General features: G+C 41.8%; 5 protein-coding genes across 18 annotated transcripts; 4 read left to right on the top strand and 1 right to left on the bottom strand.

The window, feature by feature from the left end:
- Positions 1-44,684: 44,684 nt before the first annotated feature.
- Positions 44,685-45,262, top strand: LOC306639916 (large ribosomal subunit protein P1-like; the record flags this gene model as incomplete). The annotated part of the gene is made up of 2 exons (XM_079103596.1): positions 44,685-44,697; positions 44,811-45,262. The coding sequence occupies 2 exons, from the start codon at positions 44,685-44,687 to the stop codon at positions 45,200-45,202; spliced, it is 405 nt and encodes a 134-aa protein (XP_078959722.1). The 3' UTR covers positions 45,203-45,262.
- Positions 45,263-55,839: 10,577 nt separating this feature from the next.
- On the top strand, positions 55,840-90,206 carry MSANTD2 (Myb/SANT DNA binding domain containing 2). Of its 10 annotated transcripts, XM_079104599.1 has the most exons (5): positions 67,257-70,749; positions 79,608-79,697; positions 83,546-83,645; positions 85,200-85,260; positions 88,676-90,206. In XM_079104599.1, exons 3-5 carry the CDS (start codon positions 83,570-83,572, stop codon positions 89,526-89,528), a joined length of 990 nt encoding a protein of 329 aa, XP_078960725.1. In that variant the 5' UTR covers positions 67,257-70,749; positions 79,608-79,697; positions 83,546-83,569; the 3' UTR covers positions 89,529-90,206. The 10 variants fall into 10 exon arrangements, 7 of the variants coding, with proteins under 7 accessions (XP_078960726.1, XP_078960727.1, XP_078960722.1 ...); XR_013757803.1 differs by lacking the exons at positions 67,257-70,749; positions 83,546-83,645; positions 85,200-85,260; positions 88,676-90,206 and adding exons at positions 55,840-59,037; positions 60,639-60,755; positions 83,390-83,417; XM_079104596.1 differs by lacking the exons at positions 67,257-70,749; positions 79,608-79,697 and adding an exon at positions 56,955-59,037.
- A 3,975-nt stretch (positions 90,207-94,181) lies between these two features.
- Positions 94,182-103,098, top strand: ESAM (endothelial cell adhesion molecule). The gene is made up of 7 exons (XM_079104325.1): positions 94,182-94,406; positions 97,836-98,020; positions 99,193-99,394; positions 99,577-99,732; positions 101,832-101,954; positions 102,233-102,359; positions 102,572-103,098. The coding sequence occupies exons 1-7, from the start codon at positions 94,337-94,339 to the stop codon at positions 102,885-102,887; spliced, it is 1,179 nt and encodes a 392-aa protein (XP_078960451.1). The 5' UTR covers positions 94,182-94,336; the 3' UTR covers positions 102,888-103,098.
- A 165-nt stretch (positions 103,099-103,263) lies between these two features.
- On the top strand, positions 103,264-108,964 carry VSIG2 (V-set and immunoglobulin domain containing 2). 3 transcript variants are annotated; one of them, XM_079104327.1, is made up of 8 exons: positions 103,264-104,338; positions 104,439-104,552; positions 105,041-105,204; positions 105,585-105,792; positions 106,610-106,768; positions 107,668-107,787; positions 107,904-108,048; positions 108,774-108,964. In XM_079104327.1, the coding sequence occupies exons 2-8, from the start codon at positions 104,465-104,467 to the stop codon at positions 108,904-108,906; spliced, it is 1,017 nt and encodes a 338-aa protein (XP_078960453.1). In that variant the 5' UTR covers positions 103,264-104,338; positions 104,439-104,464; the 3' UTR covers positions 108,907-108,964. The 3 variants fall into 3 exon arrangements, with proteins under 3 accessions (XP_078960453.1, XP_078960454.1, XP_078960452.1); XM_079104328.1 differs by having other exon boundaries at positions 103,264-104,552; positions 107,992-108,048; XM_079104326.1 differs by having other exon boundaries at positions 103,264-104,552.
- A 141-nt stretch (positions 108,965-109,105) lies between these two features.
- On the bottom strand, positions 109,106-116,920 carry NRGN (neurogranin). 3 transcript variants are annotated; one of them, XM_079104331.1, is made up of 3 exons: positions 116,696-116,919; positions 110,696-110,922; positions 109,106-110,027 (listed from the first exon to the last, which is right to left on the bottom strand). In XM_079104331.1, the coding sequence occupies exons 1-2, from the start codon at positions 116,708-116,710 to the stop codon at positions 110,701-110,703; spliced, it is 237 nt and encodes a 78-aa protein (XP_078960457.1). In that variant the 5' UTR covers positions 116,711-116,919; the 3' UTR covers positions 109,106-110,027; positions 110,696-110,700. The 3 variants fall into 3 exon arrangements, with proteins under 3 accessions (XP_078960457.1, XP_078960455.1, XP_078960456.1); XM_079104329.1 differs by having other exon boundaries at positions 109,106-110,045; positions 116,696-116,910; XM_079104330.1 differs by lacking the exon at positions 109,106-110,027 and adding an exon at positions 110,443-110,453 and having other exon boundaries at positions 116,696-116,920.
- Between the last annotated feature and the right edge of the window lie 26,845 nt (positions 116,921-143,765).

The following is a 143,765-nucleotide window of genomic DNA, read 5'->3' as shown; positions in this document are numbered from 1 at the left end:
TATAAAATTGTCATTTGTAAAGGGTTAAACTGAGGAAGGAAGGAGTCTCTTTAGAGCACAATGTTCCTGCTCAACAGGCAACCCCAAAGCCAGACCGAAGGCAGAATCTCCCCCATTGGTCTGGCTTGGAGGTCAGCAAGGCCACCCACTTTTTGCATTAGGGGAAAAGAGGGAACAGAGAAGTGGGAATAAGACATAAGTGGAGGGAATCATAGAATTGTTAATTCATTTTGCAAATATTCTCCCCAAGCCTCTCTTCTATAACATTTTAAACAGATGTCATCCAGGTTTGACTTAAATCCTTTCAAAGACAGGGAATTCAATCCTGGTGGGGTTACCCAGTGTCAGAAAAGTCAACTCAAACAGAGAGTAGCTCTTGTTTGTGGATACTACATCTATTGCACATGGATCTGGTCCTGCCTCTAACTAAAGAACTGGTCCAGAAGTGAGTGGGAAGAGTTGTATAGTCTGGAGACAGAGATGGAAACCCAACAATTAAGAAAAAGAAAATCTCAAGTATTTGTTGAGAAGCAGTAAGCTGATGGCTAAACTCACCTTTTAACCTGCCTTGAGAGATCTCTGTCTAAAACTCACAAGGGGACTTAGGTTACCAGAGGCTGGGATGGGGTGAATAGCAGTGATTTGGGTCAGTGTCCATGGAAGCAGCTTCATAGGCCCCTTTTAAATCCTATTTTGTTATTACCCTACATGGATATATGACTACAAGACCAGTGTAACCCTACATCACACACGACCAGAGAATGAAAAGTTATACTCCATCTATGACATGTCAAAATGCAGTCTACTGTCATGTATAATTACTTAGAACAAATTTAAAAAATAATTTTAAAAAATAAATCCTATTTTGGCACAGTTCAAGTTGGAGATGGGAGTGGGAAACATTACATGGGGCTGTTTCAAAAACAGTAGGGATGTTGTCAGAGGAAGCTGTAAAAGAGTATGTGTGAGTGTGTGTGTGTGTGTGTGTGTGTGTGTGTGCATGTGTGTGCATGTAAGAGACAGGGCCCATGTGTTTTGGGCTCTATTAACTAACTCCCTCCCATCCATCACAGCCTCCCCCCAAGGCCGCCAAGGCACTGGCAGCTGGGTCACCCCGGGGAGGCTGGGCTGGGGGTCCCTAAAGGGAGCCAGGCTTCAGGCAGAGCAGCGAAGACACATGTGTGCCTGGCTGGGTTGGGGCCGGCGCCTCATTGAGAAGGGGGCTCTCCAAGCTGGGCTTCATTAGGGCAGTGGCACTAATAGGGAGGGGGTGCGGGAGGCTGGGCTGACAGCCAATTACTTGCTCGTCTGCATTATGGATTAACCCATCTGGGCCTGGGAGATTGGCTCTGAAAGGGGCACAAAAGGGGGGGGCGTGACCACAATCACACACTGAATTATCCTGTCTGAGCGCCATTGTCCACCAACAAACGGGGCCTCAGGATGGGTGACCCCCTTGGGTTCTCTCCATCCCCCATCCCTTGCTCCACAGGAAGAGCCAGAGGTAATCGGCCACCTAGTTAAAAGCCAGCATCTGAGATGAGAAGAAGAAGGATGTCATTTCAGAGAGGCAGGGGAGAGAAGACAGGAGCCCAGTAAAAGTTCTTTTAACACTTCCTCACTTCAGACCTTCACCTCAGCAGCAAACCATGACCTAAGAAACAATGACCTGGGCAGGGCAGGCTTGGTGGTGGCGGCACACGCCAGTAATCCCAGCGGCTTGGAGGCTGAGGCAGGAGGATCACGAGGTCAAAGCCAGCCTCAGCAAAAGCGAGGCGCTAAGTAGCTCAGCAAGACCCTGTCTCTAAATAACATACAAAATAGGGCTGGGTATGTGGCTCAGTGGTCAAGTGTCCCTGAGTTCAAGCCCAGTTAATCCCTCCCCCCAAAAAAGAAACAATGATCTGGGATACTGGGCAGAAGCCAACAGTAGAGGGGCCCAGTGCGGGGACTAAATGGGAAGGATCAGAATCAGGTGTCTCCTATCTCACCCATCACCCCTTCTGAGGCTAATTGATTCCAGACATGAATAAGGGGCTCTCATACAGGGTCTTGGAGAACCCCTGCCCTGCTCTGGCATCTCTGATGCTCTCCCAGTGGGAGCGTCTGAACCCCTCCCCCACATCCTATCCTCCAGAAGTAAGCCCCCCATGCAGGGAGGCAGGAGGGGGAGGCAGGCAGGGGGGCTCTCTCCTCTAGCTAATCCCCTCATTACCATCTCATAATCAGAATCACGCTTTCAATGTAAATGGGGATGTTAAATATTGGTTTCTCTAGACACAAGCTCCTTTGGAGAAAATTATTGATGCTCCCCTTTTGCCCATGCTGCTGGCCCCCACAGTGAGGGGGAGTGATACTGGGCACTCAGTGAGGGACTAGGGCCTTAAAAGCTGGGTTGATAGGGAGGGTGGAGGTGTCAGATAAGATTTGGTTTTAGTTGCAGGGGCAGCCTCAATTTCTCTGATTCAGCAGAACAAACTCATCCAGAGGAAATAAGCTCATTTCAAACCCATCAACACTTTGTTGGAACTGATTGGCTTCTGGCCCCAAATCATTCCTGACTAGAGATCAATAGGGAGTTGCAGATATCAAAGTCAGATTGCATAGGAAAGGAAGATGTTTGTTCTCTGGGGATCTCAGCGCCTTGCCCTGTTTCTATTGCCAGAAACCTCTGACCTGCCTCTGGGGACCCTTTCTAGACACATAGTATGATATAAAGTTACAATGTCCTTCCACACCCAAGATTTTATGTTTGCCTTTTTTTCCAGCAGCCTCATGACATAGGAACATTGGTTATCATTCCCAACTGACAGATGAAGCTAGAGTCATCAAGCAATTCACTCAGGTTCACACAGCTGGTGAATAGCAGAGTCACATGGGAACACCAGTCTCCTGAGCTCAAACTCACTCTCATCCCTTTGTGTTATGCTCTTTCCTTTAAAATCGAGTTTATCATTGCTTTGCCACTTGTAGGGAGACAGAGACCACTTGGTGTATTTGTGGTCAGAACACAGAGGAGGGTACCTTGAGGGGTGGTCATGGAGGTCATGCAGAGGGGCTCTATCTTTTACTGCCGTGTCTACTCTGCTCAAAACTAAAAATTAATAATATTAACATTGTGGCTTTTTCTCACATCTTCTTAGCATTTTAGCTTACAAGGTCCTGTTTGTGTGTTATAAGATCTGATTGTCACAATCACTTTGAGAACCAGCACGACAGTTCAGTGCTACGGAAACAATCTGGAGTCAGCAGCCAGTGTACATTCACCTCCTGGTCCACTGCTTAGAAGCTGGGTGACCCCATGTAAGTAGCTGGGTGACCACAGCAAGGCTCTTTGCCTCAATGTCATTATCTCCGAAATAAAGATGTTAAACATAGAACCTACATCCTAGAGTTATTGGGAAGAATAAATGATATTACACATGCCTAGTGCTTGGAACAGTATCTGGTGCTTACTAAGTTTTCAATAAATGCGAACCATTTTTAGGCAGAGGAAGGAGTATGGTCCCATTTTACAGTTGCAGACGCCGAGGCTCAAAGAACTTAGAAACTTGTTGTTACCGAGTTGGCAATGGCAGGGCTTAATTCGGGTCTGGAATGAAATCTGTAAGTGATCTGAAACTCACAGCCAAATGTCCCCCAGGAGAAAAGGAAGGGGGCGCTCTGGTGAGGTTCTTTGTTGTGCTATGGCTAGCAAAGGCAGGGGGATTTTGGTTTTTGTGTTTGTTTGTTTTCGGTTTTGTTTTCTGATTAGCTGGGTTAGGAAGGAGACCTGAATTCACTGCGGCGAGTGTGACCAGGAGGCCACTCCTCTTCCTGGGCCTGAGGCAGTGGTAGAACCAGAAGCACCATGTGGTTTGGACTAAGCCACCACGGAAAAGAGGGCGGGAGATGCCTTTGGAGGGCCCCCTCCGGGGTCTCAGAGAGGGCTTCCGCTGCTCAGCTCCCTCCGTTTAGCTTTCTCCTCATTAACTCCCCGGCCTCATTAATCAGACCCGATGAAATGCGCCCCCGGGAACACTGCCCGCCCGCTCCGCCGTTTGGCGCTTTAATTATCCTCCCAGCGGGAGAAGGCGGGGTTGGCAACGCGCTGTGCAGCGCGCGTGTGCACACGCACAGACACACTCGCACAGGCAGAAACGCTGGTCCGGGGATGACCGAGTCCAGGCAGGCCTCGGGTGGTGACCCACTCAAAGCGGCAGACGCCGGGCTGGGTTCCGCGATGCTCAATCAGCCCCAAGAAACCCTACTGTCCTCCTGGGCTTCTGCACCATGAGCCTACTGTGGAATAGTCGTTTGCACTGCCCCTCTGCAAGGGAAGGGGGATATTCCTCTCCTAAAAACTTCACCAACCTACCTTTCTTTCTTTCTTTCTTTCTTTCTTTCTTTCTTTCTTTCTTTCTTTCTTTCTTTCTTTCTTTCTTTCTTTCTTTCTTTCTTTCTTCTTTCTTTCTTTCTTTCTTTCTTTCTTTCTTTCTTCTTTCTTTCTTTCTTTCTTTCTTTCTTTCTTTCTCTTTCTTTCTTTCTTTCTTTCTTTCTTTTTATTTCTTTCTTTTTTTTTCTTTCTCTTCTCTTCTCTTCTCTCTCTCTCTCTCTCTCTCTCTCTCTCTCTCTCTCTCTCTCTCTCTCTCTCTTTCTTTCGCTTAATTTCATTTACTCTCCCAATCCTTACTAACCCACCTACTGTGTGCTTCTGGGACAGGGTCTAGATATTGGAGATACAGACAGCCCTTGTCAGGTCTCAGGAAGCTTCCACACCAGCCGGGAGGGAGGCAGGTGAAAACAAACCACACTTAAATATCAAAAGAAAACAAAGGAACAAACAAAAATCTAACCAGTAGCAAGGCACCATTCTTTTTTTTTTTGCAGGGCGGTGGGGTCAGGGGACACCAGGGATTAAAACCATGGTGCTTTACCACTGGGCCACAACCCCACCCCTTTTTAATATTTTATTTAGAGACAGGGTCTCACTGAGTTGCCTGGGGACTCGCTAAGTTGCTGAGGCTGGCTTTGAACTCGAGATTCTCCTGTCTGAGTCTCCTGAGCTGCTGGAATTACAGGCATGCACCACCGTCCTGGGTACAGGTGCCATTCTTAATGTAAGCACAGTACTGCTATAGAAGTGCAAAGTAGGATAACAAATGCAGCACAAGACATGCCAAACAAGGTTTTTCTAAGATCAAAGCTTGAAGTGGGAGTTAATTGGTGAAGGAGTGGGTGTTTAGAAAAACAAACAGCAAATAAAAAAAATATAGACAGAACTGTGTGGAACAGCAGAACAGGGTCACCACAGAAGCCACCATAAGGTATAAGGTACCCATGGGAAGGCCCAGATCTTCAGGGGCCCTATGTGCCATGCTAAGAAGTTTGACTTAGATGTAACCCAAAGGCAGTGAAGAACTACTGGTGGATTTTAAAGTTGAAGTGACATGATTAAACTTACGTTTTGGAAAATTTCTTTGCAAGGGAGGAGGATAAATTGAAGGGGGACAGAGTGAAGGCAAAAAGGCTAATTAGCAGGCTAGGTGACTGACTGGATGTGGGCGGCAAAAGAGAGAAAGAGTTTGGAACAATCCCAAATTTCCTTTGCAAATCTTGTTTTGGGAATCAGGAGGAAGGTTATCTTGAGGTGTGTGTACCCAGGTCTCTGACTCAGCTCAAATTGAAGGTGAGGCAGAGATAACTGGTACCCTCCTGTTTGCTTTCTCCTCTTGGTAGGCAGCCCAGACTTGATTTCCAGTACCAGATAGGTAAGTTATTTCATTAGCTCTTTCATTTGAATTGATTTGAAAATCAAACAGTTGAATTGAGTCTGGCTTACAAATGCACACCTACAGGGATCAAAGAGGTGATAGCAAAGATTTGGGCAGATCAAGGCAAGAATAAATGCCCACTGAAGGAACAGTATCCCTCAGGCAAAGGCTGCTCTAGTATTTCTGGGAAGAGAGCTCAAAGTTGCCAGATCTTCTATAAAAGAAGCCAGAGATTAGTGTTTTTAATATGAAATTGACTAATTTTAAAACACCAAAGCAATCAAAACATACTTGGTTTGAAATATATAGAATATATTTTATAATGATATTTTTAGATTTTTTTCAGTGTTGAAGATCAAAGTTAGGACCTTACACATGCCAGGCAAGTACTCTGTCACTGAGCTATATCCCCAGACATAAAAAATGTGATTTTAAATTTCTTTTTAATTTTTGGTACCAAGAATTGAACTCAGGGGCACTTGACCACTAAGCCACATTCCTAGCCCTATTTTGTATTTTATTTAGAGACAGGGTCTCACTGAGTTGCTTAGTGCCTCACTTTTTGCTGAGACTGGCTTTGAACTCATGATCCTCCTGCCTCAGCCTCCCCAGATGCTGGGATTACAGGCATGTGCCACCATGCTGGAAAAAACAAACAAAAAAAAATGTGCGTTTTTTAAAAGTTCATTGGTCATCTTTAGAGGATACCAAATAATCAACTGGATTATTTGAAAAATAATATGTAAAGGAAAAGAATCAGGCATTTATCTTGCCTTTCCTATTAGAAATATACCTCAAGATAGCTGATGACAGATTTCCTTTATAGATATATACCAGCTCTTAAATGAAGAGGAAATCATAGAAAAGGAATGTCACAATTTGGCACTCTCCAATGAAATATGGATCTAAACCATGATCCTTACTGGATGTTAATATGACAACACAACAGACAAGCAGACATTATTCCTGATAAAATTAGGCAATATTGCCTCTGAAGTAATCTTGAAAAAAAGATCAAGCATTAATTGATCCAGCCTCTATATCTAAAAACCAATTTACAGGAAATAATAGGAGCAGAAGAACATGTTAAATGACACCATGGGGATACATCAACAAAATCCAGACTATGGAAAATTCTATAGGACAAATGACTAGTTTCTTCAACAAATTAATTGCAAGAAGGAGAAAAAAACAAAGATTGAGGGTAACATCAGATTAAAAGAGACAATGATGCACTGTAAAGATTCATCTGAATCCTAATTTGAACAATAACGAAGAAAATAAGACAGCTGGGGAAGTTAAAACATTACTGTATATTTGATGATAAAGAATTGTTATAGTAGGTGTGGTAATTGTAATTATTGTTATTTAAAAGATTCCTTCCCTTTTAGGACTATATTGAAGTACTTGTAGAAGAAATTTTATGATTTCTGAGATTTGCTCCAAAATCATTAGGGGAGAGTGAAAATAGATGAAGAGATATCGTATGCGTAAGGGCTGAAGCTGGGTACATGGGAGTTCATATTATTCTAATTTTACATATTTTTATCATCCACAATATGGTATTATCCATGAGAGAATGTTTTAAAATATTTCATGAACCAAAATGTGTCTGTGCCCTAGATTTGGGACAAGGACTGCGAGAGTGTGGCCTCTGAATCTGATGACTCCTGGACTTTGATCCAACTCCACATTGCCCACACAGCAAACCCAATATTACTGGACTTTAATTTCCCAATCCTTTTTCTGGTCCCTTTTTATGTCCTTTCTCCCAGATGTCCATCTCCCAGGGAAGGTGACGGTAAGGCAGAGAGGAGTATTAAACAAAGCGGAAGCGCTGCAGACCAGCGCGAATTCCCTGAGACAGAAAGAACGGAGCTTGGAGCCAGATGTTAGGAGCTGTCACAACTTTGTGCCTGTCCCTGAGTTCCACACCCCGCTACCAATTAATTCTCTCACCTCAAAGTTAGAGGTAGACATTGCATTTGGCCGGACTTCTCATCCTTAATCTCAGCCATCCAGACCCGAAGAGATCTACTGCCGAGAAATAATGAATGAATGAATGAATGAATGAATGAATGAATGAATGAATGAATGAATGAATGAATGGCGGGACTCACCCCTAGGGCAGTTCGGGTTAGAAAAGAGGTGATCAGTCTGGCGAGGACAGAGCAAATAGGACGGAAGAGATAAGCAAGTGAAAGTTCCCTCATCCAAAGGCATGTGAAAGGTACAGTTTGGAGACTGGCACTGTGCTAATTCTGAGCCTCTCCTCTCATTGCATCCCCTCCTCCTTCCGCAGTGAACGGCCCTTCCCCTGGCACGCGTCTGCGGCGCTGGCTGCTCATTTAATAAAGAGGGGCCAGCTCTGAGAACGAGTCACACGGGCGGAGCGCGACGGGTGGAGGCCGAGGGAGCGAGGGTGGGGCGGCTGAGCGCGAGGAGGCCGCGGAGGGGGAGACACACAATAGGCAGCCAGCGGCCGCCGGGCGCGCCAGCAGCCACAGGGCTCCGGGGTCACAACGGTCCCTTCCCTGAATCCCGGCCTCGTATTGTTCCCTGGACCCTCCTCCTGCCCCGCCTGGGGAGCCCGCGTTGGCTAGGGCTTCGAGGGTTTGGCAAGGGTGGGTCTTGGCGGCGGATTGGACTGCGGTGCTGGCCTCTCTCCTCCAGCCTCCCGCGCTCCGGCCCAGGTGTCTGCGCCAGTGATTATGCTGCCGGCCCTCTCCGGGTCCCACCTCCTCCATCAGCCGCTCCCCCACGGGTCGGGGTAATGAGCCGCCCTCCGCCTGGCCCCCACGCCATTGTGTGCACACGGGGGTGAAGCCGGGTCTCCGCGGTGCGATGGAGGGTGACCGCACGCGCGGCAGCGACCCCCGCTTCACACCTGCTCCCCGCCCCCGGCCCGGGGCCCGCGCGGGTGTGTCCTTTCCTTCCCCGCGGGAGGGGTCTCAGCTGGGGCTGCACTTGGTAAAGAGGCCGTGGAGAGGCCGGCGGCGACCCGAAGAGGAGCTATAAATTTGGAGCAGATGCGGCCTGACAGTCAGTCACCCAGCTCCGGGAGGTGGGGGAGGGCTCTACTCCCCGCTCAGGCCCCTCTTCTAGTCAGCAGCTGAGTTAGACAGATTTCAGGTCGAGGTGACCTGGGACTTTGGACATACGGAGCCTGTCTCTTACACGCATTCCCCACTTCTGCCCCCCACTTTTTGTGTGCCCACGTGTAGGGAAAAGGAACCGAGGGCGGAAAGATGTCTGAATTCGCTTTTGACTTCCCACCGAAAAAGAGTGGTTTGTTCAGTTGAAACTGTGACAAAGCGGCCACCCTGGCCCTGAGCTGGCACTTTTTGGCAGCAGCTAGAGAGAAATATGGAAGACAGCAGAAGCATGCTTCAGTTATTCCATATTGTTCATTGAGAGCCCATTTTGTGCAAGAAATGCAGGGTAGGGAGGCACAGGCAAACCAGGATACGTGGGGGAGTGTGACAAAAAAATTAAAAAAATTTAAAAAAACTAAGGAATAATAGTTACTGTGCTACATGTATTGTAATAGTGTACATTTAAATAGCATTTCTATTTAGGAAATAGCGTTATCTCCATCTAACAGGAGGGAGATGGGTGCAGTGTCTCTAGCAGTTTGATGGATCTAGTTCTCAATCCAGGTACACCAACCATAAAGGTGCATGTGCGAGATCGTCCCAGTGAGTATGTGAAGTGGGGGCTTTCCACTATACCACACTAACAGGGAAGTGAGGTGAGTCTTCCACGGATCTGGAAGGAGTGGACAGAGTTGGAACTGAGCATAGTAGGGTGGACATAACCCCGGTTTATCTTACTTGCTTTGAGTACTGCAAGGATCCCTCTCTAGAGTAATGCAAAATGAAGACAAGTCCATGCCTCCCCTACATACCCTGGTACCATAAAGGGCTGATTTGGGGGTTAGTAATCACAAAAATGATTGCCAAATTGAGTTGGCAAAAATCTCTGCAATGACTCTGTCCTTCTCCCTTTGTAGATGTTCCTCTCCTTTTGCTAACACTCTGTAGAGGTAACTAGATTGACTTGTAGGTTCCATTGCCCCTCCCTTTTTATCTCCCACTGCTAAATTCCCTGTCCTTACCTTTATGGTTTTCTTAGTCTAGTGCATCTCAAACATTAGTATATGTCAAAATCACCTGGAGGCTTTAAACCTGCAGTTTCTCTTTCATTTGTTCTGGGGTAGGGCCAGACAATTTGCATTTCTAAGTGTCCGAGTATTGATAATGCTAATATTGGGGACCACACTGTGAAAGCACAGCCTAAAAGTAAAGGGAAAGTCAGGGCTGGTCAGAGGAAGGAGTTGAAGTACTTAATGCTATAGAAGTTTAGTTACTGAAAGGTGAAGCTCCCTAGGAAATGGGTTTTTGTTCACTCTCTGAGAGGGATGGATAGGCTAAATTCCCAGAATTGTAGGCATATTGCAGAATTAGCCAGTGTGTACTTGTATGTACCCATGTGCATCCGTGTGCTCCTGCACAATTCTTTTCTGGAGATTTAGCACTCCCCCTAATGGACTCAGAGTGATTCGGTGATCTCAGCCTTTCAAAGGGAAGAAAGAACTGCCCTAATTTATTTTCCTAGCCTAATTTGGTCATGCAACCACCTCTTTGTCACTAAAGGAGCATGGGTTTTGCCTTACACATTTCTGTTTGCAAATTAATTAGCACAAGTTTTAGTGCACAGCAGTGACTCAATAAGTGTGTACAAATGAATGAATTAATGCCTTATTTACCCTTCAGAGAAAACTCACACCTACTAGTCTCCTCCTCACCTTTGTTTCTTCCAGCAGTTCTAAAATTCTGCAAAGGAGATTTAAGATGGTTGAGATATTAGTTTAACAATTCTCCTCTAGATGCCAGAGTTATTACCATCTGTTAGGAGCCTTTGTCTGCTGCCAAGCAAAAGACTGAGAATGGGTTTGCTAAACTGAGGGTTTTTTTTTTTTTTTTTTTTTTTTTTTTTAAGGAAATAAATTAGCTGAGAAAGCAAGTGGCATTTTATGTCTTACCACCAGGTGGCAGACCTTACCCCACTGATGAGAATTATCCCTAGTCTTGAAGCCTGGCCTAAATTGTACTTTTTCAAATCAGAGCCAGCGCCAAAGGGCTATTTCCCTACTTAGCTGAATTGGGAATTGAGGAAAGAAAGCATATACTTCGAAAATATCTTTGAAACTGCTGTCAAGGTACTTACATGATCCATTAAGTTTCCTCATCAGTGAGAAAAGACCCACAGAAACTTTCTAGTTTTTCCTTCTGAAAAGGGATATGCTCCCATAAGTGTAAGAAAACGAGCTACTTAGCTAAGAAAAATGCAAGGAATTTAACTTGCAAACCAGAAATTTCTGGTGCCACATAAACATGTGGCAGCTCTGAAGGATATGGACAAAAGGCCCCAGCAAACTTCCCTTATCTATGATTGTTCCCTTACCTGTCCTCCTGCCCTGCCCTAAATGAGCCTGCCAAAAACTAAGCAACTCCTCCCATGACCTGGTCCTGCTAAAACCCTATAAAACCCAGACCCTCGCTGTGGCCTACCAGCATTTTCCCCTCGAAAATGTTCCCCTCTGTTTCTTAATAAAGCATCGCTGGTCCATTGAGGTCTGCCTCCATTTTCTTTTTATTTTTGTATTCCCTTTCATGTACTTTCAAGCCCTACACAACTCTATAAGCTCGTGGGTTTGTTTCCTTTGCCAGTCCCTGTCTGGCAGACACCCTCTTATTTCCAACCACGGGAGTTCTTTGTTTTGCTGCCTATATTGAAATTTCCTCAAACTGAAAAATAAATCCTTATTCTAGCTCTAGAATCCACGAAAGGGCTTTCTTTCTAATTCGCTGCTTGATGGACATGTAGATGATCTCCTTTACCCTTTAAATGATCTTGAACCTCAGATGACACTAAGTATATAATACCTAAGTCATATAGTAACTATAGCAAGAGCTTCACACACACACAGCAAAAATTTATCTTTTACAGGCAGATTCAGTGAATGTTTGAGAGAAGACCAGGTGTAGATTTCTGGTTTATTCACCTTTCTTGACTCAATTGTGTGCATTACAACAAATACTGGGAATGCAGTAGTATCTACCACCGTGACAAGGTAAAAGCAGATCTATACATAGAAAACAAAATTGTCTATACCATAAAAAATATCAGGTCCTTTAGCATAGGTGTGACATTACCCTTTAACCTGAGGGGTTATTTTTTCTCTCAACTAATCAGCTTTAGATCTCATCCCATTTTGAGGTAGACAGATCTCAGATACACACTGAAAATCAGACTAAGTAAAACCTCCATCCCAGGGTGCTTCTCTCTTTGGGCAATTCACTTTCACTGCAGCCACCCTCTTGTATACCTTAAATATTTATAGATATGCTAACTGAGCATACGAGAAGCAGTATAATAAGATTGAGATAGTACTTATTTGGATATTTTTCTATGTGGGTTGTTAACAGAGTCAGTCTAAATATATTTATGGCACGCCTGCAGGCTACATAGTTTGGCACTTCACCCTTCATTGAAAACCCATTAAAATAATTACCAGGTCATGCTTGGAAACTTTTTTTCCAAAGGAATTTTCTTTAGTTGCTGGGTTGGCAGGAAATAATTTGAGATGCAAAACTAACAATCACCTTTGAACTCAGAAGCCCTTATGTAAACCACCACTTACTGCAAATAATATATGTGAATTTATATATAGCGTATCTGACTATGGGATTTATAGGCTAGAGACCTAATGGTATTATGTGTAAATAAGGGAAGAAGAGTTTTAAAAGTTGGTGAATCATCTTCTACTAATGCTTCAAAGTTAAATGTTTACCTAAAGGGTTGTGCCCTGGCTACCAGCCATTAATGACCATCATTAAATTAAACCATGTTCACATTATAACAGTTATAGACTCATATCCTTGTGTCTTTCATACCAGGAAACTAGGCTTTAAAAAGTTCACAATTTTTAATTAATGTGAAAACAGACTCATTCAAACCAACATTTGGTCTTTGAAATTGATTTATAAACATAAGGAGATTTCATAAGTTTGTTTATTGTTTTTTCCCACTGCTAACTTTAACAACCTTTATTAGCATATGTGTGTAAACACAGTTGTTGTATCTTCTTTCAACACTTATTTACTAGGAATTTTTATTACCCATTTAAGGCATGGGGATAGAAATTGTCCCCCATTTCTTGTACATCTTGCCTATTATGGGGTCTTCTTAAGGATTCCCAGTTGTAGTGAAATCTCCACCATTTCTATCCCTGTCCCATGTTTCTAGGCCCAAATCTTCTCTATAACCACTGTCCAATCCAAGCCCTTCTATTGTGTTTCCTACTTTCTTTTTATTTTTTATTTACTTACTTATGTTTCGGTAGTAGGGATTGAACCCAGGGTATTTTTCCCACTGATCTACATTCCTAGTCCTTTTTATTTATTATGTTGGGACAGAGTCTCACTAAATTGCTTGCGGCTATGGCTAAATTGTTGAGGTTGGTCTACAACTTGCTGTCCTCCTGCCTCAGCCTCCCTAAACTATGGGATTACAGACACAGGGCATGGTGGGACATGCCTGTAATCCCAGAAGCTCTGGAAGCTGGAGCAAGAGGATTGCAAGTTCAAAGCCAGCCTCAGCAATTTAGCAAGGCTCTGAGTAATTTAGGAAGACCCTGTCTCAAATTTAAAAAATGGGAGTGTGGCTTAGTGGTTAAGTGCCCTGGGTTCAATCCACAATACCAAAAAAAAAATCTAGATAGATAGGATCACAGTTTTTTGCCACCACACTTGATTAGAAAATAGGGAACTAAGGCTAGGGAGATAGCTCAGATGATAGAGTGCTTGCCTCCCAAGCACAAGGCCCTGAGTTCAATCCCCAGTACTGCAAAAAAAAAAAAAAAAAAAAAAAAAAAAAAAAAAAAAAAAAATAGGGAACTATTTTCTTAAGGGAGGAGGCGAGAAAAAGAACAGCCATGGGCAGACTCCTTCATTCTGCTTTTAAAAGAAGAATACAAGCAGGAAGGTATGGTGTCTCACTCTGATAATTCCAGCTACTCAGGAGAATGAGGCAAGAAAATCACAAGTTTGAGGCCAGCCTCAGCAACATAGACATTAAGACCCTAACTCAGGGCTGGGGTTGTGGCTCAGTGGTAGGGCTCTCACCTAGCACATGTGAGGCTTTGAGTTCTATCCTCAGCACCACATAAAAATAAATTAATAAAATAAAGGTATTGTGTCCAACTACAACTAAAAAAAAAATTTTTTTTTAAAAAGATCCTGTCTCAAAAAAAAAAAAATAAATAAAATAAAATTGGCGTACATTTTCTGTCAATGACAGTACTACAGTGTCTGACCTGAGGAAAATTGTATGAATTTGATCCAGATAGTTGTCCTGGAGTCAAAACTGAGCTCCATCACGTACTAATGATATGAATTGTGGTAAATAAGTTACCTCTCTGAGATAAGCCTAAGCTCACTTGTAAAGTGAGGTTTAAGTAAAACAACGCTTGTAAAATGCTTAGCCTACTGCAAGTGCAAAAGGAGGGGAAGCAGGCCTCAGCGGATTCAGAGAAGCCTTTATTCATTCTCCAACTCAGTGCTTTCGGGGCTCAATTTCCCGATGCCAAAATGGCTGTCAGTTACAGAGGGGATTTTGGTTTTATAGAGTACAATGAGGATGAGGTAATCATTGGAAACCGAGCTCGTGCAGTTTTGATGCCTGGGGCTAGTTGTACAGTTTAAAACCAGACCCTGAGGGATGCATACTCAAATCTTGCCCATTGTTATTTGCTGTGCTTCCATATAGGACTGATTTGCCATGGGGGAAGGTCAAGGTCAGTGTCTGCCCTTTCCTTTAGGGCCCATTGTTATCAGGAAAGGGTGCACTGGGAGAGGTTCAATGTTTAGCCAATTTCCCCTCCCTCCTCCCAAGCCACACCATCCGTCCCTTTTTCTTGGGGAACTGTCTTATAGGAATATTATTTTCCATAACTCTTCACCTACCACAAAGCAGCGGTGAATGAAAACTTTTAATACCCACCAGCCTCAAACCTCTTCTGTGAGAATAGAAGCCTACTTCATCTCTGCTACTTTCAGCTATTTCAATCAGATCTTCACCCGTGACCAAGAAAATATGTACATATATCTTTAGCCAAGAGGGAAATGCAAATCAAAACTGTGTTGATTTCATCTCACTCCAGTTAGATGACAATCATCAAGAATAAAAATAATAATAAATTCTGGCAAGGATGAAGGGAAAAAGGAACACTTATACACCATTGGTGTGTAAGGCCCCAGAAAAGGAAACCCCAACTCTGTCCCACAGATCGAGGGCAACCCCAATCAACCGGCAGGAGGCGTCACTTGATGCAAACCGCAAGAGGCTTTTATTCCAGCCCGCTGGGACCCAACTCGTGACTCACGCAGGAGTTCCGAGCAAAAAATCTTGCAAGTTTATAAAGGCAGAAACCACACATCGGGAGGGGTCGCACACAGAAGGAAAAAGGGGAACAAAGCTGCCGGGAAATTCCAAAGGGGGTCTGGGTTTGCTGATAACATACAACATGTTTCACAATGTTTTACAACAGGGTGTAGATTCTGGTAATCATATATATCTTAACTGTCTGAATACTATCTTGCTCCAATTACTCTTTTACTCTCTGTTTGGGGCTGTTTCCTGGAACAGCTTTAAGGGCTTTGTTCCCATCACTGGGAGGGAGACCTTAGGGAGTTGAGATAAAATAGACAGCTTAAAAAAATGTCCATTCTTTCAGGTGGAAATGTAAATTAGTACAACCACTATGGAGATTACTATGGAGGTTCCTCAAAAGAATAAGAATGGAACCACCATATGCCCCAGCTGTAACACTCCTTGGTATTTATCCTAAATATTTAAAGTCAGTATAATATAGGGATATGTGCATACCCATATTTATAACAAGAAAATTCATAATAGCCAAATCATGGAACAATTTAGATGTCTGTCATCAGATGAATGGAAAACAAAATGTGGTGTATATACATACAATGGAGTTTTTCTAAGCCATAAAGAAGAATGAAATTATGTCATTTGCAGGAAAGTGGATGAAACTGGAGAATATCATGTTAAGTGAAATAAGCCAGACTTGGAGTATCAAAGGTTATGTTTTTTTCTCATATGTGGAAGCTGGGAAGAAAAAGGATCTCATAAAAATAGAAAGGAGACCCGTCAAGTAGAAGAAGAGGAATAGAGGAAGGAGTAGTAAAGGAAAAGGGGAAGTACTGAAGAATTAGATTCACCAAATTATGTTATGTGCAGGTATGAATGAATATATTACAATGAATCCAACTATTATGTATAATTAATAATGCATCAGTAAATTTTTGGAAAACAAATCATAAAATCACTTTGTACCCCTTAAGTATATATAATTATAAATTGTCAATTTACAATAAAATTTTTTAAATAAATGTTCAGGGCTGGTAAAGCACTTGCCTAGCATGTGTGAGGCACTGAGTTTGATTCTCAGCACCGCATATAAATAAATAAAATAAAGGTTCATTGACAATTAAAAAAATTTTTAAAAATGTGAAATGTGAAATATTTATTTGGCATCCCTTTTCCTGTCATAAACTTCCTAAAATCCTTGGAATCTCCGGGGATGATCAGTGTTTTTTGTATACCAAGGTGACCGTGTCTGGCGAGCCATTGGTAGCCTCAGGATGGAGGCTGATCACTGAAAAAAATCTAAGCATGCTTGGAGGATTGGGGGTTTCAGTCCCACCTTCCAACCTCTGGAAAATAGAGAGGGGCTGAAAGTTCATCATTAGCCAATGATGTAATCAGTCATATCTACTTAATGAAGCTTCCAGAGTTTGGGAGCTTCCAGATAACTGTGCATATAAAGGCTGGGGCCGCAGAGAGGGCATGGAAGCTTCATGCTTGTTCCCACATGCCTTGCTCTGTGCATTTACCTGGAGAAGAGGATCACAAGTAGGGAAATAGAAATGTGAGAAAAAGGAAGAAGGCCTCTAAGGGTGAGCATCTGGAGTTTAATCCTTTAGGGAACTCTGAAGGTATCTCAGAGTTATCCTACCTAAGAGACAAAGCTGGGATATTTATCTACTAAACTCTCCATCCGTCATGTCTTTTTAAGATCTGCTTCCTAACTTAGAGCATTAACTGTTGCAAGCATGGTCTTGTAACAGAACCTAGGGGTCTATATTGCAGTCTCCATAATAGAGCTTGCAAAAGACATCACAAGGCTTTCACATCTACAACAAATACCTCTGACCTTATGGGATGCTATCATGTGGCTCATGCAGCAAGGCCACTTCAACTGCAGTCAGATTCTGCTGCAGAGTCAATTTTTGTTCTGGGTCTTCTTCAAACTGGCTGACTTCTAAGTCACCCAATGCATAGACAGGAGTAGTATATCTCAATGTGGTATAAGATATCTTCAAAATTCAAAGAGGCCTAGCAGTACCATACCTCCTGGTGGTAGCAGCAGCAAGATACAACTTGTCCTCAAATTCGGAGTCAGCTGAAGGTATAACTCAGTAGTAGAGTAAGTACTTACTTAGTATGTACACCATTCTTGAATTTGATCCCCAACTCCAGAAGAGTAACAACAACTCAACTGGGAATTGGTGCATGCCTGTAATCCCAGCAATTTGGCAAGCTGAGACAGGATTACAAATCCAGGGCAGGCCTCAGCAATTTAGCAAGACCCTATCTCAAAATGTAAAATAAAAAGGGATGGGGATATATAGTTCAACAGTAGAGCACACTTATATTTGGTCTCCAGCACCATAGGAAGAAAGAGAGAGAGAGAGAGAGGAAGAAAGAGAGAGAGAGAGAGAGAGAGAGAGAGAGAGAGAGAGAGAGAGGAGACACTGGCCTGTTTGGGAAATTTGACTGTTATCTCTTTCCTGATTTCTTGGCAAGTTAGAGCACAACTTAGTTGTTTTGTGTTTTTTTAAGTCATAGATGGACACAATTCATTTATTTCATTTATTTATTTTTATGTGGTACTGAGGATTGAATCCAGTGCCTCACAGGTGCTAGGCAAGCATTCTACCGCTGAGCTAAAACCCCAGCTCACAACTTAGTCTCATTTAGGTGAGAAGTTACTTTACAATGAGTGATGCCTTTTTGGTTTTTAGCCTGGCCTGTTGGGCCCTAGTGCAGACACTTAATCCCAAACAATGACCTCCTATAACTTTATTTAACACACATCTTTTATATCTTTCCTTTCTTTCTTTCTTCCTCTTTTTTTTTTTTTTTTTCCAACAAGGTCTTTTTTTTTTTTTTTTTTTTTTTTTTTTTTTTGTGGTGCTTGCAAGGCAAGCACTCTACCAATTGAGCTATATCCCCAGCCCCCAACAAGGTCCTTTTAGGTTGCCCAGGCTGTTCTTGAACCTGTAATCTTCCTGCCTCACTTAGCCTCCTGAGTAATTGGGATTGCAGTTTGTATCACTGTGCACAGCTGGCATCACCTTAAATCATCCAGGTTTAAATAAGGGTGCTTATATCCATGCATCTGACTTGATTTTTGTCCTCAAAATCCTTTAACTTTGAGAAGTTTTTACTACCCAGGAAGCTGGAGATAAGAGACAATTATATTTTCCAAACCAGAAAATCTTGGGTTTTTGTACATCTTCTAAATTCTGCTTCTAAACGGAATAGTTATCCTACATAGGTAGACAAAGGCAAATGGCACTTTCAACATTTTTCTTGGAGATTTCCTTAATCAAAATTTAAAAACTTTGTTAGGTACATTGTCTACCTTTTGAGTTTCCACAGACAATATCTTGCCAATCATTCCATGACTGCACAATGCGAATCCTCCATCCTCAAGCACTATATTCTCACTACCTTCCAGGCTCCAGCGGTTATTGGCTCACCATGCCTCCAGCCTTCACTTACAGACTCTCTGTTTCTCCAGCTCTAACTACTTACTTGTCCAAGGACAGAATTCCAAAACAACGAGAGAGGAAGCTACCAGCTTCTTGAGTTTAGGCTCAAGAACAACATCACATCAGCCACATTTTAAAGGTCAAAGCAAGTTGCAGGGCCATTCCAGATTCAAGGTGTGGAGAAATTGACTCAACCCTTTCCAGAAATTGACACAGGCATTGCCATTTTGAAATAATCCCCCATCTTAGAATAAGAATCACCTCATGGTCACTCTGACAGCCTGACCTTAAAACCCAGACAACACCCCTTCATTATGCAAAGAAACCCCAACCAATACTTCATCATTATACAAAGAAAGGAAATTGCTATCTGGAACTGGAATCCTGAAAATATCTGGTTTGACATGGGACAGTGACCAACTCAAAGAATAGAGGTGAGAACCAAAAGGGTCCTTCCCTGACAACCTCCTCCTTGCAATGGTCTAACCAAAAAAATCCCCCCACTCCTTATGCCTCTATATATTCTCCAGTCTGTGAACAGAAGACAGGTCTCAGTCTCCACTTGGATCACCTCTGCTGGTTTGTCCAAATAAACCTGTTACTGTTGAATAAACCTGCATTACTGTTGAGCTGCCTCTCCTCTCTCTTTAGTTCCTTTATTCACTTCTTTCCTTAATGGAAGGAGTTGTAAAATACTGTGATAGTGCTTTTCCAATTTGCACCAGACATCCCTGGATAGATCTGTAGAATAAATTCCTAAAAATGAACTTTCTCAGTCCAATGCAACTACGTATTGCAATTTTGTGATTTTGTGAGATATTGCCACATCATTCTTCACAGAGGTTCTATCAAATATGTAAGGACGCCAGATGAAGTTTCCCTGGGTCTTCTCAACATCATCTGTTATCCTAAATGTTTTCCTCTGCCAATCTGTAGTTGGCATCTTCTTGTAGGGGTGTGTGTGTGTGTGTGTGTGTGTGTGTGTGTGTGTGTGTTTTACTTTGTTTTTGTTTTGGTACTGGGGGTTGAACCCAGGGCTGCTTAGCCACTGATACACATCCCCAGCCCTTTTTATGTTTTATTTTGAGACAGGATGTCGCCTTGCTAAGTTGCTCAGATTGAACCTTGGTGTCCTGAACAAAGAATTGAGCCAGACACACAGAAGTAACTGGCAAAGTACAGATTTATTGAAGGCAAAGGGGGAAACAGCACTCCATAAGGTAGAGCTGAGTGGACTGAGGGAGAGAGAGAAGCTCAATGCCAGTGTCTGGAAATTAGTGTTTTATATGCTGAGCTCAGACACATTCTCTTCCCTACATGGACTGGATTGAAGACCCCTACCCCTCTCGCTCTCACTGGTTACCTTATAATACCTGGTTAGAATATTCTCCAATTTTCTCCCGACTGGTTACTTTAGAAAACCTAATGAGAATCAAACCCACTTTACCCCCATTGATCATTTAAAAATATCGAACCTGTGGTGAGAGTTGTCATGGTGATAAGTTCTCAGTGGCGGGAGTTGTCATAGTAATGGGACTTTTGGTAAATAGGGACATGACTCACTTCTCTGTCTTGTCTTCCAGCAGCATTCTTTCTCATACTCTGTCTCTGCTATCTTGGTGTCCTTGAACTCCTACCTTTTCTTTTCTTGAAGCTAGTTATTCCTAAGTTTCCTATTTCCTAGTTATTACTAAATTTGGTTCATTGACTTGGCCTCTTTCAATATATTCAAATACTCACATGTAACTGGATGTGGTAGTGCACACCAGTAATCCCAGCTACTCAAAGAGGCCAAGGTAGGAGGATTCCAAGTTGGAGGCCAGCCTAGGCAACTAACTGAGATCCTGTCTCAAAATAAAAATTTAAAGGGCTGGAGGTTCAAGATTTGGCTCAGTGGTAAAATGTCTGCCTAACATGTATCAGGCCCTGGGTTCAATCCATGAAAAAAAAATTGTACTAAAAGAAACTTAGAGAGGCTGCTTTTGCTAAAAAGCATTTAGGCCTGCAGATGCCCAATGGGTAACCAAACCCAAGATAAAATTTGGTATCTCGGACTTGGTTTTGTATCTGTCTCCTTTATTACCTTAAATTTTGAATCATGTCCCTGCTCAACTCTGCAAGCAGGCATGCTAATCATTTAAGAGTGTTCATCTAAAAACTAGTTAATACAAGGTTTATTACCCCTAAATTTACCTAACCCCTTCAAGACTGAGATAAGATTTGCAGGGATATTTGTCTGTTTTTATAGCATCAGCCCCCTGAAGTGTTGCCTAGAAGTCTCAGTCATCCTCTGCTTCCAGGATCTCAGGTCTGATAGATACACATCCTGAATGAAAAGTAGAAATTACTCCCTCAAGCAATAAAGACTTCTCCAGACCAGAACTGAGAGAATGAACAACTAAGACCAAGGTTGGGCCAAGACGACTTCATTATGCATACCTCAATTTCTCCTCTACTCAAATCTAAAGCTTCTAACAGCACCCTGAAGACAGGGCTGAGATGCTAAATATCACTTTGCCTTCCCAATATGACCATTTTGATTAAAGTTCTTTTCCAGCCTTTTATCATCACCTTTTCTGTTTGGATTTTGGGGTAAGCGGCCAGACCTGGTTTGTTGGAACCCCAGAGGCAGGCCTATGACCTAGGACTCCCATAATACATATATATTTCAATACCAATTCTGGGACAGGTGTCTTGAGTCTGAACTAAAATTCCCCTTAAATAATTCAATTTTGGTTTCAATGAGATCAATAAATTCTCTCTTCCCCTGAGAATGACTGTCAGTATGAAGAGAATATGATGGTTCTTAAATGAAATAAATAAAATATGTCCACTATTACTTGTTATATGCAAAGTTCACTCACTTTATATGAGCTGGCTATACATTACAGGATTCCCATAGATCATCTTCAGGCTCAAAAATTTTCTAGAACAACTTTCAGAACTTGGACTGACAGCTTAGGTTTATCAAAATGAAACAATACAAATTAGAATTAGCTTAAAGAAGAGACACAAATGGCAGAGTCTATTGTATTCTGGGGATGTGTCACCAGAGTACTGCAAATTCAAGGAGCTCACCCTAATTTTTATGTCCAGGCTTCATACAGAGGCTTCATTAAGGAGGCACAGTTGATTGAGTTATTACCCTTATATTGAACTTGATATCCAGCCACCCTCCTTTCCTGCAGTCAGTTTGAGTGCCCTCCTCCTATCTTTTGAGAAATTTCAAGGGTTTAGAGGGAAGTTCCCCAAAACATGGACAAAAGTCAGACCTCTTTGGGCGAAGCTAAGTTACTACACAGAAAACCACAGTTTTCTGTTTTTGATCCTAATTTTAAGTAGTCTTGTCATACAGTAGCAGAAAAATTGGAACTGACATTTGCCCTTCATAATTTGTGTATCCAATTTCATGTACTTTTTTTTTTTTTTTTTTGGCGGTACTGGGGATCCAATTCAGGACCTTGGCTGAGCTATCTCCCAGTCCAATTTCATGTATTTTTGATGATTTATTTCCCAATACTAAGGACTGAACCCAGGGATGCTCTACCACAGAGCTGCATTCCCAGCCCTTTTTAAATTTTTTATTTTACTAAATTGCTCAGGCTGGCTTTGAACACATGATCCTCTTGCCTCAGCCTCCTAAGTAGCTAAGGATTACTGGTGCGTCCCGCTACACACAGCACTTTTGATAAAGTCCATTTAATTGCTTAGGTATATTTTCCCTCCTCAAAGGATCGGAGGCATGTATCTCCCAGGTTCCTTTTATCTTTCCCATGTTAATGTGGTGCTATTCAATATCTAAGAAGGGCAGACTGTGATGTTCTGAAAGAATGGACATTTTTTTAAGCTGTCTGTTTTATCTCAACTCCCTAAGGTTTCCCTCCCAGTAATGGGAACAAAGCCCTTAAAGCTGTTCCAGGAAACAGCCCCAAACAGAGAGTAAAAGAGTAAATTGAGCCTGATAGCCAGATAGTGCTCAAACAGTAGGATTACCAGAAACTATTGACCAGAATCTACAGCCTGTTGTAAAACATTGTGAAACATTTTGTCAGCAAACCCAGACCCCCTTTGAAATTTCCTGGCAGCTTTGTTCCTCCTTTTCCCCCTTTCATGTGTGACCCCTCCCGATGTGTGGTTTCTGCCTTTATAAACCTACAAGATTTTCTGCTAGGGACTCGACTCCTCGAGTTGGGTCCCAGCGCGCTGGAATAAACACCTCTTGCGGTTTGCATCAAGTGACGCCTCCTGCGGCTGATTGGGGTTGCCGTCCATCCATGGGACAGAGTTGGGGTTTCCTTTTTGGGGGGCCTTACATTTGGGGGCTCGCCCGGGATAAGATGCCCCCCCCTCATCCGCGGAGTCGACCTTGGAGGTAAGAAGGGGTACCCCGAAGTTGTCTTTGTCTTGTGTTTTGTTAGTTGGTCTGGTTCTGTGAGCGCGCTTTCGGTTTCGGTGGCAGCCGTTCGGTGACTCGTGAGAGTGGCCGAACAGTGGCCGGCAGACGTGCCTGGGGGGCCACAGGTTGCAGCCCTGGGGGAAGCCCTAAGGGTGGAGGAGAGCCAGGGACGCCTGGTAGTCTCCGTCGTTAAGGGCGCTGATGGGGTTCAATTGGTGGATCAGAGATTGGCGCCCGTCTGTATCTGGGTCTGTTGTGTGTTTGTGGCGGAGGTGGAGGAAGGGTTGGAACAACTGGGGGGTTCTCGGCCCGGGCTACTCTCGGGTGGACCCCAAAGGTTCCTTCTCTGGACTCCCCCTCCCGACAGCCCTGAAGGGTAACTTAGCAAAGTAGCTTCAGTCTCAAAAGTAATGAAAAATAAGGTCTCATAATTTTAACATCCAACCTGTCTGGATGAGATGGCTAAAATGCCTTAGACACAGAGTTTCTGTTAAAACCTGTTAGATCCTTCCAGATCTCAGTCAAGGCTTACATTGAAATATAAATAAAAGAAGCCTAAAGGCTCAGTAGGAGACCGGTCTCAAACCCAGGGAAAGAAAAGGTAAAAAGAGTCTTTAAAACTCCAGCAAAGTAAATGCTATATTTTTAATTATATTTTTTTTGAGCTCATGATTTTTTGATCAGTTCTATTTTTTATTCAACTAGAGTTTTTGAACATCTGTTACACTGCAATGGAGATTCACCTATAAAGTTACAAGGGCTTGATTTTGTGTTATTTGTATGTTGTGCTGTCTGATGTCATGTTTTGTCTGTATCAAAACTGAGCGCTCCTAAAATTAAAATTTAAAAATGGATCCAGATACTTTTAATTCACGTGATTTAAAAAGGTTCAAATTGGGTAAACTAATAAGAGTAAAATGTCTTTGAAAATAACTTGCAAGTCTCTAGGTGGTCAAGCTAATAAAATATTGATGTTAATAAAATGTCTAATATCAATTGTTTCTAGGACTTTTCTTCAACAGGGAAGAGACAGCAAATACTGTTCAGGACACTTGTCTGATATCTTGGTTTTTTACAGAATAAGTGAATTAGAGTCAACATGTATGGGATTACTCCAATGTGTTTGTAGAGACATCTGATTAATTTACAAAGTTAAAATGCTAATTGTTAAATAACATCGAGTACTTTTAACTCATTAAATTCCATGGGGTATCATACTTAAACATTATTGGTGTTTTCATAGGTTGGTAAATAAAAGGGTTTAAACTTGCTTTGTGTCATCACTAAACTAAAAACAAGGTTACTAAGAGTTATGTCCTAACAAGTGCAATTCTATATACAAAGGGTCCCAAAAAGTTTCAACTGTGTTTCAATTAGAGTACTATAAACAACAGAATATTTAATCTTATTAAAATAGAGTAATTTATCTAAATTCAGAAATTTCATAAGAGTTGTTTCAGAATGTGAACAAAAAGGGGTCAACGAGTAGGAAAAAGAAAATAAAAGGTTCTGGGTATGGAAATATATTTAGTAAAAGGAAAAAGGAAATGTTTCTGGGTAAGAAAGTGCTTGTGTGATGAAATACATGAGGGTCTAAGTAAGTGCTAAGAAAGTCTGTGTAAGTAAAGGGCAAGTTTCAACAAGTTTGTGTGTAACTAAGTTGGTTATATGTATGTGAGACAGCTAAAACTATTGAAGGTTTTTCCTAAGGTGAAATACTAACGTTCTGATATAAACCAAAGTTTAATCTATATGGTAGAATGACATGGTAAAATGACAAGGATTTGAAACCACTAATTTACTCTTAACTTTGTGTCTATTAAGTTTATTCTTTAGAACAATTAGTCTTAAAAATTGGGGTGTATACAATTATGGTTAAACAACTATTATAGAGTATTGTACTTTGTTACAGAGTATACATTTCTCTTTAAAAACTCAATTTGGTAGATAAAAGTGTCAAGGTATTTGTGAAATGGTCACTAGTTGTATATTAATGTGTTCATATTTTCAGGACCACAAGTTTTTAAAGCAAGGAATTTATCAAGCTCTGCTATCCTCCAGATTAAACTTGTCTGTAATGGTAATCTTAAACTTATAAAGAGTAAATTTTATTGGGGATTTATTTCTATCATTTAATGTTCTATTATAGGACCTGCTATCAATAGGGTATGTGTAAAATTTGTTACTTTTTACACTGAGATAAAGAATTTCAAGTGTAAATGTATTTCTAAACATTAGAGTCTGATTTGTTTAAAGGTTAATATTGTGAAATATGAAAGAAACATGAAAACATTTTGCCACTTAATCACACAAAAGGAAAGTTAAAAGCTCTCTCAGCCTTTCTTTGATTCATGCTTTAGATACTATGTTAAATTGTGTTAATTATAAAGTTTATATAGACTCAGGAAACAGTATATGTAAACTACTTAATGGTATTTAAGGAAAAGAAGCAAAGATCAACATCAGAATTAGAACACTTAAGATCTGTAAAGAGCCACGCCTTACCTGAGATAAGGCTCTGCCTCCCACCTCACTGTGTGTAGAATAGCTCCAAAATAAGCCAGACTTCAGCTTATTTAAAGTTATAGTCAAAAGATTGGTTCTTGTTGTAAAAGTACTGTGATCTCAAATAGGGGATAGAATGTAGTTCTCAATCAAAATTCAAGATAGCTATTATACAAGCTGAATATATTTTTACTCTTGCTAATTTCATTTTGTAAAACTGTTACCTGTTAATGTTTTGCAGAAGTAGCTGCTCCAAGAACAAACAACCTAGGTAACTTGTGATAATAAGCCATCACCTATAGAATAGATAGTGGTAACTTCCAGTACTAATGCAGACTCCAGTTAGATAAAAGGGTAAATAACTGTAAAGTTATGGACATTAAAGTTAAAGCCCATTACTCTTAATTTATGACTGGTGAGACTGGCTTGCTGGATAATTAAGATCCAACTTAGAAATTGGAGTCAAATACAGAGGTCAAGAAAAGTCCATATTTGGGTCTTGCCCTCAACATTAGCCTGACCCCAGGGAGTAAGAGAACTTCTCTAAGGAGCGTTGCAACTCTGGGTCACACAACCTCCTGATCAAGGAGATTGTTGAGACTAGAGGATGAAAAATTATCCAGTGCATCTGCTGCAGAGGAGGGTCATGGAAAAGGGGAAACATCCCTTGATGTTTCTAAAGGAAGTCACCTCATCAAGAGACCCTGCCTAATCAAAGTCACTGGTGGAGCTAAGGAGCCGCTCTTAAGTTCTGTACGAGTGACCCCTGTGGGAACTCAGCTGACTCTTTAACAAGACAGAAACCAGGTCAATTTGACCAGCTTGATCTTAGATACCCAGCAAAACAGTTAAAACCAAAATATAGCCATTCTTGGGCATTTAAAGGAAATAATAATTAAATGTAACTTAAGATGTACACTTATATTAGCCCACTAGAATAAAGGCTGGAAGGTACAAATGAAAGAAAGATTCTTCAGCAAATGTGCCTGATAACTATCAAGAGAAACTGCCAGAGTCAGAAGTTTTTAGTCAGTTTAAGACCTTCCTAAGCTACACAGGTAGACTTAATCTATGTTTGCTAGTATGATTATCTATTCCTAAGTAACAGAAGTATAGAGATCTCTAGTAAACACAGGTTATACCAATAAAGGGATATTTTACAAAATCAGATGACATTAAGTAGCTTAAGTATATTTTCTGGGGACATCTATGACAATGTTAAAGGCCCAAATAAAGGCCTTGTTCTCTCCAGCCTTTGCTAGGCCTAGTTATGGGAACAATTTCTCAGTTCTTCCACCTCCTGGTGAGAGATTAACTTCTGTCATTTTCATGATACTCAGTGGCATGTTTCAGATGCTGCAACATTTACTTTGTGCTAATCTCATTTCAGTACTCATGTCTTTTTGTTCTTCTATCATAGAAGCAACCGCCCCCAGATGACTTTACAACCTGCTCTTCCCCAACCAGGCTTCTTCCTGGGACCCCTTGATTGACCCGATTTTTAGAAAAGGAACTCCAAGCTGCTTGCCCCATGCCACCCACTTCCAGCTCGAAGAAGCTAGAGCGGTCATCGACCTCCTTTCCCAGCAGCATGGAGTTCCTGAGATTAGAGGGGGGAATGAAGCCAGAATTGGGAACAGGTAGTTAGTGTAGAAATAGGGGATCGGGTCAAATCGAGGAAATGGCCATAAAATCATCTGCCTCTGGAAGTTGGAGACTGCCCCTGGAAGAATGGAATGTCAAGGATCTCCGGAGCCCATTGATTACCAAATTTACCTGCCTTTATCAAGGACTGTTTATCAAGGACTGCAAACAAGGGGCTGCTAATTGGTGGCCCGCCCCCTGGGCTCTTGCCTGCCTGAAATCACCTAGTCACCTTCATCAGGGAAAGAGTAAGTGCTGTACAGGTACTAATGCTCAGGCAACAATACCAGTCCCTCTGCCAAGGAAATAGCTTTGGAGAAGAGTATATAGAGACAGAAGTTCCATGATTAGAACTTACCAGAAAAGAAAATGGGGAAATGAAAGAATGGACATTTTTTTAAGCTGTCTGTTTTATCTCAACTCCCTAAGGTTTCCCTCCCAGTAATGGGAACAAAGCCCTTAAAGCTGTTCCAGGAAACAGCCCCAGAGAGTAAAAGAGTAAATTGAGCCTGATAGCCAGATAGTGCTCAAACAGTAGGATTACCAGAAACTATTGACCAGAATCTACACCTGTTGTAAAACATTGTGAAACATTTTGTCAGCAAACCCAGACCCCCTTTGAAATTTCCTGGCAGCTTTGTTCCCCCTTTTCCCCCTTTCATGTGTGACCCCTCCCGATGTGTGGTTTCTGCCTTTATAAACCTACAAGATTTTCTGCTAGGGACTCGACTCCTCGAGTTGGGTCCCAGCGCGCTGGAATAAACACCTCTTGCGGTTTGCATCAAGTGACGCCTCCTGCGGTTGATTGAGGTTGCCGTCCATCCATGGGACAGAGTTGGGGTTTCCTTTTTGGGGAGCCTTACAGTTCTTGTCTTTCTTCTTCCCATCTTTCTTTCCTGAGATTTTGAATAACACGACGAACCCTGTGTCCACATACATTTTGTTCACTGGCTGCCCAGAGTCTTCCACTCATGTATTTCATGGCTAATTCTTACTGGTTGGAGCACCACTCAAAATTTACCAGATTGCTATTCGTGCTCTACTCTTGACTAGCTATCTGCATGAAAAATAATAAATAAACTCAATGCTAGAGTATTGATTTCTCATAAAGATTTATATATTTTTATAGGGCTGGCTGGGAGATTGAACCTAAGGCCTTAGACTTGCTAAGAATGTGTTCTACCACTGAGCAATAACCCCAGACCCTGAAGACTGATAAAGTATTAGTATGCTATCCCTCCCAGGTATATTTAATTTTGAAAAGAAATTTCTATGAAGTTCATGGGAATGATTCTCTAATTACAGAATTTCAGGCTAGAGAGGAAGATATATTCGACAGAAGTCCACATGAAGGACTGGACTATGCAGCTATTCAGGGAAAGGGTATTCCAGGCAGAGGGTATAGCAAGAGCAGCAAGTCTGAGGAATATGTGTGCTTTAGATATTGAAGACAGCAACAAGGAGGTCAGAGTGGCTAAAGCAAGGGAGGTAGCAATAGGAGATGAGATCAAAAAGATAACTAGTCTGTTTTGTTGAGAGCAGACTAGGCGGAGGGGCAGAAGCAGCAAGGCCACGTAGGAGGCTCTTAAAATAATCTAGACAAGAGGTAATGGTAATGTTGGAACAGCACTGGAGACTGTGAGAAGTCAAATTTTGAATAAATTTTGAAGGTAAAGACAATGGAATTTGCTGGATTTGGACACAGAGAGAGGAAGAATCAATGCCAGCCCTATGATTGTTTGCCTGAGCAGCTGGATTAATGGAGAAGACTGGAAGGAACAGGTGTGGAGGGGAAGATCAATGACTGTTTTGTACATATAGTTGGAGAAGCCCATTGGCAACAATGTGGAGATGCCAAGTAGGCAGTGGATTACATGAGTGTGTGATTGGGAAGAGAGACCTGGCCTGGAGGTTTGCATTTGAAAGCCAACAGCATATGGTGTTAGTGAAGATCATGAAACTGGATGGGATCACCAAGGAAGTGCAGATAAAAAGAAGAGATGTAAGGACTGAATCTAAGGCACTGCAAAAGAGGCTAAGAATAAAAAATCAATGTGGTAGCAGGAAGACTAGGAGCAGGAGAGTGGAGTGTCTTGAAAGCATCCCAAGGAGGAAGATGAGGTCAACTTCATCAAATACTGCTGACAGATTTTGACTATTGAATTGAGCATCGTGCAAGCACTGGTAACTTTGACAGAGTAGTTTCATTAGATTCTTGGAGAGCCAAACTCTGACTGGAGTTGTCCACTCAAGAATTTGAGGGTGGAGTGGATACAGGAATTGAGCATGAAGAACGAATAATACCTTTAAGAAGTTTTGCTTAAAAGGGAGAGAGGCCCTTCCAAGATGGTGGACTAGAGGGAGGCTGCATTCCCTGTTGCTCTGTAATTAAGGATTCAAACAGAGGAAATACCGTTTCTCTGTGAGGTCATCTTCGCTGCCCACTGATCCCCTACTGTTTTCCCCATTTGTCCACCACAATCACTAGCCCTCTGCCAGCATATTTCCTGCCTTTTCAGTGTGGTTCACTCACTGCCTGCCACCTATCATCTGCCATTTGCCATTTGCCTGCCTCTTGCCTGTCCATCACCCACTGCCCAACATCCACCAGTTGATTCTCTGCCTTTAGCCTGCAGACCACCCTCAGACCACCAGCAGATCACCTGCTCCTTCTGCCTGCTGCTACCTGTAAGTTCATTGTCATAGTACCTGTCATAGTACCATAGCAAGGGCCATTCTGGGTCTGGCAAGCCTGTGGAAGCTGGAGACCACGGGCAGTTCCTTGGGGGGAGCACAGGTTGGAGAAACTGGAGAAAACCAGACTCTCTTCAGTTCAGTGAGTCCTGAAGTGCCCAGGGATGAAAGGGGCCAGCTACAACAGGTGGGAAGTGTGTAAGGGGGTGTGAGGACATCATGCTATCAGTTCACCCATCTAACTTGTCTGGCACCCACTGGACTGGAACTAACAGCAAACTTCAGGCAACCCCACCTATGGGCAGAGAAAGGAAGCTGAGAAAATTTTTGAAAGCCAATGGAAGCAATCATTCAATTTTACACTGAGACTTTTCTCCTTTTTATACTTATTTTGCCCTTTCTCACACTTCTACCATCTTTGAATCCAAATATTTTTCATACATCAATTTATTGAGGAATGGGATGTCTAAATAGTATGTGACAGTTTTGTGGTGTATTTTTATATTTTTAGTTTTTTTTTTTTTTTTTTTTTTTTTTTTTTTTTTTTTGGTGCTGGGGATCGAACCAAGGGTTTTGTGCTTACAAGGCAAGCACTCTACCAACTGAGCTATCTCCCCAGCCCCTATTTTTAGTTTAAAAAAAAAAAATCTGTACATATTTTTCTCTCTCACCTACCTGTCTCCCTGGATTCTCTTTTTCACTTCTCTCATACTAACAGCCAACCTCTATTAATTCCTCCCTCCCTCTTACTATAAATTTTAGCTCTATCTTCTCTCCTTCTCCCTCATAAACATCACATTTTACACTACTTCTGTTCCCTCATTGTCCATCATTTGAAATGGTAAACCCTTTTCACAAACCTTACTGTTATATGTAGACAATAATTGAACACTTCATTTTCTGTCCATTGTGACAAAACTGTAAATGCCTTAATAGGAACCATTTAGTTTAAGGTGGTATATCATTTGCATTGGGTGCTGTTAATATTGGTCTCCCCCTAAGGATGAGGTACTGGAAACCTTCAGGGACAATAAAAGATTACAGGGTAGAATCTGTACTGCCTCAGCTCCATACTGCTAGATGAGAAGACACACAAACAACATGAAAAAAACAAGGGAACAAAGTGCCTCAAAGAAACCAAGATGTTCCAACAATAGAATCCATAGACAACACAGTAGAAGAAATGTCAGAAAATATGGGGGATTCAAGATGGCGGACTAGAGGGTGGCTGCGTTTCGTGTTGCTCCAGGACTCAGGACTCAAGAAGAGGAGATATAGAGAGCCTTGGGACCAACTCAAAGCAGCCGGGTGAGTCTCTCCCATTGGGGAGGTGTCCCGGACGGGGCAGTAGCCCCGAACGCAGGGAACTTTGTGAAGTAGAGCTGCCCGGCAAGACACCCCTCCCCCTGCTGGAGCAGTGAACTCGGACAACTGGGAGCATCGGAGAGGTGGCTGCTCAGCACAGCGCTTGGACTTGGCGCAAACCACCCGGGCTCTGGGAGGCTGCCCAAAGGAGAGGGTGCGCGGTGCGCTGTTTGGACTAAAAGCGACCACCCCTGAACACAGGGGGCTGCCCAGAGGAGAAGGAGAAATACGGGCTCGGCACGTCGCTTGGACTTGGAGCAGCTGCGCCAGGGCTCCGGGCGGCTATCTGGAGGAACAGCGTGGTGAGTGGTTTGGACTCAGAGCAAGCGCTCCTGAGCACAGGGGGGTTGTCTGGAGGAGGAGGAGGAACGCGGCGGGTTGCTTGGGCTCGAAGTGACTGCACCAGGGCTACGGGTGGCAGTCGGGACGAGGAGGTGCACAATGAATTCCTGGGACTCGGGACGAACGCACCAGATCTCTGGGTGACTGCCTGGTGGAGAAGGAGGTGCGCGGTGGGTCACTTGGACTTAGAGCGACCGCACAGAACACAAGGTGGCTGCCGGAGGAAAATGCGTGTGGCGGGTCACTGGGACTAGGAACGACTGTAGGGGGCTCCAGGTGGCTGCTCAGAGGAGAGGCCGCATAGCCAGGCGATTCGGTGCAGAGCAGAGTCCCAGGGCCTAGGCAGCTTCTTGGTGGAAGAGCCACACAGACAAACTGAGGGGCGGAGCGAAGGCTCCAGGACTGCAGGCAGCTTCTCTGAGGAGAGGCAGCCTAAGGGGATTCGTCTGCGAAGGGCGAGGCTTCCAGGCCTAGGACGTAGGTCCGGGTCCCTGGGAACATTGCAGAAGAAGGCTGCCCAGCCCAGGCGGTAGTTGTGAATTGAACGGAACCTCTAGGAGGGGAACTGACCAGCAAGACCTCCCCACCAGGTGAGTCCTCCCTGCCAGGTCAGGTTCTCCCAAAAGGACTGTAAAACCAGAGACACAGGCCCAAACTGGCCTTGCATCAGCCCACATCCTACTTCCCCTTTGGATGACCATTCGTCAGCAAGTGGAGGCACCTCTGCCCACTAGCAGGGAATATACCCCATCGGAAGGCCACCACCCCTAGGGAGTCAGCTTCCTTGTGGAGCACCGCATTATCAACTTCCTCCAAGACTTCAGGCTACTGAAGGCTAAGAGGGGATATACTAGAAATCTTCAGGGATATTATAAGTCAATAGAGGAAATCTGCAATATCACAGCAGTCAACTGATACCTGAACAATATGAGAAAACAAGGAAAGAAAATGCTGCAAACAAATCTAGATGTTACATCAATGAAACCCAACGACAGCATGGCAGAAGAAATGACAGAAAGGGAGTTCAGAATGTACATAATTAAAATGATCAGGGAAGCAAATGACGAGATGCAAGAGCAAATGCAGGCACTGAATGATCGCACCAATCGACAGTTAAAGAGCAAATACAGGAAGCAAAAGATCATTTCAATAAAGAGTTAGAGATATTGAAAAAAAAAACCAAACAGAAATCCTTGAAATGAAGGAAACAATAAACCAAATTAAGAACTCCATAGAAAGCATAACCAATAGGATAGAACACCTGGAAGACAGAACCTCAGATATGGAAGACAAAATATTTAACCTTGGAAACAAAGTGGACCAAACAGAGAAGATGGTGAGAAATCATGAACAGAATCTCCAAGAACTATGGGATATCATGAAAAGGCCAAATTTAAGAATTATTGGGATTGAGGAAGGCTTAGAGAAACAGACCAAAGGAATGAACAATCTATTCAATGAAATACTATCAGAAAATTTCCCAAATCTGAAGAATGAAATGGAAGATCAAGTACAAGAGGCTTATAGGACTCCAAATATACAAAATTACAACAGACCCACACCAAGGCACATTATAATGAAAATACCTAACATACAAAATAAAGACAGAATTTTAAAGGCCACAAGAGAGAGGAATCAAATTACATTCAGGGGGAAACCAATATGGATATCAGCAGATTTTTCAATCCAGACCCTAAAAGCTAGAAGGGCCTGGAACAACATTTTTCAAGCCCTGAAAGAAAATGGATGCCAACCAAGAATCTTATACCCAGCAAAACTTACCTTAAAATTTGATGATGAAATAAAATCCTTCCATGATAAACAAAAGCTAAAAGAATTTACAAAATGAAAGCCAGCATTACAGAACATTCTCAGCAAAATATTCCACGAGGAAGAGATGAAAAACAAAGAAGCAAATCAGCAATGGGAGGAACTATCCTAAAGGAATTGTCAAATAAAGGAAGAACCAAGTCGTGTCAAAATAAATAAATAAATAAATAAATAAAATGAACCAAATGACCGGGAATACTAATCATATCTCAATAATAACCCTGAATATTAATGGCCTGAACTCATCAATCAAAAGACATAGACTGGCAGATTGGATCAATAAGAAAGATCCAACAATATGTTGCCTGCAAGAGACTCACCTCGTAGAAAGAGATACCCATAGACTAAAGGTGAAAGGATGGGGAAAAACATACCATGCACACGGACTCAGCAAAAAAGCTGGAGTATCCATCCTCATTTCAGATAATGTGGACTTCAAGTCAAAGTTAGTCAGAAGGGACAAAGAAGGACATTACATATTGCTTAAGGGAACCAAAAATCAGCAAGACATAACAATCATAAACATCTATGCCCCAAACAGTGGCTCATCCGTGTATGTCAAACAAATCCTTCTCAATTTCAGAAACCAAATAGACCATAACACAATAATACTAGGTGATTTTAACACACCTCTCTCACCACTGGACAGATCTTCCAAACAAAAATTGAACAAAGAAAACATAGACCTCAATAACACAATCAATAATTTAGACTTAACGGACATTTATAGAATATACCATCCAACCAAGAGTGAATACACTTTCTTCTCAGCAGCACATGGATCCTTCTCTAAAATAGACCATATATTATGCCACAAAGGTAATGTAAGCAAATACAAGAAGATAGAGACACTACCTTGTATTCTATCAGATCATAATGGATTGAAATTAGAAATAAATGAAAGAGTAAAAAACAGAAGCTACTCCAACACCTGGAGATTAAACAATATGCTATTACATGATGGAATGGATAACAGAAGATATTAGGAAGGAAATTAAAAAATTCTTAGAGGTAAATGAGAACAAAGAAACATCATATCAAAATCTTTGGAACACTATGAAAGCAGTACTTAGAGGAAAATTTATTTCATGGAGCGCATTCAATAAAAGAAGTAAAAAAATCAACAAATAAACGACCTAACACTACAGCTCAAAGCCCTAGAAAAAGAAGAACAGACCAACACCAAAAGTAGTAGAAGACAGGAAATAGTTAAACTCAGAGCTGAAATCAACGAAATTGAAACAAAAGAAACAATACAAAGAATTGACAAAATAAATAGTTGGTTCTTTGAAAAAATAAACAAAATTGATAAACCCTTAGCCACTCTAACAAAGAGAAGACGAGAGAAAACCCAAATCACTAAAATTCGGAATGAACAAGGAAATATTACAACAGACAGGATTGAAATACAAAACATAATTAGAAGCTATTTTGAAAATCTATATTCCAACAAAATAGAAAATTTCGAAGACATCAGCAGGTTTCTAGAGACATATGAATTGCCTAAATTGAGCGAGGAGGACATACACAATTTAAATAGAACAATTTCAAGTAATGAAGTAGAAGAAGTCATCAAAAGCCTACCAACAAAGAAAAGTCCAGGACCAGATGGGTTCTCAGCCCAGTTCTACAAAACCTTTAAAGAAGAGCTCATTCCAATACTTCTCAAAGTATTCCATAAAATAGAAGAGGAGGGAACCCTCCCAAACTCATTCTATGATGCCAATATTACCCTGATACCCAAACCAGACAGAGACAAGTTGAGGAAAGAAAATTTCAGACTGATATCATTAATGAACATTGACGCAAAAATTCTCAATAAAATTTTAGCAAATTGCATACAAAAAATATATTAAAAAGATAGTGCACCATGATCAAGTGGGTTTTATTCCAGGGATGCAAGGTTGGTTCAACATCCGGAAATCAATAAATGTAATTCACCATATCAATAGACTTAAAGTCAAGAATCACATGATTATTTCAATAGATTCAGAAAAAGCATTTGATAAAATACAGCACCCCTTCATGCTCAAAACACTGGAAAAAATAGGGATGGGGGAACATTCCTTAACATTATAAAGGCCATCTATGCTAAGTCCATGGCTAATATCATTCTAAATGGTGAAAAACTGAAAGCATTCCCCCTAAAAACTGGAACAAGACAGGGATGCCCTTTTTCACCACTCCTATTCAATATCGTTCTTGAGACTCTAGCCAGAGCAATTAGACAGACCAAGGAAATTAAAGGAATACGAATAGGAAAAGAAGAACTCAAACTATCCCTATTTGCGGATGATATGATTATATACTTAGAGGAACCAGGAAATTCCACCAGAAAACTTTTAGAACTCATAAGTGAATTCAGTAAAGTAGCAGGTTACAAGATGAATGCTCATAAATCCAACGCATTTTTATACATAAGTGATGAATCCTCAGAAAGAGAAATTATGAAAACTACCCCATTCACGACAGCATCAAAAAAAATAAAATACTTGGGAATTAATCTCACAAAAGAGGTGAAAGACCTCTACAATGAGAACTACAGAACACTAAAGAAAGAAATTAAAGAAAACCTTAGAAGATGGAAAGATCTCCCATGTTCTTGGATAGGCCGAATTAATATTGTCAAAATGGCCATACTACCAAAAGTGCTATACAGATTCAATGCAATTCCAATTAAAATCCCAATGACGTACCTTACAGAAATAGAGCAAGCAATCATGAAATTCATCTGGAAGAATAAGAAACCCAGAATAGCTAAAGCAATCCTTCTCAGGAAAAATGAAGCAGGGGGTATCGCAATACCCGAACTTCAACATTATTACAAAGCAATAGTAACAAAGACGGCATGGTATTGGTACCAAAATAGACAGGTAGATCAATGGTACAGAATAGAGGACACGGACACAAACCCAAATAAATACAACTTTCTAATACTAGACAAAGGCGCCAAAAATATGCAATGGAGAAAAGATAGCCTCTTCAACAAATGGTGCTGGGAGAATTGGAAATCCATATGCAACAGAATGAAACTAAACCCCTATCTCTCACCCTGCACAAAACTCAACTCAAAATGGATTAAGGACCTTGGAATCAGACCAGAGACTCTGCAGATTATAGAAGAAAAAGTAGGTCCAGATCTTCAACATGTCGGCCTAGGACCAGACTTCCTCAACAGGACTCCCATAGCACAAGAAATAAAAGCAAGAATCAATAACTGGGATAGATTCAAACTAAAAAGCTTTCTCTCAGCAAAGGAAACTATCAGTAATGTGAAGAGAGAGCCTACAGAGTGGGAGAATATCTTTGCCAATCATACTTCAGATAGAGCACTAATCTCCAGAATCTATAAAGAACTCAAAAAACTCTACTCCAAGAATACAAATAATCCAGTCGACAAATGGGCTAAGGAAATGAACAGACACTTCACAGAAGAAGATGTACAAGCAATCAACAAACATATGAAAAAATGTTAAACATCTCTAGTAATAAAAGAAATGCAAATCAAAACCACCCTAAGATTCCATCTCACCCCAATTAGAATGGCGATTATCAAAAATACAAGCAACAGGTGTTGGCGAGGATGTGGGGAGAAAGGTACACTCATACATTGCTGGTGGGGCTGCAAATTAGTGCAGCCACTCTGGAAAGCAGTGTGGAGATTCCTTAGAAAACTTGGAATGGAACCACCATTTGACCCAGCTATCCCACTCCTTGGCCTATACCCAAAGGACTTAAAATCAGCATACTACAGAGATACAGCCACATCAATGTTCATAGCTGCTCAATTCACAATAGCCAGATTGTGGAACCAACCTAGATGTCCTTCAGTTGATGAATGGATAAAGAAACTGTGGTATATATATACAATGGAATATTACTCTGCCATAAAGAACGATAAAATTATGGCATTTGCAGGCAAATGGATGAAATTGGAGAATATCATGCTAAGTGAGATAAGCCAATCTCAAAAAACTAAAGGACGAATGATCTCGGCTGATAAGAGGATGATGACACATAAGGGGGAGGGGGGGGGGGAGTTAGTGTTGGGGTTAGGGTTAGGGTTAGAGTTAGGGAGGGGGACAAGAATGGAGGAAGAAAGGACTGTTTAGAGGGAAAAGAAGGGTAGGAGGGGTGGGGGGAAGGGAAAAAAAATAATAGAATGAATCAAACAACATTACCATATGTAAATTTATGATTATACAAATGGTATGCCTTTAACCCATGTACAAACAGAGAAACAACATGTATCCCATTTGTTTACAATAAAAAAAATTAATAAAAAAAAGAAAATATGTTTAGAAAATAGAGTTAGATTGATCTTCAAAATAAAGAATGATATTGGAGAGAAAATACAGAAAATGAAAGATCACTTCAATAAAGAGACAGAAATTATAAAAAGGAATCAAGCAATCGAGCAGAAATTCTTGAAATGAAGGTAACAATAAACTAAATTAAAAATTCAATGGGAAGTATCACTAACAGACTAGACCACTTGGATTACAGAATCTCAGACAATGAAGGAAAAATATATACTATTGAAAATAAAGTTGACCATAGAGAAGATGATAAGAAACCATGAACAGAACTTTCAAGAAATATGGAATAAGATGAAAAGACCAAATTTAAGATTTACTAGAATAGCTGAAGGCTTGGAGATACAAATTAAAAGAATTCACAATCTTTTCAATGACATAATATCAGAAAACTTCCCAAATCTAAAGAATGAAATAAAAAATCAACTACAACAGGCTTACAGGGCCCCAAATGTACAAAATTACAGCAGACCCACACCAAGGCACATTATAATGAGAATGACTACCATATAAAATAAGTATGGAATTTTAAAGGTTGCAAGAGAAAAAAAAAATCAAATTACATATAGGGGGAAACCAATTCAGATTTCAGTTGATTTCTCAACCCAGACCCTCAACCCCAGGAGGTCCTGGAATAACATATATCAAGCACTGGAAGAAAATGGATGTCAACCAAGAATTTTATATCCAGCAAAATTAAGCTTCAGATGTGATGATGAAATAAAAACCTTCCATGGTAAACAAAAGTTAAAAGAATTCACAACTAGAAAGCCTGCACTACAGAACATTCTTAGCAAAATATTCCCTGAGGAGGAAATGAAAAAAAAAAAAAAATGAAAACCTGCAAAGAGACGAAGTACACTAAAGGAAAGTTCAATCAAAGGAGAAATTAAGACAAGTTAAAAACCAAAAGTAAACCAAAATGACCAGGAATACAAATTATATCTCAATAATAACCCTGAATGTTAATGGTTTAAACTCATCAATCAAAAGATATAGACTGGCAGATTGAATTTTTTAAAAAGACCCAACAATTTGCTGTCTTCAAGAGACTCACCTCCTAGGAAAAGACACTCCACAGACTGAAGGTACTCACAAGGACTGTGCAAACAAGCACGGGTTTCCATCCTCATATCAGACAAAGTGGACTTCAAACCAAAGTTAGAAGGAATAAAGAAGAATATTTAATACTGCTTAAGGGAATCATACACCAACAAGGCATAACAATCATAAATATATTTGCCCCAAACAATGGAGCATCTACCTACATCAAACAAACCCTTCTAAATTTTAAGAATCAAACAGACCACAACACAATAATCCTGGGCGACTTTAACACACTGCTCTCACCACTAGATAGATCTTCCAAACAGAAACTAAACAAAGAAACTATAGAATTAAACAATGCAATCAATGACTTACTAGACATATATAGAGTATTTCAGTCATCATTGAGCAAATGTACTTTCTTCTCAGCAGTACATGGATCCTTCTCTAAAATAGACCATGTTTTATGCCACAAAGCAACTCTCAGCAAATACAGAAAAATAAAAATACTACCCTGCATTCTACCAGATCATAACAGAATGAAACTAGAAATCAATGATAAAATTAAAAATAGAAGCTACTCCAACAGCTGGAGACTAAGTAGCATGCTACTGAATGGTGAAAGGATAAAAGAAGAAATAAATCAAGGAGGTAATAAAAAATACTTAGAGGTAAATGAGAACACTGATACAACATATCAAAATCTCTGGGATGCTAAGAAGGCAGTGCTAAGAAGAAAGTTCATTGCATCAAGCTCATACATTAAAAGAATAAAAAGTCAACAAATAAATGACCTAACATTACATCTCAATGCCTTAGAAAAAGAAGAACACATCAACACCTAAAGCAACAGAAAAAAGGAAATAATTAAAATCAGAGCTGCAATCAATGATACTGAAACAAAAGAAACAATTAAAAAAACTGAAAAAGCAAAAAGTTTGTTCTTTGAAAAATTAAATAAAATTGATAAACCCTTAGCCACACTAACAAAGAGAGAGAAAAAATTAAAATTACTAAAATTTGTGATGAAAAAAGGAAATATTATGATAGATACTACTGAAATGCAGAAGGTAATTAGAAACTATTTTGAAAATTTATACTCAAATAAAATAAAAAAACTCTAAGACATTAACAAATTTCTAGAGACATATAATCTACCCAAACTGATGCAGGAAGACATTCACAATTCAAACAGAATAATTTCAAGCAATGAAATAGAAGATGCCATCAAAAACCCACCAACCAAGAAAAACCCAGGACCAGATGGATTCTCAGCTGAGTTCCACAAGACCTTCAAAGAAGAATTAACACCAATATTCCTCAAATTATTCCATGAAATGGAAAAGGAGGGAACCCTTCCAAACTCATTCTAGAAGGCTAATATCATCCTGATTCCAAACCAGATGAAGACACATCAAGGAAAGAAAACTTCAGACTAATAACCCTTAAGAACAGAGGTGCAAAAATTCTCAATAAAATTCTGGCAACTCACATATAAAAACATATTAAAAAGATAGCATGCCATGATCAAGTGGAGTTCATTCCTGGAACGCAAGGTTGGTTCAATGTACAGAAATCAATAAATGTAATACATCACATCAATAGGCTTAAAGACAAGAATCATATGATTATCTCAATAGACACAGAGAAAGCACTTGACAAAATACAACACCTCTTCATGTTCAAAACAGTAGAAAGACTAGGAATAGTAGGAACATACCTCAACATTATAAAAGCTATCTATGCTAAGCCTAAGGCCAACATCATTCTAAATGGAGCAAAACTGAAAGCATTCCTTCTAAGAACTGGAACAAGACAGGGATGCCCTCTTTCACCACTTCTATATTATCCTTGAAACTCTAGACAGAGCAATCAGACAGATGAAAGAAATTAAAGGGATATGAATGGGAAAAGAAGAACTCAAACAATCACTATTTGGTGACAGCATGACTCTATATTTAGAAGATCAAAAAATTCCACCAGAAAACTTCTAAAACTCATAAATGAAATCAGCAAAGTAGCAGGATATAAAATCAATATCCATAAATCAAATGCATTTCTATACATATGTGATGAATCCACTGCAAGAGAAATTATGAAAACTACCCATTCACAAAATCCTCAATAAAATAAAATAAAATAAAATACTTGGGAATCAATCTAACAAAAGAGGAGAAAGACCTCTACAATGAAAACTATGGAACACTAAAGAAAGAAATTGAAAAGACCTTAGAAGATGGAAAGATCTCCCATGCTCTTGGATAGGCAGAATTAATATTGTCAAAAAGACCATACTACCAAAATAGTTATACAGATTCAATGCAATTCCTATTAAAATCCCAATGACATTTTTCATATGAATAGAAAAATCAATTGTGAAATTCACTTGGAAAAATAGAGACCCAGAATAGCCAAGGCAATCCTTAGCAAGAAGAGTGAAGCAGGAGGCATCACATTACCAGACCTGAAACTATGCTACAGAGCAATAGTAACAAAAATGGGATGGTATTGGCACCCAAATAGACATGTAGACTAATGGTATAAAATAGAAGACACAGAGACAAACCCACATAAATATAATTATCTCATACTAGGACAAAGGTACCAAAAACATACATTGGAGAAAAGATAGCCTATTTAACAAATGGTACTGGGAAAACTGGAAATCCATATGTAACAAAATGAAATTAAACTCCTATTTTTCACCCTGCACAAAACTCAACTCTAAGTGGATCAAAGACTTAGGCACTAGAACAGAGACCCTATGCCTGATAGAAGAAAAAGTAGACCCAAATCTTCATCATGTCAGCCTAGGACCTCACTTCCTTGAGAATACTCCTAAAGTACAATAAGTAAAATTAAGAATCAATAAATGAGATGGATTCAAACTAAAAAGTTTCTTTTCAGCAAAGGAAACAATCAATAGTGCAAAGAGAGAGTCTACAGAATGGTAAAAAAATCTTAGCCACAAGAACCTCAGATAGAACACTAATCTCCAAGATATATAAAGAACTCAAAAAACCTTAACAACAAAAAACAAATTACCAATCAATAAATGGGCTAAGGAACTAAACAGACACTTCACAAAAGAAGAAATTCAATTGATCAACAAACATATGAAAAATATTCATCATCTCTTGCAATTAGAGAAATGCAAATCAAAACAGCTCTAAGATTTCATCTCATTCCCATCAGAATGACAATTATCAAGAATACAAGCAACAATAAATGTTGGTGAGGATGTGGGGAAAAAGGTGCACTCATACATTGTTGGAACTGCAGATTGGTGCAACCACTTTGGAAAGCACTATGGGGATTCCTCAGGAAACTTGGAATGGACCCACCATTTGACTGAGCTATCCCACTCCTCAGTTTATACCCAAAGGACTTAAAATCAGCATAATACAGTGATGCAACCACATCAATGTTTATAGCAGCTCAATTCACAATTGCTAGATTGTGGAACCAACCTAGATACCCTTCAATAAATGAATGGATAAGGAAACTGTAGTATATATACACAATGGACTATTACTCGGCCATGAAGAAGAATAAAATTATGGCATTTGCAGGTAAATGGATGGAGCTGGAGAATATCATGAAATATTGATAAGTGAAAGTGAAATAAGTTAATTGCTAAGTGAAATTGCTAAGTGAAATAAGTTAATCCCAAAAAAACAAAGGCTGAATGTTTTCTGTAATAAGTGGATGCTGATACATAATGGGGGGGGGGTGGTAAGAGAAGAATGGAGGAACATTGGATTGTGTAGAGGGAAATGAGGGGAGGGGAGTGAGTGGGTGGGAAGGAAAGATGGTGGAATGAGACAGACATCATTACCCTATGTACATGTACAATTACATGAATGGTGTGACTCTACATCATGTACAACCAGAGAAATGAAAAGTTGTACTCTATTTGTGTGCAATGAATCCAAATGCATTCTGCTGTCGTGTATAACTAAATAGAACAAACAATTTAAAAAGGAAAGAAGAAAGAGGATCATTTCTAGAATGACAGTGTGAGGGGTTTTGCAATCTCTTTGCTCTATAAAACAATCAAAACTTGGGAAAATTACTTTTAAAATAATAGCAACATTTTAAAGTTCTTGGAAATTGTCCTAAGGACATGCAGCAAATGAAGAAACATTTCTTTAAGAAAACCTACTAAATCTCAGTACTAACAGGGAGCCCCTCTGGCACTTAAGCCATAATCTGCTCCCCTTACTCCAAAACAAGTGGGTCACTGTCCCTACCCTCTACTCTGAAGCATTGATACAGTGTTTGCCCAGGAGATTTGGCTATAAGAAGAGTGTCAAAGCTTTTCCCAAGGGAACAGACTTGATTTGAAAAGAAACATGGGCAAGTTCAAGCTTTTGAAAACAATGGAGATGTTGATGGTAAGCAATTAAAAAGAGGCTGGTATTTCCTTGATAACAATAAGCTAAATTGTAGCACTGTCACAGAAACCTCAGTCCTCATCCTGATGCCAATCTAATAACAAAGACAAGGTTTTGAGGAAAAAGAAAAAAGAAGTTTTATTGCTTTGCTAACAAAGAGGAAACACAGGGGACTCCTGTCAGAGTCTATGATTCTCTCCATCGTGGGGAACAGGGGTTTTTTTTAAAAGAGGTGATTCAAAGAAATCCTGTTTCCTAAAATTGGGAAGGAGAGATCAGGGAGGAAAAGATCAGGGAGGAGGTCAGGGAGAGAAGTTTGGGAAAAAGGAAAAAACAAATGTAAGTTTCAGAGCAACAAGGGATATAGTCAAAGCATAAAGTGAACCACTGTTACAGGATTATAGGCTAGATGGTTTACCAGGGAGAACCAGGGTTAAGTATTACCAAGAACAGCCTTCCTAGGGTCAGAATAAGCCTCAGAGACTGTTCTCAAAACTACTCCTGCAAAGGAACCCAAAATACTAGCAAGCTGTTTTAGTCAGCTTTTTCGCTGCTGTGACTGAAACACCTGACCAACACAATTGTAGAGGAGGAAAAGTTTATTTGGGGGCTCATGGTTTCAGAGGTCTCAATCTACAGACAGCAGATTCCATTCCTCAGGGCTCAAGGTGAGGCTGAACATCATGGTAGAAGCATGTGGTAAAGGGAAGCAGCCCACGTGGTGATTAGGAAGAAAGAGAATCCACTCTCCAGATACAAAATATATATCCCAAAGCCATGCCCACCAATGCCCACCTTCTCCAGCCACACACTACCTGCCTTCATTTATCAGGGGGTTAATTCACGAATCGGTGAAGACTCTCGCAACCCAATTATTTCTCCTCTGAACCGTCTTGCATTGTCTCATATGTGACGTTTTAGGAGACACCTCATATCCAAAGTGTAATACAAACTAAATTCAGCAACATACAAAAGGATTATGTTTTGACCAAGTAGGATTTATTGCCAAAATGTAAGGTTGGTTTAATGTCTGAATGCCATTTTAAAAATAAAATTCACTATGTCAATAAAGGACATAAATCACACGATCATCTGGATGGAGGAAGATAAAGTATTGGATGAAATTCAACACTCTAATATCCCTTCAGGATAAAAATATTCAACAAACTATGCATAATAAGAAGTTTCTTTCAGGCACGATGGTGCATACCTAGCAACTCAGGAGGTTTGGGTAGGAGGATTGCTGGTTCAAGGCCAATCTCAACAACTTAGTGAGGTTCTAAGCAACTCAGTGAGATTCTGTTTTAAAAAATAAATAAAAAGTTGGGTATGGTGGCAAACACCTGTAATCCCAGCAGTTTGGAAGGGTGAAGCAGGAGGATTAAAAGTTTGAGGATAGCCTCAGTAATTCAGTGAGGCCCCAAGCAACTTAGTGAGACTCTGCCTCAAAATAAAAAATAAAAAGGGTTAGGATGGAGTTCAGTGGTAAAGTACTCTTGGGTTGAATCTCAGTACAAAAAAAAAGAGCTTTCCTCAGCTGCCGCCAAGGTGCTCAGGTGCTCGGTCCTTCCGAGAAGCTAAGGCTGCGTTGGGGTGAGGCCCTCACTTCATCCAGCGACTAGCACCGCGCCCGGCAGTCAGCACTGTGGCCTCTGTTTCCGAGCTGGCTTGCATCTACTCTGCCCTCATCCTGCACGATGACGAGGTGACCGTCACGGAGGATAAAATCAATGCCCTCATTAAAGCAGCTGGTGTAAACGTTGGACCTTTTTGGCCTGGTTTGTTTGCAAAGGCCCTGGCCAATGTCAACATTGGGCGCCTCGTTTGCAACGTAGGGGCTGGTGGACCTGCTCCAGCAGCTGGTGCAGCACCAGCAGGAGGTCCTGCTCCCTCCACAGCGGCTGCCCCAACTGAGGAGAAGAAAGTGGAAGCAAAGAAAGAAGAATCCGAAGAGTCTGATGATGACATGGGCTTTGGTCTTTTTGACTAAATTCTTGTAACATGTTGAATAAAAAAATTGAGCTTTGCTGATTAAAAAAAAAAAAAAAAAAAAAAAAAAAAAAAAAAAAAACACAACTCACAGCCGAAATCTATCTTTTTCTTTTTTGTGCAGTGCTAGGGACAGAACTAAGGACCTTCTGAATACTAGACAACACAAGCACTCTACCACTGATCTATACTGCCAATCCTTGACATTCTTAATGCAAAATGCCGAATGCCTTCTTCCTAAGGTTAGAAATAAGACAAGGATATCTCCTCTTGCCATCTCTATTCAACATTATATTGAAGGTTCTAAACAGAGAATTCAAGCAAAAAAATGAAGTAATGGGCATCAGATTGGAAAGAAAGAGGCAAAACTCTATTTCTTAGATGAGATGATCTTGAATATAGGAAATCAAAAGGAATTCACTAAAAAGTAGAATAAATGAGTTTCAGAAGGTTACAGAATACAAGACCAATTATATACGTCAATGTAGTTCTATACACTTAAACAATCTGAAAAGGAATTGAATAAAACAAAATATATTTACAGTACCATCAAAAAGAATAAACTACTTAGGAATTTTTGTTTGTTTGTTTGTTGGTACTGGGGATTGAACCCAGAGGTGCTCTTAACCACTGAGACACTTCTGCAGCCCTTTTTTATATTATATTTAGATACAGGGTCTTGCTGAGTTGCTTACAGCCTCACTAAGTTGCTAAGGCTGTCTTTGAACTTGCAATCTTCCTGCCTCAGCCTCCCAAGCCTCTGGGATTACAGGTGTGCGCCACTGTGCCCGGCTACTTAGGAATATATTTAACAAACAAAGTGCAAAACTTATACTCTAAAACCCATAGAAGTGGAAGGGGGTACATTGAACCCACTTCAATATATGAAGCACTATTCTGTGTTCATTGACTGGAAAACTTAATTTTGTTAAGATGGTATCTTGGTCCTTTCATGAAATGCCACAGACTGGGTAATTTACAAGAAAAAAAATGTTTTCTTTACAGTTTGAGAAACTGAGAAACCCAAGATCAAAGTGCCAGTAGATGAGGTATCTAGTGAGAGCTACTCTCTGCTTTCAAGGTTTATCCTGCCGTTGCAGAGTCTTCACACAGAGGACACAGAAGGGAAAAAGATTTAGTTGTTTCTTTCTTTTTTTTTCCCCAGCTCTTTCATGATATCAAACTCATTCATAAGGGTGGAGCCCTCACCACTTAGGTCCAATTTCTTAATATTATTAAGCAGGATCTTGGGTTCTAACATTTGAATTTGAGGGAACACATACATTAAAATCACAGCACATGGCAATTCGTCCCACCAACAAGTTCATCTATGGATTCAATGCAATCCCTATCAAAATCCTACCTGACTTTCTTTTTGTACAAACTAATAAGTCAGTGCTAAAATTTACATGGAAATTTAAGGGACCCAGAATAGCCAAAACAATCCTGGAAAAGAACAAAATTGGAGGATTCACTCTTCTCAATTTCAAAATTCACTACAACGCTATGGTAATGAAGACCATGTGGTACTAGCATAGGAATAGACATAAAAATTGGGGGACTAGAATTAAGAATCTAGAAATAAACTTTCACGTTTGCAGTTGATTGATATTTGACAAGGGGGCAAAGACATTTCAATTGAGAAAGAATAATCTTTTCATGAATAGTGCTGGGTAAACAATCCAGAACCAAAAAGAAGAAGGAGGAGGAGAAAAATAAATTGGATCTTTTCCTTACACTGCAGAAACATGTTTAGGTAGCCCTAGGATGGCGGCTGGCGTTGGGCCAAGTGGTGGCCCATAATTAGTGTTAACATGGCTTGATCTACTTTTGCCTGATTAGTTAATGTCTCCTCTGCGCTAGTGGTCAACAGATGTTCCTCATTCTTTCTTGATTGGTACTGTGGCGCATGCTCCAACTGTGCTACTTAATCCTAAGCTGATTGGCTGCCTTACGGTATATAAGACATTCTCTTTGCCTGGGAGGAGATCGCAGAATGAAGGATGCAGTACACGGGATGTACCACTAAGAAGCACCTCTGACAGAAAGCACCTCTGATAGCACGCACCTCTAGCACGCACCTTTAGGTCAGGGATCCCAGATCGCGGATCGCAGGACGGAGGACTAAAGAACACACCTCTAGGTCACAGGTTGCAGGATGCAGGCAGGCCGCTTGCCGCACCCCGCGCCTCCAAGATGTGACTCACCTCTAAGCAGTAGACCTTTGATAAGCGTAGCCTCTCTGAAAGCGTAGCACCTCTAAAATTAAGCAAAGCCTCTCTTCCTCTATAAACTAGCGAACAAGCAAGTAAGCAAGGAAGTAGCCCAGATAAAGATAATAAAAGTAGTTCAAGTCCACCTCCGATAAATTCCTGCGGGATTTTTGCTGCGGGTGGCAACATGACACCCCCCCCTTTTTTTTTTTTTTAAATAGTACTGGGGACTGAACCCAGAGGCCTTGTGCTTGTGAGGCAAGCACTCTACCAGCTGAGCGATATCCCCAGCCCCTTACACCACAAATATTAACTCAAAATAAATTATATACCCAAATATAAGAGCTAAAAGTTCAACAGTTCAATTTCTGGTGCCATAAATAAAGGAGAAAGGAAAGGGTGTGTGTGGGGGTGGGGGAGAAGAAAAAGAAAAAAAAATAGGCTTTATTTCTTAGAGCATTTTGAATTTACCAAAAAATTGAGCAGAAAGTACTAGAGCTCCCTCTCCCCAAGTTTCCCCTAATATGGTTCTTTGGTATTACTATTGATAAACCAATATTGATAAAATCAACTGAAGTCCGTAGTTTAGGGTTCACTCTTTGTGCTATGTAGTTGTATGGGTTTTGACAAATGTGTAATGTCATGGTGTCTACAATTACAGTATCATACAGAAGAGTTTTACGACCCTAAAAATCCCCTATGCTCCACCTGTTCATCCCTCTTCACTCTCACGGCAAACAATACTTTTTTTTTTTTAAACTTCTATAGTTTTACCTCCTTTTCCAGAACATTTAGATAGAACAATTAGATAGAATACAGCCTTCTTTTAGTCTTTCTTTCAGACTGCCTTCTTCTAATTTTTCTTGTAGGATTATATGGTTCCTAATTAAATCTTTGTACGTGATCTTATTTTCTTAGTATACAAAAGGGGATATCTGGATCAAGGAGCTCTTATGTTTTTGAAGCTTTTTATTTTAAAATTGTTCTCCAGAGAATTTCAGTTTACTAGCAACCTAGGATACCTATTTCCCCAAACTCTCATCAAATAGGTGTTGTAAAATGCTTTAGAAATGGAAATAGCTTTTTTCTTCTGAATATAAAGAGAATTCTCGCTTATACTATCATTTAGAATTATTTGTAAATTGAAAAGTTAAAATAGTATTTCATTACTTTAATTTGTATTTCTTTGATTGCTAATCAAAAACTTTGTGTCAGAAAAAATATTTATGCCCCCTAAATGATTTGAATCTAATGGATATGTGTTAAGTATTCACAATATAATATCCATAAAATAGCATTATTGAGCACCTATTCTAACATGGTACTTTGTTAGGTATTATATAAACAGATACAGAAGAATCAGTTTCTAACTTCAAAGCTATCAGAGTCCATGAAAGTCAACAATTAACATTGAGTACCTACTATTTGCCTGGAACTACTTTTTTAATAGTAGGTTTCTTGAGGTATGATTAATGTTCAATGAACTGAAAATATTTAAAGTGTAAACTTTGATAATTTCTAACATATTAATATACCTGTGAAACCATTACCACAATCAAGAAGAGATATCCATCACCCCACAATTCCTTGTGCATCTTTGTAATCTCTCCCTTCTGATTTTGACCCCTCGTTCTCCCACAGTTTCTAGGCAACTACTTTTTGGTCATCATAGATTAATATGCCTTTTCTAGAATTTTATAGAAATTGAATTGTGCAATGAATAATCTTTAGAGAGGTAGAGGCTTCTTTCTTTGACTTGGCATGTTTTATGTTGTGATTCATCATTGTTACACATATTGTTGTCTGTTGTAGAGACAAATCACAACTTGTCTTCATTTGCTGATGGACATGTGAATTGTTTCCAGTTTTTTACTATTACAAGTCATGTTGCATGTGCATCTGTGAATGAGCATATATTTTCTTATTTTATTTTATTTTTGATTCATTGTACATAAATGGGGTACAACTTTTCCTTTCTCTGGTTGTACACAATGTAGAGTCACACCGTTTATGTAATCATACGTGTACATAGGGTAATGATGTTTCTCTCATTCCATTATCTTTCCTTTCCCCCACCAGCTCCACATGACATATATTTTCATTTCTCTTGAGGAAACACCTATATGATTGGGGCATATGGTAGATGTATGTTTAACATTTTTTTTTTGTACTAGGGATTGAACCTGGACATTTAGCCACTGAGCCACATCCCCAACCCTTTTTTATATTTTAGTTTGAGTTGCTGAGGTTGAATTTGAACTCGTTATTCTTCTACCTCAGTCTCCCTCAGTTGGGATTATAGGCATGCGCCCACACATCCAGTTTATGTTTAATTTCTTTAAGAACCTGACAAACTATCTTCCAAAATGATTAAATGGCTGATATGATTAGTCTAGGATTTGGAGCAATTGGAACCCTTATGAAAGAATTTCACACGAAGACACGGGTCAAAGCTAAGCAAAGGGGTAGTTCTGCTTTATTCAGAAAGGAGTGTGTTTACATAAAGCCGGGTGTGGGCTGATTGGTTGGGGCATGAAAGGGGTGAGGGCTGATAGGGCGAGTCTCCTTGAGGGTTTCAGGTGGAGGTGTTGAATACTGATTGGGTGAAGCATGGCAGCAGGCGGGAAGAGCGATGGGAGGTAGAATCTGGAAGAGAAGACTGACCAGAGCCCTGTTGGGAAAAGTAAGAGCGGCGACCTTGTACCTTACACACTGCTGATGGTATAAAATGATTCAACCATTTTGGATATTGTAATATGTATGCAGCATCTCATTTGGGTTTTAATTTTCACTTTTACAATAATCAATAATATTATCATTTCATGTGCTTAGTTACCATTAGTATATCCTCTTGAGTAAAATGTATATTAAAATCTTCTGTCCATTTAAAAAATAAATTATTATTATTGAATTTTGAAATTGCTGTGCATAGTTTGGGTAATTTACTGGATATGCAATTTAAAAATATTTTCCCCTATGTTTGTGGCTTATCTCTTCATTCTCTTAACAGTGTTTTCAAAAAAGCAGAAATTCTTAATTCTAATGAAATTCAATTTATCAATTTTTTTCCTTCTGCTGATTATGCTTTTGGTTTCAGATCTAAAATATCTTAAGGGGCTGGTGTTGTGGCTCAGTGGTAGAGCCATTGCCTGGCATGTGTGACACCCTGGGTTCGAACCTCAGCACCACATAAAAATAAATAAATTAAATAAAGGTCCATCGACAACTAAAAAATTTTTTTAAAAAAAGAGATAGCTTAAGATATTTCTTTTTTTTAAATTTATTTTTATTGTAAAGAAATGGGATACTTAAGATATTTCATCAAAAAAAGATTTGATCTATTTTTTTCTTTGAGATATTTTATAGTTTTAGGTTTTGTATTTAGTTTACAATTTGTTTCATTTAGTTCTAGTACCTATCTGAGTCAATTTTTGTATATACTACAAGAGACAGATTTAAGTTTGTTTTTGTTGTTGTTGTTTTGTTTTTTCAGATAGATATCCAATTGTTTTAACACCATTTGTTGAAAAGATTTTATTTTCTGCAATAAATGACTTTGCAACTTTGTTGAAAATCAGTTGACCATGTATGTGTAAGTCTACTTCTAGGGCAAAACCCTTTGGAATACTCCACCTAATAACCTACCATTTATGAGGTTTTCCTGTTTAGGGAGTGGGAAGAAGAATTATTCCTGGCCCATATGATTGTTGAGTTTTCTTCCCTTTGAGACATTCAGAACAATTTTCTCCAGCCTTTGGATGTTTTGTTACACAAATATGCTGATAAATACTCAGTTGAATTGCTGAGTTTAGGGGAGATTGTTTGCAGGTCTCTGGGGTTTTGTTTCTGTGCATATCTGGTCTCTCTGGTAGTCTTCCTTCCACACTCCACCTCAAAGTTTCTTCCTTCACATGTAGGAGTTTGGAGTAGGTAGACAAGCAATTGGAAATGGAAACATTTCTGGCTCTTTGGTGAACATTTTTTTCTCTCTGTGGTATCTCCAGGTGCACTCAGAGTAGCCGAACTTCTTACAAGGTAGATGGAGATTCTTGGTGAAAGTGTCTCAAGAGAAACTGGCATTTTCAAATCCAGTGTTGAGTGTCACTAGCATCTCTTCCCTCACATTTGATTTATCAAGGTAGTTAAAAGACTCACTGAAGTCAAGAGGGGAGGGAACAGAGACTCAACTCCTTGGAAGAGTGTTAAATAATATATGCACATGTTTTAGTCATGGCAAAGAGTTTGGATTATATTATTCCAAAGGAAAACCATTGGTGAATTTTTAACAAGGGAATGATGTGCAATGATTTACAATTTTAAAAGACCACTTTGTTAAGATTGAGACACAAAGTCGACATACAAGAATCAAGTGTATTTTATTTTTATCAGCAAAACAATTAGAAAATAAAATATTTGAAATGATAGAATTTACAAGAGCATTAAAAAAATAAAACCAACTACCTAGGACTAAATCCAGTCAAAAAATGTGTAAGACTTTTATGTAGGAAATTATAAAACTTTATTTGGTACCAGGGATTGAGCCCATGTGCTTAACCACTGAGCCACATTGCCAATCCCTTTTCATATTTTATTTTAGAGACAGGGTCTCAGTGAGTTGCTTAGGGCCTCACTAAGTTGCTGAGGCTGACTTTGAATTCATGATCCTCTTGGCTCAGCCTCCTGAGTCACTGGAATTATAGGTGTGCACCACCACATCCAGCTATAAAACTTTATTGAGAGAAACTAAACACTAAATAAATGAAGGGTTCTATTATTTTCAACAATTATAAGGCTGATTATTATAGAAATGTCAGTTTTCAAATAGGTACACAGATGCAATGCAATATCAATCAAAATGCCCTCAGCTTTTTCTGTAGAATTTGAAAAACTAATTCTAAAATATATATGAGACTCAGTTGGTAGAGTGCTTGCCTCACATGCACAAGGCCTGGTTTCAATCCCCAGCACCACTACCAAAAAAAAAAAAAAAAAAAAGGGAACGTAAAGAATCAATAATAGCAAGCAACTTTTGAAGAAGGAAAAGCAAGAGTAAAAGGGATTTGCTTTATTTGACATAAAATTATAAAACCACAGTGTTTTAGTCAGCTTTTTGGCTGCTCTGACCAAAAGACCTGACAAGGACAATTTTAGAGGAAGAAAAGTTTATTTGGCTCATGGTTTCAGAGGTTCAGTCCATAGATGGCCAGCTCCTATGCTCTGGGCTCACGGTGAGGAAGAACGTCATGTTGGAATGGTGTGGAGGAGAAAAGCAGCTCAGGATCTGGCAGAAAGGAAGCAGAGAGAGGTTTGATCATCAGGGACAAAAATATACATCCCTGGGCTGGGAATATAGCTCAGTTGGTAGAGTGCTTGCCTTGCAAGCACAAGACCCAGGGTTCAATCCCCAGCACTGCCAAAAAAAAAAAAAAAAAAAAAAAAAAAAATCCCAAAGGCACACCCCCAATGACCAACCAACCTCCTCTAGTTTCATCCTACTTGCCTATAGTTACCACCTAGTTAATCTATTCAAGTGGATTAATGCACTGATTAAGTTAAGGCTCTCATAACCCCATCATTTCACCTCTAAACTTTCTTGCATTGTCTCACATGAACTAAATCATACATTACATGAATCATAACACACAGTAATTAAGGCAGTGTGATATTTCTATAAGGAAGTCAAATAGAAAAATGAATAGACAGACCAATATAATAGGAGAACCCAAATACACCCATGCATATACAGACACATAAAAAGATGGACTTTTCGTCAAGTCCATCTTGCCCTACTCCCAATTTTTTTTAAAAGATGACTTTACAAAAGAGCAAGGCCAATCATAGTTTTTTCAGTAAATAGAGTTGGAATAATTAGGTATCCACATGGAAAGAAGTCAGGCAGGTAGGCAGGCACATACTCTATGGAAATACTTGCACATATGAACTGAGAGACACGTATATACAAGAGTGTTCATAGCAGCGTTTATTCATAATATTCCAAATTTGAAACAGCTTATAATTCAACAGTAAATGAATAAATGAGATATATTTATTAGACTAATTTATGGCAATAAAAAAATAAAGCGCTATAAGGCATATATAGATCTTAATTTAGGACACATACAATATTCCTTATAAGAATTCAAAATCAGGGAAAATTGAAGTATTTAGTGGTGCAAAATAAAATGATAAAACTATAAAGACAAGTGAGGATAGTGGTTATCTTTATAAAGGAAATAGCAATTAATATTGGGAAGAGCTGAGGGAGCAGAGCTTCTAGAGTTTTGGTTATATTCTTTTTTTTAGTGCCAGTAATCAAACTCAGAGCCTTGCACACATTAGGCAAGCGCTCTGCCACTGAGCTAGATCCCCCAGCCCTTTATTTTATTTTGAGACAGGGTCTAGGTTGCCAACTGTGGCCTTAAACTTGCAATCTTCCTGCCTCAGTCTTCCAAATAGCTGGGATTACAGGCCTGCACCACCACACTTGGCATATATACATATGTTTTATGTTCTTTTAATATATGCATGCTGTCTTTCACAGGAAAAATGCTTTATAAAAACCAGGTTTGCTATTGGTACAGCATAGGTAGGCAAATATACAAGCAGGAAGACTAATTGTTCTGTAGAAACATGATGAAGTATTGGACTAAGGTTGGAAAATGATAACATTTAAGGCAATATGTAGAGGACTTGATCTGGAATGTGAAGGGAATAAAAGACCACAAAGCAAACAACACACTGATTCATAAAACAGTGATAAAGTATGAAATAGAATTAACATTTTAAAAACAAAGTATTACAGATAGCGTTCCATATTGGTGGCTTCCACATCTGTAGATTTGACCAAGCCGAGATCAAAAATATTTTATGAAAACTATTTCTTGTCATTTTTATATAGTATTAAAGCTATTTGCATATCATTTACATTATATTAGCTAGTAAGTTATTTAAAGACAATTTAAAGTAAGCCTATGGGAGAATGTCCATAGGTTATATGCAAATACTACATTTTATATACGGGACTTGAGTGTCCGGCAGGGACCTAGAATCAACCCCCGCCCCATGAGTATCTAGGAATGACTGTAATGAGAAATGCCAGGTTGTATGACTGGGTATTAGATGGAAGATTTCTGTCCAACTGCTTCAGGAAAGGCTTTATTAAAAAGTCAGGAAAATGAACACTTGACACAGATTATTGAGGAAACGAGGGGATTAAGGATGACATAATTAAGGGGAGTTGACAGCTTACATGTAGATTAGCATGTATTGCACATTATTTTGAGGTAAATCATATATTACTTCCCAAATAGACTTTTATCTACTTATGACCATCGTTTGGACCTACAATTAAAGGTGTAGCACATTATTTCAAACACAGTAGGCAGCTCATAAATTCTGACTTAACTAGGAAGTCTTTGGTATTTTTAGTATACAGATCTTATTGGTAGTTCACCTCAGTACCTAGAACTTGAAAATATGTTAAAATTCAGAATTGAAATATGAAGTCTTGAGCACCTCACATAGCATCTTAAAATACAAGCTCAGCCATGGTAAACCAGTATTACAAACACATGATTATGATTTCCTAAAAACTGTACAGCAGTTTCTATGCAATGCATTATTTTCTTAGTTTTTAAATTTTATTTTTTGGCACTAGGAATTTAACCCAGGGGTTCTTAACCACTTAGCCACATCCCCAGACCAAGACAGGGTCTCACGAAATTGCCCAGGGCCTCAATAAATTGCTGAGGCTGGCTTTGAACTTGTGATTCTCCTTCCTCTGCCTCACAAACCACTGGGATTACAGGCATGTACCACCATGCCCAGCTGAAAATTTTATTTATTTTGGTATTGAGGACTGAACTCAGGGATACTTAACCATTGAGGCATATCTCCAGCCCTTTTCGTATTTTATTTAGAGACAGGGTCTCACTGAGTTTCAGCTTGGGGCCTCACTAAATTGTTGAAGCTGGCTTTGAACCTGTGATCCTCCTGCCTCAATCTCCCTAGCTGCTGGTATTACACAGCTCTGGGCTTGGAAATTTTATTTTTGGGTACCAGGGATTTGTGATGGGCTGACAGATCTGACTCCATGAGAATGTTCTAGGCCAGACTCTAAGGGAAATGACTGAACAGACTCCATTTTGCTCTGAGACTCCATGTTATGTAGGAAATAAGCTTCTCCCATGGGAAACCCCTGCCTCTGTACCAATCATCAGTTACTTAGCGTGACATGTTTAATAATATAGAATGGCAACTCCTATGTAGTAAAAATTGCTCTCTTTTGACCTCTATTGCTCTTAACCAATGTACCATGTAAACAGTAATCTTGTAGATGTTAGCAACCATTCTTTAGTTTGTACTTAGATAAGGGTGATTTTGACCCACTTCCCCCTCTGTTGATGATCTCATGATATTAGTTTGTAATTTCGAATCATAGCAACAGACACTTATGATTGACGTGATTTTTGGTATAGGAACCCCTACAACCCTGTGGTTGGGGCTGTTCTCCCAAAAGCCATTTTTGGGGGCATTGTGTGAGACAGTCAGCCGGCTGACTTAATAAAGACTCAAATTTGGACTTCTCAGTGGTGATCGGTCTGTTCTTAAGTTGCGCCCCATAACAGATTGAACTCAGGGGCACTCAATCACTGAGTCACATCCCCAGCCCTTTTTTGTATTTTGTTTAGAAATAGGGTCTCACTGAGTTGCTTAGCACCTCGCTGTTGCTGAGATTGGCTTTGAACTTTCAATCCTCTGGAGTCACTGTGATTATAGGCATTTGCCACCATGCTTGGTGTAAATTTTATTTTTGACACAGATTTTTCTCAGTAGGTAGACTGATGGGTATGGGAATGGGAGAAGGGGAAAAGTAATATAAAAATAATGGCTAAACACAGAAGTTTGTGGGTGACTTTCAGCCAATCTACTTTATCTAGGATGCCTTCCTGAATGATTCAGAGGTGATTTGCAAATCATCCAAAAATCAGACAGTAAAGGAGGATTTATCTTAGACCTGAGGTAGTAAGAGAGAGGAGAGAGAGAGAGAGAGAGAGAGAGAGAACATTTGATTTTAAAACTCTTTGGAACCTGTGGTTTGGGATATGAGTTAGGCATGACCTTTCCTTTGATACGTATCAATTACCTATGACATTAAATTTTTTAGTTTTAAGCTGAATGAGACTGAATTTTGCTTTTATAAATGATTGAGATTCAAGAGCCCTCATATAATGTATTATGAGCCAGGCATTCACTGTTCTAAGAACTTCACTTGTATTATCTCATTTTTTCAACAATGTCATAAGATTATTCTCATTTTATAGATGAAGAAAACAAATTGAGAAGCCAATTAAGAGCTTGCCTGAGGTCACAAATATGGAATTTGAAGCCCCCCATTTTGATTCTAGAATCATGTTCTTAACCAAGGTGTTAGATAATACCTTGCTGTTAGAAAAAAAGGAAGGGGAAAGTGTTATGATTTGGAGATGAGTTGTCCCCCCCCCCCCCCCCCCCCAGGAACCTGTGTTTAATATAAGAATGTTCAGAAGTGAAATGACTGGAAATGACGAGAATGTGAGGGCTGTAACCTAATCATACCATCCTAGTTCCTGGTCGCCTCGAGTGGAGCCCGGGCTCCTCTACCACCCCCCTCTGCCATGATGTTGTCTCATCTTGGGCCCAGATAAATGGAAGTCTGCCCGCCATGAACTAAACTACTAGAATGGTGAACCAAAATAAATGTTTCCTCCTCTAAGTTGTTCTTTTGAGGTATTTTGGTCAAAGTAAGTAAAGCTGATTACCACAGAATAAACTCTGAAATTTTCTTGGGCTTTTCCTAGAATTAATTTACAAACTATGGTAGTATTTAAATATGACAAGTTACCTCCTCTTTTACTTCATCCTTGTTGGCTAATCCTTTATCTTTTCAATGACCATAGTTATTTCCTCTGTGATTCCCAGGGTTAAAAATGTGACTGAGCTCAGCATTTATTTTTTTTAAACTGAACATATACTTGTTATTTAAAAGTACACTGCCTAGTTTATTCTTATTCCTTGGTCAGCTCCTCAGTTACAAGTCTATTTTAAAACTATTTTTTTTTTTAAACATTGAGGTTTTAAAGTTAACGATCCAAGATAATTAAGATTTTCAGATTTGAAGAATATGTAATACTTCATAGCTATATATGCACTGTTGTTCACTATGTTCCAGCACTTTAAGAAATGTCCACTAATACATGACCGCAGGGCACAAGAGCTGTCATAACTGACAGTCTCCTTTTTAACATTACACTTGAGAGTATGAAAAACTGGGAAAACTATGCAACTTCCAAATCCTGGAGAATGGTATTAAAAGTAACTTTTCTGCTGGGATCAGTTCTTACATATTCGTGCTACATACACACTGTACAAACGCAATAAAAACATCTAATTATTCTGTAACTGGTCACACCTATCCAGATTAACTGGAGAACAGCAGATTAAAACTGGAATTAGAAGAGTTGCTGTTTTTCATATAATGGGCTTGAAAAGCTACAAACTCTATCCCAATCCACATCTGTTTTTCAAAGCCCCTCCAGAACTGCTGTCCCCGCAGCCTTTGCGCCTTCCCCGAAATACCCCTCGTGGGGTTCCCGAGTGGGTCCACCTTGGACGTCAGACTCTGCACCTGGAGGCGAGCGTAGGGGGAAGAGAGGCAAAGCGGAGGGAGGCAGGAAAGCGCGAGCGACCGAAATGGTCAATTCCTCCTTAACTCGGGGCCCCCTCGCGGGCCTCACCCCTCCTCGCGGAGGCTGAGATTGGAGAGGAAGTGGGAAGGCTCCAATCTGTTCCTCACTCCAGCGCCCTCATGCCCCCACCCTTCTCCTCAGCTCGGGGCTTCGGCGCGCCCCGACCCCGCCCCTCACTCCGGGAGAGGAGCGGGCGACGCGGGAGGGCTCGCGGAGAAAGGCCCGCGGCTCGGGATGACCTCCGCCCGACCGCCGCACCCTTGACCGCAGAGGCTCGCAGCCGCCCGCCTGCCGGCGCGCCAGGCCTGAGGGCAGCCCTGGAGACCGCGGTGGCCGGATGCGCGAGCGCGTCACTTCCGGGCGGTGCAGCGGCGGCCTCTTGGAAGATGGCTGCGCCCTGTGGCTCGGAGCTGCCCGCCAACTCGCCGCTAAAAATTCCGAAGATGGAGGTGCTGTCCCCGGCTTCTCCTGGTGGTCTGAGCGACGGAAATCCATCGTTGTCCGACCCTTCCACGCCTCGGGGTGCCTCCCCGCTCGGGCCAGGCAGTGCGGCGGGCTCGGGGGCAACGGCGTCCGGGGGTCTCGGGCTGGGGCTGGGGGGCCGCAGCGCCGCCTCGTCCTCGGTCTCCTTCTCCCCTGGTGGCGGTGGTGGCGGGGCTGCGGCAGCCGCCGCCGCCGCCTGCCGGGGCATGTCGTGGACGCCGGCCGAGACGAACGCGCTCATCGCAGTGTGGGGCAACGAGCGGCTGGTGGAGGCGCGGTACCAGCAGCTGGAGGGAGCCGGCACGGTGTTCGGCAGCAAGGCCCCCGGGCCGGCCATGTACGAGCGCGTGTCCCGGGCCCTGGCCGAGCTGGGCTACGAGCGGACCCCGTCCCAGTGCCGGGAGCGCATCAAGGTAACCGGCCGCCCGGCCTGGGGCAGCGAACCAGAGGCAGAGAGAAGGCGGGGAAGCGGGCCTCGGGGGCGGGGGCCGGTCTGAGTGCAGGGCTCCCCTCCGGGGCCCGGTGGGCGATTCGCATCTCCTCCGCCTTTTTCTTCTCTCCCTGGGAAGGGGGCTTTTTTCCAGATGGCCGCCAGCCCGTAGGTTTCCTGAGTTTGAAGTTGGGCGTGTCTGCCGCCGCCCCTTTTTCTTGCCAATTGAGGCTGTTGCTGCGCTCTGAAGTTGGTACTTTCTCATTGTGCGCGGTGCGGCAGTTCCCGTGCTGCCGGCGCTTCTCTCCCCCGCCGCCGGGGCCCCTCGCTTTGTTCCGGCGGAGGGGCTCCCGGGCAGAGGCTTACCAGCTGGGGCAGCATTGAGGAAAGGCAGAAGTGGGGGCCGTTGGGTCCCCAGTTAAGGAATTTTCTGTTAGTAGCGGTGGGGAGCCATACAAAAAGCGCCTTGAGACGACTAGCCTTTGTGTCATTCGCTTTACTTCTCAATTGAGGTGCGAAGAAAGAGTAAGACATGAAGTGCTGTGGAGAATTGGAAAGGCCTGATGGTAGCCAAGTTGTGTATTGTTGTCGTGGAGGTAGTGCGCTCCGTGAAAGTTAGTGTGGCTGAGAGTTGTTCTGGAATTTGGATTGTCGATGCCTCTAGAGTAAGGTTGGCTTGAGGCCCTGCTGTTTCTGACCAAGCCCCTTCTCGAAAGTCAGTTTTCCTTGTTTTAGTTACTGCCGGATGTGGTGGCAAGTAAACTCTTAAATGTGCATCTGGCCATCCTTGCATACTTAAAAGCAGAGGCTTAATGTGGGCTAGGAATTTTACCTCCAGCTTGCTTATCATTTTGCTGTTTCTGACTTTTATCTAGGTATTTGTATTATTGACAAGGAGTTGTATTTTAGTTAAACTCTTTCCCTCTTCATAGAGTCTGCTAAAAGTTTTGGGTTGTATCCTCCCAGTTTTTACTGAAAATAGTTTCAGTACTTAGTCATAGTAACTGTACTTCTTTTCTGGTAGGGCTGGCACTTTTTCTGGGAACTCCTTTGGGGAAGGTTTAAAAACCACTAAGAGTCATAACTAGTAAGAATAGTCACACTGAAGAACAATCATAAAACTCAGAACAACCATGATTAAAGGAGGAGGATTGTGCCAAGTTCTCAAGGTGTTAGGTGTGGTAGTGTTCACTTGGGGACTGTTACATAGAATATTTGGTTCAGAAACTAAGCTATTTCAAACCTAGCAGCTGTTGTTTAGTTTATTTGATAACATTCCTTTGGTCTTCTTTTACATCCTCTCTTTTGGTATACAAGTATGTTATTAAAGTTATAGCTAATAGTAAAAAACTGTTCTGTTAGAGGTCATTAAGGTTCAATTTGGGGGAGAATTTTAGCACTGCCCTGGATAGCATCTATCCATGAAATTTTCTTGAGTTCAGAAATGTACCTTAGGTATCTGTACCTATTTTAGTTTGATTGATTTTTATTCCTAGAAATTTCCCAATGAAAGGGGAAAATTGTGCTCTATCAAAACTTCACTGAATATAAATCTCTCCATAAAATTGTTTCTCAAACAACCAGGGAATATCTAGTTGGATTGCTTCATTGTCCAGTTATGAGAAGGAAACCTAAAGCAAAGAAAGGAGATTGAGCCTCTGAAGAATTTTTAAGAGGATCAGTTTACCTGTCTCCAGACAGGTAAGACCAAGTTGACTTCAAACCCTTAGAATATTTTGAGACTATGCAGATGGTGTTGATTTCTCTGATCCACAATAGCCATTAAGAAGGAGAGCAGACAACTTTTGTTTTTAGACATGCTTTACTCTTTAAATGATTTCAATCAAGGAACACAGACTTCTTTGTTAACAATATTGAATTATAAGCTTTTTTGCTGTGTTAGCATTTAGTAGGCACTGAGTGCTTATTATATTTTCATTAAATGAAATCTAGAAAGAGAATTTTGGAAATCTTGTCTATAGCAGTGTTACTGAAACTTTAACTAAAAAACAGACTTTGGAACCAAGTTTGAAAAATACCGCATTAGAAACTAAGCTCTTTCCTTTTAGGGATCTTAGCCTAGAAGCAAATGTGGTCACTTGAAGTCATAGCCTTACACAGTTATGAGGTAGATGTCCAAGTAACACAGATTGTGCTCATGAAGATAAAAATACAACCTTAAATTCTAAGACAGAAAACAAATCCTTAGATCCCTGTTTCAGAAATGCCAATTTGGAACAAGTAATGAAGAAATCCTTTTCGCTCTATTGTTTTGATGATAACTGCTAAAAGAAATTCAGAAATACTTTTTGCTTTGGTTTTACAAAATATAAACAAAGTAGTTCAGAAATTAGGAACTTCTTGTCCAGACTCATGTAGCTCATTTAAATGTGAACTCAGGGCTAGTGATGGAACTTAGAGGTGGAAGAGCATGTGCTTGCATGCACAAGGCTCTTGGTTCAGTCCTTAGCTCTGCAAAACAACCAAAAAAACCCTCAACATCAGAAGTTCACAGGGAGGAGGAATACCATGTGAGTCATTTACATTTCTGGTGTAATATTTGAAATTCTTTGTAAAAAATTCTATTATGAAAAGTCACGAAATAATTTTTTCCAAGTTTGAAAGAAATTGATGAATAGTAACCAGTTTTTCCATTTGAATAGTTTTAATATGTGATGTAGCACCCTTCATACCCCTATGAAGGCATCAGAAAGTTTTGAGTCCTATGCCAACCCCTGCCCTGACCACCTTCCTGAATAATCTTAAGGCATATCACTTCTCTGGACTAAATCTCTTATCTAAACAATGAAAGTATTAAAATTATAAATGTTAAAATTGAATTAATAATTTGGATTTTGATAACTAAAGTTCTATTTGATACTAAAGTTTTACTTTTTAATATTATTCAAGGGACTGTTTCTAAGCACACAAGATTTTTATTGGAAGTCAGATATAGGGTGACTTAGGCAAGGAGGATTCCAAGTTTGAGACCAGCCTCAGCAATTTAGCAAGACCCTCTCTGTCTTTTTTTTTTTTTTTTTTTTTTGCGTTGCTGGGGATTGAACCCACGGCCTTGTGCTTGGGAGGCAAGCACTCTATCAACTGAGCTATATCCCCAGCCCAAGACCCTGTCTCAAAGTGAAAAAAAAAAAAAAAAAAAAAGGGACTGAGGATGTAATTCAGTGTAAAGCATAGTGGGCTCAATCCCCAGTACAAAAAAAGAAAAGAAAATCAGATGTAAACATATGTTTAGTGCTACAGAGTTTCATTTTGATGTCTGTCATGTTTATTGGTATTTGTTCTATCTTTTTTTTTTTTTGATAAAATGTATATGCTTAAAACTGCCCTGCTGTACAGATTGTTGTTTATTCCGAAGTTTTATTCCTTTTTTTTGTTTGCCAGAAGAAAATTGCTAACAATTCCAGCCAAATTTTGGAGTCAGATAAATAAATCTCGAGGTTTTTTTGTCTAGTCTTCGCCTAATTTTTTCCCTTTTCTACAGACCTTTTCTTCATATGTCCATTCACCAAATATTTGAGTGCTTGTTATGTGCAGGGCTGTCTGCTAGGTGAATAAAAGAACTTTTAACATTTAATACCTAGATGTAGTCAAAGGATCTGTGGTCCAGCTGAAACTTGTGTACACACATCAAAGAGTTAAAAAGTGAAATAAAACAACACAAGGGGTGGTATGCAGGGCAATACTTGATTAAGTGTCATATGACTAAAGCTGACTCTAAGTGTAATGACTTTAAAGGGGGCAGCAGTCTCATCACCTTCCATACTCCAGTAGTTGAAAGTTCTTTCTGGACTTGGAATCGTGAAAGCATTCACTTCTGAGCCAGATGCCACATCCACACTTTAGTCAGTTAATGTGATGCACCACAAAACTCATTCTCAAGTCCCATATTTTTGGGTGTTCTCCAAGACTCTTTCTCTTGAGAGTTGGCTTTATGTTTATGAAACAGATGTGTATTTCTAGCCTCAAGATTAAATACAAAGTGATTGTATACAACCTAAAAAGCTTGCCTTGCCTGATCAGTACTGGTTGGACTTGTGTGTGTGTGGGTGTGTGTCTTTTGCTGAGATGGAACCCAGGGCCTTATGTGTGCTAGGCATGTGTTCTACCACTGAGCTCTCTTTAAATTTAGAAATGGTAAGGAGTTTTCCGACTAGCAAACAAATTGATTAATTTTTTAGAGGCATTGCCTAGATTTATTCATCAGTAATTATCATTACAATTGGAACTAATTTTGCACTTAAGCACACAAATCACAGTAATAGTATATTTGGTCTTTCATTTTGGCTATCAGGCCTTGTTTTTATTTGAGAGAACCAATAGGGCAGAGGTAAATTAGAGCCAAAAGATATCTGTATAAGCACTTTAATAGACTGCCCATCGCTGAGGATTCTTTGTTGTTTTCAGACAAGACTTTCCTTCTGCATTATCACTGAAAGATTTCTAAGAAACGTGGTAAGCCACTCACATAGTATGTAAGAAAGACGGGTCTTTTTCCTGTCGTTTTTTTACACGGACAGCCTCTGTTGTTTCCTTTGCATTGCCACTTGAAAATTTCTGCAGTTTGCTTGTCTGCTTGTGAATCTGAGGCCTGATATGTATTTTAAAAGAAAAGACCATCTTTGACTGCCAGCCATGCACTTATATTTAATAGCTTTCAGTTTGGGAAGTAAGAGAGATAAAAAGCACACTCTACAACTGAAGGAATAGGATTCTACTTCCTGGCATTTTTGGAAATCTAACGAAGAGTAGAGTTAGATACTTTGAATCCTTCATTAAAATGATAATTGAAAGGAAAAAAAGAATTTAGAAAGCATATAGTATAGACAGTGCTGTTCAGTAAAACTTTTTGTGATACTGGAAATGTTCTTTATTGTTTATCTCATTTTAATGTGATAGCCACCAGTCGCATGCGGCTATTGGGCCCTTGAAATGTGGGTAGTGTGCCTGATGAACTGAATTTTTTTAAAATTTCAGTTTAATTTAAAATTTTAAATAGCCACCTATAGCTAGTAGCCACCATATTGAATTTTGGATGACAAAAAGTCATTATGGTATTAAGGTAGTCTTTATTTTGTGAAAGAATTCTCTTCAACACATACTCAGACCAGTAGAGGAAGTTCATAGTTCCTTCTTGCCCTTTCTGTCACTTCACCCCTGAGTAGTAGGAACCTTGATGTAAATCAAGAAAAATGACTCACCATAGTAGGCTGTGGAGCTTTTAATATAAGGAATAAAAGTATTATAACCTCAATTTGGCTGAGGCAAGCAGTGCATGTTCTTAGTTCCCTAGGACACTGCTGTCCAGTAGAACTTTGTATGGTAAATGGAAGTGTTCTGTGTCTGAATTGTCTATTGTGGTAGCCACTCGCCACAGGTGACAGTTGAGCACTTGAAATATAGCCAGTGTAACTGTGAAATTGAATTTTAACTTTATTTAATTGTAATTAATTTTAATTTAAATAGCTACTTGTGTATTGTCTTGGCCAGAGCAATTTTGAAGTAATGGTGTTATACACATCCCAAAAGAGTGTACGCTCTCCAGCATTTTCAGTCTTGACATTCAAATTTTTCATCACGTGTTTCAAGTTTATAGGAAGTTAATAGGATATAGAAAATATTAAACCTGTTTGAGATGAATGAGATGAAGATGACTGTAAAATGTATGCATAATGTATTCTGAATCTGAAAAATTCACATAAAATTATTTTGTTTTTAAGTATTTTCAGTTGTAAATGAACAGGATATCTGTATTTATTTTTTTATGTGGTGCTGAGGATCAAACCCAATGCCTCACATGTGCTAGGCAAGCACTCTACCACTGAGCCACAACCCCAACCCATAAAATTCTTATTGGTAGGTTTTATCAAATGTATATTGAAAACATTGGTGATTAGGAAATATTCTAGTTACATTTTAGAGAAACAGTGTCAGTAAGCTATATTGCTTTGTTCATTTGAAATTCAGGGGCCAAGCTTTATACCTAAAGTATATATGTACATATGACAGGAATTTCTAAGTTTTTAAGGTACCTTGATCAATCAGTAGAGGAGGCAGATGGCTACCCCAGTTAAAGATGACAACTTTAGACATCTTTTTGTTATCTTTCTTGGCTGACACAGTGGGACTGGGCCCTTGAATTCCTCTACCTTAGAAAGCCCAGAGTGAAATAGGAAAGCAAAAGGGAAAGGTATAGAACTTTACTCTTGCCTAATGTCCAGGTGTCTTGGGGAGGTGAATTTGGATATCTCGCCCATTCCCTTTGATCAGACTCAATTGATAGATTCATCATAGGGTTTTTTAAAATAATGTCTGAAATAACAGCTTTAGTTTTTCATTGTACACCTACAGATATTGGAGTGCCTCTTGTCATGGTTTAGAAATACAGCAGTGAACTATTTACCTTCAAGTTGTCTACCGTATTAAAGAAAAGAATCATTTGCCTTATTGTGAACAGTTCTTGTGTTTCCTCTTGGTGTTGGTGTTAAGCTCTTGTTGATGTGCTGCTTAAGGGTGGGCAGAAGGCAGTAGGGTAGAACTCAGAGGCAACATAATCTAGAACAGTGCAAACTATAAATCATGAAATTGTTCCAAAAATTTTTAAGTGATCAGCTATTTAAAAACCATGCCTTTCGGGCTGGGGTTGTGGCTTAGTGATATAGCGCATGACTAGCACATGTAAGGCCCTGGGTTCTAGCCTCAGTACCACATAAAGATAAATAAATAAAATGAAGGTATTGTGCCCATCTCCAAAAAAAAAAAAAAAAAAATATATATATATATATATAAAACCATGCCTTTTAATTGAAGAACAATTTGCTGTAATTCACAGCATATGGTGAAGATGTGGTTTAAGAAGTGATAAATGATGGGTTCGTAAAGAACCATGTAGAAGGGGGAAACTGATAGTTCTGGGGTGACATAGTGGTCATAGCAATTCTAGGTAATGTTTTGATGAGTAACACATTTTTTATAATGTTGAACTGCAGTTGTGAAAATATTCATTATATATCACATTCCTTAATTTATATACTACAAAGAAAAACCAAAGTGCTATATCTTTTTTCAACCACAGCCCATAAGAAGTGTGTGTTTGTTTGTTTGTTTGACAGGGGATTGAACCCAGGGGCATTTAACCACCAATTTTTACTTTTTTTTTTTTTTTTTTTGTGGGGGGGGAGGGGTTAGAAACAGTGTCTCCCTGAGTTGCTTAGGGCCTTGCTAAGTTGCTGGAGCTGGCTTTGAACTTGTGATCTACCTGCCTCAGCCTCCTGAGCAGCTAGGATTACAGGTGTGCACCACCGTACCCGGCCCAATTTCTTTTTTTTTTTTTTTTTTTTTTTTTTTCCTGGGGCCTATACTCACATAATATAATGTGTATACATAACTGAAATAGATTTCAGGAAAAAATAGTGATTATAGCTAACACCACATTTAACTATGTGCTATGTACTGTTCTAAGTGTTCTACAACTATTAATTTATTTAATCCACATAATGATACTATACTTAACCTACTTGCCGTACATGCTGGTAGGTTCTATTCTGTTTGAAAGCAGGAAGTCTAGCTCCAGAGCCTCTTTAGTAACAGTGCACAGCACCTGAAAGCACCTGTACCTGGTAGGCTATCTTTCTCACCTCCTGTCTTCCTCTCCTTTCCCCTCCCCCTCCTCCCCCTGCCTCCTTTGCAGCATTGCCTCCCCTTTTCACACCAGTCCCCAGGGCACCTCTCATCTTTTCCCTTCCCCAGTCATAGTCTCAGTTGTTAAGAAATTCCCTCACCTAAAGCTGGTGCAAAGAAAATCTGGGGGGATGGGGGCAGCCGCTCCCACTGATATTCAGCAGCAGGCTTACTCCTTGGGGACTGGCAGCTCAGAGTCACATTGGTCCCCACATGGGGCACACCCAGGAGGCGGCAGGATGGAGGAGCTGGAGGAACTGGGGAAGGAGACACAGGCCAAGGGAACCAGGAATCCTCCCCACCCCATGCCCTTCTGTCGCTCCACTGGCCCCGCCCCCAAACCTTATACTCAGCCACTTAGGAGAGAGACCCCCTCAACCTCCCTGTGGAGTGGGAGGGATCTGGAAGTGTGTGCTTCTCACTCACCCAGTACTTTGAGCTCTAAGGTTTTGCTGCTGTGGCCTTTGCTTTTGCCTTGGTTGTCTTGCATATTCACAGAACAGCGGTAGGAGCCAGAGTCTTTCTCCTGGAGGCCCTCCAGCCTCAGGGACACATTCCGGGAGGGCATGGAGTAGACCAGGGATGCTCTAGGTTTGCTTGACAAGATCCCATTGATGTAGGCCAACACCTAGGGGCAGTTCACTTCCCGTTGTTATTCCATGATGCATGTGCCCATGGGTCAGTCAGTTCCCCTTCCCCAAACTGGCCTTCACAGGCTGCTCCCCCACACCATCCTTCTGAGCTGTACCAACCCCTGTCCACCCATTTCCCCAGCCCCTCTCTCACTGCACCAGGGTCCTTTGGCAGAACAGACCTTATTCCCGCATGTGTTGTCTTTATCATCTCTCATTTGGAGTATTCAGAAAGATGGTTATAATTCACTAAAATTGATTTCTTAGGCCACTGATGGACCATAACCTACAATAGATTAAATAAGACTAGAGGATACTGAGGTGATATCAAGATTTTTTTTCATTCATTGTATTCTTTTTAGGTTTACAGTTCTCAGACTTTAGAAACAGTGACACAACAACTGGTCCCCCAGATAATATCTGTGATATGCTTTATGCTGTGTGGTTCTGGATAACTTCAGCCTCAGGTTTGTGGATGAATGTTGAAGGGAAGCAATTGAGCAGAAACAAGAATAATACTAGAGAAACGAGGTCAGTTGATGTGCTAGGGAGTTTGGACTTTATCCTAATCATCAAAGAATTTTTGGCCAGGTAGTGACATGGTTAGTCTTCTATTTTATAGCAGTCACTGGCTGTAATGTTGAAAATGGAAGCAGTAAGACACAAAGAGGTGTCTCGCAATGAGCTAGAAGAGAGGTGAAAGAAATGGCAGTAAAGCTGAATAGGAAGACAGGTTTCATGCATGTCTAACTCAGGGGGCTATTTGGAGAATGGGGAAATTTTAATGGACAGTTTGCTAGATGTTAAACTGGACCCAGTTAGCTGTCTACTTCTCTACTAGCTTATGCAGGACTCCTTATGGTTCTTCATAGCTCAAGTGTTTGGCCTCACATCTCAGAACCCAGAGAGATACAACTAGAACACCATATTAGAACAGTCCTTTCTGGATGGCCTCTAGGATGCTTTTTCCATAACCTTATGGGTTCTGGTCAGTTCCCCAGTCTTCTTATTATCCTGACTTCTTTTTTTTTTTTTTTCCCTCTTAACATTACTAGGGATTCAGAACTAAAATTCACATCTAATATTTCAAATGTTAATTATACAGGCACCCCAAAGTACGCTCCTATTACTAGGTTAAGATGGAATATCAATTTTTCCTTATTGGAAAGTTGTATGTATGTAATGTTTAAAAAAGAAAGAAAATGGGGGAAAAACCTTGAGTTCCAGAAATAACAGACAAGTATTGTAAAGTGCTTTAGATTATAAATGATTGTTAGGATTGCAGTGGTAATTAGATAGTTTGATTTTTATTTCTGTTGCTCTATGTTCTGTTCTACCTATTTACTGTTGTAGAAACTTGTGTTTAAAATAATGAATGCCTAATGAAGCTGTGCCTCTTATGCATATGTCATATATTATCAGTAGTTCATAATCTGTGCCAAGTCATTTCCCCTATTCTTCTAAGTAAGTAATTAAAGAATGTCTGTATTTGGGAAAAGGCATATATTTAATATTTAAATCTGTATAAATCTCACCTATTTGTACTTGGATCCTTGAAAACCAATGGAAATACTTTTATTCATGGCACTAATCAAGTGAGTGTTATCTTTTCACTTAGTAGGATGCATTGTTACTCCTTAGTAAAAAACAAACCTGTGTTTACTCTCAGGTACTTTAGGAATAGCAGCCATCATTTTATTTTTATAGGCAGCATGTTCTTGGCTGCATTCACCAATTTACATATTTTGAGCTACCAAATAGTATATCATTCCATATAAATTGATGGAGTAGTGTGGAAGTTGTTTACTTAGATTTTTTTCTAGTTGCACTTTCTCAGCCTTTGTAAGACTATTTTGTTGTAATAGATTGGATTTTGAAACATAAAAGTGCTGTTTCTCTACTATCTACAGATTACTTCATTTATTTAAAAAAAAACAATTATTTTTGTAATGGATATTAATGAAACCATAGTAAAAGCTCATATCTACCAAAAACTGCTTTTATTATTTTTTAATTTGTAAATACTTCAGATGGAACCACCTGGCTTATTATGATTTAGAGAGAAGCATATGATAGATCAAAAAGTACTTTAACTTTATATTTAGTATCTCAATTGCCTAGATGCAGTCTGTTTGTTTATTCAGTACTCAAAATTTGTTGAGGTCCTTCCACATGCCAGGTATTGATTTAGGTGCTGGGAAATACATCAGTCAACAAAACTGACAGTCCTCTGCCTTCACTAGAACTCACATTCTTGTAAAAAAACAAAACAAAAAAACAATTTTTACAGTGTAATTCAGAGCAATTAACTCAATCAAAAAAAAACTCAGATATTCTTTGATAAAGTCTTAATGGCCTTGGAAAGTTTGAGCTCTATACTTTCATTGTGCATAAGAAATAGAAATTCATTTGTTTTTGCTTTAAGAAAGATTTACATGGCTTTATTTATTTTTTGCCTTGTCTCTATCTACTTGTCATCGAGGTTAGCACCAGTAAACATCAGAGGGTTAGTTTATTATTCATTCAGTGATTAATACTCAAGCACGTCCTCTTCAGCCAGGCACTGTGAAGGGTCCAGAAGGTACAGTCTTATGCCAAACCAGATAATTCCTTCTTTTATACAAATTAGGAAATGTGGTGAATAGTTGGGATTTAAAAGCTCAGAGTTACGTCAGTTTTAGAACAGTATATTATAATTACGTTTTTATATAACTAACATACTACTAAAGAGGAAAAAATGAAGGGAAAAATTTTTGATTTCTTCACTATGGCACAATCATGTTCATAAAATGTTTTGTTATTTTTCAAGAAGTGGTAGTGATACCAGGTGTGGTAGTGCATGTCTTTAATCCCAGCTACTGGGAAGGCTGAGGCAGGAGGATAGCAAGTTTCAGGCCAGCTTGGGCAACTTAAGAATACCTTGTCCCAAAATTTAAAAAATAAAAAAAAAGAACTGGGGATACAGCTCTGTAGAGAGCACTTGCCTATAATGGGTTAGGCCCTTGGGTCCATTCTTCAGCACCAATCCCCAAAAAGTAGTAATGATAAATCTGGTTTTAATTCCAATACATGTATTTTAAATAATGAGAATTCTACATGCTTTTTCATTCTGTCAACAAGAAAATATGTGTCATTCATATTCCTTATTTCTGTTCATGCTGAGTTTTACCTGTCTCCTACTTCTTTTTTTTTTTTTTTTTTTTTTTTTTTAAGAATGTAACCTTTATTTTTTATGGGTTTTTTTGTTTTGTTTTGTTTTAAATGTGCTGAGCATCGAACCTAGTGCCTCACCTGTGCTAGGCACATGCTCTACCATTACGCTACAACCCAGCCCTGCCTCCTGCTTCTTGTGGACTAGTTACTCAGTAAGTGAACCTTCATTCCCTGGATGCATAGTTAAGGTTCTTTCTTTCCTTGGTTTGTATGTCAGTGTATTATTATTGTATGTCAGTGTATTATTCATACCAAGACTAAAAACTGTTGAAAATGATTAGTTGATTGGCTTTGATCTATAAAAAACACAAAAAGCCAGAGAAGTGATGATATATTCAGATGTTTCTGAAACTTGAATGTGTGGGCAATATCATGTTTCTATAATTATGTTATTTAGTATTTACAAACCTACATCTAGGCATAAAGTCTTTTGCCTATAGAACTCAAATGTTATCAAAAACAATTTTTTAAAACTTTAAGCACTAATAAAAGGACAAATGAAAAAAATCAACTTAGCATTCCTGTAATACTTTGGATGTTGTGGGTTAGCTAAAATTTACCTTCTTTTTCCTCACATGTCTCATACTGACTGCTACATAAAGTTCTTTAGAGTATGATTCTTCCTTGTTATTCCCCTGTGTGCCTTGTGGTACAGCATTTCGGTACTACTACTTTTCTGTACTTGAACTAACATTATTCAGAAGACTTCCTTGGTTCAGTGTGACTATCATTTTTGTAATACTTATAATGATCGCTAACATTCAATTAGTGCAGGCATTTAGCAAATTTCATTTTAAATACTCTTATCATTTAGTGCTTACATCAAATATATGATGAAATATTGATATTAACACCATCTCATAGGTGGAGAAATTAAGGCTTAGAGATATTAATTTGTCTAATGTCACAAAGCTAGCAGGTGGTGACACTAGACTAAGCAATTTTATTTCAGAACCCATACTTGTAACCAACTGGTAACATTACCTCCTTATGAGTCATCAGCCTACTTTTATTAAGTTTTGACAATTGAAGTGATGTTTTTGGCAACTGTGTGATCATAAATGTCATACTAAAATATTGTAACACCTGAATGGACACCATCATGCTTATAAATATTCTTATCATTGAAACAGAAATGCAAACTTAAAATGACTGGGACTGTGGCTAAGTGGAGGAGTGCTTGCCTTGCATGTGTGAGACACTGGGTTCAATCCTTAGCACCGTATAAAAATAAAATAAAGATTTTGTGTCCATCTACAACTCAAAAAAAAACCAAAAAACAGAATTCATGGTTTCCTAAGATTACAGGAGAAACATTGATTTGTAAGTCTTTTAAGAACTTAAAATGTGTGGAAATATAAGTAAAGGCTTTATTGAAGGCAATTTATTTAGTCATTCCTTGATGTATATAAATGATATTATTTATATTTATTAGTTGGGCTACCAACTCCTCTTAAATGGAGCAAATTTGAATTAGAGCAGGAGAAACATTCACAAAGTAGACTTACATTTTTTACTGTAAAAGCAGGTAGATATGAGGTTTACCAAAGGAGGCTATAGAATGTGCCCATTACCTTGTGTGTATCATTGTTTGCCTAATGTTCAAATGGTTTCGGAATTTATCTTCTTAGATGGGGATGAGATAAATTGTTTTGTTATGTATACAAGTCGTCCTCTGCATAAGAACATGTTGGTCAATAATGGACTACAAATGCAAGGTAGTCCCAAGAGAGTATAATGAAGCTGAAGATTTCCTGTCTCTTAGTCATAGCATTGTAGCTGTTCTGATATCTATCCTAAGACAAAGCATCACTCAATATGTTTGTGGTAATACTGGTATACATACACCCACCGTGTGGCTAGTTGTATAAAATATAACACATGCTATCATGACAGTATATTATACTTGGTAATAAATAACTATGTTACCGATTCGTTTATTTACTATTTATCATTATTTTAAACTGTATTCCTAATACTTTAAAAGTTAACTGTAGCCAGGCGAAGTGCATGCCTGTAATCCCAGCAGGTTGGGAGGCTGAGGCAGGGAGGATCCCCAGTTCAAAGCCTGTCTCAGCAAAAGTGAGGCACCAAGCTACTCAGTGAGACCTTGTCTCTAAATAAAATACAAAATAGGGCTAGGGACGTGACACAGTGGTTGAGTACCTCTGAGTTCGATTCCCAGTCCTTGCCCCCCCCCCCCAAAAGGTAACTGTAAAATAGTATATTATGTTATGCCAGTAGGAGCTTCATCCATCTCATGTTTCCTGCCTCTTGATTGAATCAAGAGATCACGTGACTTAGCAATCAGGTTTATGTAAGTTCACTGTGGTTTTTACACAATGACAACATCACCTAGTGATGTGTTTTTCAGAACCTATCTTAGCTGTTAAGTGGCACATAACTGGAATATATACACAAAATTGTAACTGCATATTGAGAAAGTTAAAAATAGAATCAGAAAATAAATCAGAATGCAGGGTATACAACAGTAACCAAGGTAAATATGTTTACTTCAGCTTATTAGTAAGATGAATCATGACTTCAGCTATAGCAAAAAAGTAAATACAGAGACTTTTGGGAATTTTCAGTATTTCCTGAAGATAGGCATACTAGGTCCCTGTTTTGAAATCTAAGATAAATTTACATTAAAGTGACTTTGGGTAAGCTCTTACCTTTCTCTTAGGTTTGTAGACTTTAAAACAGGGATGTACCATATATCTCTCTATATATGTGTTGTGGTGCCCAGATCTCTCCTCCAGGGATGAAACACTAGTCTCCTAGTCTCCTGCAGCTTTCTGGGGCCCTGACTGCTAGTGGCTTCTGGTTGAATTCCTCCAAGCAATTTCTTTTTGCCTAAGGGAGCTGTTTGGTCCAAGTGAGGCCGCCTCTCTGGTGGAAGCCTAGATCCAGTTACTAGTCAGCACTGAAATACAAAGGTCCAGCCTTTTTGGCTCAATTTAGGACTGCTCTGAAGGGGCACCTGAGTTCCAGGCCTCACTTTGGGGTTAGGCCTCTGTTACATCTGTGTCACACTTCACACTTTCCCTGCTCAGCTCTGCTTCTCAGTCTCACTCTCAAGTGTGGTTCCCTACAGCCCCATCCAGTAAACCTGCACATAGTCTCTGAGTCTGTTTCTTGGGATATTTTTACATTATTTTAAGTAGGAGTGATAAATGCACACTGTTTAGCTTAAATCTCTGCACGTTATAGGCACTCAGGAGATGGTTGTAATGGTTTACATTTGTTATGTGGCATATTGAGCCACATAAGGAAAGTATTTGATTTTTTTCCCCCAGTACTGGGGATTGAACCCAGGAGCACTTAACCACTGAACCACATCCCCAGTCCTTTTTTGTATTTTATTTAAGAGACAGGGTCTCACTGAGTTGCTTAGGGCCTTGCTAAGTTGCTGAGGCTGGCTTTGAACTTGTGATCCTCCTACCTCAGCCTCCCCAGCTGCTGGAATTACAGGTGTGCACCACTGCACCCGGCAACATGTTTGATTTTTATAGAAGGTATAGAGTTGATTTTTTCCCCCAATTGGCCATTTCTCTTAGTAGTCCTCATAAAGCTAAGAATAAAATATAAAAATTCTACCAAATGGGCTATAAAAAGCGTTATGATTGCTTGAATTTCTTTCTACCAATTTCCTAATAAAATTCAAGTTGCCCAAGGATAGATGTTTATAATAAACTTAAAACTTGCTTACTTTCAAATTTTTTATTAAAGAGGACACATTCTTTTCAGGCATCTATGGAATGTGGTTTATACTGTATAAATGAAAATAAATTAGTTTTTACATCTTTAGCCAACTGACTGAATCTTGATATAATGTTCTTACCCTGATGTCTGATGGAGGATTTCTAATAACCTTAGTTTTTACATGAGTTTGTTTGGATAAGATTCTTTTTCCATAAATGCATAAAATTTGCTACTGGAAAATTTTATGTTATAGGCTATCTTTGCCTAATATGTGGCAGTTTTTATTAAGAAAATAACTACAAACTGAGATAATCTCATGGTCAACTGATGAAACAAAGTGGCTTACAATTTCAGGGGAAAAAACCTGCTTTTGACAGTTTCCCCTTAAACAGTGATCTAATGATTAGAAGGCCAACTTTGTATTTAGGAAGCCATACAATGTTCAAATGATAAAAATAAAACTCTGTGGGACTTCTGTTTTATTTTTGTCTTATTTGTGTTGTGGGTACTTAATTTTAGACATGGTTGTGGAATAGTTATTTAAAGGGATTATATAGAAGATCTTTAAAGAGGAATGCTTTGTCCCTGATCTGACAGAAATATTTGAGAGAATTCTCTTGAATGTGTATTTTAGATATCACATTCTAATAAGATGATTCTATTTTTAATGTCTGAATAACGTGGAGTTGGTGCCCAAGATGTGAAGCAATGAGAGAAAGATTGAGAAAAGATGCTGACATAGCAACTTTGGAGGTGATGTAGGAAGCCAAATAAAAATGATCTTTAATCCAAGTCAGTTCTTTACCAAACTGACTTTTTTTTCCTTTCAGGTGAGGAGGAAGTTCTAGACAAATAGTGTTACCTGCCAATCTTTGGTTACTTTATCTACCTATTGTTGCTTATATGTAGAATAAGCGTTTATACCTTAACTTTTTTACCTCTCTTGTTCTAAATGGAGAAACACGTAGGATTTTATGTCTAGAAGGGTCCTTGTATTCCAGAGAATTCTGTACATGTAAGCATATGTACTAGGTATGGATTTTATAGTGTTGCTGTTAATCTGAGATAATTGCGTGAGTATTCATGTGAAGTATGTCAAGTGTAGGGTTAAAAGCATTACAATCACATGCATTTAGTTCCATGAGCTCTGGATGATGTTTGTTTTTGACAATTAGTATTGTCCTCCTCCAAGGTGTTTTTCTTTTCATAATCTGAGTGGGCAAGAGACACCCTCAGCTGCTAGCATGAAGAATCCTAGAGAATTTAGGACTTGATATTCACTGAGAATCAAAATTTCCTGAATTATGTATTCTCTGCAAGAATCTCTCCTCATGAAGACAGCCCTGGCCAGTTATATACACAGAGTGAGTGAGTCTTTCATAGCCATATTCAGAATGAAGTACAAGCTGATAGGATTCAATCCTGGACAGTTCCTTCCCCACAAAGACTGAGGCTCCAGAGAGGTAAGATCTCTTTGTTTGTGGTGGTCATTCTTCTGTTTGACCCTATTGAAATCCAGGAAGCAACTGAGTCTTTATCTTTGAGGGAACCACTTTATATTCTCAAATATTTGTTTTATTTGTAAGGGGTAAGAAATAACAAAATTTGGGCTGGACTGCAGAGCTTCCTTTGGCAGATAACTGGCCTCCCTCCCCAAAGAAAACTATAACAAGAAGAGATATTTTAAAAACAGCCCACTGCAGTTAATCCTCCATTGTTACAAAAAATTAATTAGCTTTGCGAATGATAGTTGTATTTATGTTTTATACCCTTTTTTGCTCCTGCTTTTTTGAAAAGGTTCCAGGAGCCCTATCTAACTTTGGATTATCTATTATGGTTAAACAATGGATTTCCTGATTTACTTTGCTAAGGAAATTTCATCTGGCTAGTGATTTACTTTAAAATTAATTTAATTAATTTATTTAATAAATATATTAATCCTATGCGATAGGCATTTTTCTAGTCCCAAGGGAGATAGAGACAAGCAATGCAGACAAAATTCCTATCATGCAGCTTATGATCTAGCTTGCTTGCTTCGGCAACATCAGAATTTTGTGAGTAGCATTTGGTAATTTTCAATATGCTAAATCCTCTTTGAAGGGGTACTTACCTTGGTTCCTCCTTTGTGGAATGAAGAAGTTGGACTAGGTTTATCTTTAAGGTTCTTTTCTATTCAAAACTTCATTGGAGCCTGGTTTGCAATTAAGCCTTGGCGCTTCACCCATCCTCTATAGATGAGTTTAAGTACTACAGAAGTTTTATAAAGTAAAAGTAAAGTGTAGGGGCAGAGGTAGGGATAGGGGATAAAGGGTGTTGGGAGCTACAGAGAGAGCAAATGAGTTAAGGACAGAGTATGAAACCCATTCTTCTTAGTAATTAAGAAGACATTGATGACCATGATAGAAACAATTTTAGTGGGGTAATAGATACGACTGTGATTCCATTATGACAGAATTAGTGTAGACATTGCCTAAAAGACCCTTCAGTCATCAGGTGGTGTTGAAATTGGAATATGTGAGAGCTCAGTGCAGTGACTGCTAAGGAAGGTAGTCAAGACTTTTTCCTATGCTTGTTTTTGGATGGATGAATTTCTCTATTTTAAGTTGTTACCTTAACTAGTTTTTCTAGCGTCTGTATTGATAAGTCAATCAGATAATGAATGATCAAGTACTGTGTGACATAATTGGAGCAGATACTCAGCATAATAAATGGATTTTCAAAATATTGCTTACCATATCAGAAAAAAATTTTTTGCCTGGTAGGTAGGGAAAAAGTGGTATATTGTGAAGTGGTAAGAGATTCCTATATGCTTTTTACTGATAGAAATTATTTCCTTCAAGAAATGGGGAGGCCAGTGTGGTGCACACACTTGTAATCCCAGCAACCCTAAAAGCTAAGACAGGAGGACCTCAAGTTTGAGTCAGCTTCAGCAATTAGCGAGGCTGTAAGCAACTTAGGAAGATGCTATCTCAAAATAAAAATAAATAAAAAGCGTTGGGGATGTAACTTCATCATAAAGTCCTCCTGGGTTCAATCCCCTAGAGAGAGAGAGAAAGAGAGAGAGAAAAGGGGGAAAGTTGATTGTGCTATTTTATATCTATATTCCCAGCTACTTGAGAGGTCGAGGCATGAGACTCTCTTGAGCCTTGGAGTTCGGGGCCAGGTTGCTTTAAAAATGAAAGAGGCTGGGGATATATCTCAGTAGTAGAGCACTTGCCTAACATGTACAAAGTCCTGGATTTTATCTCCAGCACCACAAAACAAAACAAAACCAAAAATCAGAAAAAAACAGAGACAGAGAGAAATGGCAATTTGGCCAATTTACCTCTTATGGGAAAAAAATATCAATATCCTTTATCTAAATGAGTAAAATACTAAGCAAACTGGTTAATTGACTTAAACTAGTTGTGCTGATCTTTAGAATCTCTTGTAATGCCTATGAAACAAATTAAATCTACCTTATTTTAGGGTTTCTAATATGTGCTATATTCTTTTGTGGAAACAAAACCAACATGGTGTAGAGCAGAGATTTTTAAGCTGAGGTTCTTGTATGGACTCTTCAGTGAGTCCATGTACCGCTTGAAATTGTATGAAATGGTTTGTATATGTATACTTTTTTCTGAGAAGGTAATCCATGATCTAAAAAGGTTAAGTACCTCTGTACTGGAGAGAAAAAGCAAAAGATTGAATAATGAAAAGGATTTTTTACTTGCCAAAACTTGCTGTATAGTGCTAAGGACTGGGGGAATGTAAAACAGGTATGCTGTATTTTCCTTTTTGGTTTTGTTGAGTTTTTTCTTTTGGTTGGTTTTAAAAATTTGAGGCAATTGGCAAGTCATTTACATATTAACATACAGAAAACATAATAAATTAGGTAGTAAAATTCTGTAGGACCCACAGATTTTGCCTTAGGTAACTTTATAATCATTAGTTACAATTCTCTGTCAAAAGATATGTATATGGGGCTGAGTCAGGCGGATCCAAGTGTTCAAAGCCAGCCTCAGCAACAGTGAGGTGCTAAGCAACTCGGTGAGACCCCTGTCTCTAAATAAAATACAAAATTTGGCTGGGGAATGTGGCTCAGTAGTTGAGTGCCTCTGAGTTCAATCCCTGATAACCACCGCCACCACCAAAAAAAGATATATTTATATATATTTTGTATGTAGGAATTTATACTATATTCTTAACATTCCTCTTACTGTGTGCAGAAACATGTTTACTGATATATATCTGCTATTTAAGTTTTTTTTCTTTCCTACTTTTATGCTCACAGTAACAAAGTATACAGTTTAAGAAATTTTAGTCTATCTTTAAAATATTAAAATAAAGTGTTGTTTTGTTGCCTTATAAAAGCAACTAGTAATCATTGCAATAGCAATAATCTTAATTTAAAGGAAGAAAAAATAGATCTATTTCACAAAGACTTCTGTTGCTTCAAAATACCCATTTGCCTTAATTTGAAGTATTGTTTTGACACTTCTATAAGAAAACCAATCACTGAAGTTTTACTGACCCCAATGTAATTTCTCCATCTCTTGTGGAGTATAATGTGTGATTAAAAAAAAAAAAAAAAGTCTGCTTGTGAATAAGTATATTCTTTATTTAATCATTTGGGTGAACAGAATTGCAGATTTATCATGTTTAGTTGGCAGAGGGTTAAAATGACAATGCCATGTATTTCTAGTACAGCCAGTTTGACAACTACATTTGAAAATCTATTTCACTGCTTATTTTTTCTTATAACATGGTTTCCTGCTATTATAACTAAGCTGTCCTCCCTTCAAATTGACTTTATTTTTCATCTGACATCTTAGACTGATCAAGCCAATGTTTTCTAAACAACACACACACACATACACACACACACACAAACACACACGTGTGTGTGTATATATATATGTATATATGTATATATATATATGTAGTTTTATGCCTTATTTCTATTCCTCCTCATTATATGCTGTTCCACTTACAGTCAGTTCTGGTTGAACAGTGGTTTTGTGGGGGCAAATTTTGAGAAAATGATTGAGCCTATAGTGGAATTGGTTGGCCTATGCCTTTATGATTTATTTTGTTTGCTTCCTACTTTGCTGTACCAGGGAAGAACTTAATTCTTCCCATTTTCTGAAAGTTGGAGGAGGAACTGGAGGACATTGAAGCAAAAGAAACTTTAATCTCACTCCCAAAGTAGCTTAATAATGATGGGCTTTGATGAAACCACTGGCCCTTATATAGATCTTATTTTCCAAGCCTTTCATTATTTTATTTGCCCTTTTCTGAACTCTACAATTTCCCTCTCTTGTAGCTGGTTCGATGCCCAGAACTGAATGCTGTGCTCCAGCTGTGGCCTCACCGGTGCTGAATAGAGAGGAAGAGCCACCTTCATAGCTTACATGTGATTCCTCTGCTTATACAACCCAATACTGGATTTACTTACTTTGGCAAGATAGCTGCATTGTGCACTGTATTTAATGTTACGTGTACTGTAACCCTGGGTCTTTCTCTGCATTGCTGCCGTTAAACCCCCAATCCTGCCAATCTAAAACTCCTGCCTTTGTGTACCCCTGCCCCTCCCCCATAGACTCCCCATACATTCATCTACAATGAATGTCATCTTTCTATTCTCTCATTTCCTTTGACTCTAATCTTAAACTTTGGCAAACTTTCACTCTGTCCTCTAAATGATCAGTTGTCAGCCACTTATTTTTCTCCCTGCTTTGGTAATGGGACATTTTCCAAATCTTTTTCTCTGGTTCTTTTCCTTTTGTAGTGCTAAGGACTTGGCACTTGGTAATGGATTTAGTAAGCATCCACCTGGTGATTCTTCCCAAGCCAATAACCAGGAACTTCTCTGGTTTGACCCCCTAATGAGTTCTTCTATCCAGACTTTCTTGACTCCTCCTGACCTCTATCCCTATGCCTTCATTCAAGATGGATAGTATTATCTCACAGTTCTTCCTCCAGGGAGGAGACAAAACATAATATCAATTTACTGGGGAGATTTCTAACATTAAGAAAATTCATTATTTTAAATTGTGAATAGTTTAGTCTTAAATACATCTAAGCAAATTCTTTGCCCTGAGATCTTAATTTTGAAACAGCAGTTAGAGCTTTACTTACTGTAAATGTCTAGGATGAGTAAGGTAAAGGAAGAAGAAAGGGAAGCGAGGTTTTTGTGTTGAATAGGTTGTGATTTTTCCAAGAAAGCCAGTTTGAGTTTTTTGTTGAATTTGGTAGCTGTCTGGAATGGGAGGTATGAGACTTTGGTTTTTTTTTTTTTTTTTTTTTCCTAGATTCTGAAGCATTGTTTTAATCTCCGGTTTAGAGTAGGTTTTGAAGTTAGTTTATTTAGGAATATTGATACAGGTACTCAGTCTTTTAATTTTGTGCTTTGGTTAATCATTTAGAGTGTGGAATATGTAACCTTTTCTGATTTACTATGGATAATAAGAAATGGAAGGTCTCTGTATGTCTTTTTATCAATTTCTAAGCTCTTTCCAGTTTAACTAAATCCCAGTGCTTGTTTCTGGTAGCAGCAAGCCAATGTTTGAGTTTTTCCCTTTTTTTCCCCTTTTCCTATCTCAGACAGTGTGTCCTATTTAAATGGCCTCTCCTTGGATTTGTGGTCTTTATTGAACTCAGAAGTTACTGCTTATGTATATTTATGTCTTGAGAGAGTTAAAATCAATTTGGAAATCTTTTGAATATACTATCACATGGATTTAGAAGTTACCAAACATCTTTCCTGCAGGCACCTGATAGATACTTTACATATCAACATATTACCCTATAAAAGTGTATTACATATGTATACTACAAGTAAAAGGTGGCAAGATCTTAGTCTTTTTTAATGAAATAGAAAATATATCACCTGACTCTTCTTCCATATCTATAATGATTAGATATTGTTTTTTTCATTATTCACAGTTACATAAGCTAGGCAAAATTTTAAGCCAAACTTGGTGGTTTTAAAGAGTAAGAGTCTTTTCTGTGGTTTCCCACCATACATATTATCAAATATTGGTGGCTTTGCTTATGCCTCTGTCACTTGCTATTAAATGTGGGACTTTTCTTCAAAGGAGCAGTAGTTTTACTTTTTGACTTCTAGACCAGCTCTTACAGACTTCTGACAGAGCTAACTGGACCCTTTTGTGTCCTGAATGCTTTTTTCAGGCAACCAGTAAGTAGTGAGCAGTGGCATGGTTTCCATCTCCATTTATGGCCTTGAAAGGGTGAAGGGACAGTGTTGGGACTCTCCATTTACGGTCCTTGGAGGAGTTGAAGAGTGGCTGGGGTGTTCTTGGAGGCAGAAACTAGACATTGTGAGATAAAAATAAATTGACAGGGGTTGTTTGCAATTCAAATTCCAATCCCTGCAAGGAGGGCACAGAGTGCTAGGAAAGGACAGCATGTAGAAAGTAAAAAGAAATCTGCTACAGCATTTATATTGTAAGGTTTGCCCATGACATATATTTCCCAAGTTCATGTTTCTGGTTTGTTTCTCTCAGTTTTGTCTTGGTTGTGACTATCCTTTCTGAAAGAAAGAAGAAATGTTTTTAAAAAGAGTGTATCATTGGAAACCTCTCTTCTCTAAGGCATCATTTGAGGCACCAAAAGGAATCTAAAGAAAGAGAGAATGGGACAGGTGTTTGTGCAGGGGGTAGGCAGGCTGGCTTTAGTGCGGGCGACTCTTAATTATTGTTCTGTTAATGTCTAGGAAGCTCATCATATGTGTCATGCTTTCATTATACCTTTTGCCTATCTGGATTTCTGGCTTCAAGAGACAGATTTAAAAACTGACAGCGTATTTGTAGCTTGTCAATTGTAATGTAAAGATAATGAACTTTCACAGCAGCTCTATAAAGATTATCAGGAGTCGTTTTAGTTTGGTGAGGATAGGTGATACACATTGGCTTGTAGAAAGTAATCTCACCTTTGGAAGAAATTTATAATCTTGCTAATGCCTATAAATTAAGTCAGAGGTGAACTGGTTCTGTACAGTTGAGTGAAACCCAGTATAGTAGAGGGAAGATTGGAAGGACAGAGAGAAGCAGAGATGGAATAGAACCTGAATGTGAGAAAATTTGGAAGGTGGGACTAAGTCCATGATTTATCTTTTGCAGTGTCATAAGATAGCACAGAATGTACCATTAAACTCAGGAAACTGGACTAATCATCAGAAATAAAATAAAGACCATTAAAAATAAAGATCATGAAAAAAAAGATTGAAGGATTGTACAAGATAATGAAATATCCAGGTTTTATCTGTGGACTTGCATAATGATATTTATTTGCTGTGTGGCATGTAGCAGAAAAAGAAATGAAATAAACCTCCTACCTTGCCCTCCACCCAAAAAAGAAACTATTGGCTTTGTTCATTGGTTTGTTTAGCTAGCTGTTTCAGTTGGTAGACTAGTAAATTGTCTAGTTTTAGGTGTAGGTATTAGTGTTCTTGATCATTGATGTCTGAAACTGTGAACTTGTGGCACTGTTGATTTGGCTTTTGTTTGAAATTTTAGCAACTTCCACAAAGACTAGTGAGTTAATAAGGAATATAGATTATGTAAATAATGTTTTATTAGCTTATTTATTTAGGCAGTTGTTTTTACCCTGTATTCCTTCTTAAGAATAAGGAAGGTATTCTTTGCTTTGGGAAATTCTTCTCTCTGTCCTCCTTCCCTCACTTTTTCCAAATTCTGGGCACCATAGCAGCTCTCTCTCTCTTCTGTGGCAGGTGTGCATCCTATTGGCTGGCTGGTATTTCTTGTTTTTTTCCCCCCCTTATTCTTTTTAAATGGGGGAGGGGGTATAAAATTTGTGTATGGGGTACATGCAATAATGTTGTAATGTTTCTTGTTGTTTAATGGATAATTAATTGCAAAATAATTGTTTGAATTATAACATGTTTGAATAAATGCTAAATTAGTATTTTTTCTAATATAATAATGAATTTGAAATCTAGCATTCCTGTAACAATGTGTCTCTGTTTGTCTGTCTGTGTCTGTCTAATAGTAATTAATATCTGTGGTCCGTACATGGAAGAGGAAGTACAGCTTTAAAGGAATAACAAAAGACTTTGTGTCTTAGACCCTTCGCAGGTGTTACAGTCGGGTGAAAGAACATGGTGTTGGGAAAAGAAAGAGCAGTTACACATTTGAACAGTTGGAACAGGTGTTTGGTCAGGGAGGATGGGATGCTCAGCCCTGCCAGCCTGTACTTATTAACAGTAGTGGCTTGTACCAGGAGCTGGAGTCAGATGGCAGCACAATGGAGGACTATTCACAGGAGGACTGGGGAAACCACAGTCAGGATCTCCATGGCTATCCAACAGATCAGGAATTGGGTAAGAAAGCCAAAATATATGATACTCGTGTGTATTTATCTACCTAGCATGTGTACTGCTACTTATTGTGATCTGTGATGTCATACTGTTTCCATGGTCAGCACAAAGCATGTCACTAGTTTTTTTGGGGGCAACATAAGCATCCTTGGTTTAGGTTTCAGTTGCCAACAAGTATTTTGGTGATTTGTGGGCCACCCTGATTCCTAAAGACAGAATTCCTAATGCTGAGCCACACAAGGAGACTCAGTGGCAAATAGAATCCTATGTAATTTTAAATACACTGGACCTTCTAAGATTCTAGTTCTAAGATGCTAAGAGTATTGTCTCTTGTCCCAAGTGTTATAAGTGAATCTATCTTTTCCTTCCTTCATTCCAAATACTTTTTCTTTTCTGTCTGTGATTTGGGAAAGACCCCTCCCAGACTTTAGTCCAAACAAAAAATAAGTGAAAGCCTTGGCTTATACTAAAAACAATTGATATCTTAGCCATGTCAGTGATGATTCTCCGTCAAACCTCCTGAAGTATCCTATACCAACAATAGCTGAAATGATTTATATACAGTAAAGGCATTCAGAATGAAAGCTGCAATTCCTGGCCATCAAATCTAAATTTGTGTGACCTAATTAAGAGTACATGTGTCATTTTTGTTGTTTCATTAGCATTAAGTGCTCCAATTTTTATTTTCATCTTTTGGAAGTACTCATCAGTTTTCTGCTATAGCCATTGCACGTTAAAGAACAGGTTGTATAATGAGCTTTCACTTTTAAGTAAATCTTCCCCAGTAAGGTACTGAGGCAACCCCAAGGAAGTATATGTAGAATTGGCAGTAAAAGTGTGTTTCTCTAACTTAAGGTAAAAGTCTATAGGCCCTGTTTTGACAGAATTCCTGATGGTAGAGAAATGCTAATTCAAAAGAAAAAGGATTAACTTAATATATTTCTTATAAGTGCTGTTTTTAAACAATCTCAATATTCTCAAATATTGGAAGAGAGAAGAAAGAAACTATGAAACTCTAAGACTAATAGTATATAAGGGACTTAAAGATAAGAAGAACAAGCGGGACAGATGCTAAGTGATCACTGCCTCTTAATTTTACAAAAATAACAAGGTCTAAATTACTTTGGCATCTCATAACATGGGTTGTGCAACAGAGTTAAGTCCCCCAAACCTTTGTGGGGGGTGGTCATGCAGAATACGCTGATCCTGATATTGGGGGAATAATTGCTCTGTAAAACCCACATAGAAAATCTAAATAGAATAGAATTATTTTCGTTCTTGTACTTTTAAAATCATGTTTGCAGTGAAATTAAGCTTTAAGCTCCTAGCTAGAAATCCATTGGTGACCTTGAAGAATTTTATACTTGTAGAGCTGGTTTCTGATCTTGCATATAAATGTATGCATCTCATTATATAAGAGTTATATTTATAAAGCTGGCTTTGAACAGTGTTGGACACCAGTATTAAGGCCTGGTATTGAAAAGTATGGAATGAACTACATAAATGTATATAGATAAAATTAGAAAATATAATTTGTTTTAACTCTTTATATTTCAGATGAAATACCTGTCACAAAGAGAACATTAAAAATAAAACAAGAGTCTTCTGAAGAAGCACAGTAAGTAACTGCTTCACCTTTCCTTATAGTGTGTCTGCCTAGGTTTAATGACCTTGGAGAAGGTCGGAAAGGAATTGCTCTGGAAGTTACAGCCACACCGTACTATGTCTGGCCTATCCTTTCTCAGCTTAGCTTCAGTTTTCCAGTGGTGAACTGAAATGTTGACAATTTCATATACCACAAGAAGGAATAAATGTGTTACTTGAAAATAGATAAGACAATATTTTCCTGTGTGTGGATATGGATATCTATCTAGATACTCAAGGACTAGGGTTTATTTTGCGTTAGGTAAAATGGTAGGAAGGCCAAAGTGACAGTTAAATTCCTTATAGCATTACAATTTAGGAATCAAAAAGCAAACTCTTAGATGATTATACATTGGAAGAGAAAGTAGTTATTGAAGGAAGGACTGAAAAAGTCTGGGGTCCCCTACTGGTTCTAATTATTGTTCTTTCCCCCAAGAGTTTAGCATCATCTGTTATGTTTTTGGGTGGTAGTGGTTGTTGTTATTGTTCTTCCCCTTCTTCACCTGGGGATCAAACCCAGGACTTCACACATGCTAGGTAAATGCTATACTACTGAGCTATGTCCCCATCCTCTCTTTTTTTTTTTTTTTTTTTTTTTTTTTGGTACTGGGGATTGAATCCAGGGGCACCTCACCTCTGAGCCACATCCCCAGTCCTTTATGTATTTTATTTTGAGACAGGGTCTCACTGAGTTGCTCAGGGCCTCAGCCTCCCGAGCTGCTGGATCATAGGTCTATGCCACCGCACCCAGCTCATAGTTCTTTCTTAGTAGCTTTAAGTAGATTCCTGATTAAATCTATTGAAGAGTATATGTTAAATTTAGGGGGTGAGTAAGAAACAACATTCATTTTCCACCTGGTAACACTGAAGTTTTTGTAGTACCCACTTGTTCTTGTGTTTCATTCCACACATTGTACTCTTCATATTTGAGACGAGTAGAGAAAAAGACAAGAGGCAAGATAAAAAGGACTGCTGGATAACAAACAGTACAACAAAAACAGTTTCGTAACAAACCACCATTATCACCATTACCACCATCACCATCATTACCCTTTTGCAGAAACTCATTTCTTTTTCAGAGTATTTCTTTGGAATCAAAGAATTCCCAGTGTCATCTGATTTTGGGTCTGAGGAGAGGGCAAGCATTCATGGATCAGACGTGTTTCCTAAAATCATAACCATTATTCTGGTACTCAAAAAGTATATGATGCAAATCCATATGGACTCCTATTGGGAGTCCATATCTTCAAATCTTTCTTCTCTAAAAGAAGTTGATGTTACTAGGTATAGACTCAAACTTCACAGAATTGGTATCACAAACTTCAAACCGTGAATGGTGGTTGTAACTTAAAAGTAACACATTTTCCAGGAACTGTTTAAATAACGGGGTCTAATTTTCATGGCATGCTCTCTCTTTGAGATTGATATGATTCTTGTGCTCAGATCAGCTTGGCTCAGGTTACAGGGCAGGAAACTGACAGGCTGTGGAAATCTCTAGCCTGTGCTGCCCTTTCTCTGGGTTCAGCTTAGTTGGGGCGGGGGGAGATTCTGAAGAGCTTCCTATTGGGCCATTTTTTCCCAGTGCAATAGTTTCCTCCGAACTGTTCTTTGCAGTGTCTGACTATAGCATTAGTAATGTAGGGCTATGACAGTGCTGAATAAAATAACTATAATTGAGCAATGGAGTTTTGTTCTCTCTAGGTATATGTGGGACTAGCTGAACTAGCTGATAATACCTGAAGTATAATACATCATCCTTCATTCATGAAACATCCCCTAATGTCATTTGTTCAACACATTTTGCCTACTGAACGTCAGGCATTGAGGCACATCTGTGAGCAAAATGTACAAAAACATCTTGGTACCCCATCCCCATTCCTTAGTGGAGTCTTGTCTTGAGATTAATAAGTCATTTCAAGAGGACAAGGAAAAGTGGTAGCTATGAAAGAAAGTTTCCCTTTAAAGTGTTGACCCACACACAAATATCTTAACCCTATAGGCATTACAGTCAAATACTATGAAAATAGTCAAGTGCCTTCATGTCCCTGAGAAGAGGTAGACTTCCCAGGAATGTAGTGATTTCATCTAGATGGCCACCCTGATGCTTGAGAAGCTTTCAAGACAAACTAAAGGATGGAGAGTAAATTCAGGACAGTCTTAGTCCCAAGAAGCAGCTGATAATAGAATATTAGCTCTTCGTCATCTTGCAAAGAAAGTCTAGGGTACAGGCAGTAGCTATCTGACGCTTCCCCAGAATGTTCTCCCCTGGAAGGCATGAGAATTTAATAGGAAAGTCTCAAGACTTTGTCTTCTTCCATAGCCTCCTTCTAAGAAGTTGGATAATAAATTCACTTTTCATGCCTCTGTTTGATTGTGAATATGACATTTCAGTGTTTTTGTATTTAAATCTGTCACTGATACAGAATATGATAGTTTGGTACCAAATTAATATCTAACAGACCTGTCTTCCAATATTGAAGTTATTAGAAACAAACATTATATTTATGTGTTTGTGTAATTATAAGAAATATAAGTTAACAAATTATATGATTAAGTAGCCTGTGAAACAAGAATTTACTGGCATTTTCTCTTACTCTGTTAACTATACATGTCAAAATTGAAATTCTGTCTGTATTTTTGCCTCTATAAAGGGTTTTCTAGAACAGTATCAGTTCATTTTCTTAACTCTTTCTCTCTTAAAACATAAGCCTAAGTGAACTTTTTCCATCTGAATTCTCAGATTTTAATGTGTTAACTAGGCAGTTCTTTTAATTGTTACAGAAAATGTTTTGGTTTTGTAGCAGGTTAGTCATAAACAATTTTATGTTTTCCTGCAGTTCACATACATGGGCCAAAAATATTGAACTTGCAGAATTTCTAAGTTAGAAATTAAGTTGTTAATTATTTTAAATGACTCTGGATGCTTTTGTGGATTGAGCATCCTTCACCTTCTTTTAGCACTTAGATCTGAAGGCCATCATAGGCATTATACAGTCACTTTAAAAAAATCATGATCCATGGATTTTTTAAATCCCAGGGTCTGTAAGTATTAATATTTATTAATTTTTACTATAGCAAGATTTTAGAAAGTAAATGGAAAGCATTTTATTGTTAATTTCTAGAAACTTCTAATGGGTAAGTCTTTTTTTGCATTTCAACACTGTGATTATCCAACATGGTAGTCACTAATCACATGTGTCTATATAAATGTGATTTTAAATTAAATATAATAAAAATGTAATACCTCATTTGCATTAACCACATCTTAAGTTCTAGAAGCTACCATATTGGATAGCACAGATACAGAACATGTCCATCATCACAGAAAGTTCTGTTCAACAGTGATGTTCTGGACACCTGAGGAATTTGACTTTTCTTTCTCTTTCTAGGAAGCGAGACATCATGCAAAATATTGTACAGATTTTGGAATCAGTACAGTTGAAATGGGAACTATTTCAGAGCTGGACAGACTTTTCAAGGCTTCATCTTTCTAATAAACTGGCCATTTTCGGAATTGGTTATAATACCCGTTGGAAAGAGGATATCCGTTACCATTATGCTGAGATCAGCTCCCAGGTGCCCCTTGGCAAGCGACTTCGGGAATACTTCAACTCTGAGAAGCCTGAGGGACGAATCATTATGACCCGAGTACAAAAAATGAACTGGAAAAATGTTTACTACAAATTTTTAGAGATCACTATTAGTGAAGCTAGGTGCCTAGAGCTACACATGGAAATTGACTGGATACCCATTGCTCACTCCAAACCAACTGGTGGGAATGTTGTTCAATATTTATTGCCAGGAGGCATTCCTAAAAGCCCAGGCCTTTATGCCATTGGCTATGAAGAATGTATCGAGAGGCCCCTCTCACCCCACATGGAGCGACACTCCCTGGATCCAGGAAAAGAGGGCCGGGTTGACCTGGAAACCCTTTCAGCACAAGCCTCATTACAGGTGGAAATAGAACCCACTCGAATTATCTATTGCTACCTCGGTATTGCTGAGGTCAGGACTCTACAGCAATGCTTATTTTTACATTTCCAAGCAAATACCAAAACCTTCAGCAAAGATTGGGTTGGTATTAATGGATTTTTGTCTCAGAACTGTATTGTGGATCCTGGAGTTTCCCCCAAATCCATCTATATCAAATTTGTAGAAGTAGAGAGGGATTTTCTTTCCGCTGGCTCTTTAGTTGAGTGCCTGGAAAAAGCCATTGGATATCCCTTAAAATTTAACAACTGAATGTCATCCTTCATAAGGATTTGGGCTCTTACCTCCTTCTCTACTCACTTCCTGTTATCTAGACTGCCCCTCATCCAGATGCTGCCATCAGAGACTCTTCATGGGAACTCTTTCCACGATTGGGCCAGTGTAACTTCTAAGGAATCATAGTAGACATTGGGCAGAAAAAAACAGACCCCACCCAAAAATGCTCATTTTGAGCAAGCAAGATAGTGAACTTGCATGGTGGGTCAGTTGCTTCTTTTTTAAAAACAAAAAATTTTTAAATGGATTTTAGAGCCCTAATGTAAACAGATGTAGGTACATTCCATATTGGACAAAACTTATACTTTGAGTTTCATATGAAATTGAAAAATTGTATTTTTTTCACAATGTTTCATTTTTACACATCTCTATGTCTCTATATAAGTATTATTTACAACCCTGAATAAATAAGCAATAGATAATGGCAAGTTAAATCTTGAGTCACAGTAAATAAGACTGTTTTTCAGTATCACCTTTAGCTACTATTGTATATAATTTAGAGTTTCATTTTTTTCACCAGCCAAGTGTTTTGCTATTTCCGATCAGTGTTGCCTGCAAAGATCTTTGTTTCTGTGATGTACCAACTTTACGGTTGTGTTGCCATTTAAACTTTTTTTTTATAAAAAAATTAAAGTAATTCCTGGCCTCTTGGCATACTAGTTTCCCTTTTTGTACTAGAGTGTGACCGAACTTACAGTGGGGACTGCTCTGGCTTTACTGCTAATAATGAACAGAACAAACAGAGCAGGATCCACTAGCAGTGTTCATTCAATGTCTCCCCTTTGACCACTGTCATTATTTCTTGTCAGAGTACCAAAGGTCATTGGACATGTCATTTTGTATTTCTTTTTAAAAAATGACTAGGATGTTCTATCTGACCTTAAGAACATAAATTTGTAATAGACTTTGCATTCTGCATCATTTATATTCAGTAATCAGGGGAAAGCCTCCCAAGGAGTACAGAGTGGTAAATTGATATCATCTTACTGTGTCTAAAAGAGGGAAGGGAGGACCCCAGTAGAAATATCAAAAGACAAAACCAAAAAAACCCTAAAAAGTGATCCATAGGAGAAGAAATTGTAAGGTGTCAGTCTATTATGAAGATGACTATCATGTTTAGATCTTTTCAAGATTTCCAGTGGGTCAGCTACCACTCCACTTAGAGGTTAGTACTCTTAGCTAACAAGAGCTTACTAGTAGAGTAGTCAAGGATCACTTTGGTCTCATGGCAGGACCTCATTGGATTGGTTGTTTATCTTTGATTCTTCAACATCTCTCATGCTGTACTTTAAATGGGCTGCAAGTAAGATGTGATTCTTCCTGTTTTCCTATACCATTGAAGATAAAATTACATTTTGTTTAAAACTTTCTTTTCCCATAACCTGAATAGTCTCAAATCAGTGATTTTCTCATTCTGATCCCTCATTCTAATTCTGATTCCTCATGCTTATTTATTTTTCTAATGACTAGTGAGCTTATAATCAATGGGATAGCTTTGCTTTATGTTATTTGAATCTGGGCTTATTCAGTTGGCTGTTTTCTGATGTAAGCTGCTAAAAATAGGTGCCAATTCAGGGAGAGTATAAACATACTGAGAATGTGTGAGTGTAGCACCTGTTCTCTCTGGGCAGAGTATGTAGATAGGAGCCTTAAGAAATTCTCATGAGTTTGCTCTTTGGGACTTGGACTTAGTCTACCTTATAGCAATAATCTCAAAGTATTCAGTGCTAAGCTCTGTAGAAAAAAAGCATTAGTATCAGGAGCACCACATGGCATCCCCACATGACCAATCCCCAAACTAACATTAATACTTCATGCATTTTTTTTTTTTCTGCATCCTATTTGCCATTGCTGTTAGGTACTTAGCTGGGGCAGAATATTTCAGGACATATAGTGAAGATGTGTTAGACTACTGAACATTACTGAGATTGGAGCATTGCTAGGCATTGTTCAACATAGAATAGATGGCAAAGACCAGATCCAGTATGAGTTTTTACCACTTGGCTTGAGATGGGTCAGGGTGGAGGTAGTGGAAAGAGGACAAAGCTAAGCATTGGGAAATGGAGGCTTGCCCAGAAAGTAGCTTGCTGATAGAGTATCCAATGTCTTTGGCCAGAACTGCCTAGAATAGAAGAAAGCAGGTTGTCAGATAACTGAGCATTGTAAAGAAAAAAAAAAAAAAAGCAGGCAGTGATGGTGCTTGCCTCCCAGCAACTCAGGAGGTAGAGGCAGGAGGACTAAATTTTGAGGTCAGCCTGGACAACTTAGCAAGACCCTGTCTCAAAAAATTAAAAAGAGCTGGGGATGTAGCTAAGCCATATTAACTGATTCAAGGAGGATGAAGATGCTACAGTCAAATATAAGACTCAAAATTCTTTGGAGATCTGAGACAAAGTGTGACTGGAAAGAACATATGAAACTAGATTCAGCTTTTGCACACATTTGTATGCAAGCAGCTCCCTCGTCGTGCACAGATACTGTGTGCCAACATTCTCATTTTACACCAGGGCAGAATGCAATGTCCACCCTAAAGTACATCTTGGCAAAAACCTGAAGCAAGTAATGGAACTGCTCTGCTACCTTCTACTACTTGATTCCCTCAGGGTCAGAAAAAAGAAGTGGTTGGAATAGGAAACAGGAAAATTCTTTGGTGTAAAAACCCTGGAGACTACTCCTTCAGGGAGACATTTACTGATTCTTGGTTCCTGCTTTACTTCCTACATAGCAAGCTCTTTGAAATCTGAATTCTGAAGGAATAGCTAACACGGAGTGAATACTGAGACCATACCTTAAGTAGCACTTAATAGCACACGTGTGATCAGATGCTTTGGCATTTCAGAGTTACAGCCAAGACTTTGTATTGCCTTTTTTGGAAGGAGTTACTTATTTGTTGAGTGGTATAATCCTGGTCTGGAAACAAAGGAGGGCAGTTTACAAGAGATGCTTTGCAAAGTATGCTAAAGCTGAGAAAAATCTCCGTGATAGAATAAGAAAACCAAACGAAGGGCCTCACCCCCATCTTTTGTAAGTCACTGCAGTTGGTAGGCCCCTGCATAAGCATGTGAAACTCTCCTTTTGCCTATTCCTGTTGCCTTTGTAGCCATTGAGCTGCCAACTGTTAGATTCCAGAGATGGCATGAGCAGTTTAGTGTTTGCATAGGCATTTCTCAAAACCACTGCACAGCAGGTATTTGAAGAGGAGCCAGGCAGGTCACAAGGAAGAAGCTTCAGAGAGGGTCAATAGGACATTGTGTAGTAAAAGACCTTGCACAGTGTGGGTTAAAATGACAGAACTGTGTGGAGTAGAGAATTCAGTAGACCTTTTAGTCCCAGAGTTGTCTGGGAATAAAAGATAAAAGAGGGGGCAGCACCGTGGCATAATCCGTGGTTATGCCTTCTGCCCTCCGTGATTCCTTTGCTCAGTCACTGAGCTCAGTTCCAGTGTTTGTAGCTTTTTTTTTTTTTTTTTTTTTTTTTTTTGAAATGCTGGGCCGAGAAACAGTAACAGGTGCATGCCCTCGTGTGAGGAAGCGGCGGCCAGCAGAGGGCGCACAGACGCTTTTTGACTGAATGGTGGGGGGGATGGTGGTGGGGGCGGTTAAATTAAATTCACAGCGAACAAGATCTAGTCCTGGGAATTAAAGGATCAGAGCAGGCCTGAGCCGTTCACTGCAGGGGTGGGAGGCAGCTAAGATAAGGGGGGATAAAGAAGAAACGGAAAATTTTGTCCTACCTTCCTGCAGCCGCCCTTTGCTCCTCAGTCAGCACAAGACCTATAAATAAGACCTATAAGCGGTTTCTTCCAGGGTTGAGGAGCTGGGAACAACACTCGTAGTTTCCTCAGTTTCCTGCCCAGCTCCTGTGGATACCTTGGGCCAGTCTTCTCTGCTTGGGGTGTGAGGCACAGGCCGGTGGGTTTTGGGGAGTCTTTGCGAACTATAAAGAGTCGCTCTCCTCCTGCCCACAAAGACAGCCCCGCGTCGACTCGCAGGCGCTGGCTCGTTACGGTGCGGTGCAGGCCTTCCACCCAGACAGCCCCAGGCTACTGGGAGCGTGCCAGGTGGGTGCCAGTGGGCGTGCCTCTCACCGTTCCTGCTGGCTGGGATGGCTGCCCCTGCCCCTGACTCTGGAAAAGCGTTTGGATCCGGCAGCAGTGTGGGTTCCGAGTGCTAGCCCCTTCCTGCCTCTTAAACCCTTCAGTTCCAGGGCTTTGGGGAAACGCGCTTCTCCCTCCTCCAGCTTAGACACCCCCAAGGTTGAAGTGGGTTATTCGAGCTGAAGCCCCAGGGCTTTTACATTTTCAGGATGTGGGTGGCTCCTGGACTTCGATAGTCCCCTATCACTTCTTTCATAGTCACCCTTCCTACCCCGCACCAGCCAAGGAGGAGAGGATGACCCAAAATAATCGTTCAGGACTGTCCTCTCCGAACTGGCCGGTGGGTACCACGACTTACCCAACTCCAGCCTGCGGCTTGCCCGGGCGGAGGCCGATCCGGCAGTCTGAGCGCTAGACGCGCCCCCCCCCACCCCCCCCTCCGGCGGCGGGTCACCGGCGGCCCCGCCCGAGAGGACGACGACCTCTCCGCCCCCTTCAATGCCCCGCCCCCTGTCGCCCTTGGTCCCCACCCCACCACCGGCACACAAGCAGACTGGGGCTGACTGCCTTTGGTGTCAGTGGCCTAGCTCCTGCGCACGCTCCGGCTTGCTGGCTTGTCGCACAGCTTCGGCACCTGTCCGACGGTGTATCCTGGAACTGGCGCCCCTGACTCGGTCCAGGGAGGGCCATGGTTTTTCTACCCGGGCCCCCTGCGACCCCCTTGCTGCGATTTTTGTTCCTAGGGCTAAGTACTCTCGGTGAGTTAAACTCGGGACCAAGAGGGGAGTTGGGATGACATATAGGATGAATCCGACCCTGTGGGAGGACTTTGGGCACTGAGGAGGAACCAGGTTTGACAGGACTCCAACTTCAGACTCTTGCCCTCCCTCCATTGTCCCCCACCCTCAGGCTAGAGCATCACTGGCTGGTGCTGATTTCTGTCCCCATAAGGCAGGGACAACTCCCAGTTTTGGGTGTGGTGTGTGTTTTGTTAGGGGAGCATCTCCGGGCATGATAAGGGCATCTCCAGATAAGGGCATCTCCAGACAAGACTGGGATATCTCTGGGATGAGTTATTGGAATCATTCCCTCTTCCACTTTCCACTCTAACTCAGCAGAGCTGGATGAGCTGAGGCGCTAGATGAGACACTGACTAAAGAGCTTAAGGACTTAACTCCAGTCCCCCTCTGACCACCACCCCCCCCACCACACACACACAGCTGACTCAAAAGATAGCTAGGGGAATGCCCTGGCCCCAGGCTTGACACACGTACTTCACATCAATTCCCCAGCCCAGTTCCTCCCTCTTGTCCGCTCTGGTTTCCTGCCCTGGAAATCAAGGGAGGTGCCCCAAAGGCACGTCCGTGAGGTCATTTGGACACAGGAAATGGAGAAGGGTTCAAATGCTGGGAGAACTGTGACTCTCCTCCAGGTCTACCACCCCTATGGTTTCCCAGACCCAAAGGGACAAGGAAAATAGGAGGGTGACAGAGAGGAAGGTAACCTCTTGAAGCAAGTGCTGAGAGTCGAAAGCCTCCAGCAGCACTAGCTTCAACAAGAGCTAAAGTGGCCCAGTGCTACACCTGGGAAGAGAAGTACCCAGGAGGAACTAAGCCCATTGCAAGTTATTCCACTTACTGCCTCAGACTTTTTTGCTGTCACCTTTCAAGAATCACAAGGGTGGCAGCATCAACTTTAACTCATTTCAGGAGGATGCCAGGGCAAGTAAGGCCTAGAAGGATGTAGAATGAAATTCCACCCCAATGACGGGGACCTCCTAGCTCCTTCCTGACTGTGCCTCCCTTTAAGCCTGCCGTGTGTGCCAGTGGTGTTGGGGCATGAAGTATCGGGGTCCCTAGACAGATGGGTCTTGTAATAGCACCCTAGCCATACCAAAACCTGGTGGATTTTCTGCCCTCCTGATCTAAAATTCCTTACCTTCCTCAGCTCTGCCCTCCTAACTTGAACCTCAGTTCCTCTTTCTGCATTCACTCTCAATTTCCCTAACTCCCTTCCTTCTGGGAAGCATGGGATCATGGGAGGAAAATCCATATTTGCAGACTGGGCATCCTGGGGACCATCTGCAGCTCATCTATCCTAGTTTTGAACCTCAGTTTATCATACTGAAGGCTTTGACGCTCCTACGGGTTGCCCTGTGCGTTGCCCAGCTCTTGAGGCCCTCTTAAGGGTTAAATGGGCTCTGATCCTGGGAGCATGGGGCAGGTCCTACTCTGCTCCTCAGCCCCCACTCAGCAAGGCCCTGAGGCTCCACGCGCTCCTCGGCTCAGCGCTGCTGCCCTTGGGGCGTGAGAAGTCCGTGGGGGGAGTTTCTCATAGAATGAAGGAAACTAAAAATAGTAGCCCTGGGGAGCCGGCCCATTTCACTCTCCATAGGCCGTCGCCTGCTTTCTTATTCTGGTCTGAGGCGGCCAGAGAGGTCCCTTTCTTGGGCTGTTCCAATGCCTTTCACTGGAACCCAATCATTCCCCATTTCCCTCTCAGGACCAAAAGGGTAGCAGACACCCAGGACAGAGGGCAGAGAAGCCAGTGACTCTCTTCTGCTCCTGGTTTCTGACCAAGGGTGTAGGACAGGAAGCATTTGTCCGAATTCTACTGTGTCCATTGTGTATTGTAACCTCGCTCTACCTTTTGCAAAATGCAATTATGAATGCGGGACCGGGAGGAGGTCTCTGGGGCACCAGGGGCGAAGGAAGCTCGCACCTCTCCTGGACCTAGGCAAGTTTCTGGGCAGGAACCATTTCTGGCTATTCGGCGAGTGCTGCAAAAAGGTCGGGAAGAGTGGGCTGGCCCGGCCGCGGCTGCCCCGGCCGCGGCTGAATGACCGGCAGGCCAGGTCCCCGTGGGGCGTCGAGCTCCTTGAGGCGGGGGTTGTTTTCTCCTGTAGTGCCTCCGGTCCAACAGGCCCCCCCTTCATTGTCTTCTGCCTTATCACCGGGCACAAGTTTCCTGCCCAGCCCGCAGGAACCCGCCAGGAAATAGGAAGGGGGGTGCTGCGAAGGAATAGAGTGGGGGTTCTGTAAAGACGTGCAGCAGGGAAGCTGTGGGGGTGGCGCGCATCCTGGCGGGATCCGGGATCCGTTCTCGGGCCGTTAGGGGACTTCACTTCAGTCCTGTCTACAAGGGCACAGAACTGGGCCTGTCTGCCGCCCTTGCCCGCGGGTTGGTCACCAGCTCACCTCACGGAGGTGGCGTCTCCTACTCCGGTGCAGAGGGCTGTGGCTGGGGAAGAGCAGAGTCCAGGACCAGGACCTCCAGCGTCCTCAGGTTTGGCCAGGTACTAGTCCAAAATTATTCATCCCAGAAAGGGCTTAGCACTCGGCTGGCTGTTTCATTGCCACTCTGAAAGGCAAAAGAACAAGTGTCTGTACACCATGGTACAAGTGACAGCCCAGTAAGTGAAAAAGACACCCCAGTCCATCCCCTGAATGCTGTGCACATGCTTTGGGGAAGCTTTGAATGCTTGTCAAAAGACTGTCCTTCGTCCTACCTGTAATTCCTAGAGACCCAATAGAACTCGACCGGAGCACCTGGATCCCAAAAGGGCTCTTGAGAGCCTACTGTGACCCAGTTCTCTTGTTTTCTTAGGGAAGACTCCTTGGGACTGAGCGGGAGGCCCGGGAGCACGGTAGTCACTGGATCAGGTGTGGGCGCTGAACCGATGTCCCTATACCCGAGGTTCAGAAGGAACCGCGGCGTTAATACTAACCCGGCGGCCTCCCAACCCCCTCTGCCCAATGAGTTGAGGAGTGAGGAGACCCGCTGTTCCAAACTAGTGTCCCTACTATTCCTGTCTCTCGCCCAAGGAAATTGGGGGAGCAGGTGTACAACGTGGGGTGTGAATCAAAATTAGATCTGCCCCCATCCTGATATCTTCTCCTCGATCTCTTACTAGTGCTCAGAATTTGTGCCTCTGGGTATTCACAAACACGTAGAAATATGTCTCCATCCTGGTACAAACCCACGGACTATGGGTGAGGAGAAGCAGGACGCTGAGTCGGAGGTCCCTGGGTACTCCTCTAGGCTTCCTCCAGTGGAGAGAGGAGATGGATTCTGTCCTTCGGTCCTTCGGATTCCCAAGGCCTCCCTACCCTTAGCGTGGGGGCAGAGTCAGCCGTCTGAGCAGGGAGCCATTCCTAAGCACTCACTCTTCCTCCATCTGTCTCCAGCGTCCCCCTCCAGAGCCCAGCTGGAGCTGCACGTGCCCCCCGGCCTCACTAAGCTGCAGGTGGCAGAGGGAACGGAAGTGGTGCTCCCAGCGTGGTACACTCTTCAAGGCGAGGTATCCGTCCAGCCATGGGAAGAGCCCGTTGTGATGTGGTTCTTGGAACAAGAAGGGAAGGATTTAAACCAGGTGAGGGGGAAAGCATCCCAGCAGCGCCCAACTGCTGATGTAGGGAAGATCTGGGGACGTGGGAGGAGTGGCAGGGAATGGAAGCTGAGGAAGGAGTTTGGGGGTGGGGGAAGCATGTGTCCTAACAAATTTCAGTGGTGGTTTTTTTTTTTTGTTTTTTTTTTTCATCTTAAAGATACCCCCAAAGGCTTCCATTTCCCTAAATTTCTCCCCCAGACACCCAGCACCCAAACACTGTGATAGCAGAGACATTTTACTTTGTTATGGTGGAGGTAGAGCAGGGGAGCAGAGACTGAGGAAGGGGAAGCTTATTTAAAAGTTGATCATATTTCTGTGTCCCCATTCTGTATACTTTGGAAAATTCTCTTCCCAAATAAATACCCTCTGCCCCACTCCTCTTTATACCTGGAGAGGCAAAAGGCAGTCTCCTCCCACATCCTCACTTTTTTCCTTCTTAATGCAAGACTTACACTCAGAGGCAGGTTTACCCAAAAGCCAATGAAACAGATTTCAAGGCCACCATTTACAGGAATGCCTTCCAAAGTCGTGGAAAAATATGTTTAAAGAAATCATTTGACCTTGTTTTATTTCATTAAAGATAGTTTTAGCCTGGGGTTTGTGGCACATGTCTGTAATCCCAGCAGTTCCAGAGTTTGAGGCAGTAGGATTGCAAGTTCAAAGCCAGCCTCATCAACTTAGAGAGACCGTGTCTCAAAATAAAAAATTAAAATGACTGGTGATGTGGCTCAGTGGTTAAGTGCCTTTGGGTTCGATCCCTGGTACCAAAACAAGAACAACAAAATTTTTTTCTTAAAGATGCCCCCCTCTAACTGTATAAGTTTCAGGCCCTACAAAACCTGGATCTACTCTGTAATCTAAGTTTCCTTATACAAACTCTCTATTACATTATTCCCCCCTTCTCCCTTTCTGCCACCTTTCTAAACACACCAAGTAGGGGATAAAGACATAACACATGGGGGAATAAGGTCTGTTCTGCCAAAGGACCCTGGTGCAGTGGCAGAGGGGCTGGAGAGATGGGTGGACAGGGGTTGGTACAGCTCAGAAGGATGGTGTGGGGGAGCAGCCTGTGAAGGCCAGTTTGGGGAAGGGGAACTGACTGACCCATGGGCACATGCATCATGGAATAACAACAGGAAGTGAACTGCCCCTAGGTGTTGGCCTACATCAATGGGGTCTTGTCAAGCAAACCTAGAGCATCCCTGGTCTACTCCATGCCCTCCCGGAATGTGTCCCTGAGGCTGGAGGGCCTCCAGGAGAAAGACTCTGGCTCCTACCGCTGTTCTGTGAATGTGCAAGACAACCAAGGCAAAAGCAAAGGCCACAGCAGCAAAACCTTAGAGCTCAAAGTACTGGGTGAGTGAGAAGCACACACTTCCAGATCCCTCCCACTCCACAGGGAGGTTGAGGGGGTCTCTCTCCCAAGTGGCTGAGTATAAGGTTTGGGGGCGGGGCCAGTGGAGTGACAGAAGGGCATGGGGTGGGGAGGATTCCTGGTTCCCTTGGCTGTGGGCTTTAACCTGTGTCTCCTTCCCCAGTTCCTCCAGCTCCTCCATCCTGCCGCCTCCTGGGTGTGCCCCATGTGGGGACCAATGTGACTCTGAGCTGCCAGTCCCCAAGGAGTAAGCCTGCTGCTGAATATCAGTGGGAGCGGCTGCCCCCATCCCCCCAGATTTTCTTTGCACCAGCTTTAGGTGAGGGAATTTCTTAACAACTGAGACTATGACTGGGGAAGGGAAAAGATGAGAGGTGCCCTGGGGACTGGTGTGAAAAGGGGAGGCAATGCTGCAAAGGACTGGGCTGGGGGAGGAGGGGGAGGGGAAAGGAGAGGAAGACAGGAGGTGAGAAAGATGACCTGTAATCCCAGGAGCTCCAGAGGCTGAGGCAGAAGGATCACAAGTTCAAAGCCAGCCTCATCAATTTAGCAAGGCCCTCTAAATAAAATACAAAAAGGGTTGGGGATGTGGCGCAGTGGATAAAAGGAAAAAAATAAAAAACAAAAACAAAACAAAACAAACAAAAACATGGCCTGCCAGTGCTTTCACATGCAACTCTGTGCTTCTATTTCTTCACTTGTAAAATGGGATATTAGTAGCCCTGATTTGAACATACCCGCTACAGAAAATCTTTTAGGGACAATTGTAACATTTTTTATATGAAGTATTAGATGGTTTTAGAGTATTATTATTAATTGCTTAAGTGTGGCAATAGTATTGTGGTTATGTGGGACAATGTTCTTATTGTTTTGAAGGTGTGTACTGAAGTACTTAAAATTTCTTAAAGAAACATAGTCTGCAATTCCCTCACAGTTTAGGAACAGTGACTCCTTTAGGTTTGGCAAGTGACTCTTGGGAAATCCTTCAATTTGTTTAATTGTTTCCAAATTTCTTTTTTTTTTTTTTTTTTTTTTTTGCGGTACTGGGGATTGAACTCAGGGCCTTGAGCTTGCAAGGCAAGCACTCTACCAGCTGAGCTATCTCCCCAGCCCAATGTTTCCAAATTTCAATTTGTGTACTGGGAATTGCTTGGAATTTGGGATCCTCTCCTGTTTCTTGAATTGAAATAAAAGGTATATTAATGCAAAAAAAAAATTTCTTAGAGAAAGAGGAATAAAATAAGTATGGTAGTATATTAGCAACTGTTGGATCTGAGTGACAGATATGTAGATTTTGATAACGCCCCTGCTTTTCTTTTCTTTTCCCTCTTTTTTTCTTCAGTGCGGAGGATTGAACCCAGTGCCTTACATGTATGTTAGGCAAGCACTCTACACTGAGCTACAACTCCAGACTGGCAGCCCTTATTTTTTTATTTTTTAATTTTCAGACAGAATCACACTTAATTTCTAAACCTGGCTCATTTTGCCCCTCTTGTTACTTTTCATTTGACCTTCTTGTTTGTGTATGTGGGAATTTTTTTTTTTTTTTTTTAACACTGGAGAGTAAACCCACAGTTTTACATATGCTAAGCATGTACTCTACCACAGAGCTATACCTCCAGTCTCACTTGACTATTTTTATAATAAAAACCTTTTTTTTTTTTTTTTTTTTTTTTTTTTTTTTTTGTACCAGGGATTGAATCCAGAGCCATATCTCCAACCCCTTTTTAAATATTTCATTTAGAGACAGGGTCTTGCTAAGTTGCTGGGGCTGGCTTTGAACTTGTAATCCTCTTGCCTCAGTCCCAGGAGCCGCTGGAATTATAGGTATTTGCCACTGAACCTGGCCTTTTTCTTTCTTTAAGTAGTGCTTGCCTCATAAGTTTGTTGTGAAATTCTCATAAGTTAGTATATGTAAAAAACTTAGAGAAGTTTTGTCACAGAATAAGCAGTCACTAAATATTAGTATAATAACCAGTTCATACAATCCTTTCAACACCACCAGCTAGGTCATATTAACCCCATTTTACAGATGAAGAAATGGGGACCCGGGAATTTCAAGTAACTTGCTTAAGGTCACATGGCCTATTCTGGTTCCTAGGTTTTCTAGTTTATAGCCTTTTTTTTTTCTTTCATCACATTGCTTTTCAGAAATAAAAGTAAAAATGGTGTTTGGGTTTTTCTGTGGATCACTTCCTTTCAGGTATCAGTTGGGGGCACTGAGGAGCAGAAATGGAGAGGGATATTGAACTAGCTGGTCTGCTACTGGGAGTTGTCACACCTTTCCCCTCCATCAGGGAACAGATAAGACTCCCAGAGTCAAAGAGGACATTCCAGAGAAAGGGCAGGACTTTTTGTTTCTTTTTTCACATGGGAAAAAAAAAAGTCCCTGAACTGATAGCAAAATTGTATCTACAGATGACATCCGTGGGTCTTTAAGACTCACCAACCTTTCCACTTCCATGTCTGGAGTCTATGTCTGCAAAGCCCGCAATCTTTTGGGCAGCGCCCAGTGCAATGTTACTCTGGAAGTGAGCACAGGTCAGTGAGGGGTAAGTGTGGTTAAGAAGTCAATGGTGGGAGTGGGTTTGCAAGTGGGAGAAAGCCTGTTAGCTGAGGCCTTTCATTGTAACAGGACAGGGCGCTTACCCTGATCAAAGGTTTGTGCACATGTTTGTGCAGTGACTGGCCTGCCATTTTCTGCTTGACAGTGCCTTCTCTTCTAAGAGGAAAAAAGAATGTGTGTGGTGGCAGTGTGTGGTAAAATTGAAAGGTAGGGGACAGATGAGTGTTCCCTTCTGACACCAAGGCTTTTCCAGGACCCAGGGCTGCTGTGATTGCTGGAGCGGTTGTGGGCAGCCTGGTTGGACTGGTGCTGCTCGCTGGGCTGGTCCTCTTGTACCAACGCCGGGGCAAGGCCCCGGAGGAGCTGGCCAATGATATCAAGTAAGTGTCCCTGATCTCTGCAGGGATGGGGGCTCTTCTAACTTCCCTCACAAAGTTCGAGTCTAATAGTATAGAAAGGGGGGCAGATTTTATGGGAGAGGGAAAAGAGGGTTGAAGTCTGCATTTGTAGAGCTAAAAAGACAAAACATACAGAAACTCTCCCCTTCTTTTCCTTTCTGCTTCTGATATCTTATTATTTCTTTGATGACTAGGGAGGATGCCACCGCTCCCCGGACTTTGCCCTGGCCCAAAAGCTCAGACACAATCTCTAAGAATGGGACTCTTTCCTCTGTTACCTCAGCACGAGCCCTCCGATCATCCCATGCCTCTCCCAGGCCTGGTGCAATGACCCCTACGCCCAGTCTCTCCAGCCAGGCCCTATCTTCACCGAGACTGCCCAGGACAGAGGGGGCCCACCCTCAGCCAGTATCCCTCACCCCTGGTGGGGTTTCTTCCTCTACCCTGAGCCACATGGGTGCTATGCCCATGGTGGCACCTGCCCAGAATCAGGCTGGGTCTCTGGTGTGATGGCCCAGTCACTCAAGACTAAACAATCTGGTATCTCTCTTTCCTATAAGGGTCACCCTCAACAGAGGCCTGAGTCTTGGGAAGGTAGCCACACTTAAGATGTCCAGTCCTCTGCTCCTACCTCTCTTAACTATAGGAAAACTGGGTCTCAGGAAGACCCAAATGTCAAGGAGGTCAAAGGAAAAAAAAAAAAAAAAAAAAAAAGAGGAAGTGAACCTGGAATGGGATTGGGGGAAACTCCACCCTACCCCCACTTCTTCCTATGAAGCAAGCTGAATGCTGCTGAGATTGGCTACCCTCCAAGGGCCCTGGAGGAGGAGACTGCCAGTCAAAGAAGCCCGAGTCTGATGATTTGTAGCCCACCCCTGTCAAATGCCATCCCTTGCTGCCTCTCCAGCTCCCTACATGGCTATAACCTGTTGTGCTGTCTTGGTTGGATTTTTTGGGACAGGGAATATGAAAGACATTTAAAAAACGAACTTGAAATGTGTGTTTTTGTTTTTATTTTGCAAATTTCAATAAATATACACCGTGTTTGTATGAAATAAGAATCACATATCCTTTTCCAATTGGGAATTCTCAGAAGTTGAGTTTCAAGAGAAAGCAAAGTGGACCCTAACCAGGCCATGTAACCAGAAAGCTTCTCCACACAACCTGAGTTTACTGGTTCCAGATATTCTTTCTAGTGTGTTTAGAACAGTCATTTGCTGTCATATGTAAAGAGAAAGCACCCAATTCTCTAACCCAGTCTGAGCAGCGAGGGAATGAAACTGATGGGTGCACTTTCTGCTGGAGTTTTGGTGGTCCTGGCTTGGGTGTACATGTGCTTTCCCTCCTCTTCCTCTCTGGGGCAGGGGAGGGGAACCTCCTTTGTGCTTCCTTCTCCCACACAATTGGATCCTTAACAAACACACCTTCCTGCCTATGGTGCAGCATTCCCTTTTGTTACTGAGGGAGAGCTGAGTATAGAATGTGGTACAGAAACATGTTGAAATTCTGCCATGTTCTTTCCTAACAAGGGTGAGGACCTCTGGGTCTCAGTTTCTCTGTCTGTACAATGGAGGGACTCTGGGAATGGAGAGGTGGGTGTGGTTTTATGGAGACTCCTACTCCAGCAAGTGGTGAACAGAAGGATTTTGGAGGAACAAGAAACTCCAAAGGGGCCAGAAAGGGTCTAAACCCAGAGGTATGTGCTCACTGGAAGAACCCATGTTGGTGAAGTATTTGCTAAGTCCCTGTGTTAGAGTGCCTCCTCTTCCTCCAAAGACACTCTTTCCCTGCAGAGCTCCATTTCTGAGCTCTGGCCCTCAGGGTACCTACCCAAAGCCCAGCTCTTTTCCCAGGGCCTGACAGCTTCAGAAATTGGGGGGAAGAAGAAGGAAAAAGGAAGCAGGGCTTCAGCGATTTCAGAGTTGGGCCTGGAGGAGGGAGGAGCGTTTCCTTACCTGAAGGTACCAGCCTCTCCCCTTGTTTGCTCTGAGATAGCCAGTCCCGCTCCTGCCCAGCACGCAGGAGGCGGCTACCCTTTGGGCACTCCCTTCCCTTCTTCAGACCCAGACACCCCGACAGACCAACAAATGGCAGGACAGCTGGAGGTGGCCGCGACCAGGCTCCCTGCAGGGCCTTTCCTCTACAGGGCTCTGCTGGGCTTCGTGTGCCTGAGTGGTGAGAAGCCACAGGGAGAGATGGGGGTGGGGGCCTAACTTCCCCGGCTTCTCTGGACTGCTCAGTCCCCGCGGGGTGGGCTGGGGCTGCTGCTGGCAGCACAGGCGGGAGCTGGTTGCTCTAGGCAGGGAAAGGGCATTGAGGGCGGCCAGGGCGGAGGAGAGGGGCGGGCCGGCTGGGGCTGGAGGCCGGGCTCAGCCTCACCGCCACAGAAGGCTTTACCACCCCAGGGTTGTTGTTTTCTTTCTTCCGCCAACACATCCTCATACCTGGCCTAGTCTCAGCCCTTTTACCCACAAAAATCTGACCCGCCTGTGGGTCCTTGCCTCCCGGAAACATCAGGTTTCAAGAAGGAAGGAGGGATTGGCTTGAGAAGAATGGGTTGCACGGTGGGGAGAGAGCTCCTAGCACTTGATGTAGACACTGAGATGGGGGCCAGTCCCTCCAGATCACCGGGATGATGGTTCTGCCTCCCTCTACGCCCTCAGCCCCCGGGCTAGCTGTGGAGGTGAAAGTACCTGCAGAGCCCCTGAGCACGCCGGTGGGCCAGACTGCTGAGCTGAGCTGCAGTTACAGCACATCTGTGGGAGACAACTTCGCCCTGGAGTGGAGCTTTGTGCAGGCTGGGAAGCCCATTTCTGCGTCTCGTCCTGTGAGCTGAAAGCCACTATGACCTCTTGGGGTTGGTCAGGAAGAATGAGGATCTGGGGTGGGGGGTGTAGAGGGGATCAGAATTGCTTGGATGAAAAGGTGAGTGGGCTCTTGGTAGATCTCAGTCTGTATGACCCTCTATTATCCTTTCCTCTCCCATCGTTCCTATATTAAAACCCCCCTGTTAGTGAAGTCCCATTGATGCTGAGGTGTTGATGGTTGATAAGACACTATGCTGCCCCTTCATAGTTCATGCTACAGAGTATCAACCTCTTCCACTAGTGCAAGTGAGGGGACTTATTCCCCCTTCCATGTGGAAGCACTGTAGAATGAGTGCCAGGCAGGGAGGGGAACATATCTACGTCTTCTGCCTCTTCTCAGATCCTCTACTTCACCAATGGCCATCTGTATCCCACTGGTTCTAAGGCGGAACGGGCCAGCCTACTTCAGAACCCCCCCACAGGAGGGGTGGCCACCCTGAGATTGACTGATGTTCGCCCCTCAGATACTGGAACCTATCTCTGTGACGTTAACAATCCACCAGATTTCTACACCAATGGGTTGGGATTAATCAACCTTACTGTGCTAGGTAAGACTGACTGGGGACCCATGAGCCACCCATGTACCCTGAAAGTGTGCATAGACGCTGTTAACTCTCCCCTTCTCCTGATTTCCAGTTGAAGGACACAACTACACTGGGGACCTTTAAAAAAAAAAAAAAATCCCCCTTCTGAAGACTTCTAATCTATATAGTTATACTCAACTCCACACTCCACAATGTCTCCTCCCCTAGGGCCTCAGAACAAAGGGTTTGAGAGAGAAAGCCCTTCCCTTATATGGGATCTGAGTCATAGCCCTACGAGTTCCATTAGCCAGGAACTTCCCACTAGTAGCTCAGATTTGGATTCTGTCCCTCCCAATGGTCAGTGACAGAGAAGGAGGGTGGCCATGAAAGGAAGAAGGCCCCTATCATTGAGCGCTACGTTGTGTTCCGAGCTTCCATCTCACCCCAAATCACAGCCTGCTCAGAGGTGAGCAACCAGAAGAAACTATTAGAGGCAAGAGATGTTTAAATGGAAAAGATAAGACCTAGGAGATATTTTGTGTGCCTGCTATAAATTCATGACTGAAGGACTCTCATGTGTAGCAGAGATTTTAATTTTCTTTGTGGGCACAAAGGAACTGGAATCAAAGGGTGGATATTATATGAACATGGGATTTTGGCTCAACTTGAGGAAGACCTTTAAAATACTCACAATTTCCAATAGTAGAAATCACTTCCTGGGGATATAGTGGCGTGTGAAGAGAAATGGACCACTATTTGGCAGGGGTATTAAATCTGGAAATGTAGCTCTTAGTTGGTGTGAGGTTAGAAGATTGCTGAGGTACTTCTGTGATTTTTGCAGTTCCCCCCAGTAGCCCCATATGCACTCAGAGTGGGCCAACTTTTGTGGGGGGCTCTACTATGCTGAGATGCAGCTCTTCTGAGGGAGCTCCGAAGCCAGTGTACAACTGGGTACACGTTGGACCTTCTCCTCCACCTTCTCCTGGCAGCATGGTTCAAGGTAAGGGCCCAGAGACTCGGAAAGAGGGAACTGGAGACCTGGGCAAATATGGTGTCTAAATCCTACGTACCCACATTAGCAATTTTATGACTACTGGGTGTGAGACAAACCACTATACCTTTTCCCTGTCTCATCCTTCTATTATTCTCTTTTTGTCTGTCTTCTGCAGTCTGTGGTTGCATTCATGGGAGTATTTCTCAACCTAAATTTCCTACTGATGTCCTGAAAGAGAGTAGAGGGCAGGGGGCATTCTTAGGATTCCTACTTTTCCACTTTTGGGAGGTTTTCTTAAGGGTTATGAGTCATTCCAAACTTCCTAGAGAAAAAACTGAAGTGGAGTGGAATGGATTGGCTTGAATCATTTTAGCTGGTTTCTTTGGAGGAGCCATATACCTAAAAGCCTTAGCTTCTCAGCTTCCTCTAGTTGCCAGAGCTCTCCTAATTGCCCCAGCCCCGACAGACCCCTTTATCAATCCAGATCTTCCCCCCAGATCACTTCTGATGTGTGTTGTTCTGCCTTCTAAAGCAAGAGTTTAGAAAAACACTTGGGTCAGTTTAGAGCCACCCCAGAGGATACAGTTTTTAGCAATCGATCCTTTTTACCTCCAGCTGAGAACTTGATCTTAGTCAGTAAGCACCCAACCCCAATTTCTTCACCTTCATGTTTGTGCAGTTTTCCTAAACCTAGAAAGGTGGAAAGAGCCCTTAGTTGAAGTGGCTTTGGAATTGCTCTCTAGTTCATGTCAAATTATTTACTTTCTGAGTCAGTTTTCCCACCAATAGTATGAGGTTAGTTCCTCTCTTGCAGGACTATTGTAAGAATGAAATGAACTGAGCTTTCCTTATAGTAGATGCTCACCAAGTTGAATGAGGTGGCACACTTCCTTTTCATCCTTTAGATGAGGTATCTGGACAGCTCATTCTCAGCAATCTCTCCCTGACCTCCGCGGGCACCTACCGCTGTGTGGCCACCAACCAGATGGGCAGTGCATCCTGTGAGCTGACCCTCTCTGTGACTGGTAGGAGATGCTCAGCAAAGGCCAGACCGAAAGGCTTGGATTGGGGAGGCTGCATGAAGTGGTCTGAGGATGGGCCAAGGAAGTTCTGCACCTCTGAGGGACTTATGTCTTCTTAGACTCCTCCAAAGGTCGAGTGGCTGGAACTCTGATTGGGGTGCTCCTGGGTGTGTTGCTTCTGTCAGTTGCTGCATTCTGTTTGATCAGATTCCAGAAAGAGAGGAAGAAGAAGCCCAAGGAGTCATATGTGGGTAGTGAACTTCGGTGAGCAGGAGGGCCAGAAGGTGGTGCAGAGAGGGAGAAAACAGTTTGAGTTGAAAGTGGAACCCTTAGCCCTCAAACTCTGACATTGTTAGAAGGGCTGGGCGGGGGCGGGGGGATTACTGCTCATCCCTGGTATTTGGTGGTGGCAGATGCGGTATAATCTATGCGTAGCTGTGTGTGTGTGTGTGAACAATGTGTACAGGGTGAAGGAGTTAGTTCACAAGTTGGGACATGGATGACTCAGGTTGCAGGACAGCCTGAACCCTTCTCAAATTTAAAAAAATGTTTACCTTTCTGTTTTTAAGGCATTTATATGTGTGTGTGTGTGTGTGTGTGTGTGTATCTCCTGATCACTCAGCTGGGTTTAATTCTGGGTGGGGCAATCAGGAAAGGAGGCCAAAGCTGCCTCTGTCATCCACTTTACTGGACCAGAACAGGAATCAGAGCAAAATTTCTTTATGAGTGGTCCTCAGACTACCAAAACAGATATCATCAGAAACTTGTTAAACATTCAGTTTCAGGCCACTTTCCGCCCCTTATAGCATGTGTGTGTGTGTGTGTGTGTGTTGGGGGAGACAGGGAGACAGGCTCTGGAATTTTCATTTTAACCAAAGTTCCACAGATGAGTCTCAGGCACAGTAAAAGGTAAAAGTCCCTGAGTTAGAAGACTGCATTTATCTGGAGGTTGCTTCTAGTTTCATTAAGAATTTGCCTACATCCATCAGGGAGGATGCCATGGCTCCTGGGATTTTTGAGCAATCTTCTATGAAGGTGGATTCTAGCAAAGGGCTCCTGGAAAGGTCCCCATCTACCAGTACTATGACGACCACGAAGTCTAAGCTCCCTATGGTTGTCTGACTTCTGACCCCTGAGGATGGTGAGGAGGAATATCAATAATTAAAATCTTTGGGTACCATATTGTCTCTTTCTGGTGAATTTATCTAGGCGGCTCAAAGAGTATTGCCAGTAAGGGAAGAACTGGGCTTTAAATCCCAGAGATGATGCTGTAAGCAGGAAGTTTGGTTATGTCAAAGGGCAGATTTCAATCTTAAGTGTTTCTCCACCTCACTCCCCGTCTGCTTTTTAGTTTGATCAAATGAGATTTGTTCAGGCTCCAAGAGGTGGCCTTGTGCCCCAAACTCCCTCCCCTCCCGGAACCCTCTGACACTTGGACATTCCTCTTTATTGTTCACATTCCAACCCAGAACGGTCACATGCACACACCGAGATTAAAAACCTTGCGACCACAGCCCCAGGAGCCCCGCGGGGCGGAGGCCGGAAGGGGCAGGGGCGGGGCCGCGGAAGACTCCTCCTACCGAGCCTCCAGGCGCTCGGCGTTTGCATAAACAGGAGAGCTGGAGAGACTGCTCTCGGGTGCGCTGGGGAGAAGGAAGGTAAAATGACAGGCAGGTGCGGGATAGGGACTTCCCTTCCGATCAGAGCAAGGGGCATCCGAAACCATGTAAACACTTTTCCCCTTTCCTCTTGTCCCAGATTTAAAGTTCTGAGGCTAGGCGGGGGCGGGAATAGCACAGAGTCGCAGGGCGCCCCCTGTCGCTGCGCACAGAACCAAAGGACTTTTTTCTTTCTTTCTTTCTTTTTTTTTAGATTGAGTGTACTTGGGCGACGCTTAGGGCGCCCTCCGCAGTGCGCGCAGGGGAGCGCACAGAGGCTGCGGAGGCAGAGCTGCATGCTGGGTGCGGGGAGAGGTGGGCGAGAAGCAAAAGGAGGAAAATTTGGGAGTGCGGGGTTTGGGGATAGGGCGGGAAGGAAGGGCGAATGAGGACCACGCTAGACTGGAGGGCTAACTAAAAGGGCACGGACTTGGCGACTCCGCGACGAAGCCTGCCTGGAAGAGAGTCTCTGGGACGCAGGGGGGCTCCAGAAGCTGGCAGGCTGGTGGGGAGGAGGGGATCACAAACACGGTAGGGAAGTCTCGTCACTGCGAAGGGGACGCGGCATCCATCTCTTCTTGGGAACTGGGGAAAGAGAAGAACCTGCCATTTCTTGGTATTTCCTTTCCCCGTCCCTTATACCTTTCTGAACAAGGATACCAGGACCGGGAGTGTCAGGGGGCTCTAGTCACCCAAAACCCCCCACCCTGAGTGCCTGAACTGAAACGAGCCCGTGAGTGAGCCTCGATGTGTTTATGGCCCTTGGTCGGGCTTGTACAGCCAAATAAGGGTGTCTGCGTGTCTGTGTAGATCCAGGTGTGATCCTGTCGCAGCCTCAGGCGTCTCGGTGTGTCGGAAAACCTGCAGGTGCAGGGTGCATGTTTCCCGGCTGGAAGTGAGTGAGGCGGACAGAGGAAGTGTTGGGAAATTGGTCCTTTTCTACCACTTCGCAGTCCCCCAGCCCCCGCCGCTTCAGGTCGTATTCGTTACCTTCTAAAACGTTCAGTTCTTCTTCAGGCCAGGGCGGGGCAGAAGGCAGGGTGGAGAGGGAGGCACAGGTGAGTTTTCGGAAATCTCAGCACCTCAGCTTCCTCCGACCCACCTCGCCTCTCGGATTTCTAGCCCACCCCCCACCCCAGCTCCTTCCACACCTTTCTCTACCTTTAGCACGCCCTTAGTCTTCCCTCGCTCCTTCCCCGGAGCGTTGGGAAAGAGGAGCCTCCAGCTCGCAGCGCCCCTCCAGCCAGCCTCACCTGGCCTAGTCTCCGCTGGGACCGCCGCCCGCGCCTCCCCGGGCGCCCCCAGCTCCGCCGGGTCCCCCAGGACCTGGGCCCTTCCGGCCGTGCTCTCCACTCTTTATCTTCTTCCGCGCCATGTGGCCCCGGAAACTCGCCTGGATTTTGGCAGCGGCCGCGTTGGCACCAGGATCGTCCAGTGGGATGTCTAGAATGTCATCGTCCGGCTTGGAGCAGGCACTCTCCTGGGGGAGGGATGGGGAAGGGGTTCTTACTGGTGGATCAGGGCGGAGACCCAGGGAGGGTGGGTTAGGACTAGAGCCTCAGGGGATTGAGACGAGGACTACTGGGGTACCAGATGTAGAGAAGGAAGCCACACTGGGGTGTGTGTGTGTGTGTGTGTGTGTGTGTGTTCGTTCCTGGGCAACACAAAGAGGAAGGTTCAGGGCTATGTGGACACAGTTGTGCACTCACCTCAGGAAAGAAGTACACGGTGGGATGGGATACAAGAAATCCAGACAGCCTGGAGGGAGCCAAGGGCCCATTTCCCTCTGGCCAACTTAGGGGAACTAGCAGAATTGAGTGGATCGCGGGTTTGGAGGAGCAAAGTAAATAGCACCAGGCATTCCTGGATATGGCCACCAATCTCTCTGCTTTCAACAGGTGCTTCCAGTTCGGAAGGGCCCCTTCCCAGTCTAGGATTTTCTGGGGATTGGGTGTAGAAGATTCAGCAAGACTGCCTTTGCCTGAGTAGAACTGTACCAGAGCTCAGCTGGAATTAGGGAGAGGATGGGGCCACTGCTCAGTGAGTCAGCCTCCCTGCACCTCTTATAGGGGGTTAGAGGCCCAGAAACTGTTTTCCCATGGACTCTTCACTTCCCCACTGTTCCCCGGGTTGACCTCACAACACTGGAGAGGAGATAGGCTCAGAAGAAGTGACAGACAAAAGCATCACTTCAAAAGAAGACAAGGAAAAGATCAGCAGGAGCAAGAAGTCCTTTCCTTAATGTGCTCATGGGAAGAAAGAAATTAGGACAATAGCTACCATTTAAGCATTTACCTTGTTCCAGGTGCAATAATACAGTGTTTTGCAGGCATTATTTTATTTAGTCTTCAAAAATAAAGCTATGACGTTATCTTTATTATTACCCCAGTTTACTATGATAAAACCGATGTTTGGTTTAAAAACCTACCTGGCAAAACAAACAAACAAACCTATTTGGTGTCATACAGAAAGTTATCAATGGACTGAAAATTCAAACCTTTGGATATCAGGGTCTAGAGTGTATTTTTTAGCCCTACTTAGTAGGATAAGCAGATGCAGCCCAGAAAGCAAACCACGGCTCCACCACTTGCTGTAACTGTGTTGTCTTGGGCAAATTATCTAATCTTTTCTTATATTAGATCCCTCAACTGAAAAACCAGGATAATAATATCCACCTCTATGGGTTGTGGGGAAGAATAAATAGCATGATATGCATAAAGTTACTGGCACAGAGTAATTGCTCAATACATGGTGGCTATGTATTATGATTGTTTTATATAATCTTACATTGATGCAAAATAATTGCTTCTGTAGGGCAAAAGTAGACATATAACAATTTCACAAAGTTCACCCTACTAATACAAATATGAGCCACATAATGTTTATTTACCAGTTTTTTCTTTATCTTTTTTTTTTTTTTTTTTTTTTTTAATTTGGTGCTGAGGATCGAACCCAGTGCCTCACATGTACAAGGCAAGCGCTCTACTACTGAGCTGCAGCCCCAGTCCAACACATAATATTTTGGTCAATGACAGATCTCATTTATAATGGTGGTACCATAAGATTATGGTATCACTTAATCACATCATAGTTATCTTCATTGGTTTAAGGTGTAAGTATACTCGGTGTTGTTTGCACGATGTCCAGTGAAACACTTCTCAGAACATGTTACCATCATTGTGGAATGTGCAATTGTAATCAGACCATCCCATCCCCAAAGTAGGTTTCCATTTCTCTCATGGCCTGACCTAGCTGACAGTAGAAAGAATTAGGGAATTGATTTCAGAGGTCAGGCTGGAATAGAGAAGGTCTCAGCATTTCGCCTCTTTCTGACTTAACATGACTTATAGCATCAGTGTGGACTGGGATGGCAATGGTTACTATGAAGTTAGAAGAGCATTGCTCCTTTGTTTTGGCCCCGTGGCTTCTAGGAATATGTCTGAGGATGTGCATTGCTTTTACTGTTTTTTTTTTTTTTTTTTCCTTCTCAGCCACGAACTGACCAGGGTCTCACACAGAAATGGGTAATTCAGTTCCACTCCTGCCCTCTTCTGGCCATCGGTTATCCAGTCTTAGAAGTGGGTAGGGTGAACGAGGCTTGGGTGATCACTGTCCCAGCCTGGTTGGCCCAGGAGTACAGGTTTAAATTCTAGATGCCCTCGCCAGGCTTTCCCAGGCTGTCCTCATTTTCTGGGCTTTCATGATTCTTCAATTTGTGCTGAAGATGTTTACAATTGATTGATATAAACACAATTTCAAGGAGTTACCAGGAGGTTGGTATGGTGTGGAGGGGCCTAAAACACTCTTTTTGTCTTTCCCAAGTCTCAATCTCTCCCTGACCTTTTATTTTTTTCTTCACATAAAATCTAAAACAACTCCCTTGGGTTCTTTGAGTCTCAGAGTTGAAGTCTTTCTTAGAATATTCTCAGGAAACAGTGAGATTTCCTTTCAAAAGGGGGCAACAACTGTTCAAAAAAAAAAAAAAAAAAAAAAAATTCCAACCCACTCTGCTCTTGGGCCTTGGCAGTCATGGAGGTGCAGCGGGTTGAGCGGAGGAAGGGTGTCTAGGCCCTAAACTCCTAAGACCCCACCTGCTGTCACCACCCACCTCAACTGGATCCAGAATGGAAACCTGGAACAACAGGCAAAGCCACCCCCAGCACAGCTCCTCCCCAGAATCAGCTCCCTCTCCCTCCAGCTGAATTCTCAGGATAGAGCCAGCTTCTCGGTCGCCTGTTCCAGATCTGTTCACAAATCTGCGGGGAGAGTAGAAGGAATTGGGGAAAGGGCTCACTGGTCACAGTGAGCTGGTGCCTTCCAAAGCCCAGACTGATGATGTGTGCCTGACAGCTCTGTATGAACGGGGTGATACTTAGGAGGAGATGGGAAGGTGGAGCCATGGATTCTAGTCGCACTGGGCACATCATTTTCCCTCTGGGAACCTCATTTTCTTTTCAGCCACAACTAAAACTTGGCCTAGATGAATAAAGTCTCCTTCAGCTCCCAAATCCTAATAACTTTAAGAATTACTTCTGCTTGCTGCTTATTATGTGTCAGGCCCTGTGCTCAATGCTGCACATTTTACCTTATTCAGTCCCCATTTTGGAAGTCTGGCAACAGTCTCAGAGATGTTTTATAACTTCCTTAAGGTTGCACAGTTGACAAACAATGTAATGATCTGATTCTGTAGCCTCTGTTGCTTCAGAGCAGGCAATCATTTTAAGAATTGCTGGACCAGTTTAACTAGACTAAGCAAAAGAAAGGAATAGGATCCAAAACATGTTCCTTTGCTTTTCATAGTAAATGAATGCAGGAAAGTCATATATGTGTGGCTATGTTAGTCAGCAACTGGAACACTGGGATCAGTAGCTCTTTAAAAAAAGTCTCAAAGAAAAAAAGAAAAAGAAAAAGCAGATTGGTTTCCCTTTTCCTGTTTTTTGTCTAAGCCTCATGACCAAGAAGAAAGAAGGAACAAAACTGGTCAGGATGTTTCCTAAAGACCAGGCAAAGTGGTCTGGTCAGAATGAAAGATGAAGAGGCACATTATTCTCTGTACATGTCCCAGCCCCTCCTAGCATTGAGCCCAGACCTCCTGTCCTTCCCTAACCCTCCACCTCAGCATCCCCTTTCCCTCTTCCTGTTGTCCTGCACAGTCCAAGAATGGTGCCCGCTCTTGCTTATTCCTTTGGCCCTGAAAATCTAAGACATAGAAAATCAAGTTTCCTGTATACAGGATGCATTGGAAGAGGTGCCCTAGGGCCTGGACCACTGGGATCAGTATATCTGCCACCTCCATATTTTTTGGGTGGGTATCCTTTCCTTTTTAAGGAGACACTGAATGCAACACTGTCTACTCATCCCTTAGCTGTTATCTATCAAAACCCATCATCTGTAATCTAGCTAGCTAGCTATTTGCCCTACACAAATGGCTTCCTACTCACAAGCACCATCCAGGGCTGACCAGGGCCTTCAGGTAGGCTCCATACCCCTCCCTCATTACTCCTGAAGACACAGGAGGTGACAGGTTACATTCCTTCCCTGATTTCTGAGATTCTGTGTTCTTTCCACTGACCAGGCCTCCTGCTTTCCTTTCCCCTTCATTTGGATTTTCTCATCTTATTCCTTCCTGTTCAGCAATACCCTTCCCCACTGACTCATATCTCTGAATCCACCATTTATTTACTTTATAAAATACTGCAGGTATTTCTCAGTGGGTCCCAGAAACCTCCATTTCTCCTTTCACAACCAAAAATTGTTTCTTGATCTGGGGAAGGAGTTCAGTGGGAAAGGCATACTCAGCATGAACAAGGCCCTGGGTTCAAACCCCAGCACAATAAATACATAAATAAATACGTCCCTGGAGAATAACAAGCAAAGGGAAAAAGATGTGATCAGTGTTCTCCAGAAGACAGGACTGTATGATGTGATTGACATGTTTCTTTTTATACTTTCTCTGGTCTTTACATTTACTATTATGCACATATTGCTTTTATAATGAGAAAAAGACAATATATTTGGAGAAGAGGTTAAAGTATAGCTATTTGAATGAAACAAGCCTCTGCTTGAATCCTGCCTCTACACTCAGGAGTGCTGCCTCCTTGGGAAAATAATTTCTTCAAGCCTCAGTTTGCACATCTGTGAGATAATACCTACCTCACAGAGCTGTGATGATTAAATATAAAATGTAAGGTGTATGTTGAGCAATCACAAACTGGCAGTTATTATTGATACTAATAAGAGTTAAAATCACAACTATGACTTGCCTCTAAGTTCTTTCAGTCTGTTGATATCCAGACATTTCAAAGTCTCACCTCTTACAGAACTGGGGTATCCTTTCTTTCCAAAGCTCACTCCCCTCCCCTTTTGTACACCATGGGATGGGGAGAGGGCAAAGTCAAGTGATGGACAGAACGCAAGGACTTTGGAGTAGTTTTTCTCTATATGTAACGACTAAAATAAATTTTTATAGATATGATCACTGCACTCCCCTAGTGAGCCAGGAGTCAGGTCCTGTGCCAGGAGCTTGCATACAGGGTCACCTTAACAGCAATCTACTTTTATGTTAGGCACTTGCAGCATCCTGGTCTCCGTGTGGGCGCTGACAAATTGCAGACGCTTCCTTCCCTAGCCAGCAGGGCTCTCTCTCGGTCACTTCACCCAGCCCCCTCCAGAATGAGAAGGCGTTGGGGGCCGGGCCAACTCCTCTCCAGAACAACACTGACTAGGCTCTTTGCTGCCCATCCTCACTACTAAGACCAGTATGGATCGATTACCTCCATCTACATTTTACCGGGGCTTAGACGATCTTCCGAGGGTCAAGATTAGTCTGTCCGCCCACCGACGACAGCGGCGGTGGGATATTACATGGTATAGGGGACAAATGCCAGAGGAGAAGAGTCGCGGCAGCTTCGCTAGGAGACGGTTTCCAGCGTCTCACTGGAGGAAGTTCCTCCTCTAGTCTAACCTGCAGTTTCCCTGCTGCAAAGCCCTGCCCAGCTCCTAGTCCAACCTAGACTGCTTGGCGGATGGGCGCTCAGACGCCCCCACTAGTTGGGGAGCATTTTTTTCCCGCTAGGGCTTTCGAGACAGGCGGGCGCCTTCCACCACCCATCACCCACGTCTCAGCAGGTACCCTTTATTGCTCCTAGGTCTTCCGCACCCACTCCCAGCCTTCACTCACCCTGCAGGGGGTTCTTGAGCTCTCCTTGCCCCAGACCAAGACGAGTGCGGGTTCCACAGGCCCTCTGACTTACCGTGCAGCAGTCCATGCTAGTGTTGGGGGTCCTTGGCTGGGGTGGAGCCTGGCGCAGGGCGTGGGTGGGGTCTGTGTGATGTTGGGTGGCAGTTCTCGGGCTATCCGGGGCCCGCCGACCCGCGCAGAACCAGCAGCTCTCCTCTCAGGTCCGGTCTCCCGCGCTCAGCTCCGCTCGCGAATGTAACCTGAGCCCTGCGGTCGGGAAGCCAATCAGGAGATGCCTTCGGCAGGGTGGGCGGGGAGAACTGGAAGGAGGACCACTCCCTCTGTCTGCGCTCTTGGTTGTCTCCGCCTCGCCCTGGCTCCTTCCCCTACCCCTCCGCCTACTCACTTCCATCCATTCCTCCTACACACCCCACCCTCCCAAATGCAATCCCCTTGCTTGCTAAACCTCGAACTGCCAGGCAAATGTTTGCCGGAGTATGCAGAAGGAGGCCCCCGACATTCAGAGCACAGACACACATCTGGGCACATCACGCCTTCCTGTCCATAGATAGAAAACCACAAACCCCCACCCTCCACCCCACACTACCACAACCTAGCTTGAATCCCAAACATGGCTCCTTCTAACTGTCCTCCCCCTCAGTCCGCAAAGAAAAGATCCCAAAGACGTATGGCAAAAAAGTCCCATCATCACGCCTGCTATGGAATGAAAAGTTGTTGATGCACAACCTGGTGATGAGCATACATCAACACAAAAGTTCACAAGCCCCACATGTCCAAATATGATATTCCCCCAGGCTCGCTAAAATATGCCTTTCTTCCAACAGACAGACTATAAACACAACCAGCAAAAACAACTACGCAGACCTTGTACACACACCTGTGCAGATGTAAAGTATATGCAGACATCCTATGTTTTGGATGTCGGCACTGTGCATACACACACACATAACAATCACTCTACTCAAGATGTCCAGATTAAATATATATTATCTCTATATCCATTCACCATCAGTTATCTGTCTGCTCTGCATCAAACAAAATCATCTATATGCAGCACCTATTTTGTATGAATTGGAAGAAACATATTTCACTTCCTTTTCACTCCTCATACCAGACTCTGCCTTTTGATCCACAGCCTCAAAATAAGACAAAACTTAACTACTCTCATCTTGGCTCTGGGAAGAAGAAAAATACCCTAAACCCAGTAGTATACAGACTCAGACATTATTGACCCTTTGGGTCCATGATGAGGAAGGCTATGGGCCGTTGGTGAGGCTGAGAAGGGGAGATATGGAAGCAGCATTTCCCAGGGACAGCTTGCCACTTACATGGTATCCTACCTTACCAAGCTTGTCAGGGTACTGGAGCTGGCAGTGTGACATGTTGTGTTGGTAGGATGGACCATCTTTGAGAAAACTAGAAAGTCTTTCTCAGTTGAGGTCCAAAAGGAGGGAAGGATAAAAGGATGACTGTGCTCAGCAGAGAAGGGGGAAATGCACTGTGTCTTTGAATGGGGCAGGAGACCCTGAAACAATGTTCTGATAAATCCATAGTCATTGGCCAGTCACAGCATGACTTACAGGCTTCCTTCCCACCCAGATGTTTGGGCTGGATGTTTTCTTTACCAAACAGAAAATGAGTGTCCACTTAGGATGGGGACAGGGTTAACCAGCTTGGAACTCTAAGCTGAGCAGGAGGCTGGCTGGAATTCCAGGGCTTGGGGTGCAGGGGTGTCTCTCCCAGCATGTTTGGGACCCACCCACCCCTGTAACTGAAAATCTGTTCCCCAATCTGTCTCTGGCATATCCTTCATCCCCCACCTCCACCAAATGGCAGGATGTCCTGGGAATGCAGGCACTTGTCTAAATGATGAGCACATCTGGAGCTTTAAGTTATGCCAATTTCCCTTGGACTTCAGTTCCAAAATCCAGAGGGGAGAGGGAAAGAGGAAGTTGAGGAACAGAGAGGATATGAGGCCTGGACTCTGTGCTTTTCCCTTCCCAAATTAGAGCCAAGGAATTCAGGATTTGGTGAGTTTGCAGTAAAGTCTCCCAAGTTGCTAGGCAACATCCCTCTGCAGGCTGTGCTGCCTCTGGGCCCTTCTTCCTGCTGGTCAGAGCTGAAAGGGGGTATCTCTACAACACTCCCCTCCCCCCAAACTCCCACACAGGCAGCATATTCCTTCCGTCTTCCTGAAAGACACCTTTGTGTGGGGCGAGAATGTCTGAACACTGGTGGACCCATGGGAGAACAGATACGGCAACTATCAGTTCCATCCGCAAAACGACCATTTCAGCAACAGCCTACTTGAGGCGCCTACGCAGAACTGGCCAGAGTGCTCGCCCTGGGGGATGGGCAACCTCTGAGGTGAGAAGACAGACAGAGAGGAAGGCAGAGACCAGAACCAGAAGACAGATACTCAAAAAATTCAAATACCCAGAAGCAAATGACAGAGATAGAGACCCAAAGGAGGAGATGCACACACTATCTGTGCATCCACAGAGATGCACACCCTGAGCAAGATGTCACACAATGACATCCACCTACTTCTCAGATTGGACCACTAACTGCCTCAGAGCCAAAGTGAACACTAAACTTGGTGAGAAGTCCCTCTCTTGGACTAGGTGGTAGAACTTTGTCCGCAAGGTGAGCTGTGGGACTCAGAGGCTATGATTCAAAAATAGATGAGCTAGGAAGAGGGACCGGACCAATACAGTATGGGATCCCTGAGTCTGGCTCTCCAGGGTTCTTCTCTTTGGCAAAGTGACACCAGCTAATGTTCTGTGGGTTAGCCTGCCTGGCCTGAATCCTGAGTGTCACAGGCCATCTTCGGAGTATTACCTATTAGCCAGCAGGACTTGGACGGACTCTGTAGTCCTTTTTGACCCTTCCAGTTTTGAAAACTCTTCTCTACATTTGCCAGCCCCCATAATCACCGAAGAAAAAGGGTTGCAGGCCTGGAAAGGAGATAAGCTCCAGAAGGGCCGGGTTAGGAAGGGAGCTGGGGCATGTAAGTGCCGTGGGCTGGAACCAGTAGGGAGTGTGGAGGTAGAAGGGTAAAGAATAGAAGCCAAGGCAGGCAGAAGAGGAGATGCAGACAAAAGAGAGAATAAAAGATGGATTACTGCAAAGCTTCTGTGGTCCAATACAGATCCTTGGGACAGATGGAGGGGGATTTGGAGAGGGCTGGTCCTAGTAAGCAGACAGAAAAGCCAAGGCACGTGACAATCTATTTGCCAATACTTACTCGTGGTTTCCTTTCTTTGGAGTGGGCACTTTCTGAACATAACATCCCAGCTCAAGCCCACAGAGGGACTCCATAATAAGAAGGGGGTGGGAATGTAGGAGGCTTGTGCCTTTGGTGGAGCTGACTGGGGGCTTCTTAGGTCAGGATTTTACCCATTTAGTAGAGGGAGTGGGGGTAGCAGGAAATTCAGTTTTCTCTGCAAATATTTCAGCTTTTGCTGTAGTAGTATTTTTAGCAACCTGGTTGGCAGAGGAGGAGCCCGAGTACATTTTTAAAGAGGCCTCTGCCAGACTGGAGGGCTCTCTGCACCATCGCCCCACTGTCAGAAAGGAGAGAGGGAGAAAGGGCATAGCTTAAAAATCAGGTTTGCTGAGTATTAGGCAACAATTACATCATCTTCATCAATAGTGTTGTCAATCATCATCAGCATTGCTATGTTGGCAGCATTATGAAAAAGAGTGAATATTTCTCAAACTTCTATTGGGAGGAGAGTGCTGCTAGGGGCATGATCTAGAAGGCTTGATAGACAATTGGTCTACATAGTCACAGTTTGGGTTCTGCATTTGTAGATTAAACCAACTGCAGGTTAAGAACATTCAGAGAAAAAAATTTGAACTGAACAGGTACAGATTTTTTCTCGTCATTATTCCATAATACAGTATAACAACTATTTACATGGAATTTACATTGAATTAAATATTAAAAGTAAGCTAGAGATGAATTAAAATATACAGGAGGATGTGCGTAGGTTATATGCAAATATCATGCCATTTTATATTATGGACTTGAGCATCTGCAGATTTTTTTTTTTTTTTTTTTTTTTTTTTTTCAGTGCTGGGGATCAAACCCAGGGTCTTATGCTTGCAAGGCAAGCACTCTACCGACTGAGCTATCTCGCCAGCCCACATCTGCAGATTTTGGTAACTGTAGAGGTCATGGAACCAGTCCCCCAGGAATACCGAGGGAAGACTGTTCTGTTCTTGGTAAGATGGAGGATAGAACCAACAGAGTTGAGTGAGTATTAGGTTACATTGAGGATTTTCTCTTTCCAATGCTGGGAGTTGAACCCAGCAAGTGTCCTCCCACTGAGCGACATCCCCAGTCACTACATGACATTTGAATAGTGCTTTCCAAAGTGCTTTCACAGCTGTTATTTAAAGTGGTGGGGATGTAACCCTTTCTTTCTGAGGAGGAAACTGAGGCTGAAAGAGGTCCCGTGACCTGCTATTGACTGCTGTTAGATTTCTAATGCATTGCAGAAGGAGGAGTGAAACACTGAAGTTCTAACTTGGAATTCTCTTTCCCCTTTAAAATACTGACATTTGTACTCCACTCCATGGGCCACATGGTCAGTGAACAGACATAATCTCTACTCTTAGTTCTTATAGTCTGATGAAAAAAGTATAGAGGGGGGTGTGTGTGTGTGTGTGTGTGTGTGTGTGTGTAATCTTCGAAGCTGGGAATAGAACCCAGAACTTCTCACATTCTCGGAAAGTGCTCTCAGCTCTTTTTTCCCCCGTTGTTGTCTACCTCAGGATAAAGAGGGAAATTTCTTATCGAGGAGGTAGAGATGTCTTAAAATCATCCAGAATGATCATCTCTTAGGGTGTGTGTATGTGGTTAGTATCCGAGCCCCATGCTTCGTACTGATACTTGAAGCTTAGAGTGGTCCATGGCTATACCATTCACTTGATATCTACTATTTATCATATTATATTAATACTTATAATTTTTTTAATTTTAGAAAAACTTAAACATATGCAAACGTAAATAAAATACTAGATAATAAACTCCATTGTGCCCATCAGCCACATCAATAATTCTCAAGTCATCACTCAGGGTATTTAATCTATATTTGTTATGATTTCCCTATTATTATTTAAGTACCTATCTCTGAGCTAGAATGACTGCTTAATACTCCTTTTTAAAGCATATGATTATTAGACTTTAAGTTCTGTTGGTAAAGAGATGAGATTCTGGGGATCCAGTGTACAGTGTGGTAATTTTTGCCAAGAGAGTAGATCTTAAATGGGCTTACCACATAGACACCAAAAAAAGGTAACTATGTGTGGAGATGAATGTGTTAATTCAATTGTGGTAATGATTTCACAGTGTATACATATATCAAATCACCACATTGTGTACCTTGTATATATATAATTTTTGTTAATTATACCATAATAGAGCTAGAAAAAGATAAAATGTATGAAAAATTAAGGAAAGAGATAAGAACTTTTTTTTTTTTTAATCACTATAGCCTTCATACACTGGGACATAGTGGATAAATGTTTTTGAATCACTGAAAGAACAATTTTTTTGAATTATGAATGAGTGGGGAAAATGAATGAATATGTCATGAAGAATCAAGGGGTGAAGAAAAATGCATATTGCAATGATCAGGCATGACTTCATTTGCAGTGGGCCATTATTCTGTTAGAGACCCAGGTACTTTTTCAAGGAAAAGTTCAGATTGTAGACCTTACCTAGGGAGGCAACTTTTTATGTCTGAAATCTGGTCTCAGGCTTCCATTCTGAGGAGGTGAGATCTAGAGACCTAGGTATATAGGTCAGGTCCTAGACCTAGAATAGGTCCATGCTGGGGTGCTTCTTCATGGGAGCAGCCTAGCAGGGAGAACATGACAGGGCCTGGAAACCATAAAGGAGCCATTTCTGTACCAGTTTACCTAGTTTAATGTTATTCTTTGTCTAGTCCCGTTTTATTATTTCCTTCCTTTAACTTAGTGAAACATTTCCAGAGAGTCAAAGGTCTGTGTTATAGATGCAACTCTATTATGGTAAATGTACCTCAAAAGAGAAAGAAATTCATTCTTAGAGAACAGATAACACATCCTGTTCTGCTGGGAACAGGCTGGTGGAGCCATGCTACCTTGCACTTTGCATGTGTCTAACATGTCCGATCATGACCAACAGGAAAGTCCCACGTTTGGGATGATTGCTAGGTATTAGTAGACCTCAAGGAAACCATCATGCAGACACAGTTGCTTACCTAGTCAGTACCCATGTGTTCCCTTTTCTTGATGATTAACTCAGCTGTAATTTTGTTGGGGCAGTTATGGAGCCCTGAGTGATACTATTTCGTGGTGTGAGCCTGTTTCCACTTTCTCACCTTTTATCACAGCCAGAGCTGGTCACAAGATCCAGATATGGCTGATGACATGCAAACAGAGTTCTATTGAAAAATCTTCTGGGGAAGTTATTGCTTTCCAGATAGGAAGGGCCAGATGAAGCTGATACCTTCCTTTTTTTTTTTTTTTTTTTTTTTTTTAGCCTTGAATACAGACCAGAAGTCTGGAACTGCATCAGCAATCTTGTGACCATGAGACAAAGCATCAACATGCTGAAGTCATGAGGAAAAAACTCCAACCCTATATATTTAAGCCATTGCCATTTGGGCTTTCTGTAAGATTTACATTGAATGGATTCCTAATATGTTGTAATAATATGAGATGTTAGAATGTATCAGATCAATGTACCTATCATTTTGATAAGATGGGGACCAAGTGTGCAAGTGGTTTCTAGAGATTGATGATGAACCCTGAAAATTCTAAGTAGGGATAGTTAGTAACTGAGCTAGGAGTTTATGTAATCCCAGGTAGCCTTCATTTCCTAATTAGTTGCTCTAGTTTGGCTTTGCTTGATTGAGGAAGTATTGTAGGATTTGAAGTGACCACTCAGTTCCTACAGTCAACACTCTAAGCCTGATCTCTCTCTCTCCATTTCAATCGTATCTACCTTTCTCATTTGTCCCATGCCTGGAGTATGGACTTGATGTAGTTAGAGTTACTGGCAATTAAGGGAAATTCCTTTAACAGAAGGATGAGAATTGGATGGGTTTAGGCATTTTATTTCTAACCAAATGGAGTTTTTTAAAAGTGATAGATGAAGGCTGGGGATTTAGCTCAGTGGTAGAGCACCTACCTAGCATGAGCAAGGCCCTGGGTTCAATTTGCAGCACTGCCAAGAATAAAAAAGGCAGTAGGATCTTAAGTTCTTAGAAGTGTTAGTGGCAAGCTGGTCTTCGTGTACTCATCTGGCCACTGGTTTGGCCTGACAGGCAAAAGACATTAACATAAATCTAGTCAGGCGAGGTGGCATCAACCATGTCATGCCAGATCACCCAATGAAGAAACTCTCTTCATATGAAAATAAAGTCATCCAAAGTTAGCACTGGAAGGAGCCTGATGGATGTTCATTCAGAATCCCTTTTTGTTGTACAACTTTTGGAGCTCCTCAGGGTTAAACTTTCTCTTCCACCATTCCTGCAGACAGTACTTGGTAGTCCATATACACTCAACAATCTAGCTATTCTGATATTCTGAAGAATTAACTAGGTACCATTAGTACAAAGACTCTACCCATTCCTTGGCTTATCTCCTTTCAAATGGGTATTACTTTTCACTACTAGATGGAATTTACTTACAGCAATATGCAGAAACCTCTGGAGCAATGGGAGGGCACTTCTTCCTCTTCTTTTAATTGTACACTATTATTATAAGTGAGTACAGGGTTAGGGAAATAGCTCAGTTGGTAGAGTGCTTGCCTCACAAGCACAAGGCCCTGGGTTCAAATCCCCAGCACCATGGGAAAAAAAATAAAAAGTGAGTGTATACACACGCACACACAGAGACTTTTGTATCTTAAAGCGAAGATTCTATAAGTCTGAAAGGTCTCAAACCATTTTCCTTGGAGCACTTTCTGTGCCAAATATTTATTATGAGCATTTATTATGTGCCATCTGTTTTATACTAAGTGGATTCCATGCTGCATTCATCAAGACTCTTTTGGTTAGAAGGGATAGAAGCCCAACTCACATTAGCATAGGCATTGATTCACTGAGAGGGCAGAGGTGGAGCTCCAGGAACAACCAGATCCAGGAATGCAGTCTACAGACTCTCTTGTTTTTATCTCTTATCTCTGCTTCCTTTTGTGCAATGCTGTCATGTCTGTAATGTTGGGACTATGGCTATAGAAAGCTCTGAATTTAAACCAGTATAGTCCTAATACCAAAGAGAAAATATAGTTCTTTAACCCCAACCTTGTTAACAACAATTTAAGCATTCCCAGGGGAGGCCCACTTGGGCTTCTTGTCCATCCTGCACCCATCCTCCAGGATAGGGGGATGAAGTATTATAATTGACCTAACGTGGCACAACCACATGGCCAATTGGATTCTATGGCTGGTGGGGCCTCCAAAACCATATGGTTGGGATGAGGGAAGAACATGTCCACAAAAGAAGGGGACACTGTGGACTGGGCTTACTAAAGAATTATGTTCATCTTAGTACATCACATCAAGTCATGTGCACAATAATTCAATGGAACAAATACTATTTGTAGGAAAGGACCTTGTGGGGAAACAGAGAGGTATATACTTGAACAAGGTCACATAACTGGTAGGCAGCGAAACTGGAATTTCACTCAACTGTACCTAATTCCAAAGCTGCTCCACGATACAGCTACTTCTACCTTCATAAATTTCTCCATATATGTATCTTACTGACATAAAGCCATTAAGACAGAATGCTCCAAGTTTGTACATTAGGCACCTTCAACCCCTCTACCCTCCTCTAGGAAAGGGAATTTTGGCACTGAGGACTCTTTTAGGATCCTGTTTCCTTCTAGGGTAACTAACTTAAACAAAAATGAGGATTTCTTAAGCCACTTCACTGGGCTGTTGTGCCTGGACCTGGTGCTTAGAATGATGTTGTTTTTTTCCTCCCCATCTTTCAGCAGGGCTATCTTCAGAGGCTCTCCGTGCTAGATGTACCTTCAGATAGGTCCTCTGCATGGTATGAAAAAAAGGTGTCTGACAGCCCAAACTCTCAATAGAAAAAGAGACCATTTCCTTCTTTATGTATCCTTATACAAATGTTACAAAAGGGCTCTAAGCACTTGCCCTTTGTGTTAGTCAGTTTTCTGTCACTATGACAAAATACCTGAAATAATCAACTTAGAAGGAGAATAGGTTCATTTTGGCTTAGTTTCAAAGGTTCTAGCTCATGCTTACTTGACCCTGTTGCTTTGGACCTGTGGTGACACAATACATCATGGCAGGAATATGTGATAGAGCAAGTCTTTCCACTTGTAGTGACCAGGTAGTAGAGAGATAGGAAGGGGCCAGGACTCTAAAAACCCCTCCAAGGACACAGCTCCAGTGACTTAACTTCTTTCCACTAGGCCTCTCCTCTTAAAAGATTCCACCACTTCCCAATGGCACCATAGGCTGTGGACCAAGCCTTTAACACTTGGGCTTTTGGAGGGCATGCAAGATCCGAACGATAGCACCCATGTTACTGACAAACACTCTAGGACTGGAGAGAATCAGGGAGGGTTGGGCCAAGCCTAGAAGGGTATTCTGATAGTCAAAAACATTCCACAACAACTTCTAAAAAGGTGGAATCATTAGAGAATAGAATCGTACCCTATTATCTCCTTTCCTGTGTCCCCTAGTACTTGGCGTGGGCCTTATTAGCAGTTATTACACTGCCTAGTCATTGTTACATCTTATTTTCCTCACCAGGCTGTTAATGTCTGCAGAACCAGGATTATGCCTTGCATTTTGACATCCCAACATCTAGCATAGTGCCTGACATATGGTAGAAGCTCGATAAATATTGAAGGAATGAATGTAATATATTGCTATGTTTTATATGGTTTACAAAGCATTCTCCAAAGATCTGGTATGTACTGAAATAATAAGAAATTCTAATTTGGATGCCATTGCATAATTTACAAGGTAAATTATAAGTACTTGCCAAAAAACTTTCCTGTATGCACCTCAGTTTGACCATGAAAAGTGATGTGCCACGTCTAACAAGCCTCGTACTTTGTTGGATTCAGAGGATAAGGGAGGTCATCACAGGGGTGGAAGACAGAATGCAGCCCGGAAGGAGCTTCTTCTCATGGAGAGGTGAGTTAACTAAGAAAATCGGCAAACCTCTACAAGACGGTGGATAATAAGTTTCTCTATTCAAACTGATGCTCAGGTGCTCCCTGGAGAAGAGTCTGGCATCCTTTCAGGGTTCCCTGGAGGAACTTGGGGGATATATTCAGAGCTGGGTTAGGAAAGTGACAAGGAGAGGAGCTTAAAAAACATGATGTATGTGGAAAGGTTAAAGGCACTGGGATGACTCAGGAGGGAGAAGAGAGGGCTGAGAGGAAACTGAATCATTTTCTTCAAGACAGAGAAGGGCTCATGCCCGGGGATGATGGCCAGCTGTCCTCCTTTGCCTCTGCACGCAGAGCAAGGGGAAACGGGCTTAGACCGGAGGCAGGGCTAAGATTAGAGAGCAGGAAGAACTTGGCAGTGAAGGATGTTGTATAACCTACTTTTCGAGACAACTTGGGGACTGAGGAGACTCCCACACTCCTGGTCTGGGCCCAGTGGACACAAACGTGGGGTTGATCTGGCTGGCTGGCTGTGAACGGAGGAGGAGGTCCTGCGGCTGTATCTCTCTCCGTGTCCTCGATTTCCCGTTGGAAGTTAAGTTCCCAAATTTTGGAGCTGGCAAGGCAGCACCTCCCCCACCCACCACGCACTGCACCAGTGTTCCTGGGCTGGGTAATAATGCCTGTCATTTCCTCTCCCGGGGGAGTGGGGCTGCAACCGCCCTGACAGCCCCGAGGGATTGAAGGCAACTAAAAATAGTGCATTAAATATAATCTGTTGAGGGGCACATTTGCATTGCTTGTCTTCCCCCCTTGCCTGTCTCTTCATCCTTCCTGGCATGCCAGGCCTAGGTCTAGCTCTGGGCACTGGGAATCAGGTTCCAGGCCCCAACTTGTCTCTTTTTGTGGCAGAAGGGTTCTTTTGACAAGAGGTTGAAGGGATCAAATCCATAAAGTACAGTCAAGGGTCATCAGGGGCACCCCCTGCCATTCCTCCCCATCCCCTGAACCCCCAGGGCCTTTGGGTCCTTCAGGGTCCCTGTGTGCAGGGAAAGGAGCTGGAAGTGGGGGAGGCAGTGTTGAAAAGGAGAGCCAGCCAGGCTTTGTTCTCCCATCAGCCACTTCCGTCTGCTACACAATCTCTCTGAGGTTAAATATTAATTAAGAGCAGAATGACAGTGAGAACTGAGCAGTGTCACTTTCTGTCCCAACATAAATGCTAATTTCCTTGCAGGTATAAAGTGACTTTGGAGTGGGATTGGCAGCCCAGGGAGAATACCTGGGGAGTGGGAAGAAATGGAGGAGAGATGGGAGGTGGTGGCAGCCCCACATCAGAACTATTAAGAGGAGCCAGATAGGGAGGGTATGGGTTCTGGCATTCAAAAGGGAAGGCCAGGGCTTGGCAGGTCACAAGTCACAGAGGACAAGGTCATAGCACAATCCTAGGTTCCCCTCCACTGTAAGAAATTGGAGTTGTGCCGGCTCCCCTCACTTCCCTAAGGCAGGATTCTTTTTTCTTTTTTTTTTTTTGCGGTGCTGGGGATTGAACCCAGGGCCTAAGGCAGGATTCTTTTTAGTTTTATTTGGCTGGAAAGCTCTTTTGATTTAGACACAACATACAAAGCAACAGGAATTAAATAAATAATATAGATGGCCAATATTTGAAAACATATCTCCGCTCACTGTACACCAGAGTCCCAGGAACAGCTGATGAGGTCTTTTTGCATCTCAGAGACTGCCTTGACAAAATCTAGAACACACTCAGTTTACCTGTGTGTTCCAGGGTAAGACAAGATTTTTTTTTTTAATTAAAAAATTATTTTTTATTTTTTGGTATCAGGGATTGAACCCAGGGGCATGTTAACCACTGAGCCACATCCCCAACCCTTTTTGTTTTTTATTTTGAGACAGGGTTTTGTTAAGTTACTTAGGGCTTCACTAAACTGCTTTGAACTTGCAGTCTGGCTGGCTTTGAACTTGCAGTCCTCCTGCCTCAACCTTCTGAGCCACTGGGATTACAGGCTTGTGTTACTATGCCTGGCAAAAGGCAGGATTTTTAAACTGGAGTCTGAGGACTTGTTTTAGGACTCATCAAACCCTGGAAATTTTTGTAAAACTGTGTGTAAATAACTAGGTTTGAGGAAGAGAGTTGGGGGTTTTTATCAGGGCTGGTATGAGCCATAGGATCATCCTCAGCGTATGGTACCCATTATTGAAGTCACTTTGTGGTTCAAGATGACTGCTGGAGCCTTAACTGAGATACATTCTAGGCAAAAAGCAGGAAAAAGATGGGGGCAGGCAAATAAGTCTCCCTATAATGAATTTCCCCAGAAATTAATTTCCTTCTTTTTGTCCTTATTTACCTGCAAGAGAGACTGGGAAATATGCTATTTTAGCTGGCCATGTTGTAGTTCCATATAAACCATTGTTTTTGTCAACTAGAAAAATGAGGAAAGAATGATAGAGACTAGTAATTTCTGTTGTAGTCTTTGTCTCAAGACAAAGAACCTCTGATATGAGGGAGGGTGATATTGGGAGGCTTCCCATACCCACCTCCCAGATAAAGCTTGCAGAAGGAAGAAGAGTAGCTTTGGGTTTGGGTTGCATTAGTCACTCCTAAGCTCGTAGTTGGTCTTCAGAAGTTGGTCCTAAGTGAGCCTGGCAGGGGTAGCCTCACACTAGGGACAGGTTGTTTGTTGCACTGAGGAACAAGGCCCTAGAGGGGGCTTTGCAGTATGTATCTAGGAACAGCTTTGGTCTCTGATAATCATCTTCTTTCTGGCAGCACTTTATTCTCTACCGCCTCTTCGAACAGGTGGCCAAGAAGGGGGAAGACTTTTTCTTTCCTTCTTCAAGAACAATGCAAATGAGGAAGGGCACTGGGTGTAGGCATGGAGGGGTGAACTAGTCAGTTTACCAGGTTAGGACCCCAGGGTGTGTGTTGTGGGGGGAACAACATTCAATTCAGTCAATTTTTCTTAGGTCTTTGTGCCTTGGCCCAAACTGTTCTATCTGGTTGGAATAGACATCCCATGATGGACTCTCAGTCCTTCTTAAAGAGTCTGTTCCATGAAACTAGTACTGATTTCTTTTGCCCATCTTTCCTACTCCTTGGCCTACCCCAGGAACCTTCTTGTGATTCTGTGATCCTCTGTATGTATCTTCATTGCAATACTTACCACATTGTTTAAAACTATCTGTGTCTTCTTCCACAGGGTTGAGGGTTCTCTAGTGATAGAGTAGGTTTTAGGATCACTTATGGCCTACAACTCTTAGTTGGGCTCAATATGTGTTTGATGGGAATGGGTAAATTTAAAGTGTTAATGAGCATCTACTTTGGGCAAGATACTCTAGAGAGAAATAGGGAGTTAACACTAGAAGTGACTTAGACACTGGCTTCTAGGAGATCACTGTCTAGTGCAGAAGACAGAAGATTAGATTACTGATCTGACAAAAAGGTAAATGTGAGAAGGTCCAGGGATCATTCGAGCAGGGGAGGGAGAGATTAATACAACAGAGGGGAATCTAGGAAGGTAGCACTAATTGTATAAGGACTTGTAAAAATGTCATCCATTCATCTTTAGGGGAGTGCCTGAGAAAGACCGAATAAAGAAAAAGAAGAAAGCAGGAGTCACCTTTGGACATCAGGTGTTTTGGGGTTAGATCATCCACATGGGATCTAGAAGTATTTCTATTTTTTTTTTTTTTTTTTTTTGTCTTTTAACAGGGGAAACTAGTACTGTGTATGCATTAGGTTGATTTTCAAGCTTGACCTTTGTTTGATTTTCCTGGAAGAAGATTGCTGTCGTGCTCCTGTGTGGCTTGGGACTGCTTGGGAATGTGTCAGGAGTGTCAGGACCAGGAGATGGTGCTACTCATGGAAGCAGAGGTGAGAGACCTGGCTGGGGAGAGGGTCTGGAACGATACTTCAGCCTGAGTGGTAAGGAGGCTCACAGGGAAGGAGGACTCATGTTAGGTTCTTCCTTCACCCTTTCCCTTTCTGTCTCTCTTAAAATACTCTGTGTTCCTGCAGCAGTGCGGCTGCTAATCTAAAATAAAAACAGCAGGAAATGCAAATGGTCAGGTTCTCCTAGCAACAGGAGCCAACCCACGCAGGGCGTGTGGAGCAGAGCAGAACTGTCCTGAGACTGAACATGGGTGGCTGGGGTGAGAAATCAGTCTCCCTTTCCAGTGGGCCTTTACAGCTTCTGAGAGGGACTGGCTAGTGAACAGCTTTTGCTGTGCAGAAGAAACCCTCTGTGAGTTGGACTGGACAGAGGACCTCCTGCCAGGAGAAGGTGCAGTAGTGAGAAGGAGAGGAGAGAGCAGTTTGAGATAACCTGACTGCAGAAGCTGGGTGGTACCTTGCAGAGAACCACTAAGGGTGTCTTGCACTAACTTGGTGCAAGGCTGGGTAGGGCCTGCATCTGTATGAATGTTTCTGTGTGTCCATTTCAATACTAAAGCTTTGTCATCCTAAGGTTATGAAATGAAAGATGGTAGACCATGGCTCAGATTCCTAGGTGAGGGAAACAAGAGCAGGAGGCTACAGAGACTCTCAGAGACTTCTGGTTCAATCCCTTTATTACAAAGAAACTGAGGTCAAGAGAGGTAAGTGAATTTCCAAGGACACAAACCTAATTAGTGGTGGAGGTGGAATTGGAAAACAGGTATCCAGGCAGAGACACTTCATTTTAAGTAGAAGCTGCTGACATTCCTCCTCTGCTCACAGCTAGATAATTAGAAGCCATGATAACCTTGCTGGGCCTTGCGGGGTGGTGGTGGTGCAGAGAACAGTCATCTTAGGCACTTCCAATAAAACTGAAGACATTTGAGAGACAAATGGAAACCACAGCCCGCATAGGGTGCCATGCAAAATTGAACACCTGAAAGTGACAGAGGCATTGGCTGTGGGTAGAAACAATTGTCACGTGGCCCCTGCTTGTTGTTATGTGCAGGCACTCGTTGGGGGGTCTTTTCATGGGAAAGGGGAGGAATATCACAGTGTCAAGTTTACTCAGCCGGGAATTGGAGAAAGTGACTTACTCAAGATGACAGACCCAAATGTGGTTGAACTTGGAAGAGAATCTGGAAAAGATCCAACTCCCTGGATCCCAGAAAAGTCCATGTGCCCTAGACGGCGTGTATCCCCATTACATAAGCAACTCTTTCATTACTCACACTCTGGCTTCCTCCGGCAAGACTCCTACAGCATCTCCCTAGAAAACGCAGGGAAGAAAAGGGTTCTTAGCTTCAGCTGAGTACTGGTGACTTGAGTACATGGCTGCTCCTAAGGATTCCAGGGTAGTAAGCAGGTTGGATGACAGCAACACATCACATCAGGAAAACTGATGTACTCAGAGTTTGATTTCAGAACCAATGGCCTATGTATGATCTATATACATATATCTGCATGCTTCACTTCCCCATGACCCCATGGTACCCCAGAGCACATAAGAATGTCCTCAGTCCCAGTCTTTCCAGGCTGTTCCACCCTTCCTGGACAAAGTCCCAACAGAGGCAGTCAGTTGATGGATAGTAAGAGGAATATGGGCTTTGGTATTTGCTGCCTGAGCTCAGTTTCTAGCTTAGGAACTGTATGACTTTAGGCAGCTTTGCTGCTGAGTACTGGATTCTTTATCTGTAAAATGAGAGCAATTGTGTCTATTGCCTAGATGTATGTGAAATGCTAGCACAGCCAGACATATAGTAGGTACTAAACAAATATTGGTTTCTACACTTTTTACTTGTGGTTGCAGTTGCTCAGGGACCAGGTGGGAATTTTCACTGCTATTGCCAAGTCAGGGAATGCTATTTTCCAGGTAGCCCAAGATGGAGCTCAGAATGCAATTCTCCCACACACAAAAATTTGCCTTTATTATTGATTTAATAGGTTTTCATGGGTTGATTTAGGAATGTCACCTCTGTGTCTATTTTTCACTGTCATATCCCCAATACCTGGTATAGTAAGAAGTCAATAGATGTTAGTTGAGTGTTGTTTATATGAGAAAAGGCATTTTAAATTATAGATAACCAGCTGATAAAAGAATATCTGAAATGTATAATGAATTCCTAAGACTGGTTCACATATAAGATCTCTTTGAGGGCAGGCCTAGGAAGATAGATCAGGAGGCCCAGGGTAGGTTCCTGATGTGCTAGTGAGTCTACAAAGGCATGACCTGTAGCTCAGACCCTGGACAGCTCCCAGATTCAGTCAAGACAAGGCTGCAAGAAATCCTGTGAATGGATTGGTGTGTGTGTGTGTGTTATTTCCAAAAGATCTCTGAAGGGCTGTGGGGGCCAGTGAAGTGGGTAATCAGTGTTGGCCTTGGCAACTCCCCTCTCTATCCCAATCTTCCTGCAGCACAGATGAAGGGCATGTTCAGTTGAAGTCTCTTCCGAGACATTTGTTTTCTCCTTTAGTTGCGAACATCCACCCCAATCTCTGTCCATCTCTCTTTCACATGTGCGCGCACACATGAGTTTGGGAATTGATTCTACTATTTCAACTCCAGATTCTGTTTCTCAAATGTAGATTGTGCCAGTTTATTTGTTGTTTTCCTCTTGCTGGAATTGTTGTAAATATCCACGTTCCACTGCTGAAATGGCAGGTGCTTGTGCGTTTGGGGGCTCCGCAGGAGAGATGGCCTCTACATTGGACCTCTGGGAAATCCCAAAGGCATCATAGCTGTGGGCTCAGCGTGTGAGGGCTCAAGGAAATTATAGCCCACACCTCGGAAGAGTGTACCTGCAGAACTCATTTGCCATCTCCTGGAGCCCCAGACTCTCCAGTGTTTAGATCATTTTCTTTTTGCATCTTACACTGAACACATTATAGATCCACAAAATTCTAGACTTCTTAATGAGAAATGAAGTGTTCGGTCTTACCATTTCCTTTCTAAAATAAGGGTCTTTTGCTCCCTGGAATCAGGCTATCTGATATCATCATCTGTGAAACTGGTGGAGAGTAAGAAAATTGTATTTCTCTTCATGGGTGGGAAATCAGGTCAAGCTCTGCAAAGGTATAGAAAACTCCCCCAGGATGTGGGGAGTGTATGTTCTGGTTTCTACCCAGAAAAACTATAGAGGAAAACTGTGGCTGCCTACTACTGAGTATCAGGGGAAAAAAGCAGAGATATTTTTAACATACGGAATATCAGTGAACAGAATGCTAAGGAACTAGAAAACTTATTCCAATAAATATGAAGCATATGCTCTGCCCAAAGCAAACCCAGTTTTTGCTATATACAAATTTCACAAAGGAAAAAAAATGTCGGAAATTGCAAAAATATCTGACCGTAAGTGGGCTACTACCACTGGCTGTAGGACACCTGGAAGGCTGCACAGATGGACTGGGAAGAGTGACTGGTGGCCCAGGGTGCGTGGGGTCCTTGGCCATCTTATGTGCCTTGTCCAGGGCTCCCTAGAGTCCTCGGGGCCACAGGTTCCAGATGGAGGTACTCCCTCCCACACCCCCAATTTGTTATGTTGGGGTGTGTGTCACTGACAATCAAAATATCATCTCTAGCTTCACTACCCTGAATCCTCAAACACATGAAATGCCTGTTTTAGTGGCAGAGATTCCTGGGCTTAGTGAAAAATGGCACTTTGGGTTTTATGCGACAGGTTCTTCCTCTTCCAACTAGGAAAGGCAATTTGCATTCATCTCATTAGCGAGGCTCTAGTAATTGGGAATATTAATTTTATTGCTAAACCTGACAAATATTTGACTCTCTCCTGTAGTGGGTAATTGCATCCCCAACAGCCTCTGCTTTTGTGCAGCCAGATGGAAAGGATGTGTGTTTGCCATTTTCATTAATACAATTAGTACCTTAGCATCTCGCCTGCCCCCTCCCTAACTGCGCACTCCCTGGGACAGGGAGGAGGGAGAGGAGATTCATAGGAGGCCTGCCGGGGCCGGGAGCTGGGGAGGCTGTGCAGAGGGGCTGGTGGGAGAGTTGCTGGGAACCTCTGCGCAGAGCCAGTGAGCACCGCGCAGGAGGCGCGGCACTGCCAAGCGCTAAGCCACAACAACAACACTGCCGTCACTGACAACTGTGTGGTTCGGGAGCAACAAATCATTATGCTGCCTAAAACTCCCCCTGCATCATCTCGGTCCCAGAACTGCTCCCCACACAAAGGGCACCGCGCGTGCGTGGGCGCGACTGCCACCTTGCCTCTCCCGCAACCTGACTGCTGCCACACTGCTGCCGCGGCCACTCCCACCCCAGCTGTCCCCACCTTCTGACTCTTTCTCTGCTCAGGCTCTGCGGCTCCGCTGGGAGGTGCTGGAAGCCTCCTCAGGCTTGTTGCCTTTTACTTGGGAATAAGCACAAAAATCACTCGCTGGCTGCTGGGTCTCCATGTTGGTGGGGAGTCGCTTCCTTCTTCATTCCCACTCTGAAGGCTGCTAACTTTGCCCAGTATTCACTATGCTCTTCACCCAGGCTCCTCAGCCATCACGGGACTCCCATGGCAGATGCTCATTTCTGCTATCATTCCTCTCTTGGATAGATGTAGCAATGGCAGAAGCCATGTTGTAGATGGGCTTCATTTCAACCTGTGTCTCCGGATTCCTCTCTGATATTCTGAGAAGGGATGTCATCATTTACTGGCTGTTTGTTGAGACTTCCCTGGCTCCTGTCTTAGTCAGCTCTGGCTTTAGGAACAAATATGCCACAGACTGGCTGGCTTAAATGACAAACATTTCTTGCAGTTCTGGAGGCTGGGAAGTCCAAGAGCCAGGTGCTGGTTGATTCAATGTCTGGTGAGAGGACCCTCTTCTTGGTTTGCAGATACCACTCTTCTGGTTGTATGTTCCCATGGCAAGGGGACAGAGAGAGGAAAGGGGAAGCAAGCGTACTTAATCTTCTTAAAAGGGCACTGTTATGGTTGTGATGTGAGGTGTCCCCCAAAAGCTCATGTGTGAGACAATGCAAGAAGTTTCAGAGGAGAAATGATTGGGTTGTAAGAGTCTTAACCCAATCAATGATTTAATCCCCTGATAGGGATTAACTGAGTGGTAACTGAAGTGGTAGGGTGTGACTGGAGGTGGTTGGCATGGGGTTGTGGCTTTGGGTATATATTTGTATCTGGTGATGGACTCTCTGTCCTTCCTGATCACCACGAGGTGAGCTGCTTCCCTCTGCCACACTCTCCTGCCATGATGTTCAGCCTCACCTAGAGCCCTGAGGAATGAAGCCGGCCTTCTATGGACTAAGACCTCTGAATCTGTGACCCCTCAACTAAAACCATCCTCCTCTACAATTATGCTGGTCAGATCCTTTTAGTCCACAGCAGTGAAAAAGCTGACTAAAACAGGCACCAACCTCATGGTGAGGGCCCCACCCTTATGACCTAATTACTTCCAAAGGCCCCATGTTGAAATCATCCCATCAGGGATTAGGGTTTCAACCTATGAAATTTGTGGGGTAAAATCATTTGGTCCATAGCAGCTCCCACCTTCTCATAGCTGTCAGGAAGAGGGGTGCATGGTGCCTTAATCCAACCTTGCCATAGCCAGAGGTAAGGCAAAACTAGATGGGACATTGTTGTGGCTGCATCTCTATAGTATGCTGATTTTAAGCCATAAAGAATAATTAAATTATGGCATTTGCAGGCAAATGGATGAAATTGGAGAATATCATGCTAAGTGAGATAAGCCAATCTCAAAAAACCAAAGGACGAATGATCTCACTGATAAGCGGATGATGACACATAATGGGGGTGGGAGGGGGCAAAAATGGAGCAAGGAGGGACTGTATAGAGGGAAAAGAGGGGTGGGAGGGGTGGGGGGAAGGAAAAAATAACAGAATGAATCAAACACCATTACCCTATGTAAATGTATGATTACACAAATGGTATGCCTCTACTTCATGTACAAACAGAGAAACAACATGTATCCCATTTGTTTACAATAAAAATAAATTAAAAAAAAAAAACTAGATGGGACACCTTTTCCCACTCTTTCCCTTCCTCTGGCTCTCAGTGCTGATTTGGGGACTGTTAGGGAAGAGTCCCAGAGAGAAGCTACCTCTAGGACAGCCACAGCCTGCTCCTAGGAAGGAGTCTGTGCTTCAAGGAACTGTGGACATTTTGGAATGGAGCAAGTTTTTAAAAAAATCATCCTTGGTTCTGGATGTTTTCACTATAAAGAAATGCTAAATGTTTTGAGGAGATGGATATGTTTACCTTGATTTAAACATTTAAAATGTTTACATGTATCAAAACAATACATGGGCCAGGAAGAGTGGTGCATGCCTATAGTCCCAGTGGCTCTGGAGGCTGAGGTAGGAGGATTGCAAGTTCAAAGCCAGTGTCAACAATTTAGCGAGGCCCCAAGCAACTTTGTGAGACAGTGTCTCAAAATTAAAATAAAAAATACAAAGGGCTGGGAATGTAGCTCAGTGGTTAAGCGCTACTGGGTTCAATTCCTGGTACCAAACCAAACCAAATCAAACCAAACAACAACAAAACAAATATTTGGTACCCAATAAATATGTACAAGTTTATGTTCCTATGTGGAACTTAAAAAATAAAATAAAACTAAAAAAATCACTCTTGGTTATCCAGGGAAGAGTAGCAATAACCATTAAGCTCTGCAGACATTTGACCAGTGATACGTCCTTTATTGGGGGTTCGCTTCTCAATGTCATCTCAGCCACTGATGGCCTTGGCAGCAAATACTTACTTTAAGGCATTCAGACTCTCTGGGCATGGTGGAGCACACCTGTAATCCCAGTGACTCAGAGGATGAAGCAGGACTACAAGCTCAAGACTAACCTCAGCAACCTAGCAAGGTCCTAAGGGCTTAGTGAGAGCTTGTCTCCAAATAAAACATTTAGAAAGAGGTCTGGGGATGTGACTCAGTTATTAAGCAACAGAATATTACATTGGGTTTGGAGGGATGTGGTAGAAAAGCAAGTCTGTGTTCCCAATGCTAGTTATGTTGCTGGAGGACAGAACTCTGTACTTTGGGTGATTTTTCTAACTTAGGAGGATACTTCTGAGATCAGGAGTTTTAAAACAAGGCCATACATCTGTGAGCTGCTTAACTTTTTTGCAGACTAGATGGACTCACCTTCCTTTCTAGTATGAATACCATACCTCTTCTTTCGGTAAGATACTTTCCTTGACCATAGCTGTGCAAAATAATCCTTCTAGAGAATCTCTACCTGCCCCATTCTCTTTCTATTTGGTCAGTGCTGTCTGGTACAGTTAAAGGTGGCAGGAGAGCTTACCAGGAGCTGTGACCAAGTCTTTTCCTGTTCTGCACCCACCTCAAAAATGACAGTCTTATTATGGGTTTCCTCATCAATGGGTAGAAGCAACACATTCTCATGTGGTATGTGTTGCTTCTAAAATCCAAAAAGAAGAATTATAGCTATTTGGGACTGGGGATATAGCTCAGTTGATGGAGTGCTTGCCTCTCAAGCATGAGGCCCTGGGTTCAATCCCCAGCACTGCAACAAACAAACAAAAACAGAATTATAGCTATTTTTCCTTCTTTTTTGTGGGTAGATACAATTAATTGTTTTTTACTTTAAAAAAATAATATGGCATGATCTAGATCACTAGACCCTTAGGACCTTCACTGTTGTGGTAAGCCTTTGAACTTTCTATCATGTTACCAATGAATGGACTAATGTGAAATTGCAAAGATTAACAGGATAATCGAGGTCTCTCCAGGCTATCATAGGACAAAGATCAGGAACATTGACATAGGTGCAGGTATGAGAGTGAAGATATATCATTGTCCCTGCTACAAGTAGTCAATTTTCTTTTGATTATCTTTAGATATAGGAATGGGGGCAGTTGGGGAATTTATTTTTCTAGGCTAATATCTATGTGCCAGCTTCCAAGGGCTGCACTGTCTTGCTCCCCAGCGTCACTACATCTGGAATCAGCCATGAATAGCACCCATGATTAAGTGTGTGATAATCTTCAGCTATTCTCCAAAACCATTCAGATTTTGCTGGAAAAAAGAAGGAAGCTAAATGTGGATGTGGATAGAATCATACCTCTGCCTCTATCAAGTGTTTCATGGTAGCACTGAGTCTGCAGTTCCTCTAGGGCTATGGGTTTGCTTTTGAGTTACTGGTTTGGCAAGAGAGAGTGGGTTGGGATGGAGTGGTTCTAGGGGCTTCTACTTGCTACTTAGTACTCCCTTCTGGACATAGACCTAACTCTGTGGATAAAGGAACCAATATAAGGATTCTCCTAGTTACTAAGTACATATATATTCCAAATATACCTTCTGAGACTGGGAATCACAAAGTGGATCTATGATTCTACCAGACTTAGATCTAAACTTCATCATTTACCTGATTTTCATAAGCATACTCTAATTAATGAACCGAGGTGGCATTTTGGGTTTTATCATTAGGGTCAATTCAATTCATTTCTTAATACTTGAAGAAAGGAGTATTCTCCTATCCTTCAAGGGAAATATGGGTAGGGAGTGGTTGATTAAGGTGCATATTTTAGATTAATTCTTATGTCCTTTAGCATTTAGACTTCTTTGTCATATGTCATATGCAACTTTACTGACTATAACTTAGTGTTGAAGTTGACTGTTAATGCCAGTTCCCGAGTATGCAAACCATGATAGCAAACTCTGAGTCCCCATTGTGCAAACGTTCCAATAAAATTTGGCTCAAGCAAATCTTAAGTTATATTCTTCTTGGTCTAACAACCTTAGAAACCATGTAAATAATGATCCCCAGATTACTGCTATAAGATAATGAAGTTTTGCAACTCTTCATCATAAAGTCTATCTCCTCTAGCCTAGTTCTTGTACTTTACAATCTGGATTATGCTGACGCCTAATTCTCATGGGTCTGAAAGCAATGAGGGGTAGTGGAGGTAGTTCGGAAGAAAATCACAGCTCCTTGTAAGGCAAATTCCCAAGGCGCAGTCACAAAAAGATTTTATTCAGTGGAGATGGGATTATAGGATATAAACCTCCTTCCAGAGGTTTAGGAGTCTCATCCATGTCTGCACAGCTGTCTCCATACCATATCTCAGTGATCTGCTACTTTCTCATTAGTACCCTTAGGTTATTGTAGGAGACAGAAACTAAAAGTTTTGATTATTTAATTGGGTTTGCAATTCTGCAACCACTGTAAGCATACTCTAGACCTTGTTTTCGTGGATATGAATCCAGTGAACAAAGGAGGCCTCCTTCAGAGCTACCATACTTTCTAATTTCACATCAGATTTTGAGTTGGGTATTCAAGACATTCAATATCTTTTTTCCCCCTGTTTACTCTCTTTAGAGCCATCAAAGATTGTCAGCTTACTCTGCAATCTTTATAATCACTATGGTCACCATGGTGACTAAGTACCACAGTCATTTTATTTCCCTTGCCCTCCACCTGAATTTGTTTCTTGCTACCACCAATGATAAATTGAGTTGCTGTCATTTCACTGAATGCCATGAATTACCAGTGTTCCATTTCCTCCTGGTAAGGAGGTTAATTGTGTCTACTTAAATATAATGAGCAGGATATATTTTGGGGATCTGTTTTCGTAGGCTCCTCCTGGTATCTATTTTCGAATCTATCTGCAGGATGGAATGCAATCTGTGGCACACTCAAATAGTGGTAATTGAGGTGGATTTAATAAAGGAAATTTGTATGAAGTGCAATCAGGGGCAGAAGATTGAATAACTGACTTCAGTTCTTCACCCTCATATGTATCCATCACCTCTCATGCCCACATTATGGTGGTGTATGCTTCCTGACTCATGTCTCTGAATGACTGTATGACTTGTTTTGGTCAATGGGAGATGGAGGGAAGTGAATGTACCAGTTCCAAGCTTAGCTCTTAAGAGACATCACATACAGATCCTGACTTATGATAAGTTGACTTAGGATTTTAAAACTTTTTGGTGGTGCATAAGTGGTACACATTGGATAGAAACTATACTTCAAAATTAATTTTGATCTTTTCCCAGGCTAGCTTGGTGTGGTACAATACTGTCTTGTGATGCTGGGCAGTGGCAGCGAGCTGCAGTCCCCAGTCCCTCACATGGTTAGGAGAGTTGACAACTGATACTCTATAGCAATACTATGTTGCCAGCATTTTTTTAAATACAGGTATACAAAAAGTTGTTATAGGAGATATTCAACACTTATTTAAAATTGACTTTGTGTTAGATGGTTCTGCCCAACCATAGGCCAATGTAAGTGTTCTGAGTATGTTTAAAGCAGGTGAGGCCGTGATGTCTCGTAGGCTAGGTTTATTAAATGCACTTTCAACTTATGAACATTTCAACTAATGAAGCTGGATATATTGAATGTAACTTCATCACAAGTTAAGGAGTGCTTTTGTTTGCTCTTACAGGCTCTACCACTGCCAGGACAGAAGCACACTTGCCAGTCTAAGGAGGTTGAAAGATGGGAAGAGAGTTGCTCCAACCACTTGTAGCCCTTTAGTGGGAAGCATAGCTGTTTAGCTACTAAAGCACAAACTAAAGATGTGCAACTGAGCCCAACATAAGCCAGCCAAGCTCTATCTGACCCACACTTCTATGAGAAAAAGATGGTTGCTCTGCAGCATTAGTGTTGCCATAGTTAATCGATACATTGGAATAGATAAAAACTCCAAGGAGCTGTTGATGAGAGGCCTAAAGGATCAAGGGGAGGAAGAAGTCACTGGAACCTGGAGAAAGTAGATGCATTAGAAGACTATGTGACAAGAACTGTGGACATTTTATATAAATGGTATCATATTATATGTGACCTTTTGTGTCTCTGTTTTCACTTAGCAGAATGTATTTAAGGTTCATCCATATGCTTGCAAGTATGAAATATCACTTCATTCCTTTTTATGGTTGAATAATATTCCATTAAATACATGTTCTACATTTTGTTTACCCATTCATCAATTGATAAAAAATTGGGTTCTTTCCACTCGGCTGTATTAAATAATGCTAGTATATTGCCCAGACTGGCCTTGAGCTCCTGGACTCAAGTGATCTTCCAGCCTCAGCCTCACAAGTAGCTGGAACTATAGGGGTGTACCCCCACACCCAACCTCTCCTATTTTCTATCTTTATCATTTTATTCTTCTTTCTGGGGAATTTTTCAATATTTTCCTAAAATCCTTCTATTGAGTTTTATTTTAATGACATGTTTAAATTGAGATATGCTTCACATAATATAAAATTCACCAGCAGAATTATGTTTATTTATTTTTAGACTTTTTAATTTTTATTAATACATTATTTAACTATTTTAGTTTTTTGTTTTTTTTTTGTTTTTTTTTTTTCAGTGCTGGGGATTGGTGAACCCAGGGCCTTGTGTATGTGAGGCAAGCACTCTACCAACTGAGCTATATCCCCAGCCCTATTTGGTTATTTGAAAACACTTTTCATACTCTTTTAATAGCATATTATTAGAAAATAATTTTTTTCTACTTTATCTAGATGATTAAGCAATTCTAGGCAAAAATTTTCCTATCCATTGACTCTTTTGAAAAAAATTTGTTCTTTTTAGACATACATGAATGTATTTTGACATATTGAGTATAACTTATTTTAATCAGGGGTTTTCAGTATATTTATAATCAATGTTCATATAAATGTTTTTATATCAGCATTATGTTTTCAGGTCTCTTGGAGTATACCTTGAATACCACCAAGAATTGCTGGGTCATGTGGTAATTCCATGTTTAACTGTATGAAGACTGCCAAACTGTTTTTTATTTTTTGGTACTGGGGATTGAATCAGGGGTGCTTTACCACTGAGCTCCATCACCCGCACTCTTTATTTTTAATTTTGAGTCAGAGTCTTACTAAGTTGTCTAGGCTGGCCTTGAACTCAGCCTTCTGCATTGCTGGATTATATGCATGTGTCACCACACCTGAACAAACTCTAGTTTTCAAATTCTGTTGGCAAGTTTTTATATCTCTGAGGACTTTAAAAAAATATTTTCTGCAGTTATATGAAAAAAATTGAATGTATCTCTCCTTCTTCTGATGATATTAGCAATACTTTTTGTTAAAGTTTTTATTCTTCTCTGTATAGTCTGTCTCACAGAGTTAACCTAATTTTAAAAATCTATTGCTGTTTTAATTAGGTTTTTTGCTGCTGTGACTAGAAGACTTGACAAGAACAATTTTAGAGGAGGAAAAGTTTATTTTGGGGTTCATGGCTTCAGAGGTTAAATTCATAGATGACTGATTCCATTATTCTGGCCTGAGGCAAGGTAGAATATCATGGCAGAAGAGTGTGGTGGAGGAAAGTGACTCAGGACATGATACCAGGAGCCAGAGGTGGTGGGAGGAGGGGAGAGGGAAAGAGAGAGAGAGAGAGAGACACTAAGCTCAACTCAAAAATATATTCCCCAGGGGCTGGGGTTGTGACTCAGTGGTAGAGCACTTGCCTAGAATGTGTGAGGCACTGGGTTCGATTCTCTGCACCACATATAAATAAATGAATAAAATAAAGGTCTATCAACATCTAAATATATGTAATATTTTGTATATGTAATATATATAATATATATGTATATATATATATATATCCAAAGGCACATCCTCAATCACCCACCTCCTCCAGCCACACCCTATCAGCAAACAATCACCACTCAGTTAATTCCTGTCAGGGGATTAATCCACTGATTAGGTTAATGCTCTCATATCCCAATCATTTCAAAGCTAAGCCTTCTCACATTATCTCACACATGAGCTTTTGGGGGACACCTAATATCTAAGCCATAATAGTTGTCTTTTGTCTAGAAATACCATCTTCCATAATTTGCTGATGATATGGCTCATTGATGGAGCACTTGCTTAGCATGCACAGGGACCCTGAGTTCAATCCCCAGTAACCCCTCCTGCCCCATGCATACTGACAAACAAAAAGGGAAAGGAGAGGCACTTGATACATGATCTTTAGGCCTTTTAGAAAACATGGAGTTGTTCCTTTGGCCATATACATGTGAATCTACAAGGAAAATA

The sequence above is a fragment of the Sciurus vulgaris genome, assembly GCF_902686455.1.
Source record: "Sciurus vulgaris genome assembly, chromosome: 11".
Taxonomy (NCBI): Eukaryota; Metazoa; Chordata; class Mammalia; order Rodentia; family Sciuridae; genus Sciurus; species Sciurus vulgaris.
Note: the sequence above shows the minus strand (reverse complement) of the source record. Positions and strands in the feature narration are given on the sequence as shown.

Coding starts and splice junctions, on each gene's coding strand:
- MSANTD2 (XM_079104595.1), top strand. CDS start 58,261: ATGCCCCCACCCTTCTCCTCAGCTCGGGGCTTCGGCGCGCCCCGACCC. Junction 59,038..83,389: donor AGTGCCGGGAGCGCATCAAG/GTAACCGGCCGC, acceptor TTTGTGTCTTAG/ACCCTTCGCAGGTGTTACAG. Junction 85,261..88,675: donor GAGTCTTCTGAAGAAGCACA/GTAAGTAACTGC, acceptor TTCTCTTTCTAG/GAAGCGAGACATCATGCAAA.
- ESAM (XM_079104325.1), top strand. CDS start 94,337: ATGGTTTTTCTACCCGGGCCCCCTGCGACCCCCTTGCTGCGATTTTTG. Junction 98,021..99,192: donor AAGGGAAGGATTTAAACCAG/GTGAGGGGGAAA, acceptor AACTGCCCCTAG/GTGTTGGCCTACATCAATGG. Junction 99,395..99,576: donor CTTAGAGCTCAAAGTACTGG/GTGAGTGAGAAG, acceptor CTCCTTCCCCAG/TTCCTCCAGCTCCTCCATCC.
- VSIG2 (XM_079104327.1), top strand. CDS start 104,465: ATGGCAGGACAGCTGGAGGTGGCCGCGACCAGGCTCCCTGCAGGGCCT. Junction 105,205..105,584: donor CCATTTCTGCGTCTCGTCCT/GTGAGCTGAAAG, acceptor GCCTCTTCTCAG/ATCCTCTACTTCACCAATGG. Junction 105,793..106,609: donor AATCAACCTTACTGTGCTAG/GTAAGACTGACT, acceptor TGATTTTTGCAG/TTCCCCCCAGTAGCCCCATA.